The sequence below is a fragment of the Quercus suber genome, unplaced genomic scaffold (assembly GCF_002906115.3).
Source record: "Quercus suber isolate HL8 unplaced genomic scaffold, Cork oak 2.0 scaffold_997, whole genome shotgun sequence".
NCBI lineage: Eukaryota > Viridiplantae > Streptophyta > Magnoliopsida > Fagales > Fagaceae > Quercus > Quercus suber.
The window spans coordinates 22,292-163,923 of NW_027070412.1; the positions used below are offsets into that span (position 1 = coordinate 22,292).

Genomic DNA, 141,632 nt, shown 5'->3' on the forward strand with positions numbered 1-141,632 from the left:
AATTCACCGCCCCCAAGCATGCAGAAGACCCTAAAGAACTTTGGACGATCCATACAGATGGATCGTCCACCCAGAAGAGAGGTGGAGCGGGTGTCGTTATCACCTCCCCTGAAGAGGACGTTTTGAAGTATGGGGTCCAGCTCAAATTCCTTGTAACCAATAATGAAGCAGAGTACAAAGCTATGTTGACGGGACTAAGGATAGATCGGGCACTTGGAGCTGAAAATATCGTGCTAAAGAGTAATTCACAGCTCGTCTTGGGTAAGTCAGGGGAGACTTTGAAGCAAAGGAGACAAGAATGCAGAAATACTTCAAATTGATGAACCAGTTGGTAAGCAACTTTGATCACGCAGAGTTTTTTTAGATCCCACGAGATCAAAATGCTAAAGCCAACGAAGTGGCACGGAGTGCATCGGCAGATGATCAGGAAAAGATAAATGATTGGAGGTTGGAAGAACAAAACTCTCCTAGCATCGAAGAATTTCAAACCTTCATTGTGCATATCCGCTTCAGATGGATAAGTCCAATTTTGTCTTACCTTAAAGACGGACGGTTATCACCGAACCCTAAAGAAGCCAAGAAGGTCCAGAAGTGAGCCACCCGGTTCACGGTACTGAATGATGAGCTTTAAAAAAGAGGCTTCTCCCAGCCCTACTTGAGGTACGTAGAAGAGGAAGAAGCCAAATATATTCTGGAAGAGGTGCACAGGGGAGTTTGCAGCAATCACATGGGGGCAAAATCCTTCGTCAAGAAGATTATAAGGGCAAGTTATTTTTGGCCCACAATGCAATAAGACGCAGCGGATTTCGTCAAGAGATGTGATAGTTGCCAAAGATATGGGAATGTTCAACGAGTCCTAGGGGAAAGATGACGACTATTGCCTCACCTTGGCCATTTGCACAGTGGGGGATCGACATTATGGGCCCTCTACCATAGGGAAAGAGACAGATGATGTTCCTACTTATCGCAATTGACTACTTCACGAAATGGGTCGAAGCGAAAGCACTAGCAACGATCACAGAGACAAAGGTACAAAATTTTGTATGGAAAAATATTGTTTACAGGTTTGAGATACCAAGGACGATCATCTCAGACAATGGTCATCAGTTCGACAGTCACGGATTCAGATCGTTTTGCTCAAGCTTGGGCATAAAAAACAAGTACTCGTCCCTAGGACATCCTCAGGCCAATGGACAGACGGAAGTAACGAACCGGACCTTACTCAAGATCATTAAATCTCGGTTAGTGGAGGCAAAGGGAGCGTGGCCCGAGGAGTTACCAAGCATCCTGTGGGCTTATAGGACTACTACACAAACACCAACAAGAAAGACACCCTTCAACCTAACTTACGGTACAGAAGCAGTCATCTCAGTCAAAGTAGGGCTCACTAGCCTCAGGAGGGAGTTCTTTGACGAACAAAGCAACGACAATTAATTAAATTTGAACCTGGATTGTCTGGACGAAGTCAGAGACCAAGCCTCCCAGAGAATGGCCAAGTACCAGCAGAAGATGGCCAAATACTACAATCAGAGGGTAAAGCTGAAAAGATTCAACATTGGGGATCTCGTCCTCCGAAAAGTGACTCTTGCAACAAAGGACCCTATAAAGTCATCCACTATTCACGACAGGAAAGTTACCACTTGGAGGACCTAGAGGGAAACAAGCTACCTCGTCCATGGAATGTCGAGCATCTAAAGAGGTATTACGAAAAGGAACCATAGCTTAATTGTAAGTAGTCAGCATAATTTCATACTTTTTAATATAAGTCATGTATTCAAATAAACGTATTATTCAGTATTTCATACGTATTATTCAGCAATTCATGTATTCTAGTTATCTCTCTCTCAAAAACCAAAATCACCACCTAGATCCGAGTTAAAAAAGAAGAAAGACGATAAGATTCCTTAAATAGATGTACGTCATCCATATTAGAAAGATGGTAAGATTCCTTAAGTGGATGTACATCGTCCAGATTAGAAAGACAGTAAGATTCTTTAAGTGGATGTACATCGTCTAGACTAAAAAGACGATAAGATTCCTTAAGTGGATGTACTGGATGTACATCGTCCAAACTAAAAAGACGATAAGATTCTTTAAGTGGATGTACATCGTCCAGATTAGAAAGACGATAAGATTCCTTAAGTGGATATACATCGTCCAAAAAAAAAAAAGGATAAAATTCCTTAAATGGATGTACATCGTCTAGATCTAAAAAGACGACAAGATTCCTGAAATGGATAAACATCGTCCAAGAATACGTCAATAAAAATTCTCTAAGCCCCTAGACGGACGAAGAGAACATTTAAACAAAAATTTTCTAAATCCCTAGGAAGACGAAGAGAGTACTTCAATAAAAATTCATAAGTCCCCAGATGGACGAAGAGAATGCTTCCACAAAAATTCTCTAAGTCCCTAGACGAACGAGGAGAATACCAGCAAAAGGATGAATATAAAATGCTTCGATATATCATATATATAAAAAAAGATGTAAATTATTCAAAGGCCCCAAAACATACGGGGCACAAAAAGATTGTTCGTCCAAAAGCCCCAAAACAGACAAGGCATTCAAAAAAAGAAAAAAAAGAAAGGAAAATACATATCATAGCAAAGAAGGGGCAATAAGGTCAAGTTGGAGGAGCATCGTCACCATCCTTATCTACCTCAGGAGGATCCTCACCAGTGGTTAATGAAGCCTGGGCAGCCTCGTTCACCTCGATCTCTTTATCCACGGCTTCAAAGTCTAGGTCTTCTAGATCGACGCCCGGATCGTGCTTCACCAAGTACCTCTTCAACAATTCAAAGGCTTTGAAATACCACTGGAACAAAATGGTATTGTACTCATTAATTGATTAGACGACAAGGACGGCCTTAGCCACGGCAGCTTTCATCCTATGCCCAACTGATGCGAGAAGTTCGTCCTTCTATTTTACCAGGAGCTTCTTGACATCAAGCTGCTTAGTCAAAGCCTTAACTTGCTCTTTGGAGGTATTGTGGGCATTTATGGCAGCAATCAAGTCTTTCCACAGTCCCAAAGACTTAGCCTCCAATGCCTCAGCCTTTGAAGTGGCCAAAACGGCCTTCTCCTCATTCGCCAGATATTGAGAAGTGATGTGCATCGCCTCTCCCAACACTTGACAGTAAAAAGTGCCGTCAAAACCTGAGTTAGCGAAAGTAGCTAAACACTCAATGACGGGGCAGAAAGGAACAAGGCAAGAAAAGGTTACCTACATAAGCTTATGAACGTGCTGGCTCACCATTTGGTGGGAGGGCACGATGGAAATCTCCTTCATTTCCTCTGGCGTCAGGGGCTAGCTCGCCTGAGCCATGGTTGCTCTAGCGTTAGCCCAGACACTAGAACCCATCTTCTCTTTTTCCTTGTCCCCCTTCTTCTGCCTCTTGGGGGTAGGGACCTCTTCGATAGAAAATGGCTGGAGAAAGCCTGAGGTATTTTTGCATTCTTTCCTCCTTTACTTCATACTTTTCCTTTATTTGCCATATTACCAGCTTAAAGTTGCTTTGGAGGAGTAAGTTTTTAACTCCTAGTGCTTTTCCGACCTTTAGCCTTGTCAATATTCCTTCATACTCGGCCTCATTATTAGTGGCCAAGAATTTTAGTCGGACTTCGTATTTAAGCGTTTCGCCGTCTAGGGTGGTTATGACGACCCCTACTCCCCCCCTTTTTTGGGCGGATGAATCGTTGATCTGTACCATCCATCGTTTTGTCTCGTCTATGAGGTCATCCTCATCCAGAGGAGTGAACTCGGTGATGAAGTTTGCCAGAGCTTGTGCCTTAATATTTATCCTGGGGTGGTACTCAATGTCGAATTGGCTAAGCTTGATTGCCCATTAGACCATTCTCCCTGCTGTCTCGGGCTTATTCATGGATTTCTTGATGGGTTGGTCCATCATTACCAAGATAGGGTTCACTTGAAAGTACGGTCGTAGCTTGCGCGAAACTACTATTAATGCAAATGCAATCTTTTCAATCCTTGGGTACTTGGCTTCTACACCTTGAAAAGCTTGGCTGACATAGTAAACTAAGAGCTATTTCTTGTCCTCTTCTCGAATCAAGGATGCACTTACGGCTATGGTTGATACTGCCAAATATAAATATAGGTCTCGAATCAAGGATTGCTCAAGTAACTCTTGAGCTCTTGAAAAGGTTCCTCACATTCATCAGTCTAGGCAAAGGCTTGCTTCGATATCTTGAAGAAAGGTAAGCATTTTTCTATCGCTTTAGAGACGAACCTGTTGAGTGCCTCTATCCTTCCTGTGAGCTTCTAGACTTTTTTTACGGTCTTTGGCGATGTCATGTTGAGTATTGCTTGCACCTTCTCTGGGTTTGCCTCTATCCCCTTTTGGAACACCATGAATCTCAAGAACTTCCCTAAGGTTGTTTCGAAGGCGCACTTACTGGGGTTCAACTTCATCTGGTACTGTCTGAGTGTGGCAAACGTTTCTTTGAGGTCATCTAGATGGGCAAGCTCTTCTTTACTCTTGACGAGCATGTCATCTATATACACCTCTATATTTCTCTTGATCTGCTTGCTGAACATTTTATTCACTAACCTTTGGTAAGTTGCTCCTACATTTTTTAGTCTGAAGTCCACGAACATCTCTACCAAAGTAATAGAGCCCTTGGCTCGTGATGAAAGTCGTTTTCTCTAGGTCCTCTTCAGCCATTTTTATCTGGTTGTATTCCGAGAAGGCATCTATGAACGTCAGTAGCTTATGCCCTACTGTGGAATCCACTAGCTGGTCTATCCTTCGCAAAGGAAAACTGTCTTTTGGGCAAGTTTTGTTCAAGTCCGTGAAGTCCACGAACATCCTCCATTTCCCATTCGCTTTTTTCACTAGGACGACATTGGCGAGCCACTGTGGATAGTAAACTTCTCGAATAAAGCTTGCTAACAGCAACTTGTTAACCTTGTCCATAATTGCTTGATTCCGTTCTGGAGTGAAGATTCGTTGTCTCTGCTGGACGGGTTTCTTCTCAGGGTCCACATTTAGCTTATGTTCGATGACTCTTGGGGATATGCCCGGCATGTCCTCGTGACTCCATGCGAAGACATCCAGGTTCTCTTTAAGGAACTGGACAAGTCTCGTCCTCATCTTGGGACTCAATGTCATCCCTATCCTGGTCGTCTTGGCTGCTTCTTCTTTGACCAGCTTCACTGTCTCTAGGGGCTCCACTTTTTCTTTTTCCTTCTCTTCGATCATCCATGTATGGTTTTCTTTGGTAGCTAGCATGGCCTGATAGCATTCTCTGGCCAGTACTTGATCTCGTTTTACCTCGCCCACACTGTTCTTTGTTGGAAACTTTACCTTCAAGCAATAGGTAGACGTGGCTACTTTCCAACGGTTGAGTGTGGGTCTCTCGATGATCACATTATATGACGAAGGACAGTTTACTACCAAGAAGTCTAGCTGACAAGTCAGCTGCCTCGAGTGAGTCCCCACCATAATCGTCAGTGTCACTATGCCTTTGGGATATACCATGTCTCCACTGAAGCTAATGAGGGGAGAGTCGAATGGTCGAAGCCTTCCTGGATCTAGTTTCAACTGTTGAAAAGCGGAGAGGTAGATGATGTCTGCGGAACTGCCATTGTCCATAAGGATTCTCTTGGTATTGAACCCTTTTATCGTGAGCATTATAACTAAAGAGTCGTTATGAGGTTGCTTCACTCATCTAGCATCCTCTTCCGAGAAAAACATATCACAGTCTGTCTGTCTTTGCTTAAATGGGGGCATTATGTGGACACTGTTTACTTGCCTTTGGTGTGCTTTCTTGAGGGATCTAAATGACCCACCTGTGATCATCTTTATTTCCTCGATCACATTTGGCGAGCATTAGGACGTGTGATCCTCGCCTTTGGGAGAAGATTTATGCTGGTTTTTGCTATCGCTTTTGAACCTACCAGATTCTCCCTTTTTCACATACTTCTGCAATTTTTCTTTCCTCATAAGTTCCTCTATCTTTTCCTTTAGGTCCCTACAATCCTCTGTGTAGTGGTCGTGATCCTTATGGAACCGGCAGTACTTCTTTTTGTCATGCACGTTGGGCGACGAATGTAATGGCCTCGGCCATTTGAGGTAATACTTGTCCTTAATCTGCCCCAAAATTTTGTCAATAAGCATAACTAAAGGAGTGAATTTTACTGTTCGAGGAGTTTTTTCGTCTTTCCTTTTACTCCCATCACTAGTCTGACGATCTGGGCACTCCCTCTTTCATCCTCTACGATCGTCCTCCTTCCTTCCCTTATCTCCTGGCCTTTCCACATCCTTTATGGCGGCTAAAGCATCTTCAACATTCATGTATTTTTGTGCCTTCAGGAGTATCTCTACCATCGTTTTAGGTGGATTCTTCGTGAGTGAAACCACATACTCTCTAGACTTCAATCCTGCTTTAAAGGTTGTCGACTCCACCTTTTCATCAGCTTCGTCCACCTCCAGAGTTTCCCGAGTAAAGCGTTTTACATACGATCTTAGGGTTTCTTTCTCCCCTTGTATAATGGTGAGTAAGTGGTCTGCTGGTCTCTTCAGACGTTGTCCCCCGACGAAGTGGTGCAAAAAGGCGTTGTTCAATTGCTCGAAGCTATCAATGGGACAACACAGTATTTCATCAGGAGGCTGTTAAAGGCCTAGTGTCGTCTTGAAGGTGTTGAGTTGGTCTTGAAGGTCTTTAAGTTTGTCAAACAGCTTAAGCTGAGGCAAGTGAAACTTCAATGGCGCAAGGCATTCCAAGACTGCTGTGGTGAAAGGCGAATCTGTTGCCCTGATCATTCTATCCAGGCTTCGATTTGTTTTTTCCTTAATGGCATTCATCAGCTCGTCCATCTCCTTTCTCATCTCCTGGAGAAGATCCGAGTTTTGTTCATCTGAAGTAACCGGCCCTTGACGGTCATTCCTTCTATGGCTATCTCCTTCATCCTCTCGATTGGCCCTTGACCGATTCTCATCCTGTTGAAGCTAGCCTCATTTCCTTATTCTGTCTGGTGAGTTCTTCGACGGTAGCTACAAGAGCTTGGACTTATAGAGCTAATGTTGCAGAATCCTGGTTGGACTCCATTTGAATGTAGAAGTTAATTGAAAACTACGCTTTTGAACCAAAGTACGAAAATGTCGTTCTCACAGACGGCGCCAAACTGATGAAGTGCAAATCGTCAGTATTTGTGAGTGCGTCCAGATGGAGCTATGTCCTTCTATGTGTTCTGTAAGTATAGGAAAATGGCTCCCTCAAGGTGGTCACCGGTGTAGTGTCTGCTACAACGCCTCCGATGCCAAAGTTAGTACAAGGAAACCTTTTGAGAAGAATAGAATATCAAAATGACTGTGAGTGATTTTAGGTGTGTCTATGTACCTGGTATGTGGCAAATTGAGGTGTATATATACAGCTTTGAGGTTCCTAGCCGTTGGGGGCTTTAATTGTGGCTTTAGTGCCCTTTTTGTAATGCCTCAAAGCTTATGAATATGAGTTTTGATGAGGCTCCAACGGTCTGCCAACTGTTTAGTAACTGCCCTGGGCATTGAATATTCTTATTAATGGTCCTTCTGTCTTCGTCCGTGCCACATCAAGGTGGATGAGTATGTTTGATGATATCGTCTAGATAAATTGAGTTTGTCGGTGCATCATGACCAACATCAATCTTCACGGCTGAGAGGAATAGACCATTCATACCTACACCACTATTTACGACTTCAGTTATATACATTCAAATATGAGTTGACTTACGCCAAAGTTATCTTGAGTACTTTCTTTTAACAACTTAAGTGAGCCTAAGTGATATTGATGAATCCAGGTGAAAGTTTTGTGAATTCTAAAATTTGAAGTTTCTTTGAGCAAAGTGTGTACGTATCATTGAGAATGTCTGTATACACATTCCGAACCAAAATAGGCAAAACATACATTTCAATTGCATGATTTGTTTGACTTCATATGGCTGCACTTTTGCAGCTCTGTTTTCATTAAAAACTCCTACACTCATTCATACAAACCGTACATGGTTTTTATTTTTGGGTATAAACACATGCACAGGATACAAGTCAGTTAACATAATTAAAATTACAACAGTTCCAAACCCAAACATTTAAAAGAGAGTTTGATAGCCTACGTATTAATTGACTAAAGCTCCAAGATGGAACCAATAATCAGGCTTCATATCCAGCATAAACACCACGATTATTGGGACCATCTAAGTTCCATCTTCATGCACTCTTCCATTTGAGACCGTCTGATCATTTCGCCTTCTCTTGGCCCATTTTTGCCAGCTTCCTCTTGCATTTTATCTGCATCCTCTTCCTTTTCTTTGACAAAAGAAAAAAATGATTTCTTGGATGAGCTTCCATCTGAATGCCTCATGTACTCCCGCGCCATCTTAATGAGATACAAAAGCAGAGCAAGAAAGCAAGCTGAGCCACATAGTAAAAAGAGTCCCCAAAAGCTTTTAAGTGGAAGGCGGTCTACGTCTTGCTTTGCACCTTCTGAGCTGCATGCACTACTTGTAAGCCATTTATCATGAATCCTCTGTAGACCCCCATTCTCTGATAGTTTCAGGATCGCAGTTGACATGTCAATTGCTAGTGGCGAGTCCCGTGGAAAGGCCTAACCAATGAGAAATATAGAACACAAAACAAAATATAATTAAGAAACTTATATATTATGTTGTATATGTGACATCTATCACATTTATTATTTATAAGTATTTTGTAATAAAATGGATAATAACTTTAACATTTCTTTTTTGGATATGAGGTCTGTTTGGATATAACTTATTTCGTTGAAAACTGAAAATTGAAAACTGAAAACAATTTTTAAATGTGTAAATAGTACCGTGAGACCTATTTTTAATGAAAAAATTGCTGAAAAGTGAAATTTATGAGTCTCGTGAACAGTGCACAGGACCCACTAGTAGCTGAAAAGTCAAATATTATGGCTACTGTTCACTCTTTTTTACTGTTCATATGCTTGGTGCATTGTTCATGTCCTATGAACAGTGCACTAGGCGCTGATCTTTAAAAAAAAAAAAAACACGCAAATGTGAATGCACAAACATGAAAACGCTAAATCCAAACAATCACATGATAGACATAAGCAATGAATTAAAAACATGTGGCTAATCCAATACAAATATACTATGTCTAATCAAGTCAAACGCATGCATGTGTACTATGGTTCTCTAATGAGTTTGATATGATATATTATTTTAGGATTCAAATCCTTTAGATTTTCTAAAGTACTCTACTAAATAAATTTCCTTAAATCTTAATAATTCTTTAATGATTTAATAGTCTAGATTTTGTCAAGTCAGCATTATATTAATAATAATCTTAATTATTTTGTTTGCATCATTATTATATTATTTTAAGAGTATTATTAGTAGAATGCTGACATGGTAGAATTTAGACTCTTAAATCATAAAAGAATGGTTAAGATTTAAGGAAATTTATTGGTAGAGTACCTTAGTAAATCTAGAGAATCTAAATCCACTATTTCAACCAAAAGCTAAATCTATTAAAAAAATGGTGAATTTGATCGATTAACCATTATTCTAGGACTCTCCTCACTTGTGAGTTCAAACAATCCCTTAATAAGTGAGACCCCATACATATGCATGTAAGATTTTTAATTTGATGTCATTATAATTTACCACTTGTTCCGAAAGTTTAAAATGCTACCAAATGATAATATCAATTATCATTATTCTATCATGATTATGAACAAATGCTAAAATGAGGAAGTATATTTTTAGCGAGGTGTTACGTCCACAACATTTTAATAACAAATCATAGGTGATTAGTTGTTATTGGTTCAAATTTGAATCTAACACTAAAATTACTTTTTTACCCTAACAAAAACAACCAGTAACAACCTGTTACTTAGGATTTGTTGTGAAAATATTGTAGACATAACATTTCTCATATTTTTATGGTTCACCAGTTTCACATTCACAAGATGACAGGAACAAGTAGTCATCTTACTGAAAGTTTTGACAATAATATTTCTGTATGCTGAATTAGTAGAACCATTAATGATTAGTGAATGAACCCACAAAGGAATTAAATTTACCAAAGGGGATGTTCCTTGTTACTGTTAAAGAAAAATCAAATGCTTATAAATGATACTTACAAAGCCCCATCCCATTTTGGTGAATTCTTGACCTACTATACCAAATTCACATCGGGTGGAGAGGAAGAGCTCCATGTATGCACGCTCATCAATCACTGCAGCAACACCACCCTTCCTTGGACCATCCCTCAAGGCTTTTTCATATTCGTTTGGAGAGTTCAGGGGAACAAGTCTGTTCTTATGCACGTTGAGCTCCTGTGTCAAATAATTTTCAGCAAATGAACCCCGCAGGTAACCAATTGGATCGTTGCTCGATATTAAACTTTCAATCCCTTTGACGGGTGAAGAAAGCTGTTCCACTGTCAGTATTGAGGTCAGACTTGCAATGTAGCTCGAATTGAGTATTAAAACTACAAAAAGCCATATGATAAGCACTAAGCGACCAAGGGTGCTGGCAATCCTTTCCCCTACATAAAACATGAAAGGAGCGATTTAGTAATCCTTATTACTAGTAGATCCAAGAGATAGTCATGTTGCATTAATCACAACAGGTCATGTCAATATATAGCAATTTGCAAGTGACTGCAGCAAATTGCTTGTGAAGAATAAAGCAGAGCATTTTACTTACTATGAGAGAAAAACAGAGTGGAAAAGCTGAACCTGCAAAGTGAAAGGCACAAAATTAACAATAGGGGAATAGATAAAAATTTAAGAAGACGCAATTTTATAGAATATTTTTGAAAATGAAAGACGAACCAATAACAAAACATTCCAGGTACAGTCATTTATTAACTTTTAGCGTCCAAACTATCATCATCACAAAAGGAACTTTTCTTGACCTGACAATGGTTACATTATTAGTGAAGGTGAAAAGTAGGGAAATATGTTCTACTTTTTTTTGGATGTGAAGGGCTTCTAGTGATCTCTACCTCAGCATTATCATTTTCTTACAAAGAAAGAATGAATGGAGTGAAAGTTTTACCATAGTAACGTGTGTAGCTAAGCTGTTCCTAATAGAAGCGTAAGTGATGTTACATCTACTATAAATTTTACTATATAAGTTGGACAAACTGAAGCGTCAACTTTAAATACAAAATAAAAATGTATTTCAAAAATCGCATTCAATGTCTTATAAGATTAAATAAAATTAGTAGTAGCTTTAGTATTTTTTCTTTTTCTTAAGAACTCACCATATAATTGTGACAAATTGTTTTCTAGGAGGGCCCCGGAATTCATCATTTGTCCTGCGCTCCAAAATCCAAACAACTGCTCCCACAAGAAGGAAAGATATTCCTGTGACACACCACATCAATGGAGTAAATGGTCTCAAAAATGCCCAAGCACTAGAGTTCAACTTCCAAACTGGGGCCACTACCACTAGCCCAGACTCAATATATGGCTGTGTAAAATCCACCATCTTTGTCCTGTTTGTGGTAATTGTAATGTCTCCAACCACAGCATCAAAGTCCTATACATATGTAACATCAAAACCAGTGAATCAGGAATTATAACAAAAAGCATGAAAAACAAAAGCATATCACACTATAAGAGTAGGATACAGGATTTTTATTCCAATGTTTGTAGAGAATTGATGTACTTCATACTTACACCAGTTGTGATCTTGTGCAGAAGATCTTGGTTTATTGGATTCGTATGCCCATCCCCAAATGGAACAAACTTGTACGGGACTGGATATGGTAACGCGTCCTTTGCAGCATTAAACACATCAATGCAGTAACCACCAAACATATCAGGGCCTTCACCTCTAGAGACAAATTCACGATAACTAACACGGATTGGAACTCCAACTCTCAATTGCCTTCCATTGCTCGATAATTCCCATCCACGAGGCTTTTGAGTTGTTTGTCCTGGCCAGATTACACCGTATAGTGATGGATGAATTGAACTGGAACCATTTGCTTGTGCATTGAGCTTATCTGGTGGTACAACTGATAAGCCAGAAGAATTGGACCAATACCCAATTGTCCTAGACCCTGTGCCAATCACATTGATGACTTCATATGAAGGATGAATGAGGTTACCATCAGGAGTGAACTTAACCTGGCCAGTTACACCACTCATGCTAACATTTAAAATGTTTTCACGCAACACTGACCCTTCATCAAAGACACTCATAGCATTAAAACGCAAGTTTCCTTCACTAAATTCACTTAAACCCTTATCATTTGAAAATGAAATGTTTTTCCCCTGACTGAAAAATGTGTCAAGTGCATGAGCAAGAAGCCAGACAGTGTCATAGGCATATAGACCATAAGTATTTAGTCCAAAATGGCCATTATCTGTGTTTCCTACAGCAGTCAAGTTGCTCCACCTTTTAACAAATTTCTTTTTCAAATCCGTCTCCGGTGTGTACATGCGCAATGTAAGAACCCCCTGAATACTATCCATTACTGATGAATTTAAGGAAGATTCTGTATCTAGTAGAGTAGAAAGCCAATCAGTAGCTATCCATACATATCCATTTCTCATCATCTGCATATTCCGTGCAGCATCAAGTACCTCTACACCTGAGGAATCATAAATGTGCAGTATAATAATCCGAGACTCCATCAAAGCCACCTTGACCAGTGCATCGGTGATGTCAACGCGGTTTAGGTCAGGTTTCATAGGAGCTTTATATGAGATTTTACATCTTTTCTCGGCTAGCATGTCCCCCAGTGCAGCAATCCCATTTCTACCATGATCATCATCAATATAGATTGCTATTACATCTCGCCATTCATAGTAGGCTACAATTTCTGCTACTGCAGCCATCTTGAAGAGATCACTTTGCGTTGTCCGAACAAAGTAAGGGAACTGAAGTGAATTCAGGGTGGGGTCTGTTGCTGCAAAGGATAATAAGGGGACACGGAGCTCATTCGCAATATGTGAAATTATATGAGCCATAACTGAGCGCTGGGGACCTAGTATGGCCACTGTATCATTCTCCATAAACCGCAAAGCTGAAAAACAACAATTAAGCTTTAGTTCCAAAATAGCGCAGAGTTTGTAAAAGAAGGTGAAAATAAATAGACTATGAAATTTTATGACTTGCGCATCATGGAAAGGATGAAAATTTGTGAATGAACAAAAAGGAGATGTTACAGAGAATGTACCCTCAACAATTCCCAAAAATTCATTGTCTAATTTGGAATCCTGCATTGCTAATTTCAGCATAGTTCTATTTAGAATTGTTGGATCGTCATTCACATCTTTGATGGCAGCTTCTACTGCAACTTTAGCAACTTTCCCAATGGAGGAATTCAAAGAGAAAATAGCCCCAATTTTCACAACGCTGGATATTGTTGAAACGTTAACACTAGTATTACTAGTGCTAATACAAAGCCCATGGTAGAAAAGCATAGATACCCGAAGCCAAAACATATTCATGGTGGAATACTCTGCAAGAAACAAAACAACGTAGTCACAAACGGATACTTCCTCCTACCAAAAGGCACTAACATGTACAGAATACAGATAAGCATTTATGTTAGAAACTTAAAATATAAGTGGAAGCAAGAAAATTTAATGAGGTTCGGCTTATGGTATACGTCCATAGTGGAAAGCTTAAGCGACTGCATCTTTATTGCTATATTGAAATGTGTTCCAATGAAGCAATGTAAGTATACATAGGAATATATTAAGTTTGGTATGTTAACTCTAAAACAAGGGCATCCCATGGTATCACAAAATCACAATAGCCCTTGATATTCTATAGAACCATTGTTTGTGTATTTATGATGAGATGCTAATATATATATATATATATATATAAATAATATACTAATATATTCTAACAATACACACATACACCCGTAAATATACATAATATAAATATGTATTTATGTATGCATACATTATAAGGATATGAAGCTAAATGAGCGAAGCATAAGTTGTTCTCTCAGGCCTATGCACATATCACAAGAACAACAGAAAATACCTCTAAAAATCAGTTTAAGAAAATTGCAATGTTGTATATGTTTAGATGTATTTGTGTGCCTATATATATATATATATATATTACCAAAGCAAATACAAATAGCAATGACTAAACAGAGTCATGAAACACAGAAAAGAAGACCCCCCAAATAAGACAAAATAAGCACCCATGAAACACGGGGAAACAAGAACTACCCGGGTGTTACGTCCAAAATATTTTTACAACATTTTCACAACAAATCATAAATGGTTAGTTGTTATTGGTTCAAATTTGAACCTAACGTTAAGATTACTTTTTTACTCCAACAATAACAACCAATAACAACCTACCATTTAGGATTTGCTGTAAAAATGTTGTGAACATATCATTTCTTTAATAAAAAAGGTTGCAGGCTTGAATGAGAGTAATTCGGTTCATATTCAAAACATGCGTAATTGAAAGTAAGACACTGTATCAAAAAAAGAAAAAAAAAAAAAAAGTAAGACACCATAGGATCAAAGTAGTTGCTGGTTAATTTAAAGAGAGAGAAAGAGGGGAAAAAAAATCTCAAAAGTGAGATTCTTTTCCTTTTTCCTTTTGCCAGAATCTCAAAAGCTGGATTTATTGGATACGTTAGACTAGAGATAACTCATAAGTCACTTAGATTTGAGAATTTAGAACAAAAATAGAGGAAAAAAAACCAAAGTCACTTTCAGTACCACATTAATCATACTAAAACTACACTTAAACTTGTGCCAAATTCTAAAAATGCGGCTATGGGTTAGAGCGCATTTGTAACAGTGAGTCATCCATGCATGCCGTTAGATTGATGATTAAATTATTAAATTTACTATTTTTTTGTAAAAGAGAATTTCAACTCATAACGTCTGCTCCTGATAATAGCTCTATCATCAGACTAAGATACCAATCAGTTTTTGGTGTAAGCGAGGATTGAATCCCGAATCTCTTATTCAACTATCAGATACCTTACTAGTTGAGCTAACTGAAACCCACTAAATTCACTATTTCCTAATAGTTTAAACTTTTGTACTGAAAAATCTAATGCGTTGGCCTCACTTATTAAGGTGGAGTTCAGATTCATGCTCAAAGGAAATTGTTAAAATAATAGTTAAATAATTAATTTCATTATTTCCTAATAGTTTAAAATTTTGAAATAATTGGTAATTTATCACATGTAAGAATGAAAATTGTACTAACCTGAAGGAATTTGAAAAGGGGAAGTTATTTACATACTTTTTGTGCGTATTTCTTGTGTACACACTACACACTTCTCATCAGTATAATTGATTTGAATTAAAGTCAACAAATGCAACAATTGGATGTGAAATTAATAATGCAGATAAAACATATGTAGAGAAAAAACGTGCACAAAAAGTCAGAAATAACACTCTCCAACCGAACATATTTGTATTGATTATGCAAAGAGAGTGTACTTTCGAGGACTACTATGGTGGTTACATGCAATAATTATAGATTACTCTAGCTTAGATGTGAGGCCTCACCTGTTATGCGTGTAATACAACATGTGCATGCAGTGAGAAATGCGTGCCTGTTAGAGAGAGTTTCTTGACCCTTTTATATACTTCTCTGACTGAGTTGCCATAGACTTACATCCTGGAATGATCACCAGTACTATTGGATAGAAATTAGAATGTCATTCTTTTGCATTATTGAGAATACCACTAGGGGCATTTCATCCAATAACAACTAGTAATAGAATTCATAATGGCCGATTGATTTAGTTTCAGCACTTGATTACCATTGTATCAAAATGGAGTAGCCACTTCTAAATGGAGCATGTGCTGCTGAATGTTATCCTTCAAGTTCACTTTAAAGGTCAAGGTCATCTCATCTCCTAATCATGAAGAATTTGCCCTATGAGGCATATTAGTAGTCCACTATACTATTCAAAATTCAATTCATCCATCAGGTATCCCCAAAAGGGAAACTTGGCAGGACATTAAGGTATTGATCATGTTTTCGATGAACTGATAATACTCATTCATCAGGCCAGGTATCCCAAAAGGGCAGCCTGACAGGACATCAAGGTGAGTTTAAAAACTTATTTCCTGAAATATGATTATAGACCAAGCTATAATGTCTTTAGGTACTAGGATTTTCAATGGGATCCATCCTTTTGTAGCTTCAGATTATTGTCCTGCGATTCAATGTGTAAGATGCCGCATTTGAAGCCTCTAGTGCTTGGGTTTTCTTCTCCTCCCCTAATGTCGCAAGACAGGTTTTTCACCCGAATTTTCTATCTTGGAATGACACTAAGTAAAAACCCTACTTAGTCTTCATTACAAAGATACAGTGGGTTTATTTGTTAAATATATAATGATCCAAGAGGTCCAAGTATTTAACACAGTAAAAATGTAGCCGCTTAGGCTTTCTCCTCATGTGGACATAGGTTGTTAGGTCAAATTCTCTCTCTTTCTTATGCTTTTATCTATAATTATCTTCATTTTAAATTTTAACGCCCTAGTCAACAACTCAAAAGGCTGACAAGAAAACCCCTAAGAGTTTGTTTAGTTGAAAGGATGAAAAAGTGGAAGAATAGAAAACAGAAAAATAAAATAGAAAAGTAGAAGGATAGAAGAGATTTATTTTCCCCTCATGTGTTTCATTGAGAGGATGGAAAAGTGGAGAGATGGAACATATATTTATTTGGTTAAGAAGAAAAATATGATGATGGAAAATGAAGTTGGTATAAATTTACTTTTATGCCCCTACTACATAATATAATAAATAAATTTTTTTTTTTTGTAATCATTAAATAAAAAATATATATTTCCATTATATTATATTATATATATATACAAGGACTTTTTTGTCCGAAATTTCTGTATCGAGTTTCTCTTCAGTTTTCTCCCCAATATGGGAAGAAAAACATTTTGGTGGGCTTGGGAAGAAAACACTAAGACTTCACCAATTTCCTCCCATAAATCTACACAACTAAAAACCCCCAATAAATTTCTTTCCTCCCCATTTTTTTTTCCATCCTCCCTAAAATCCACCCAACTAAACGGACCCTAAGAGTTTGAGTGAATCAAGTGTTAAAGATATGTTTATGTGTAACAGCCCGAGAGACCCAAGTGTATGTATACACAATTCAACATAGTAAAGATTTGCTAGAATTTTTTTTTCCAGTGGACATAGGTCATTATGCCAAACTATGTTAACTGTTGTCTTATATTAGACATATTAGCCCATAACATAGGCCCAAGTCCACACCTATTATGTGTGCAAGCCAAGTCTCTTACTTGTACTAGTAGTCTAGGGTTTAGCCTAGTATATATATTCGTGTTATAGTTCATTGTAACACAAGTTTTATACTACACTCTTATATAATAAAGATGTAGCCATTAAAGATTTCCTACGTAAGCCAACAAAGTTGAACCACGTAACCTTCATATTCTCATGTTCCTATTTTATACTTCATCTTTCGCATCTACTTTATCATATTCAACATAGTATACATCAATGCTAATATTTAACGCAAACCAAAACAAATGACCAAGAAAAACTCAAAAAAGGCAAAAAACCAAAGTTGAAAATCAAAGGAAAAAAAAAAAAAAAAAAAGCAAAAGAAGAAAACGACAAAGACTTTTTTGTTCAGAATTCTTGTTCCAGTTTTCTCTTCAACTTTCTTCCCAATTTGGTGAGAAAATATTTTTGTGGGCCTAGGGAGAAAACACTCAGACCCCATCGATTTTTCTCCCACAAATCCACTCAACCAAACACCCTAATAAATTTCTTTCCCTCCCCTCTCTCTTCCTTTTTTTCATCCTCCCCTAAAATCCACCCAACCAAATGGACCTTAAGAGTTTGAGTGATCAAGTGTTAAAGATGTGTTTATGTGTAATACCCCAAGAGACCCAAGTGTATTGTATACACAATTCAACATAGTAAAGATCTGCTAGACTTTCTTCTCTGGAGGACATAGATCGTCATGCCAAACTATGTTAACTCTTGTTTTCTCTCTCTTACTTCCACATCTCTCTATAATTATTTTCCTTTTAAGATTTTAATAATCTCAATCAACAATTCAAAAGGCTCACAAGGAAAACCTAAGAGTTTGACTGAATCAATAGTGCACAACACAAACAAAGCATCCATGATAAATAAACACAGATTACAGGAAAACTTCCATCCTTTATTTCTTTTACGAGCAAAGTACAAAGAAAACTAAGTGTGCGTTTGCGTAGCGTTTTTGTGTTTGCGTTTGCATTTTTTTCTGGTCTCGTGCACTGTCCACAGACCAGCTTGTATGGAAAAACGTGTTTGTAACTTTAAAACTGAGTCCCACAAGTACTATTCATAATTTAAAAATTATTTTGCTACAGTATTTTCAACAATAAGTTTTCAGTTTTCAGTTTTTAGGAATAAACGATATTCATACAGAACCTAAAACTTTTGCTCACACAAAACCTGCCTTAGCCTAATCAGCCATTAGGGCTTACAAACACACAGATTTATAATGTTTCCTTACCAAGTACAATCTGATTTTTTTCCTTTTTTTTTTTCCTTCTCACATGCTATATATTGACACCCGTAACACAGCCTAATAATACGTAAAAATAACAGTCGTGGTAGTTACTGCTAAATAACTGCTGCCACATGTTAAACGCTTGTGCTTATGTTTCAGCCCAAGTGCATTGCCCAACACCTAGCCCGGGTCCATGCATGTATAAACCTCGTGCCCATGAGTTTGCATATATATGGTTGGCATGAGTGAGTGCACATACATAATACATACAATCACTCATCTTAACTTAAGGACAAGGATAAGTAAACTTTGATTACAGAAGAACAGGGGATTTGCACTTACAAAACATTAGGATATTATATACCACGTGCGGCACATCAAACATAAAAGGAAAAAAAAGAAAAAAGAAAAAAGGCCTGCGTGTTTCGGATACTCTAAGTAAGTATCACGACAAAATATCCTGCGCTTTTGAGGACCACCAAAGTTGGGCAACTCGCAACTCTTTAAAGTCTCTCAACCAATCAAAGAGGGCGTTTCGAGTCAAAGGATTACGCTTTTTGACTTTAGAATCAAACTCCAACTTAAGTAGACGATTACATATAAAGTCTGGTCGGGTATCAACTCTAGTGCTGACTGCTGAGCACTCGGCCATATAATATTGACTTGAATATATATATATATATAGTACTTGGCCCACTGGGAGGGGGAGCTCCCTGAATCTTAATTTAATTTCCCACTTAACACATTCAATTCACACCGTGTCTGAGTTTGAACTTTGAACCTATAGTATATATCATCCAATCTCTGACCAACTCAATTAGAATGTAGAACTCCAGTCGCTGCATCCACCATCATCTGATAGTGATAGGTCACTAATCACCATGCATAATGACTTCCATCGTTGGGTTCCTTCTTACCTAAATCTCCATTACCCTAGTGCTATACCCCATTAATTTTGTCCCTAATCCTTGGATTTCTCCGACTAATTTTGAAACATTTTTCTCTATTTAGGTTTCTGGTTGAAGCCAATTAGCAGCAATTAATATATGTACATCTATTTATTTTCCATCCCTGTTTTGTTTTCATGATTACGTAATAATCATGTTTCATTGTCTCTCAACCACTGCTATTCGTTATATATGACTTCTTTTTCCCATTTAATTACTTAAAAAATATATATAAATAGTTCAAAAGCTATCTAAATAAGCAAGAGGGAACAATTTTAGCCAACAAAATTTCATTGACGGGTCCGAGGGATTTTCAGATTTCTTTCTCTCTGTTTTTTATTTTTTTATAATTCGACAGTTGGAAGTTAGTGAATTTGAATCATAGATTTCTAGATCTCTACTCTATAGATTATGATTATGAAACGATACTAAACAATATTTGTAATTCTTCATTGTATTTTTGGATGCATTAGGGAATTCTTCATTTTGTGAAACAAAGAACTATAACGCAATTCGAGGGTCATCCAGAAATACCTACGGTCCAACAGAATGCATGCAGTGAGGAAAATAGCAAAAATTACACAAATTTGTTCTTTGGAAAATGGTGTCTTGTTGTGTGTAGTGCGTTTGTATTAGGGTTGTGTTCCACGTTGAAGAAAATTAAAATAAAGAAAGTGAGTAGAAGATATACATTGTTGATTTTAAACTCATTGACTTTAGTTTTTCAGTTGGAGTGACATCGTTCTCCTCCAACATTTCTTGAAAAAAATCATTTGTAGATTCTTAGCAACCATTTGCATAAATTTAAACTTAATTCAAAAGTGGGTCATTTCTAAGTGGTTGAGATCCAACTAACATTTGTTTATCATATTCTACCATATGTAAATATACGGACTCCCCCAACATTTCTTGAATGAATCATGTGTAGATCCTTAGCGAAAATTTGCATAAATTTAAACTTAATTTAAATTTGGGTCATTTCTAAGTGGTTAAGATCCAACTAACATTTGTTTATCTTATTCTACCATGTAAACATACGGACTCCCCCAAAATTTCTTGAATGAATCATTTGTAGATCCATAGTGACAATTTGCATTAATTTAAACTTATTTCAAATTGGGTCATTTTTAAGTGGTTATTCCAACTAACAATTGTTTATCTTATTCTACCATGTAAATGTATTGGACTATTTAAAGTATGGTCTGCATAGGGAGGATTAACCTACTTTTATATAAGTGAAACACAGAAATTCTTTTGAGACCTTGATGCACATGTTGAAACATACATCAACCCAAGATTTTAAGTTAGTTGATTTGGGTCTCATAATGTTGTATTAACTGTTCACTTTTTACTCTAATTGCTATTATTCAATATGGGACTGCATTATTAAGAAGTATAGTGTTCATTAACCTTTACTATAATTATTTTGGTGCAAATTTTCTTTGGGTAGAGAAATACCAAAAATAACATTAAAAATAGTAAAAATAAATCATGGCAATTAAGAAAGTAATAGAGAGTATGAATTTGGATAGAATAGAATAGTAGAAAAGAATACGTATGACTGACCTTGATTAGATTAGAATGGTAGAAAATAATACATATGGCCGACCTTGATTAGTTTGTTAATGATCTATATCTGGCTCCAAAATTTTGAGACAAATGCTGCATTTGCTTCTTTTCAAAATATTTTCCAATCATAAAGTATTTTCAAGCAAAAAAATTTCCAGAAAAGAAAATATTTTCTAGTATTTGGTTTATTCTTGAAAATAATTTGAAAAAAATTTTAGATTTTTAGTTGCATATATTCCTAAAAATGCTTCAAAGAAAAATTTATTCTACTACTTTCCTACATTTTCTCAACTCCCAAATAAATATATAATAAGCAAAAATCCCAAGAGAGAAAGAAAGGATGGTGGTGGTGAAACGGAGGTCAAGTTTGGGGGTAGTGGTGGTTGCACAGAGGTCGAGATTTAGGAGTGGGGGTAGTGTGGTTGCAAAACAGGGGCGCGGAGAGAGAGAGAGAGATCTTTGAGTGTATTTGGACTTTGGATTTCTTCCACACACCAAAAAAAAAAAAAAATTTGAAGATAGAGGCTAATGGCATTTTAAAGTTTTGGAGCATTCGTTTATATTGTTTTCTCTTATTTTTCTTGTAAATCATTCTTTTTAGTTTTTAACTCAAAAATTCATATGAATAACAAAAATCATCTCAATTTTCAAAGTAATGACTTTTAAAATTGTATATATATGGAGTTATGGAATCAAAGCTCCATGGTTGCAACTAGCAAGTTCTATCTGTGATGGGGAGGTGGAGTTTATCTATCATCTCTTGTGAGACTGCAGTTTTGCGTGAAGGTTATAATGTTATATTCCAGCTACTCTCATATACTCTTTTGCCTTTCCCTTTCAGGAATGGCTTCATCACCCGAATACCTCCTCAATCCTCATCCTCTACTTTTCATAGGCTAAATATTCTTTGCAATGTTGGGTTTCCTACGGGTATCTTGAGCCTTTGGCTGCATTGAAATATTGTTTCAAACAGGGATCTTAGATAATTCCTTAGTTCAAACCTTTTTTAAAAGAGTGGTGTAATTTTTTTCAACTTTCATTAATTGCCTCTCTCTATCGGCTCAACCAATCTGTTTGGTTCAGTGGGAAAAATCAGTTGTTGTTAGCTTAAACTTAACAAAAATGGGTCTTCCTTTGGGAATGTTAGAATTGAGAAGTAATTCTCAATAAATTAATTGGATGAAAAATAATGTACATAAGGAGGCCTAGAGAGAGGCCAGACACACACAAGTATACAAGTACAATGGTAAGAATAGGTGACCATTTAAACATATTGTGCTAACGGAGAAGGTGTAAGAGATCATGAAGGTTTATTGGTGGCAGGTTTATCTCGCTCCGTACCTAATGAGTTGATTCTAACATTGATGAGGCAAAGATGAAATAAGAGAAATGACGATTGAGAGAGTACCAACAGAAAATGATAGACAAGTGTCATAGAGATGGCAATCAAATATGTATAATAAAACGCTAAATAATAATTAGAATATATATCTGTAGGGTTTGTTTTTGTTGCCCAAGCCCAAATGATATGGGTCAAAGGCCCAACAAACCCAGAACAATGAATTTGTAGAGAGTGGATCGAAGGTTTAGGCGCTAGCCGGCGTTCACGAAATATGAACTACTTTTTCTTTTACTGAAAAATACTTAGAACAATTTACAACTGGGAGATGCTCCTCGGCTCATGGCCGAGGAGGTTTTCCCTCCTCTCCTCTCCAAAACCCCCCCTTTTACATTTTGCTCACCTCACTTATATATCCCTCTCTTCCTCCTCTTGTTGGTCATCTATTGGCCTTCCACCTGACCGTCTATCCTATCAAAGGTCATATCCGTGCTCAAGTGGTTCACCCTGATCGATGTTGCCCTGCCAAGGGGTTACATCCTCATTAATGCGGCCAGAAGGGTTAGGTGAGCGTATTCAATGCCGAGGTGACAGTTCGCCCAGGGCTTACCCCTTCTTCGTACTGAGGTCTCGGACGACCGAGGATAGGGTCATCCTCGGACCCATCATGCGTCCTCGGCGTGGGCCATTTGGGCCTAGGTTGAAGTGGGCCGAGGCCACCCGATTTTCTGGCCCCACAATATCTATATATATGTATATATATATATATATATAATATCTAAAAATTAAAGCGTAACATCAAAAAAAAAAGCGTACATTAATTTATTATTATATCTATATATATGTATATATATATATATATATAATATCTAAAAATTAAAGCGTAACATCAAAAAAAAAAGCGTACATTAATTTATTATTACTATATTTCTGTTAAACCACATCAATATAGCATTTTGGTTCATGCAGTCCACTTCGGTTTATTCTGTCTATTTTCACTTTGCCAATGCTTTGGGACAAGAGGTTTGTATAGAAAAATGAGTTGGTTTATTGACAACTGTGTCATATTGTTAATGTAATGTTGGTAGGATCTTGATAAAATTAGGAAAAATTCTATCTTGTTAGGAAGGAGTTTCACACATATATACACTTAGATTAGGCTAGACTATAAATTATATCTTGTATATATATTTAAAAAAAAAAAAGTCTTATATTTTTTTTATATAATATAAGTGATGAATTTACTTATATATACTTCATGTTTAGGTCATTTAACATAGAGAATTAACCTTTTGTAAGTAGCAATAGTAAACAAATTTCAAGCACACATTCCGTTATTTACAAAATCTTACCTTATATAATAATTGAATATAAAAATAAAATGCAGTATGTTTCCTTGTAAAAAAAAATTACAAAATTTAAAACACTTTCAAATAACAAATATAGGTAGCTTAATTTAGAAAATCTAATATATTGTATTAACTATATTTTGTTGGAACAATCACATCATTTTGAGAAGGATTTGGGGCTAATACTTAAGTATCATTTACTATTTTCATTTTTTACTTAACAAAAAAAACAAAATCATTAAATTTTTTTGCGCATTGCGCAGGTTTACAACTAGTGTATATAAAAGTTTAAACAATACTATTAAATAATTATGAGCCGAATTGAAAACATATGTTTAGAATGGGTTGTGATGGTTTAGTCATTCCATTACTACACACATGAAAACTTGTAAAAATTACTAGCCTCATCACACACGCTTTCTGTGTGCAATAAGGCTTTTTTTTTTTTTTTTTGGAGTTTAGTGTTATAATTTTCCATTTATCCCAATTTGAGGTTTATACATTTGGTCACTCAGGATTGTTATAAGACTAGCTTAAAAAAATGAACAAATTAAGATGAGAGAAAATTGTAATATAAGAGATTTAAAGATTTAGTGCCTGCTTATTTGAAGGCAGTGGAGCAATTAGAGAAAGAGAGACAAAGACAACGACAAAGGGAAAGAGAAAGCAATATAACATGGTATATTCATATATTCTTAATTCAGTTTTGAGTGATTGCCTTTGAAATTTGTAAGAACCTGGGAATATATGTGTACAATTGGATTTGTTTTTTTAGAATTTGGAGAAGAAAGAGAAAATACAATAAAGATGAAGAGACATGTAAAATGAAATAACGGCTTGTTATTGGAAGCATAAAAACCATTTGTGAGGATGACTACTTATTTTGGTCTCTTTTTTAAATAAACATCGAAGTTTATCAACCAAAAAACAAAAAAGTTAATGGGAATATGAGAGTAGATATGTTCAAGGAAAAAAAAAAAAAACCTTGTACGTAACATTTTTATATGTCTAATCTTATTAATTAAACTTTCTAAATAGAAGAATTTGATAGTATTTTGAGTATCAAACAGATGAAATCCTTTAAACAATAGTATAGATATAATCTTATAAATATGGTGTAAAAGTATTATTTGATCTAGGAAAATGCTATAACTACAAACAATTTTACAATTTTTTTTACAAATTACTAATGTGGTGGATGATTATTGGTAAGTAAAAAAGTGATGTTAATAATGGGTTCAAATGAGAACAAGTAAGAATTTATCACATCAACAATTTGTAAAAATATTGTAAAATAGTTTGTAACTGTAGCAATACTCTTTGATCTATTAAAAAAAAAAGTTTTGGATCTCATTTGCATCTTTGAAATAGCAACAAATCAACAATGCCCAACACGTTGACGATTTCAGATGTAAACAAACTCATAATTTCACTAAAAATGGATAGATCATACAAATTTTAATGATCAAGATTTAAAAAAATCGAATGGTTAAGAAACACACCAGCATAGATCCTAACAATCCAAAAAACTACCCAACCATAAGGCCAGCCAGTCAACCAGTAGATAGATATGTCACCATAAGCAAACCACATGTCACTATCCCAATCTCCCTTACCTTACTACCGCTACATTGGCGACCTGAAAAATTGGAATCGCCAGTCACCCTCTGTTACTATCTTATTAACCACTTCTTTCTAACGATCCTCTCTTTCCTTTCTCTCACTACTATTATATGCTTTAAAAAAAATTATTATTACCCATTTCATTTCTCTAATGCGTATACATTATTTCATTCAATTCTTGCACTTTCTGATCTGGGTTTTTTGAATTTTGATTTGCATTGTCAAATATTTTGGGCATGGACATGTGCTTGGTTCCTTTTAAAGTCCCAAAAATGCTGGGCTACAGTTTTCTTTGTGGCAAAAAAACCGGTTCTTGTGATTTGTTTGTTTTGCAGGATTTTAGTCTTGGATCAAGTGCTTGAACATTTGTGAAAGGACAGCTAGTTGTTGCTGTATGAGCTTTTGGTGTTTGTTTGTCTAAAAATGAAATCTTTATCGTAAAACTATGAGCAATGTGTGTAGTTTGAAGGGTTGGTAACTTCTTCTTCTTTTTCTTCTTTTCTTTTTTTTTTTTTCTTTTTTTTTTTTTTTTATTTTTTTTTTTTTTGAGAAAAGAAGGGTTGGTAACTTGGTATAGCCTTATAGGGAAAAGTTTTTGAAATCTAGCTAAGGAAAGGTTTTGAAGCTATTTCTTGTTTTTGCATTTGATTGTGGTTAATGGGTTAGGATTGGAAAAGAGATTAATTAATGGCCCCAGGAACTGAGTTCTCGCCTCAGACAAATGGTATAGATGGTGGGTCCATGAAGGAAACTAGTGTGTTAGCCGTGAAGGATCAGAATAACAACAACAACAACAACAATAATAATAATGATGATGATGACTCATTGGGAGGCTTGGCCTCAACAAATATGAGGAAACCCCCACGAAACCTCTCTATAATAAGGCACTGCACCAGCTCTACTTTCTTGGCTGAATCAGTGAGTATTATTAATACCCTTTTTTCTTTTTCAAAATGTTATTAAGTTGGTCTAATGGTCTAATAGCCCTTAAAAGTTTGCACTTTGATTTCAAATGCTACAATTCTGTAATACTTTATCAATAATCAAGTTATTTTAGGAAATGAAATGTGTTCATTTTAGAGCCACAATTTTTTTTTCACAATTGCTATTTCAAGTTGTTAATGGTAAATAAAAAAATGGCAACAAATATAGACCAAGTGAAAATTAATAATAACTTGTCAACTCAAGAAATTGTGAAACGTGTTGTGTTTGCAACATTATTGTTTCTTGATTGAGATCCTTGGATTAATAGAAGGATTCATGATTTTTTACTAGTCTAGGGGCATTATGGATCAAGTATCTGCATTATTGTGTCAAGTTTTGTTATATTACAAAAGGCCAAATGGATCTTACAAGTTAAATAAAACATAATGTTGGATTGACTCTATGGATCTCAAAAAAAAAAAAAATACACTTTCAAGCACCATCTTATTGCATTGACGTGTTTTTCTAATTGATTTTCAAGACGGGGAAATCTGTTTGGCATTTGAGAAAAGTCTTCACATTAGAAACACTAATTACTGTTGTTCGTATAGTTATTTTGTTACTAAATTCCCTTCTACAAAATGCTTGGTTATAGCTTCCTTCATATTCTTAGGTTGCCAGTTTTTAAGAAATAACCTAGTGTCCTAAACATTAACCTATTAATATAATCTTCATTGAGTCATCTTAGTAATCTGAAGCTCTCAGAATTAGGAAAAAAACTCATTTTCTAGATTTGGTTTTCTATTGAAAAAAAAATATAGAGGAAAAAAAAAACTTTATGTTTGTGTTTGTGTATGCATCTTCTATGATCCTCTCTTTAATATGCTCACAAATCACAATGCTAGTGTTTGTGTTTCTGTGCGTTTGGGCCCTTGCACATGCATGTGGATTGTCTTAGGTGGAATATAACCGGTTTACTTGGTGCAAGGCTTTTTTTTTTTTTTTTAACGAGCTGGTGCAAGGCTTTTAAAAGTTGAGTTTATGTCTTCTCATAATGCATATCTTTAAGATAGACTTTCACTAATTATTGCTTTATGTTAATTTGTTGTAGGAATCGGAAATTGGGTTTTTAGGCTTGAAGTCACCATCAGATGAGAAATTTGGATTTTTACCTATATTTCGCTCAGGAAGCTGTTCTGAGAAAGGGCCAAAACAGTACATGGAGGATGAGTATATCTCTGTAGATAATCTTCATGAACATCTTGGGACAACTGCAAAATTCCCTTCTCCTTGTGCATTTTATGGGGTGCGTCTCATACTTAGATGAAACACTATTAATATTTTTCTAATTGGAATAAATTTCATAGTAATATATCCCAAAAAAAAAAATCTTATTAATAACTTTTGGCACATTAAAAAGTAAATTTATGCATCATGTTCTCTCATTCATTTTGCCAAACTACATGTGATTAGCCATCTTATCATCAAAATTTCTTTGGTATTTTGTTTTTCATGATAACAATGGCAATTGTAAGCTACACAATGGGGGAAAAGCCTTCCCCCTCCACGGACATACCACTTGGCTATAACTATAAGGTGTAGTGGTGACTCCTTCTTGGACTTTTTTTTAGCATATATCTTTTATCCTTCCTATAAATTGGTCTTCTTATGACCTATTAAGGCCTAGACAACTAAGAGAATTATATAAAATTCCTTGCTCACTCTACCTAGTAAGTCAATAAACTAGTTGAGATCATGTACTGAGGTTTCTTTTATTTTTGCAGGTGTTTGATGGACATGGTGGTATTGATGCAGCATTATTCATCAAAAAGAATATACTTAACTATATCGTTGAAGACTCCAATTTCCCAACTGGCACAAAAAATGCTGTTAAAAATGCATTTGTGAAGGTCGATCATGCATTTCTTAATGCCTCCTCTCTTGATAGTTCCTCTGGCACCACAGCATTGACTGCCCTAATCACAGGAAGGTTAAGGACTGTAATACTTCATTTCTACCTATCACTATTGACTCTAACTTGGTCTTGATGTTTCTGGGCTCTCATTGATTAATGAAGTTGATAACAACATCAGGGGTTGTTTTTAATTTTATGATTTTTTCTTTATTGCAATCGTTTTCTTAACATAGTAATGTTGCAGGACCATGTTAATTGCTAATGCTGGAGATTCTCGAGCTGTGCTTGGCAAACGGGGAAGAGCAATTGAACTCTCTAAAGACCATAAACCCAACTGCACCGCTGAAAGACTAAGAATTGAGAAACTTGGTGGTGTCATATATGATGGCTACCTCAATGGTCAATTATCTGTGGCACGTGCTCTTGGAGACTGGCATATAAAGGGCTCCAAAGGTTCAAAAAGCCCCTTAAGCTCTGAGCCAGAATTGGAGGAGATCATCTTGTCAGAGGAAGATGAGTTTTTGATAATTGGGTGTGATGGGTTGTGGGATGTGATGAGCAGCCAGTGTGCAGTTACAATGGTGAGGAAAGAACTCATGATGCATAATGATCTTGATAGGTGTTCGAGTGCACTTGTTAAGGAGGCTCTCCAACGCAACACCTGCGATAATCTCACAGTTGTTGTGGTCTGTTTCTCCCCTAATCCACCTCCTAAGATTGAAATTCCTAGATCCCAAAAGAGGAGGAGTATATCAGCTGAAGGGTTGGATCTTCTCAAGGGTGTCTTGAATGATATATGAACAATATTTTCTGACAGCTTGTATAGACCAAATTGGAGTGTATGTATCCTTTTGTGGGGCATTTTTTTTTTTTCTTGTCCTAGTGCTGCCCCTTGCTACGGCTGGATATTGCTGATTTCTTTTAACAATCATATTGTACATTTGAGAATCGACATACTTCTTAATTACTTGAATTTTGGAACTTTTCATTTGTACTGTTGAAAAATCATTGGTACTAGTCTCAAACTAGCTTTCGCATTAATTTAGGATTTGAATAATAACACTTACCATAGATAGAGCTTCTAAATATTGAGTCTGGGTAAACTTTTAGCAATATTTTTTTGTAACAACTAAGCCATAACAAAATATCACAATAAAACCCAATTTATCTATCAAAAGTTACTATCTTATTTAATTATTATAATAATAAGTGGTAGATTGTTCCTATAAAAGAAAAATAATAAGTAGTAGATTATGGTGAACCCATGTGCGAGTTGGTAGGCATTGTAACTTTGTTGCAACTAAAATGATATAGGATAAATTACATATTTGGTCCTTATCCTTTAGACCATTTTTCAATTTGGTCTCTAACTTTTCAATTGTATCAATTTGATCCTTAACATTTTAGTGTCGTGTCAATTTAGTTCCTGACGTTATATCTAGGATGAAAATTGTTGAGATGGCAAACGATCGAAATAAAATTTTAGTTTATTGCCACATTAACAGAAGCTAATTTTTTATTTTAGCTATTAGACATGTCATCAATTTTCATCAAAAAGATAAAGGTAGGGACTACATTGACACGTTACTAAAAAGTAGGAATCAAATTGATACAATTGAAAGGTTAGGGATCAAATTGAAATATTATATATAAGATAGGGACCAAATACGTAGTTTACTCAATGATATATTATGATCAGAGTTGTTAATAGGGTAAATTTCACAAACTTACCCTAAGGTTTTTGATAATACCAATTACGTTCAAAACATTCTAAAACCTACCAATTTAGTCCTCAAAAGACAATTTTATCCCTAACATTTTTTTTCCTCTTCTTTCCCTTTCTCTCTTCTATCACTGTTCCTTTCCTCCTCTCTTAAACTATTTTTTCTGAGTTCTCTTTCAAATATCTCTCTCTAATGGCGAAACCCATAGCCTAGCAAACTTTAAAGGATATAACCAAAACTTTCTCAAATGATATAAATCTCAATTTCGTCTAATAAGTACTAATTATGACTTAGGAAGCAAAGAAATTTGACAATATAAAGGTGGTCAATAGTCGGAAGGAACCTCAAAAGAAACTTTTTCATCTCGCAAAAATCAAGCCTTGAAACTTGAGTCTTGACATGACTCCAGAGAAATATATAGAGCAAGACCAAAACCATCTTCATTTTGTAAAATTACAGTTTTGTCCTCAACAATGTTAAACACCACATCCCTGACCTCCACGCTCTAGCCATGGCGTGATTTCCTAGAATCAACCTCGCTGAGTTTGCCACCATCTCTCCCTGACGCCATCAGCTAGTCGATCGTGATCTTCGGTGAGCAAGAAGAAGATGAAGAAGATTGGTTTCAACCTCGTTGAGCCTGCCACCATCTCTCTCTGACGCCACCAACCAGTCAATCATGATCTTTGGCGAGTAAGAAGATGACGAAAAATATTGGTTTTTGAAATGGGAATTTTCTGATTTGGGTTTAGAGAGAGAACTTAGAGAAGAGAGTTTAAGAGAGGGGAAAAGGAACAAAGATAAAAGAGAGATAGGAAAAAAAAAGTTAAGGATAAAGTTGTCTTTGAGGACTAAATCGGTAGGTTTTAGAATGTTTTAGACCTAATTAGTATAACCTCGCAGCTCGAACCCTTTCTCCCCTAGACCCCCAAACACTTTGTGCATGGAAATGTGCTAATTCAGTTACAAAACCTTTAGTAGAAGGTTTTAAAAAAACTAACAGTAGTGTATATCTAAAATAGCAAATTAGGTATATGATGATAAAGAGATTTTACTAAAATTAGTGTCAATAAAAACAATGTCACACACTATACGAAGTCAACAATTATGAACTGCTAAAACGTTTGCTCACTAGAGACTAAACTGCTAAAACATTTGGGCACTGGGCTATTGGACTAAATCCAAAAAATGGGCCCAAATATCTTCTTCTTTTTTTCTTTTCTTTTTTTTTCCACTGAAATGATAGAAACTTCCTCTTTTCTTTGAAAACGGCCCAAATATGTCATTGAACAATATCAGCTCTGATAATAAAAAAATAAAAACAACCTGAACGGTAACGCAAGCTCCTCTTTTTTTCATTTTTTCACTGTATCTGTATCTCTCGGCCTTTTCTTCTTCGACTCTCAATCTCAAACACTATACTCCCGGACCCGCCTCGCTAAACCGTACTCTGCACAAGGTTCTTGGCGGCCGATTGAAAGGTATCCTCTTCTCTCTTGGTTTGTGTGTGTGTTTTGGTTTGCTCCAAATTTGATGCGTTCTGTTCTGTTTTGTGAATTGAAAATGGGCATGTATATGATGCCCCAAGTTAAGTGTAGCTAGTTCTGATATATCAAACACTATTTTTATCTTTTCTTTACACTTTGAAGCTTGGGTATTTGTCATTTTTCCTATTTATCAATGCCTTTTTTGTTGGCTTGCTGCTGTGGTTTCAAGCTACTGTTTTTCTTTCCTCTCTGTTTCTGTTTTCTTCTGTATATACTTCCTGTGTACTGCATCCTCTTTTTTCTGTTCAATGAAATCTTTAATTTTTTTTTTGTCCAAAAAAAAAATTGGTACCGTCATTGTTAGCTTTGTGACTTTGGTTTTTCCTTTTGGCAATTAGTTTAGTCGAAATTTTTCATTTTGAATGGTGGGTGTGATTTATTTTGATAGGTATTCATCAAATTCATGTAATTTTTTATCAGGGTTTTCTAAAGTATTGCTTGATTGATGAGGTTTAGGTGGTAAATGCTACAAGTTATGTGTTAAAGTTGGCATTTTGACTTTTATTGAGTGGAACTAGTATTAGTTTTCATAATAAATAAATAAAAATTATTGTTTGCTGTGACTCTCACCTCACATTGATAACATTTGAAACTGATTTAAAATTTTGGGGTTTTTTTTTTTGGTGTCTAAAGTTTGATGAATCATTGCTATATCACCTTAAAGTTTATTTGGGAGTTCTACTTTAAAAATAAAAATAAAAATTAAAATAAAATAAAATAAAAAATTTCTTTGCACAATTAGTATTGATATATATAATTCTTTTATAATTATGATGTGGAACCTCACCAAGGCAAGGCCCTTTGGACCCACCCCTAGAGAGTAAACCACAAATATTGTCCCACCTGCCATAACCATGTATCAGGTAATCCAAGGGAAACTCCTACTGGGGATTGAACCTAGGATGTCTGGGTTTACAGCTTATCTCAAGCCTCCTACCATTAGGTTGCACCCTGACAGGTACAATTAGCATTGATATTCATAGTTTCATTTCAATCCAGATACAAGTGTTCCATGGATCTTTTATTTTCTAGTGAAATTAAAAGACATAATGTCTCTGGTTAAGATTATGTGATGATCCAGATAGAATTTTGTTAGAGTAGTGCTGCATACTTCTCTTTGTAGCTTGTGTAGATTTATGTTAGGATAGTCACTGTTCTAGATTTATATGTATTTTTTTGAGCATTTTGGACTATAATGCTTATCTCTTGTTATCAAAGCCCATTTTTGTTTTTAGTGCTTGTATTTCTGCAGAAGGTTTATTATACTGATGAAGGTATTCAAGATGCAATTTGTTATTTCACTTTTTTATTGGAGACTTCTCTGCAGTCCATGAACTATGATGGGAGTTTGTAAATGGCTGTTTAGGAGGTGATCGTTAGGCCATTTTCTTTGTTGTGATTTTTACCATTGTACTGCAGTGCAATTTCATAAACTGCAGCATCAAGATTTGTGGAGCACCACTTGAATTTGGAAAAGCTCTATGTATTAGGCACTAATTGTGGTAATTAAAAGCTTCATAGTCAATTTTTATTTCTTTTATTTTGACATCTTTTTAGTCTTCTAGCCATGAATTTGGAAGAGGAAAAATTTTAGCTCCAAATTGGTTTGGAGCTATCTTTCTCCAACCCACTATGTGGCAATCAAAGAGACCATCCATGTGTTGTTTTAGTCACATGAATATTTTAAGGAGTCAAGTAACATGATTATATAATACACATGGATAATCTTATAAATTGCCACGTAGTGGATTGGAGGAGTATTCAAATTAGTTTGGAGCTAAATTTTGTCCTTTGGAAAATTTGTACTGTAGGCCCCACAAAAGATGTAGATATTGCAAAGTACATGATATCATGTTAGATATGGCAGCAATTGCAAATTTGATACATGAACACACTGTCTGATAGTTGGTAAATTTGTATGGTAGAAAGTTCAAAATATTATACATTCCACATTGCCCTTGTGCCTTGAAATTGGGTGGTGAAGCAAATTTCGTGCTTCGACCATGCCATGCTTATAATTTCATGTTACTCATCCAACTAGGATATATGGGTGATATAGGAGATGCACTTTGAATTTGAATCTCTTCTTTTTGGTGGAAATAAGACAGTTCATTGAGCATTCTTTAGTGCAGCATGATTTGCAGCATCAAAACAGACTTTTTCATATGCCTTATGCGTTTATGCAAGATTACAAGGTTTGTGCTAATAATGATTTCTTTTGGAGTTTAACATTAGCAACTATTGAGCATTTTGGAGACTGAATCAAATATATAATTAAAATCACTAACCAATTTCCCCTTCTCTTGTGTTTTTGTTACATAGCTGTGCATGTTGATGTGATCAGTATCTTGTTCTGCTATGGTATAATTAATCAAATCTTGTCAATGAGCTTTGGCCTAGACTGTTTGGAAAAAGACAATTTTGAAAATATAACCACTGGGATAATATGAATGCTGGAGAAATCACTGTTTCAAAAATATGAGGGTCAAAATGAAAGAATATTTTTGTGTAGTAGTGAAAGGTTAAAGATGGGGTATATTTCAAAAGTAGGGATGAGAATGTTCTGAGATGTTTAGTCATAACATGAGCACAGCAGACTGCATCTTTTGGCTTTGAGGGCATGTTGATCTACTTGTCACGTTAACCCATTATTATGAGTGTCATTAGATGCTATGAACTCATGTTTCTATTTTCATGAATGATGCCTATTGACATATAGAATTTGAGGTACCTGCTAGATGTATGTGAGAGTATACTGGATATTAGGCAAATGATGCTATTGCTATTTATCAGTTGATTTATTTGCTGATGATAATGGGAAATGTGTGCTGAACTACTGTGCTGCATTTCAAATGATACCTAAGACACCTACAATATTTTGAGGGTGCAGTGTAGAGAAAGGGTAGAGGAAGAGGAAGAGGAGCAGGCATGTCAACCCTAAAAGAGATCCTAACGAGGCGGCCCTTGGCGGCAACTATCCGGCTGACAGTGCCAGCTGGAGGGGCCCGACCCGCACCACCTGTGGGCCCAGCACTGGGTCAGTATCGACTGAACCTGATGGCCTTCTGCAAGGACTTCAATGCCCGCACTCAAAAGTACAAGCCTGACACCCCTATGGCAGTCACCATCACAGCCTTCAAGGACAACACCTTCGAGTTTATTGTCAAGTCCCCCTCCGTAACCTGGTACCTCAAGAAAGCAGCTGGAATCGAGTCTGGCAGCTCCCGCCCCAGCCATGTGGTCGCCTCCTCCATTACCCTCAAGCACGTCTACGAAATCGCCAAGATCAAGCAGTCTGATCCTTATTGCCAGTACATGTCCTTGGAGTCTATTTCTAAGTCCATCATTGGGACTGCAAATTCTATGGGGATTAAGGTTGTCAAGGATTTGGATTGACTATGTTAAACATTTATTTTTGACCTTCTAGGGTTTTTCCCTTTCAATTTTTCTTTAAAAGATTCGCTTCAGTTGCCATGTTTTATTTTCGGTTGAAGTTGAATGATTTTCTTTTTGTGCTAATGAGTAATGACTTGATAATAAGCAAAGGAACTAGTTACTTAAAAATGGAAATATTGATCAATAACCTTTAAGGAACTTGTTTTCAAAATGTGTACAAATCATATTGAATCTTCTTTCGTTTTAGTTTAAATGTTGAAACAAATTTATGTTCTTTAGACATTGTTGGGTCTTTTAAAGTGGAACAATGTCTAAAGAACATAAATTTGTTTCGACATTTAAACTAAAACGAAAGAAGATTCAATATGATTTGTACACATTTTGAAAACAAGTTCCTTAAAGGTTATCGATTGTTGCTTTAGACATTGTTGCTTTCGTATGATTGTTTAATCTAGAATTGAGGAATTTGGTGACCTACTAAACAAATTGAAGTAGCTTGAGTAATGTGAAGAATGTAGCTTCAATCATGTTACTAGGCTGAGATAATGTTTGTAGTTCATAATTCTAGGATTGTATTGCACCACTGGGAGTGGATCTGGTGTGTGTGTGTGTGTGTGTGTGTGTTTGTGGAGATAAGATTCAGTATTAGTGTGCTAGTATTGACCCCATAATAAGAGTGCAGCAACAATTCTGCTGAGTGCCCGAGTGCATACTGCATATTGAAGGTTGAACAGCAAACCTGGTTCAGCATTCTCCTGTCTAGTTGGATAAAGTTTTTGTAGATTGTGGATGTTGCTTGAATTCTGATACCCTGTGACTTAAGATTGTTGATGGAATGTTACGTATCTTGTAAACTAGGTTTTAAAAACTTGCTATGTCAGATTTTATGAGAGTGAAGCTAGTGACATTGACTTATCTGAAAAAAAATAATAACGTGTCCCACTGTTAGACCTGCTGTGCTTATTTGTATTATGTGTGTAGGTTTACATAGAATAGAGGTAACCATTTTGCGTCATTGCTTTTCTGTTGGCTCCAATAACGTGGATTATATGCCTTGCTAGATGGCTTAGGAGACTTCTTGTTCTACTTGATTTAAACCCCGACACATGAGAGCATGTTAGAACAGTCTCCTTAAAGTGGTGCTTTTGTTTTGTGTGTTTCCAGTCTTGGTTTTCTTAAATGGATTTGCCTGCCTCTATCTATTCAGGGGTTTGGCAAGCCATATACATTAGCTGCCCGTCAAAAGGTACCAACTTCGGCTCCTAGAGCCAGAGCTTGTGGGCTAATTTGTCGGTGTCAGTATCCAGCAGCGCAACAATGTATCTCATTTGGGGATTTTTTTTTTTTTTTTTCGTCAAACTTTTTAAGTTGCAATTAAAACAAAATATGGTTTCATTTATGACATAATCAAAATTAGAGGTGTGTGCGCCGAATGAGAGGCGAATGGGTTGAACCTCACTTGGGCTCACAACTTATTTGAAAAGTGGGTTTAAGATTTCCCAAAATGGGTGGTCCTCGGCACAGAGGCTCTATGAGGTTCTATATCTATTTTCTCTCCCTCTCTCTCTCTCTCTATTACTGGTGAACTTTTCCTCCCTCCCCTGATTTTTTGCTCCAACTTCTCATATTTATAGCTCAAGGTTAGTGGAGAGGTCATGATTACTCCATGCTTAGTGCAAAGGGAGGTCCAATACCCTTGATTATAAGTGGGTGTTTAGGTGGGAGTGAACGCAGTAGGAATGGCCTTGGAACTTGGTTCCCACTCCCACAAAAATGTCCGACTACGACGCTCCTAGGTTCTGCCGGGCACATTTGAGATGAGGTGTTCAGGCGTTATTCTTCCCTCATTGCCCAGTTAAGGTCCCCCGAGCAAAAATTGAGTGATGAAGCCTAGGCTTGCAATCCGTGTGGGCCTAAGCTGGGATCCTGGGTAAAGAGAGATGGGGACCATGGGCCTTACTATCACGTTAGAGCTTAGGTCCCAAACGTGCTTGGGCGTCACAGGCTCGTACAAGGACCATGGGCCTCGCTATTGTTTGAGCGTAGGGCCTATACGTGCTTGGGCATCACTGGTCCATGCAAGAGGTCTGAAATGATAAAATTCAAACTTAGAGGATTGAAATAAAACATTTATGCATGATAAAACCTAAAAATTATGCATTAATCAAAATTAGTCATGTTATAAATTATAAAAATAGTTAGTGAAATTTTTGTATTTTTAAACTTACTTGACTTAAAATAGGTTGCGACCAATTACCTTACATGTTGATTTCTATTAAGCTAATAACAATAATAAAATTTTGGCTAAATGCAAATTACACTCTCCAAGTTTAATTGAAATTCATTTAAATTCTTTGACTTTAATTTTCGTTCAATTGGATCCTTTAAGTTTCAAAAATATTCAATTCAAGCCTTTCATTTAATAATTTCAATATGTAGGGTCAATTCCATAATTTTTTTTTTATTATCAAGTTAAGATACCGATCAGTTTTTAATTTAGGCACGGTTTGAACCTGTATATTTTATTCGACGATAAAATATTTTACTAGTTGAGTTAACTATATAATAAGATATTTCACCGCTTAAGCTAACTAAAATCTACAATAATGAACCTTTAACCTACCAGAAAAGTCCATTTGTTATTTTTATATGATGAGTGAATTAAAAAAGTAGACAACACCAAAATAATAATAATAAGCAATCAAGAGAGTAATAAAGAATATATTTCAGATATATGGATGGAAAAAATTTATATGGATGGACCATAACTAGTCTATTGAGGGTTCAAAACTGAATCCAAAAATTGACTCCGAAAATTTAGGAAGGTTGTTGTTGAATCTTATCCAAAATCATATTATTTTTGTCACTTCCAGAATCTATGGTAGAATCTCACAGAAGCAAAAAGTTTCATTTACCGAATGTTTTAATTGGCATTTAGAGTAGATTTTGAACCATCAAAGTTTTCGCTGGAAATTGTAGTTACATTTTAGGAGGGGAAAAAAAAAAAACTAATCTGAATGCTTATTTTATTGAGTTCGTTGTAAAAAAAAACAATACCTATGTCTATTGAGTTCGTTAAAAACACAATAGTTTTGACACCATTTACCGAAGCTGGTTAGTTATTTTTATTTTGTTTATTGAAGCATTTAAGAGGAGAATTAGAATTAGAAAGCTCAAAATTTGAATGGTATTGTGGAACGATGGCAGTCGCCATTGTCTTTCTTGGACCTTCCACGCCTCCACGGTTTCCCATGCTTCAACTTCATGACCCGTGACCCCATTAATCAATGATTTATCCAACACAGCAACCCCTCTTTTGAGAAACGACACCCCAACCTTCCCTCTCTCTCTCTCTCTCTAAAATATCTGGTAAAGGACTGGAATAGTGTAGGATTCAGAATCATAGAATCTGATCTCATTCATCATCTTCTCCATCTCATCCTCCTGTTGCAGCCATCTTTGTTGTCACTCCCATCCCATCAACAAAAAGACAAAAAAAAGAAAAGAAAAAAAAACCCAATTTTTATTGGCCTGGCACGGACAATTACAATCTCTTAACTTCAAAGTTTGAAACTTTAAAATCCCCCAAATCTGAAAACTTGAACCCAAACCCACAAACCCCATCTGCCTATCTCTCTCACACAAACAAAATTTAAACAACAGCAAGATTAACAAAAATTGAAGCAGATACATAGTTGCCTTTGCCATGGGATTTGACAAGGAAGCAAGCTCATCCTCCCTTGTCCTAAAAGTCCCTCCTTTCCCACGAGAAGACACACCACTTTTAGCCAAACCTCGCAAACTCTCTTCCCAATCCAAGACCTTCGCCAATGTCTTCATCGCCATAGTTGGCTCAGGCGTGCTTGGCCTTCCTTACACCTTCAAAAAAACCGGATGGGTCTTCGGCTCTCTCATGCTTTTCTCTGTAGCCCTCCTCACCTACCACTGCATGATGCTTTTAGTCCAAACACGTCGCAAGCTCGAGTCTACCCTCGGCTTCTCTAAGATCAATTCCTTTGGTGACCTTGGTTTTACAGTCTGTGGACCCCTCGGTCGTTTCTCTGTTGATGTCATGATCGTTCTCGCTCAAGCTGGTTTCTGTGTCAGCTATTTGATTTTCATAGCAACCACTTTAGCTTTTCTCTTCAATTATGAATATAGCAGCTGGGATTTTGGTTTGTCACCGAAAAGTTTGTTTCTTTGGGCTTGTTTCCCTTTTCAGTTGGGGTTGAATTCGATTCCAACACTGACCCATTTGGCTCCTTTGAGTATTTTCGCTGATGTGGTCGATTTGGGAGCTATGGGGGTTGTGATGGTCGAGGACGTGATGATATTTCTCCAGAACAGACCAGCTTTGGAGGCTTTTGGAGGTTTGTCTGTTTTTCTTTATGGTGTGGGTGTGGCTGTGTATGCATTTGAAGGGGTAGGAATGGTTTTGCCGTTGGAATCAGAGGCAAAAGACAAAGACAAGTTTGGGAAAGTCTTGGGATTGTGTATGACTTTCATTTCTCTATTGTACGGTGGATTTGGAGCTCTGGGTTACTTCGCTTTTGGTGATGAAACCAAAGACATTATCACAACCAATTTTGGTCAAGGATTGATTAGCATTTTGGTTCAATTGGGTCTTTGTGTGAACCTCTTTTTCACCATGCCTCTGATGATGAACCCGGTTTATGAAGTGGTGGAGAGGCGCTTTTGTGACTCTAGGTTCTGTTTGTGGCTAAGGTGGGTGATGGTTTTGGTGGTGAGCTTGGTGGCTTTGTTGGTGCCTAATTTTGCAGATTTCTTGTCTCTTGTGGGGAGTAGCGTTTGTGTTGTTTTGGGGTTTGTGTTGCCTGCTTTGTTTCATTTGTTAGTGTTCAAGGAAGAGATGGGTTGGAAAGGGATTGTTTTGGATGGGTGCGTTCTGGTTTTGGGTGTGGTTATTGCAGTCACCGGAACCTGGTCTTCTCTAATGGAGATTCTTGCACCCAAAGCCTGATTAGCACAGATTAATGTGCCAATTATATTTGACACTAAATTACTAGTGTATGAATTTCACTGCTCTTCTATTGTAGATTACTAGTATTATTTGCATAATAAAAGGATTAGTTTGTGCAATTGCCATATTTTGGAGTGATGATCATTGAATCCATTCAATAATGATACAATACATGCTTTGTAGATATTTCCAAGCCTTATCACTAATTTTTGACATTTTAGCTAGAGTTTCGCTTAGCATAGATGTCACGTTACTTTTATAAAAGTATGCACGTTCATACAACCTTTTAACTTTATTTCGTACCTCTTCTGATGGAAGAGTACTAAAAAGTAAAAATCACTATAATAGGTGCAATGACTTATCAGCGTTACCTTATTAAAAAAAAAAAAAGACTTATCAGCGTTACTTACCCAAAAAACAAACATGGAATTATGCATTGAATTGAAAACGAGTTAACAAAGAAAAAGAAAAAAAAACCGTTGGTACTGATTTGGAAAACAACCCTTGAATTGAAGAGGGTGAGAATGAGAACAAAACTTGTAGATGGGAATGGAAAATCCTGAAGAGTAAAGATGGTGGGCTGATAATTTATAGAGAAAGGCCTTCACGAATTGGTCTGCTGCATGTCGTTTTCAACTTTCAAGTCCCCATTACCGTGTTGAGGCTTCAAAACCATTTTGTTGTTCCGTTTTTGAAAGTAGATAGCCAATATCGTATCTTTCCCTTTATTTATTTTTTTCTTCATTATATTTTTTTTGTTGGATAGATAAGCATTTGTGGCTTTGTCGTATCCATATCAATAAGTTCGCGATTTGTCGCGCACAGACAGACTCTTGCTCTTGCTTGGTTGTTATCCATCTCTCTGCTTGGTGGGCTGCTCGTAACAGACGTACGTGGTCACATAACAACATCAGTTTTGTTTTGGCTTTGTTTTTGGACGGTAGAATACAACATTGTCAATGTAATTATTACCTTTTTGATATCTCGGTTTATACGTGCTTTTAGTCCCATCTTACTAAATTACTGTTAGCAGGAATCAAAACTATAAGGAGGATCAAGAAAATAGTGTTGACAGCAAAGATATTAAGCAAGATCTATGCAAATCTTATTCATCCATCATTACGTGAGGATTATAATATGGTAAAATTTGAGTTAAAAATTAGTTGTAATTAGCTCTTTAAGTTCAAGGAATGTGCTGTACATTTTTATGTACATAAATGCATATATGGGCAAGCTATTCCATGGATTAAGAACCTATCTTTTACAGCCTTTTTCATTTGTTTACTCTTTCAATTACTACCATTACAGATGCACACTGCACAGCCAAGGTTAGGTCCATCTTTAATCCTTGGCCCTTGAGATTTTAAACAATGTTACCACTCTCTGTTTAATTATGAGCTCTGCCACTTACCAGCAAAATACTGAAAGATTCTTACACTACAGAACAAATGCAGCCGGGCAGGCTCATTTTTTAATAGATTTAAGCAATATCACATAAACAGTTGAAGGTTTTTCATCTAATTGCCAACAAGCATAGGCCCATCAAATCTCATCTTCAATATTTCATTCCTGATTTTTAGAGTTATTAAATATTCGAAATAGGAGTGTGCATAGGTCAAGTTGAGTCGGGTTAAAGGAATTTTTTTATCCAACCCACCATGGTGGGTAAAAAAAAAATTCAACCCAACTCATCCTATCACATAAATCCAACCCAACCTACATGAGTTGGGTTGGGTCGGGTTGAACCCATAGGATGGAAATTATTATTATTATTATTATTATTATTATTATTATTAAATTGGGTAGAAAAAATATAAATATAAATATATTAAAAAAACCTCAAAGATTAGTATCATTGTAACTCGTTAAAGACAAATAACACTAATGACTAAACAACAATAGTAATTTATTAGGGTTTGTGTGAACTAATTGGCTTTTATATAAGATAGAAAGAGCTAGTTATTTTTAAAATTTTATAATTATATAATATATAATATTATATATATATTAAATATATGGGTGGGTCGGGTTGGGTTTGGCGGGTTTGAAATTTTATGACCGAAACCCAACCCGACCCACTATCAAAAAAAAATTTGTAACCCAACCCAACCCACCAAGCCCTAAAAATTGACCCATCCCAGTGGGTTGAGTTGGGTCGGGTTGGTTTTGACAGGTTGGTGGGTTGGCTGCACACTCTTAATATGAAGTTGTGCACTAAATTTTAGTAGTATGTGTGTATATATATATATTTGTAAAAGTAAAACAATATAGTTATTTTCACATCTGAGTAAAACGCTGAATTCTTTGTTGGGTAGAGACTGTTGTTTAATTATGCCCAATCCATTTAGCTCCTAGCATATTCTCAAATTGATTCTCTAACTAATCGGCTGTTGAATTTTTAAATTAAGCCATTTGTTTCCACTTCCTGCAGGGATCGTAGAAAAGTGAGTACTAAGAAGTTTTTTTTCTTTTTTTAAGAGATTAATATTTTCCATTATTGAGTGTTTGATAGGAATGATAAATAATGTTGAGAAAGCGAAGCATCTTATATTTAATTTCGTACATTGTATTAAATTGTTTTAATAAACTAGACTACTAGAGTGTAAGCTTGTCCAATCATCTATGTAAGGCATCTTCTATCAAAAAAATACATATAAGTAAGACATTTTGTATTTTTTGTCGTTTGTGTTTCTTCCAATTTTGTTAGGTCTTGCTTCGAAAATAATCATTTTTATAAAATTCATTTCTATATCCTATTATACCAAACAAGAGAAATTATCAACATATCTTTCATTTTCTTAAAACATCTTTCACCCTCCTAAAGGCAACCAAATGCGTGTAGGCTTTTAAATTTTCTGTACAATTAACAATGTTTGATAAAAATTTTCCTGAAACAAGTGGAAAGGTCAAGGAGTGAACCATTTGTAAAACGTGTAGCTAAGCAAAAGTCTTTTAACTTGTATTGATGGGGGATGGGAGTATATAGGGGTACTTACAATTTGCAAGAAACTGAAAGAACAGTCAAGTTCAACTGTTCAAGTGCAAGAAGAGAATTCGTGTTAATATTCTCAAGTTTCCACGTTCCAACTTCCAAGTAACGTACTTCTCACGTACGAAGAATTGTGCTCTCACATGGTGGAATTCATGCTCTGAAGTACCTACCTACCCTTGACAAGAAACCAATGAAATTCAGCCGAGTGTCAAACAATGATATATTAAAGTAATTTCATGGAACATATTATTACGTGGCAAATAAAATAAAAGCATAGTGTCAGTGACAACTGGCAAAGATTTTGAGGTGGGAGACCTAGTAGCAGAAGTACACGTGCGCAATGCTGGTGTCTGACGGCGGAGGCACTGGGCCAAGGAGGAGGAGCTCGATCACCTCGGTGGCAATCCCACACCGTTTATGTGGATTCCCTCGATTTGGGTTTGGCAAAGTTGCACATTTATTCATATCTTCATCGGACTCTCCGAAGATTATTAAAATAAATAAACAAACAAAAAAAGAATCCTAAGAAATAACGTAGGGTATATCTGTCTCTGCCACAGCTATTGATCTATTTCACTCTCACACACGAGCTAAAAGATCCTTCCTTTTCTTTCTCTTTCTTTCTTTCTTTATCGTGGGTTTGAATGGCCAATGCTTCTGGGTTCTTTACTCCTTCAATTCCCAGCTTGAGATCGAGAAGGAGGATTCAATCTCCAATAGAGATTTATCAAACTGGGTTTTACTGCCCTGAGGGATTCTCCTTGAGGGTGTTTTGTTCCAACGCCGCTCAAGGCTCAGACAAGCTTGCTTCTGGTTCTGGTGCTTCTTCTTCTGAATCTCGGGCACCCAGGTTCGTCACATTTTCTGTATTTTGATGATTGATCACTCATTCTTCCATTTATTTTCTTACGCAAATGGGTTATCTCAGTTTGTTAATTGGGGTATATGTTTAAGGAGTTGATGTTCCTATATTTGAAAGCCTTTAAATGAACTCGGGATTTCTACTTTGTAATTTGGGTTTTCCTAGAATATAATATTTGAAGATTGAGCTTAAGTTACTAAAGCAGAAGCCTGAATAGTTTCTTATTCTTCTTCTTCTTCTTTGATCAAGCCAGAGGTCAACTCTAATATGTTTCCTAGCACCCCGGCTAGATGGAGTAGGAAACATCTTATCCTTACAATGTTTCACTCATTTTGTGCTGAAGAGTCTCATGTAATTAGCTTTGAAAGTCTTTGAATATAACAAACATTCCATGGTGAAGAGTTTTATGTCATTAGTTTCTTATTCTTCAGTTTATTTGCTTTGTATGTTTTGTTTATGCGGATGGATGTTCTTTGTTTTTATAGTTTCAATCATGTCTCTATGACTGATATAGACGTTTTAGGATGTTGATTGTTGACGTGTTGTCATAGCAAACCAAAGATTCTTGCTGGAAAATATCGGATATGTTCATGACCTTCAACTTCATTCTCATATTTGAGTGACTGGTCTGCCGGTTGAATTTCATCCTCATTGACATGGCAAATTTTATTCTAAATTCCCTGGAGATTTATTACTACAAACGGGTCCGCTTTGTGTCTTTAGAAAGTCTATCGTTCTCATCTTCTCAGTCTAATTATCATCTATTTGCTACTAACTTAAAGCCATGTTGAGTTTTGGCTGATAGCATGTTTACTATGTTTTGTAAGTCCAGTCCAGTCACGGTATTTCATTTGGTTCAATGGAAATCGACTTGTCAATGAGGAAATGACAATCTGACTGATCTATTTTCCTGTTCCCACACTGAATAATATATAGGCTGGTTAGTCAGGGCTGCAAGTTAGTTGGATGCGGCTCAGCAGTACCTACTCTGAAGGTTTCCAATGACGATCTTGCAAAAATAGTTGATACTTCTGATGAATGGATATCTGCTCGGACTGGGATTCGTAATCGACGAGTTCTAGCAGGTTAGTTCTTGCAGTCAGTGCTTGATGCTACCATATTTTATTTACTTGTGAATGGTCTGTGGTTACTTTACTTGGTTGTACTTGTAGCCAAATTTAAAAAGGTGACTTTGCTTGCTTGTAACTCAGCCTTTTGATTAAGACGCTCAAAATCTGAGCTAGAGCTAGGGAAAGGCTGTTCAGCTCTATCAGTCCTAGCCTAGTTAGGCTGAGTTTTGCTTGATTGAGTCCTTGCTCAAGCGGATCATTCAGAATTCACCATCTTTATATCTGAGAGTTCAAATAATATAGTGGTTTGGACCTAGTTGAATTCAAGAGGGTTTTCAATGTTTATGCTTGATAACTTAATGTCTAGACCTGTTTTGCTAGTGCTCCATAAATAGTATGTAATATATATAGAGAAATGATATGTCTACAACATTTTTACAATATTTTTACAACAAATCTTAAGTGACAAGTTGTTACTGATTTTTATTATTGGGGCAAAAAAGTAATCTTGGTGTTAGTTTCAAATTTGAACCAATAACAACTAACCACCTGTGATTTATTGTAAAAATGTTATAAAATTGTTGTAAACGTAGCATCTCTCATATATATAAGTTGGTCCTCTTATCGATGGCATGGTTGTTATGAAATTGAAAATGCAGTTTCTTTATGCAATGTCATCCTAATTATGGAAGCTGTGAATGACTGTTTCATTGTTGCTACTATAGGCAAAGATAGCCTGACAACTTTAGCAGTCGAGGCAGGGAGGAAAGCTCTTCAAATGGCACAGGTTGACCCTGATGATGTGGACCTAGTGTTGATGTGCACATCAACACCTGAGGATCTTTTTGGTAGCGCTCCTCAGGTATCATGATATAAAATCATATATTCAGAAGATCGATTAAATTGAAAGATCAATCATATTGGTTTTATTGTTGAGGTTGAGCAGCATGTATGTTTTAAATAATCTAGGGATGTTTGGTGCTGTCATTCTGAGCAACGTTGGATGCACATAGACATTGAAAATTGGAATTTGATGTGTCCAGGAGTATCATAGCAAGCTGAAAAAATTATTTTGTGCTGTGTATGTTTGTGAGGAACTTAGACCAATTGTGAGCCTTTTTTTCTGTTTATTGATATATCTTGTTGGCTACATAAATTTAAGTGTTCTTTTTTTTCTTAATCTATTTGCTCTATGAATATATACATACACATTTCTTCATTTTGAGAAGAGTCTTTTCTACCATGATTTATGTGCATCTTCCTGTTTCAAAAAGCAGGTTCCATGCATTCTGAATGATGGGATTATGAGACAGCAGTGGGTTTTATATATATAAAGTTATTGTATTTTACATATCCCTTTTTTTGCATCATATACCAACATTTAATCTCTTATTTCAATTTAAAAACATCCTACTATGCACCTAGAAACTTAATTTGCTCATTTTCCATGGCAAATTGGCATTGACTCCTCATTGTAGTTATAAAAGTGTAATAGGAAGATATTTTGGGTGTGAACGTCCAAGTGTAACATGTCTTTGAGACAGATGCTGTCTCTAATTAGCCCATGCCATATATAGTTTTAGAGTCAGGCCTGAATTAGCAAGCTAAGTATTATGCTCTACAAGCCTGGTTTGGTCGGACCGAAGGGTTTAACTTCAGGTCAACTACCCTTAACCCTGGTAGGCCTTGCTTAAAGTCACTGCAGCTTTATATCGTGGTAGTTAATTCCATTTAAATAATTATTCGAAAGCATACTTGCCCTGAGCTTAGAGTGATTCTACTTCACCTGGTATTATAACCACTCTAAGAGTCTTACATGCTATCATTTTTGTTGTATTGTAATTGTCAGATCCAAAAAGGACTTGGCTGCAAAAGCAACCCTTTGGCTTATGATATTACTGCTGCATGTAGCGGATTTGTCCTGGGTCTAGTATCAGCTGCTTGTCACATTAGGGGTATTGAATTTGTTTACTTTTCTGTAAGGGGATCTCAATATCTTCTGTGATTAAAAGAATTAACCTATAGCTCTGTAAATTGTAGGAGCTGGGTTTCAGAATGTTCTAGTGATTGGGGCTGATGCTCTTTCTCAGTATGTTGATTGGACTGATAGAAGCACCTGTATTCTCTTTGGAGATGCAGCTGGTGCCATATTAGTGCAGGTAATGGCCTTTATTTTGGTTTTTGACTGTTATAGCATATGTAAACAGTTACAGTTCCTTGCACTTCTAGCAAGTAAAGACTATTATCTTATCGTCTCTGAATTTTGGTCCAAGTTCAATTTTCATCTCCAAAATTTAAGTTGTAATTTCCTCCCCAGAAATTTTTAAAAGGTGTTAGTTTTTTCCTATTGCCCATTCTAGCCTTTCTAGGTCACCTCAAATTTTTAACTTGCCACATCAGTACACTATCACATATGCAATTCCCTTAACAGTAAATGGGACGAAAGGACCTTTTAAAAAATTTCATTTATGAAGCTACAAATTTTTAAAATAGAGAGACAAAAATTGGACTTGGATCAGTTTTCGTACAGAAAGTATGTTTAAAATTTTTTTGTGTCCCTTCAATTGAGAACTCTAGAGTTGGCTTCATTTCATGATTGATACTTCGTAAAGGGAAGTAGAGATCTAATATTATCCTCTAGATTTAAATACAATTACATTCGGTTTGTTCATACAAGGGCTTGTCATAAAATTAGTGCAAAGTTTGAAGGCTAGAGCAATGATTTGGCTGATTAACAGCATATTCTTTCTTATAAGCCTCAACCCTTGTTTTTGAATTATTTCTAGTTTACATCCTCTTGACTTCCACATGATGGCACAAAATATATAAAGAAGTATTTGTTGTCATCTGTTATAAGTGGAGGCTATGTTCCTGCAAGAGAAACTTCCATGTTAAAGCTGGGTCTCCATATTTGAGAATTTGTGTGATCAAACACCTGAGTGCTCACCCCTACTGGGCACTTGTATCTTGTACTCATCTATTTAACATCTGTTCACATTCTTGGAAGCAAAGAGTTAAAAAGACGATTACTGCTGTGAATTCTGACCACTCTATAGACAATTATCTTTCAGCTATATCTGTTTCTGAAAAATTACTTTCAGTACTAGACAAAAAATCTCATGGGTTTCCAATTTTTGACACTAGGGTTGATATCCCTATTATTTTCGGTGGGGATTTTGGTTCAATTGTTGCTTTAATAGGATAACTACATCATACCTACTTTTAAACAGTTTGCCAAGAGAAATCTAGCTCAATTGGCACCTCCCCTGCTATCGAATTATTAATAAATAAAAATAAAAAATAAAAATTACTTTTAAACAGTTTGGCTAAGGGAAACAAAATTTTTTATTTATTTTGATATAACAAGTAACAACTATTCTGCAGGCATGCGACAGCGAAGAGGATGGCTTATTTGGTTTTGACCTACATAGTGATGGTGATGGCCAAAGGTATGTGATTCTAGCATCTTTACTAAACTAAGTCTGCACTTGCTTCTTTGAGGAATGTGACTGAGCACTTAACCTCTCTTTATGCAGACATCTAAATGCCACCATCAAAGAAAATGAAATGGATAACGCATTGGGATCTAATGGTTCGGTGTTAGACTTTCCACCAAAGCAATCCTCATATTCGTGTATTAAAATGAACGGCAACGAAGTCTTTCGCTTTGCTGTACGAAGTGTGCCACATTCAATTGAGTCTGCCCTTGAAAAGGCTGGTCTCCCTCGGTCTAGCATTGATTGGTTACTACTTCATCAGGTATGTAATGTATTGCCTACAAACTGAAAAATAAAATCTTACGTTTTCAACAAAAGATATAACCGATAACTCAAGGTCTATCTAGGAAATCTATTCAAGACTGTAGCGTGTTGAATGATATCTCATATGCTGTCATTAATTTTGTTCTCACTAACCTTATCCTCAACCAAAAGGATGGGGACAAGGAAAAGATAAAAATTTATTGGTCAAATCATTGATGTTGAAGGTTTTAGCACAAAGTCATCTCTTGATGCTACAAAAACAAAAGTGGGTCAGGACTCCTGCTTTGTTATCAAATTGATTTAAAAGTCAAATTGATTTGGTGTTCTTAACTAGCACAGTACTAGCCCAGTGCTGAGTTTTCATACACAAGATAAATGATAAAAATTTGCCCGGAGTAAATACTCTTTGAAAGGACCTTGTTACACTGCTAAGATTTTTCACAAAATGGTAGACATATCCCATATTGGCGGTGAAAAGGTAATAACAGAGATCGATAAATGCAGGCAAATCAGAGGATCATTGATGCAGTTGCTACACGGCTAGAGGTCCCACCCGAACGAGTCATATCAAATTTGGCAAATTATGGTAACACAAGTGCTGCTTCCATTCCATTGGCATTAGATGAAGCTGTTCGAAGCGGCAAGGTGAAGGCAGGCCATACTATAGCAGCTGCAGGATTTGGAGCAGGTCTTACTTGGGGTTCTGCTATTGTCAGATGGCGATAAAACCTCAATTAAACGGCCAATCACCAATACAGAAGACATAATAGATTTTGATATGAAGTGCAGTTCAGCTCTCCAAATCTTGCTACCCATTCCATTTGTATCAGAGATATACTGGGGGGGTTTATTGTCATATTTTCCATCAGCCCCCTTTTGTTTGTTTATCTTTTGTTAAATTTTAGCTTTGATTGACAACCTTAATAAAGTTCATTATTTTCCTTAAATTCCAATAATTTACTTATTTTTTATCACATTGGGAGTTTTGTGCATTAAGTACAACATGTCTTCCTTCTTTTTCTCCTATTAACCTCCTAGAATGATGTTTTTTTCAATTTTATGTTCAAAGTTATGTTTTTTTTTTTTTTTTTTGGTTTAATGAAAATATTTTAACATACTGAAAAAATGTCCAAATTGACTTTTACTTTTATGGTTTAAATTTTAAATTTTTATGGTTAACGAACTAATTTAGAAGTAACCCTAAACCCAAAGTATGTAAATAATATTTTAGCCTAACTGTTAATTATGAAGCCCAAGTATTCGGCCCAGGTTCTTGCTCAAGCCCCTTCTCGAATCAGGTGGATCCCTCTAACCCCCTCTCTCAAGGTTAATTTTGATGGAGCAATTTTTAAAGACTCAAAAGAGGCCAGCATGGGGGTTGTGGTGGAAAACGATCAAGGATTGGTTCTAGCTTCCCTGTTGGAAAAAATCTCTCTTCCCCCTTCATTTGATGATGTTGAAGTTATGGCAGCTATGTGAGCCATTCTCTTTGCTCATGAACATGTTTTCTTTTCCGTTATTCTTAAAGGAGATTCTGAAGTAGTAATCAATACCCTTAAAACTGAAGAAGGGTCATTTGCCTCCTTTGGTCACCTCCTTGCTTCGATACAAACTACTATAAATGTCTTCAATAATATCTCTTTTTCACATACTTATAGATTAGACAATTTTATAGTTTATAACCTAGTTAAACATACAAGATATATTAATGATTTTTTTTTTTTTTTGGTAAATGAAAGATGTACCTCCACACTTGCATGATGTTTTCCTTACCAATCATGGCAAATTTTTTTTTAATGAAAGTTTGATATCTTTTTTTTAGGAAAAAAAAAAGAGTAGTGTGAAGCCAAAAAGGTTTTTTTTTTTTTTTTTTTTTTTGAATTTCCAAGAAGGTTATGTTCAAGGATGCTATCCGATTTTTTAATTTGGGTTGAAATTGGTCGTTGCTGAATAAAGGCCCATATGTCGGACACAGGAAGATGGGCCCTAAACGTGTAAATGGCGGATGAAGGATGACTAAAAAAACGTGTAAATAGTTAGCATTGGAATTGGGAAAGACTAAAAAAACCAATAGAAGAAGGCAGGTGGCCGACGCGCGTCATTGGGAACATCGAAGGATCAGATCAACTGCTCCTAAACATTATATGATCACTCCACTCCACCTTCGTTACCTAATTGGTCAATTTCTTACTCTAAATAGTTACAGGGTTTCCTTCTCAAAAAATAAAAATAGTTATAGGGTAAATCAATGATGTTTCATAATAAATTATAAATAAATAAAAGGTAAAACAATGATGCCAAAGACACATTATTATTGATATTATTATTACCATCAATTATAATAAGTTACTATATAATAACCATCGTGAAAATATTGTAAAAACTATTGTGACCTTTTCTTGATAAGAAAAAAATGTGATGTCCCTTATCTTTAAACTTTTCTAGGATATATCTAATATCTCATCATTAAATTTTTTTTTTTAATGTATTCAATACTATATTATTTAAAATTTTTAAATATATCCTTAAATTATTAGATGAAAAAAGAAGAAGAAATTTTAACCGGGAAATGAAAAAAAAAATTGGAAAGGACCATACCAAAAAAGGGGTAAGTAAGAAAAAAAGAAAAAAGAAAGAAAGTAAGAATGAAAGAGAAGAGAGCTTAGGCACAAAAAGAAAGAGCCACCCCACCACACCACCACCAGTCAGTGCCAGAGAGATGGGAAAGAAATAAAGAGAAAAAAGTGGAGAGAGTCTTGTATTGAAGGCCACACAACACAAGTCCACAACCAAACACAACCTAAAAAAAAATAACATCAACAACAACAACAACAACTCCAAATAATACTCAAAAATATAGAAAGAAAGAAGAGTCTTATTATTGTACAAAAAGCATTAAAAAGCTAACTGCACACAAATAAAGAAAAAGAAACAAAGAAAGAAAAACCAACAAAACAGAACTACTCATCATCCTCTCTCAAACTTTGTTCATTTTTTCTCTTTGTGGGTCTTCTCGAAATCTCAAAAACAAAATCGAATTGGATCAAACCGAATCTAATCCAATCCAATCAAATCAAATCAAAGCAGATCAGACGGTCGATAGAGAGACAGACAGACAGAGATGTCGTGTTCATCATCATCAGGGTCAGAGGAAGATGAGGAAGCAATGGACTGGTACAGAAAAGGAGGATACCATGCCGTGAGAGTCGGCGATCAATTTGCCGGTGGCCGATACATCGCTCAGAGAAAGCTCGGTTGGGGTCAATTCTCCACCGTATGGCTCGCCTATGACACTCGCACCTCTGTACGTATTTACTTTTTTGTTTTCATTCACTCTCTGAAAATATATGTGTTGGATTTATCAAACCTGATTCGTTGGAATTTAATGGTTTTTTGGATCAGGTTTTTTTTTTTTTTTTTTTTTTGTCTGTATCTATGGATTAAATGCTTGCCAGAGATATTGGATTCTTTCCCTCTTGGTGTTATATTTTATTACAAACAATCCAATTCACATGAAACTACCTGGGTGCTTATAAAGGTTTAAACTTTTGATACCAGATTTTTGTTTCAGTTTTCATTTGATAGATACCATATGATTTGAAAATAGCCCAAGATACCAAATGGGTTTTTTTGGGGGGGGGGGGGGGTGGGGGGGTGGGTGTTGACAGGGTTCAAACCCGAGTCCCTTATTTGAGGATTAGGAGAGTTTATTAGTCAAGTTAGCTGGAACCCACATATGAGTTTCAGTTTTGATCTAATAAAATGATGATCTATTTAGTTACGTTACCAATTGATCTGAATTAGGCACTATAATTGTAGACAGGTTTCCTCAAACACATAGACTAACATGGTTCTGTCTGGTTTAGTGGTTATGCAAAATGTAAATGCTAGCAATGTCATTTTTCCCTACTTTAAAAATCATTACTATTTGGCTAAGGTTACAATATTGATTCTTTTTCCTTTTTCTGGGCAAGACCAACTCTTGCATCTATTTCAGTCTCATTTACTTTTAATCTATTTGTTAGGATTTTGTGGCTCTCAAGATTCAGAAAAGTGCAGCTCAATTTGCTGAAGCTGCCCTTCATGAGATTGAAGTCCTTTCGGTTATTGCCAATGGTGACCCCTCAAATTCGAAATATGTTGTGCGACTTGTGGACCACTTTAAGCATACCGGCCCAAATGGTCAGCATCTTTGCATGGTCCTTGAATTTCTTGGTGACAGCATACTTGGGCTGATCAGGTATAACCGATACAAAGGCTTGCGATTGAATAAAGTTAGGGAGCTCTGCAAGTGCATTTTGATAGGCCTGGATTACTTGCATAGAGAACTTGGTATAATTCACTCTGACCTTAAACCAGAAAATATTCTTCTCATTTCTACCATTGATCCTACCAAAGACCCAATTAGGTCTGGGCTCACACCAGTTCTTGAAAAGCCTGAAGGGAACCCAAATGGTGGGGTTACGAGTACCATTGAAAAAAAGTTGAAAAGGAGAGCAAGGAGAGCAGTTGCTAAGATATCTGAAAGAAGAGCCTCCATGGGAGGAGCTGCAAAATCTGGAAGGAACCTGGATGGGATTGATATGAGATGCAAGGTTGTGGATTTTGGAAATGCATGTTGGGCCGATAAGCCATTCTCAGAAGAAATCCAAACAAGGCAGTATAGAGCTCCTGAAGTTGTGCTACAAGCGGGGTATTCCTTCCCTGTTGATATGTGGTCATTTGCTTGCACTGCATTTGAACTTGCTACTGGTGACATGTTGTTTTGTCCTAAGGGCGGGCAAGGCTTTAGTGAGGATGAGGTAGGATGGTTTGCTTCTTCTTTTTTTCCCCTACTGTGTTTGATCCATTGCAATATGCTGCACCTTAGGAATTATAATCTGTTAGACTGAATAAGTTCATTATTTATCTTGGAAGTTATGAACGGAAATAGCAAATAAGGGAAGATTAAGGATAATGGAAAATATAACTCAACAATATGACTCTCTCTGTTTATATATATATATATATATATCCATATCTGACTAATGTAAAATTTGAGTTTTCTTGTTCTTCACCCATTCTGTTATTTTTTAAGTAATGAGCTTTAGCCTTTGGGGCATGTCACATCCCACTCATTACCCCATCCCCAAAAAAAAGGGGAACAGGGGAAAAAAATAAATTAAAGGGTACCATGTGTGGTGAGCCTAAAAAATAACAATAAAAGTTTTCTTCCTTTCTTCATAATGGTCCCCCATTCCTACAGGAGATAGGTAGCGGATGGGAAGATAAATATGGAGGAAAAAAGAAATTGTATATATAATCATACGTAAATAAATACAAATTTATATTTAACTGGACTTGGATTCCTTTCTTGGTGCGGCATAAGTATGAATTACCATTTTACCAGCATGTCTTAAAAAGCTGATTTTGAATTTTCATATCATTGGTGTGGCAGATGGAAGATGAGCAATTTAAAAAAAGCTTCTAACTGAAATTGATTGTGTGATAATTGATATGGATGTTTACTGGACTTTAGGTTTCTTTCTAGGGATTATGGGCAGCATATATTCCAAGAATGACTTTCCTAATTATTAACACATGGTGACCTTAATTTCATGTCATTGATACCCACCTAACAACTTCCTTGGAATGATCTAAAAAAGGAAAGAAATTGAATTGCATTTCCCTTTAACAAATTAGTTCTTGATTGATAATCTAAATGGTAATTGCAACGTTAGTTATTATCAAGTAATCATTTTGCGAATTAGCAATGTTCATGTCAAATGTCTTTTTGAGTATATTTAGATATAGCAATTTAACGGTACTTTTCATTTGGTTGGTTTCAGGATCACCTTGCTTTAATGATGGAACTTCTTGGAAAGATGCCTCGGAAGGTGAGCAGATTATTCTGCCACTGGCCTTACATGGTTACTATATCCAATAACTTTGATTTTCATTTCTCTTGTGCTTGGGTGGGCAGATAGCTATCGGAGGAGCACGGTCCAAAGATTACTTTGATAGACATGGGGATCTAAAGAGGATTCGGAGGCTGAAATTCTGGCCACTTGATCGATTGCTGGTTGATAAATACAAATTTTCAGAGAATGATGCTCGTGAGTTAGCAGAGTTTCTTTGTCCGCTTTTCGATTTTGCACCAGAGAAGCGACCAACTGCTCAGCAGTGTCTGCAACATCCATGGCTCAATCTCAGGAATTCAACTCAGGATGGGATGAAAGACGAAGCTAATCTGAAAAATGTGGATGTTGGGATGAGCAACCTTCAGATTAAGGTGGGTAAGTGAAGAAGGGATGAAAGGTGTTGACACAGCCACGTGACTTTCAAGTCCCTCCATCCACATGTATGACCATTGATTGTGATCTATTTTTTGGTTTGATACAATTCTAATAAGATTTATTTTTTTATTATCTATAAGATGTAAAATAGTAAGATTCATGTGAGGAAATGATGCAGCAAGATATTTTTTTACTGCAATTATAGATACTCTGGTGGGTTGTACGTAGCTAACCTGATCAATTGATATCTATGTTCTCCACCTGTAATGATTCATGATTGAATTTTTTGCATTGCATTATTAAGACACATGCCCAGTTGGGGACTCAAAAGAGAATGAAAAACCGACAGATTGACAGTGGCTCCTTTTCAGTGTTAGAGCTAGCTTTATATGCATCAGTACTGACCTTAGTGGCTTTTTATTACATATTGATTGCATTGCATCCAATTAATGTAGCAATTGGCGAATGTGCCTTGGAGTAACAGGTTGTGATACAAAATTATGTATATATGGATTTCATATATTATTGTCATGTTAAAGCCCACAAGGAATGGTATGCCACAACTGCCATCACAAAACAACTTTCATTCCAAAATTTCAGAATTGGCTATGGATATTCAACAGGCTAATCAAGATTAATCGCATGTATTTTTTTTGTTATTCTATTTTATCCAAAATTATACTTTTTGTTACCTCCTTAACTGAGATTTTTTTTTTTGCCCTACTTTTACTAATGTTATTTAAAGTCTTTCTTTACTTTTTTTATTCTCTTGACTTAAATCAATTTAGTCTTCCTCACTGCAGCATTAATCACTCTTCTCTGCAAGGGATTTGTATTTTTTAATAAAATGTCTCCTGGATATGGTGCTTATTTAGATTTTGCCGTAATGAGAAATGATATATATATATATATATATATTGGGCTTGAATGAGGCCATGAATAGTAGTACTATTACAAAGAGCAGCTAGTTGAAACTTTTCACCCTTTGAACACATTAATGAGTTAATTCAACAGAACCCAAGAATTAATGTTCTAATCTAATTCTTACTTTATTGCTATCTTCAGATGAAGGAAGAAAAGTCATACCCTAAACAGGGTGAAAATAATTTAACACCTAAATGTACTGTAAAGTTTGATTGCCAAATATAATACAAGCAATCGATGATGGTCTTGTCTTAATCATGGCCACCTTATTTAGAAAAAAATTGCTATGAATATCATCTAAAATTGGTCGATACAATTACCTTTTCTTTTTTTTTTGAGAGGGGATACAATTACTAAATGCCAGAAAGTCAAAGATGTGATGAATGATGATACCTTCAGTTCGGGAATTCAATAGTTCATATATGACCCAAGTGCAGATAGCATTTATGAAGGAAAGGATTTGGCAATTTTGGCACTGGAGACCCTGTGCACTTGTGAGGCAACTTGCACTGTATGATTTAACTCTCAAAATCATGTGGGTCCTCTTCAAACTCTGCTTGTTAAGCAACGTAGTACGGCTGTGACGGATATTCAATTAGAGTTAATTTGACAATGACGATTCATAAATTTGTCTATTTATATTAATAAGTATGTGTTTATTATTGTTTTAAAAAGTTAATTTTTTTTATTATTTAACTTATTTTTGTTAGTATTTATAAATTTCATTACACGTTTAATACTATTTATAAGTCTTATTATACTATTTCAACCAACTTTTAATTTTATTTATAATATTTTTAGAAAAAAAATTCAATTTTCACTAAATAAACCATTCCAAACAGGTTGTAAATCATCAAACTCATTAAATTATTTAAACAAACAAATGATCGCGTGGTTAAGTGTATACGTGTTCAATTAACACGTAATGGGTTTGAAAAATTTTCTCAAAAATTTCGAAGAAGTTAATTAACGTGTGTTGTTGGAACAACGACTTGCACCTAATATTTTACGCTTGTCGTATGAAATTAATACACGTCATGAATCCTTGATGTGTATGTGAGATACTTTTTATTAAGTGTAATTGACCAATGATGGGACAGCATCAGCTAGCAAATAGAGAAATCATTTGCATTTTCTCACATGGATTAGCAGATCACCTCATTTTCTACAACTTTCTTCTCTTTTTAGGAGTTTTTTTTTTGGGCATAAATAATCAATGAGTGGAATTAAGATGTTTAGATTTTGTTAGAGTAACTCTAATTTTTAAAATTTTATCCATCAATTTTGAAATAAGTTAATTAAATTTTATCATATAATTAAAAATAAATGAACAATATTTTAGGGAGTCTATGATATATTGCCCTGTTTGGTATGCGAGTTTAAACATATGTTTTCAGTTTTTAAATAACATTACATGTATTTCTAGTTTTCTACATACTTTTTCACCCATAAGTATTTTCAAAAAAACTAAAAATTGTTATTTAAACACGCATACTAAACAGATCATAAAAACTCGAGAGACACTAATCTCAATTAGTCCAAATAGAACTCGAAACTTGAGGACAAACAAACAACATTAGTCCATATTCCATAATTATAGCAACCGACACTTATAACAATCTTACTTAGAAATACAGCACAGGACAACATCCAACTGGGAGTCGCAAAATCACCAATGAATAACCTCTTCTGTCTCTTGTTCCTGCTGCTCCAACCATTCATTTTTTCGTTTAATCTGTATGCTGTAACAAAGTATCGTTGGATACCCTGAGAGTAAATTTTGTTACTTTGACTTCTTTTTCCAACTTTTTTAGAAACATTAAATCAAATCGAACCACATGTGGGGTTGCCAGACTGACATTAGATTCGGAGGAAGTGGATTTTTGTGCTTTTTTTTGGATGAAAGTTCTAGAGTTAGTGCACACAATATACTACACTTTCTCTCGGCATATATGGATGGTATCCACATATATGTAAGCATAGTATAGTGAATGTATAGAATTTTTTTTTTTTTTTTAATTGTTCACTCTATAAATCTCTATTACTCCCCTCCTTTGTTACATTCTAAAAGAAAAGTGTTATGCACTTGGTAAAAAACAAATTATGTATTATACATAGAAGAAGAACAGACACTTTATTTGAGGTGTAGTTCCTATATTGTATTAATGTAAGATACTTGACATGTTTAGGATATTTTTGCATACATGTCCTAACCATGTCTTTTTTTTAATTAAAAAAAATGCAGGACATGATCATGACACAAAAATAAGAGAAATCGACTACCTTATCATAAAACAAAGAAAGCTTGCATGCTCTAAATACTAAATAGTAAGAGTGTATGTGAAAATTAATGAATATCCTTATTCTTGATTTGTATTCTAATTTGTAAGCATCATTTAATGGTCATGGATTTGTTTAATTATCCATTATTTCTTTTAATTTGATATATATTTAACATTACATAAAAAATAAATTTTTAATAATATATAGAAAATAAAAATAAAAATAAATTTAATAGACATGTCTCGCTTTACCGTGTCCTATTTTTTGAAAAATTGTCCTGTCTCCATGTTGTACCCGTATCCTTGCTTCATAGTAATACATAGGAGAGCTATATGGCAAAATGACAACATGCAAGACCTAGTTTTATCAAACTTCTATTATACATGTATCTAACTTATTTTTCTAAATTAAGATAAATCTTATTAAAAGTGAAAGATACAAAATCAGGTACATTGGTAAATTACACTAGCAAAAGTTTATTTGTAAATGATATTTCACATCATTGCTTGTGTTGTGTGTGGAAGAGCGTATTTTCCCATTTATTGTGTAAAAATACAAAGTTTTTATATGTATTTTCCCATTTATTGTGTAAAAATACAAAGTTTTTATATTTATTTTTAACAACTGAGAGTATCTGACTTTTCCCTTAGGAGTACACAATCCCCTGTCCAACCGTTCCACACGCACCAAGTTATTATAGGAAGGAATCCCATAGAGATGGTCCTAAGATGTTGGTGAGAGGTTTTGAACCTAAGATATCATGAGTCTTTAAGAACCACTAAGCCAACTTAAAGTTAAAAAAACAGAGTTGAAAATGCTCTTTAAAGTTGTACACTCCCGCTTGAGGTGAAAATAAACTCATCCAAGCAAAGCTTTTATCTGGCTTCATTAAATTTATATGTGATATTAAAGGTGTTTCCATTTTTTTTTTTTTTTTTTTTACAATTATTTGAGTCTCCCAGGGACTTGATATCACTTGACACGCCCAAGACTTCATGAGTATCAACTTCTATTGCAAACGTTGAGTATCAACTTGATGTCCCAGGCATGTCAAAGTGATATCAAGTTGTACACATTCTATAAACATTTATACTAGTGAAGTAACCACCACACCAACAGTGTTTCCATTTTTCAAAATGTGGAACTTGTTGCAGGTGAAATAATTAACATCAAATGTTAAATATATTACTCTGCTTACAATTAGTTCATGCATAGCTTTCACTTTCAGTTTATAAAAAGGTGTAAAAAAGGAAAAGAAAAGAATTCATTTGCCCCAATTACATTACCAAAGACACCTGGATTGTATTGTTCATTTATGATTGGATCTAAGACCGGGATGAATATGCAACTTGTCAACAGATACTATGCAATTTATTGCATCACTCGTATCTTAGCTTCAAGCTTTGCTATTCTGTAAAGCACGGATGCAAACAATTAAATATCTAATTTACATTCAGTTATAAGTTCATTACAAAGCCATAAAAATTGAGCAAAAAGATAAATCAAATAAAGCCGTTTCTATAGAAAGAGCACCATGAATCCTACCTCAGCTATCAACTTCTATCGCAGTAGCGATTTGAACATCATGACTGCATGACTTTATTTTGTTTGACACATGCAGGCGCTTTGAACTCCTGGCATTTCCACACTGGTGGTGCAGCCCCAATTGGCATCATCACACCATCAGCTGAAGGTTCCATTGAAAATAAGGGCTTACTGCTAGCAGTAGGGCTGTCCACATTCTTTTCAGTCAATGGGGAACTCACATTCATCTTGCCATTGGGGTTTGCCTGATCCCTAAAGTTAAATATGCTTAAGGGCAACTTTTTTAGCTTCACTCTTCCCCTCTTTTTACCAGTGACACACACATCTTCCAAAGTTTTATCCCTTGGCTGACTTGATTCTGCTTCCCCATTATTCATCCCTAGTTGGCCAGCTATATCAGACTTGCACGCCTTTTCATCTGCTTTAAGCGTGTATAACTCTCGGATGGATCCTTGGGAAGTGACCTTGCCCGCTACAGCATGACCATTACACATGGATGGGGAGTTTGGGATTCTTTCCGATAAGATTGCCCCATTGGATTCCCTACTTTTCTCAGGACTTGCTGAGATTTTAGGCTTCCTGTGTTTATGACCCTTCCAGTCAGAACTTGGAGAATTCTTTGAGATTCTTGGAGAGCTGTTAATAGCTCTATGCAACGTGCGGGCCAACTCTTCGTCGGTCTTGTTATTCTCAATTGGTTGGTATTTTTTGTACAAGAGCTGAACTGGGACATGCTTCTTCTGCTTATTTTTTTTCAGGTATCTTTCCTTACTGGCTGCCTCTTCAGAAAATGAGGCAACCAGATCTAAAGCACTCTTGGCAGCAGCCATTGCTTTTGCCGCTATTGCAGCCTTCTTTTCGGCTGCAGCTCTTGCAGCCTCTGCATCCTTGGCTGCAGCAAAAGCTGCTGATCTTGAGGCCTCAATTATCTCCTCTGGTGTAACATTAGGATTATTCGGATGAGAACTCACTAGATTGTTAAGACGAGTTACATAATCGCTTGAAGATGCAAAAGATGGAGCAGATGCAGAACCGGAAACAGATGCAGATGCAGACGTGAAAGTAGAAGAAGAAGAAGAAGAAGCAACTAGAGAGAGATGCAAAGCACCATCGACTTCCGAGCTTTGCTTTTTCAATCCAGCAAGAAGACGCTTTCGTGGAGGCAAAAGGACATCCGAATCCAAGTGATTAACATCACATATGTTAGCCTCCATTGTTCCTCTAATTATGTATTTTGCCTCACACCCAAAGTTTGAATAATCCTCCCCGTACATAAATCAACCGTTCCATTCACATTCTGGCTAAAACAAAACATCAACAGTATTACAGCTTCAGTGTTAACCAATCCCAAATCCATTATGAAAATTTGGAAAAGCCACATACATACTACATCCAAGTCCAATATTAAATTCAACCCATTTTCAAATGATTCACATAAAATCTGTACATGTTTGGTTAACAATATCAACGAATAAAATTTCATTCAAATCCATACCCTCAATAGTCTCCATTTCTTAGATTCCAAAACGAACACAAAAATAACAATAATAACAAACTCAGACAAATCTGTCTCAACCATTTTAGCTGAATTTAGTTTTTCCTGTTCTTCTCACTTTGTCAGCAACCAAAACAAAGTATCAAATGACATCTAAATCACCGACAAAACCAGAAGATCAAAAGCGCAACAGAATTCAGACATGCAAACATGTACAGATTCGTGCACCAGACCATGCAAAACATCGGATTTCCCTATCTATCCTAGGATTAAGATCAAAGACCAAGAAATGAAATCAAAATCAATATCAACGATTCAATCTAGCATGCTACCAGCTCGATTTAGCAGAATTACACAAATCAATGACACTTCAAGCGCCATTACATTAAATTGCGAAATACAAGAAACACAGTAAAAAACAACACAGACACAGCTAAAGTTGGTGAATGAGGAAGAGAAGGTAGCGTAAATTACCTGCTGATCTTGTTTATTGCAGCAGAAACACACAGAGAGAGATAGAGAGAGACTTGGAATTAGGGTTTGAGGATAGAGAGGGAGAGGGATGAGGAAGAAAATCCAGGGTCGTAATGAAAACCGGAGCTCCTCTTATATATGATGTCAGGAAGAATTTCGATTGGTTCTGGTTCTAGAACCCCACGACGAAAATCCCATTAAAACCATTTAACTCCTGTCACTATTCGAAGTAACCTTGTTTTCATTTCCAATCTACGTATATGCCCCTCATTCCTCCTACTTTTACTAGGAGTATTTTAACTCTCTCTATGTATGATTTATAAAAAAATAAATAAATAAAACTCTCTCTGTGTATTTGTTTGTGCAATTAAATTGCAAATAAAAAAGGAAAATAGCCTAATGGGTCAATTGGGCTCAGATTTCATTAAAAAAAAAAAAAGGACTCGGATTTAGGGTGAACATATCACTCGACCCGATCATGTTGATTGATAGATCTTTGAACTCATTGTCGTTCATCGAAATAATCAAAATTGATTGCACTTTAATTTCAAATTAATTATATATCCGATATAGATTTCCCGTAAATGAATAAAAAATATCCAAAAACTCATGGTCATAACTAATAAAGAAAATCGTCAAACAAAAAACCTAGCATGAGACAAATACAATTTAAACCCAAAATTCAACATCCAAACAACAATGAACAATGAGAGAGATGGAGTTATGAACGGAACATATGAGCCTTTAGTAAGTGGCAAAAAGCCAAACAACAATGAACGACAAACAATGGACAATGAGAGAGATGGAGTTATGAACGGAACATATGAGCTTTTAGTAACAAAAAGGTGAACAACAACGAACAAAAAAGATTGAGTGAAAATTGACATTGAAGCTTCAAAAGGGATTGTGATTGTGAACAAGCAAGGGCCAAAAATGGTGATGTTGAACAAACCAAGGCTGACAATGGCAAGGAACTATGAGGGGTTAGCAAGTTCTTGATATGAGAGAGAGAGAGAGAGAGAGAGAGAGAGTTGGAAAATAGTAATTTGATGAAATATGAAATAGAAAAAGAATGAAAACACAACACGAGTAAAAGTTTGATTGGTCTAAACTTCATTCAAGTTAAGTTCTTTTATTTATTTTTAAACAAAATTGAGACTTGCTTGACTATTATGTTTTTGTGTATCAATATATTTCAATCTCACACTCAGTTGAAATTTCCCACAACTCATCAAATTAGGGCAGTTGGGTGAATTGATTTATTTTTATTAAATATATGTTTACCCCTAAAATATAGGAGACCCCTATAACATTATTGTAGTAGCATTTTATCTATTAAAAAAAATGTCAAATGGTTTATACAAGAATACATTATTCACTCCTCCAGTGGGAGAATGGAGGACTCATTTCGAAAGAATGAATAATTATTAATTTCACCTATATAAGCTCACAATTTGTGTGAAAGTGGAAAATTCATTGGTACTCTCTCAAGTGGGATAAACCATAGACTATAGTCTAACTTCATTTTCTCGCAGGAATACACTTGTTGTAAGAGGAGGGAGCTCCTCCCAAAGGAATGAATAATTTCACTTACACGAGCCCACAATTTGTGTGAAAGTGAGAAATTCATTGACACTCTCTTAAATGGGTTAAACTATAGTATAATCTCAATCTCGCGTATGAATACAACATTTTTCTAAGTGATAGGAAGTAATAGTATTTGAGCTGAACCAATGTCCCACCATTGCCATCCTCACACCAAAAACCTAACCACTAGACGATGCCCTTCGATTTAGGTAAACCATTATCTTCATATTTCTATTACTAATTTATTCTGTTTGCTTCTTAACGAGGAGAAACCTTAATTGGTGGGAGAGGGAGAATGGGTTGTACCCGACTTTGTCTAAAGATGAACTAATGAGAGGTATACCAAAATCTTAATTGAAGAATAGATTAATGGTAACAACAAATTATTATAGTCCACGTTGCTTACTTTTATGGACCCAACCTTTGATAATTGATGAGTATATGCAATAGTTTAATGTTGGTGATGTTAAACTGATAATTTATTAAGGATCTATTTGGGATCCGCTTATTTTGTTAAAATTGAAAATTTTTTGCTGAAAATACTGTAAATAAAGGTAAAAGTTAGTTGAAATAGTACAACGGGACCCATGAATAGTATAAAAAAAAGTGCAATGACACTAATGAATAGTAGCAAAAACAAGCTGACTTTTTAAGCGAGTGCCAAACGCACACTGAATATGTTATTTGTCTTATAGTCTCCCATCCACGCATGTCTTAATAGAAATTGATACACCAAGGACATCTATCTTTTTATAATCAAGGACATCTATTTACCGTTATTACTAAAATGTTGACATTTTTTTTTTTTTTTATCAACAAGTTTACATTAAGTGTATCTATTTTATGTTTAATCATAGTTTAGTTTCAAATTAGTTTAAAACTATCTTCTTTAATCCATTAGGCGATGATTTATAAGACTATCTATATATATTATTTACATAAGTCATATGACTAATTAAAAAAGTTATGTGACTAAAGTTAGTCATAAATAATTTTTTCAATCGCCATATAATGAATTGGAGAAAGAAAACTCCAAATCATATTGGAGCTAAACATTTTCCACAAATTATTAAAATTGTAATCATATATTTAAAAAAAAAAAGGAAAAAAGAAAATTAACTAATTAGTAATTACAAGATACAAAATTGCAGGTATTTTTGTAATAAAGTAAAACAACCAATGCAATTTGTAAGAATTGGAGTGGGCATAATAAAACTACAAAAGTCAGTAAATATACCGAATAAGTTAAGTGACTTTCATACTTCACAGTTTCATCACCCGCGGCGAAAACTACAGCCGTCAAAAAGAGACTAATAAGGAAAACAAATTTAAAAGTAGCGGCGGTTGCGCACTACATTAAGGTGACACGCGTCCCCCCGTTATGGCTCAAATAAAGCTCCTTACGTGTAATCTTATCATAGGCTACCATCCATTTATAACAACGCTCACTCACCCCTCGACCGCCTTTTTCTTCTTCGGCTTCGCATTTGAAACCCGCGATATCAAAAACAAAAATTGAAACTCGCTGTGCTGCTTTGCTCTGGTCTGCTCAAAACGTCGACGTTCGTTTCGAAACCCTAAGCCCTAACCATTATCGAATCTAATCGTCAGGTAAGCAACCAAGGTTCGATTCCTCTTTACATTTTCACCGCCTCTCTCAAATTTCACTTCTCCCGAAATTAAATATACTATCCAAATCCAATATTGGTTGCTTCTTGAAAATTTCACACTCGTACAATTACTTTGCTTTAAAATTGATTGGAAATTTGCAATGGTTGAAACTATTTGTGCTTGTGATTTCAGATGCTTGAATTTTGTGAATGAGGAGCATCAATCCATTGCCAGAGGCAGTTCGGAGTTCAGTGCGTTCCGGCATCATACTCTTCGACATCACTAGGGTTGTGGAAGAGCTCGTTTTTAACAGCCTCGATGCCGGTGCCACAAAGGTAAAAAGGCTTTGCTCGCGAAAGTTTTGTATGGTAAAGCACTATTGAAATTCTGAGAATTGATACTTTTTTGTTGTTGTTGTTGTTGTTGGGGTTTTAGGTATCAGTTTATGTAGGGGTTGGCACGTGTTATGTGAAAGTGGAGGATGATGGTAAGTACTAAACTCCTTCAGTGGGTTAAATCTGTTTAGCATGTTCAGTTTCAATAGTATTTGATGTACTTGCAGGATCCGGTATTACTCGGGATGGATTGGTTTTGTTGGGAGAAAGATATGGTAACCAAGTTATTTGATATTTTCTTTTTGTGTATTTTGCCTGGATTCTTTCTAGTTGATGCTTGTAATGGTTTTCAAGTGCTTATGTGAGTAGTCATTTGTTTTAACTTTGATGGAATCAGGAATGTATTACTGAATCACATAGAGAAACTATGCATGGGGCCTGTATATAAAAGGGATGTTAGCCTAGCAATACAACAATGTAGTACCTGACAGTGTTACAATAGCATGGAAGTAAAGTATAATGGGCTTGGCTTAATGTTCTAAAGAACCTTAAGTTGTACATCTCTTTTTTTTTTAATACCTGTTTTTAGATTTAGCCTCAGAAAAATAAAGTGATGAGTTTTGTAATATATGTTTGGACCCAAAATTTTTCTTTGTAGTAGGTAATGGGTTTTGTTTGAAAGAAAAACTGTTCTCCCTAATGAAACCAAATGACTTGGATGGGTAGGTTTTGACAAAGTTAATCTCAGTAACTACTTAGGCTAACTTAACTGTTTCAGACAGTTTGTGTGGATCATCATATTACTTGTAAGTGTATCTGATAAAGAAAGAAATAGAAGTGCTCATTAACTGCTAGTATCTATCCATCAAGAGGACAGTGGGAGCCTGGGACTGTCTAGGAATTTTTAACTAATAGGTACCGGTTTTGGTGGTGGGGATTTTGCAGTATAATTTAACTCAAGTAGGGGAACATTGAAGGTAATTCTTGTGGATTGAATTGAGATGCATTAAAAATGAGGATTTATCTTATATGGATTTGGATTTGCTAGATGAAGTTGTGATAGTGTTTGGGTATTTCTGAGCAGCAACATCAAAGTTTCACCAGTTGGCTGATATGGATGCTGCAAGTGGGTGCTTTGGCTTTCGTGGAGAAGCATTGGCTTCCATTTCTGATGTCTCATTGTTGGAAATTGTAACAAAAGCATATGGGAGGCCAAATGGATATCGTAAAGTCATTAAGGTATCGGCAGTTCGTTCCTGTTTCAATTTTGCTATTCCATGTGCAAGTTGCTTAATTTTGCTGTTATTCATGCAAGCTTGGCTCTGGTTGACGTTTGATCTATTATGTATAGGGATGCAAGTGTTTATATCTTGAAATTGATGATGACAGGAAGAATGTAGGCACCGCAGGTAACATATTATATTTGTCAATGATATTATTTGATGTTAGGATACTACCCTATTTGAAGATCCATTCATGCCGTTTATGCTCTCTCTCTCTCTCAATGAAGTAAACCTGTTGCACATCATTTGAGCTATCTTAATTTTTTTTTTTTGGCAGTGGGGTTGGTTGTCGAGTTTAGTTTTCAGTAAAATGCATGTTCTGACCTATCATTTAAAAAAATAAAATAAAAAATAATTCCATACTTACGATGGAGGAATAGGGATTTGAACCCTGTTTTGTCTCCATTGGAAACAATAGGAGGTGCCAGTTATGCTACAAGGCTCTTGGCATGTTCTGACCTATCTGTGTAACTTATTATGTGTTATACTTCACAACAACAATTACATTGATCATTGCTGAATAGTGAATATGAACTGCTAATCTGTCAAATTTGTGTAAATGCGTGTGTAACTTACAAATTGAAATATATATATCCAAATGAACGTGTAACTTGAAATTACCTTTATGTGGATAATTTTCTTTTCTATATTGTTTTGCATAACCATATACAATAAACTTTCAATTATTTATTGCTTGAGTCTTTGCAGTTACTGTTCGTGATTTATTTTACAACCAGCCAGTTCGGAGGAAATATATGCAATCCAGGTTCCTTTTTTTGGTCCATTACAACTTTTGATGTAGTTTGCCTCAAATAAAATAACCATTGTATCCATTTGAACTGACTTAGTGCACTTGTGATTTCCAAATTGCATTACTGAACTGACAGCCCCAAGAAGGTGTTGCACTCAGTCAAGAAATGTGTACTTAGGATTGCCCTTGTCTACTCGCAAGTTTCCTTCAAAGTTGTTGATAGTGAAAGGTTACTTCCTATCATTTTTGCAATTTGGGGATAGTTTGATTATCATGTTTGTTTACTTATATATTTTATTCTCAACATGCAGTGGGGACGAACTTCTTTGCACTCATTCTTCTTCTCCTTTGTCACTATTGACAAGTGGGTTTGGAATTGAAGTCTCTGACTCTTTTCATGAATTGAATGCTAGTGATGGTATATTGAAGCTTTCTGGCTTCATATCCGGTCCATGTGATGGTTTCGGAATTAAGGTAGAAGATTTAACTGATTAACTATGTACTTTTTCATTTATTTTGTTATACCTGTTTCTAATTATGTAATGTCTATTGTTGCAGGCCTTTCAATATGTCTGTATCCATTTCTTGTATACACATGTCAACAGTGTACTTTGTCTTTAGGGTGAGTGTCATGGGTTGGAGAGGATTATATGTTATGAGAATTTGGTTGTGACCTTTACATAGTAGCAGATATTAACTCGCGGTTCGTTTGCAAAGGTCCAATTCACAAACTGCTGAGTCAACTGGCCACTAGGTTTGAGTGTTTGGATTCATGGGCAGTCAATGATGGGTCCAAAAACAGGAAGAGAAGTAGGTCTCAAGCATACCCAGCTTATATTTTGAATCTAATTTGCCCTCGATCTCTCTATGATTTAACCTTTGAACCATCAAAGACATATGTTGAGTTCAAGGTGATTCACTTTCTTGTCTGATCTACTGATTTACGTTTAATTTCTAATTGATCGTGTGAGTTTCTCTGGATCTGTTTATTTTAATTTGACTTTGTCTAGTGGTTCAATGTTTATAAATCATATTAAGGTTCTCGGTGATTTCTTTATTATTTATCCAGGCTTGTTGAAATGTCCATAAATTTTCAGGTGGGGTTATTCGACTTTAGGACAGTAATTGAAAATTTGCATTATGAGTCCCTCTCTCTCTCTCTGTCTCTCTCTCTCTCTCTCTCAAAATGATTGCTTATAATTCTTCCCTTGTGGAGTGTTACTGAACAGTTGATCTCTTAGTTTTAGTGATTTTTTTTTTAATCTTTTGGGGACACTCCCACAGGACATAAAACTAGAAATAAAAACTTAATTAAAAATAAAAATAAAAATCCTTGGTCACTGCACAAAGGAAATTCTTAGTCTCACCTTTTAAGTAAAGCTCCAAGAGCTTTGAAATGGTTAAGAAATCCAATACTTTTCATGGCACCACTGATTTTTTTTCTTTTCTCCTTGTTTTCTCTTGCCAGGATTGGGGCCCTATACTTGCCTTCACTGAGAAGGCCATTCAACGATTTTGGAAGGACAATCTAGCTTTTGGTACACCCACTACAATGACATGTTGCTGATTATTAACACTAATTTGATTTAGGGACTTCTGAAACTTTTATTAATCTCTGAGATCTTTTCAGGGGACTCCATTAGTCATGCAACTGATATAATAAGAAAGGACAAAATGTGGAGGGAAGTTGATGATATCATATCAGCAGAAGAAGGTAAAAATATGTTTCCTTTTCTTTTGATTTTTTTTGATAAGTAAATAAATTCATTAATAAAAAAGCAATCCCGATACACAGGCTGTGTACAGAAGAAATCGTCTTTTATTTTCTTTTGAATTTTAAATGGCCTCATTTTTTATTGATGCGAATCAAATTGGTTCCATGTCTTACAAGTTGTACGTAATTATGATATTGCGTTTAAAAAATACTTTAAACTTTAGCAGAAAGATATTGTGTCATACATGCTATCTAGATAGCATGCTTTATGAATATATGCATAACTTTGGTTTGATTTTCTCTTAGCTCAAAGCTAAATATCACCTTCTTTGTTGCTAGATTTTCTTGAAGTAGGTTTGTCAGAAACCTCTGAAATTGCAAAAAAGAAGTGCAGGATCCAAAATCATAAAGCTTCTATTGACATTTTCTCTTCACCTTTAGAGATGCTAACAAAAGAGGTCAACCATTTGTCTCACACACACAATATAATTCCTCCTGGGAACTTGCAGAAAATTTCTGCTGAATTTAAAGAGCAACAAGTTGAGAGGGGGTTTGTTTGTCAAAAGGATTATACTTTACAGTCATGGGATGGTCTTGAGGCCAAATCTATACCCACAGTGTCATGTAGGTATGACAACCATCTGTTGAAATCTGATAACAATTCTTTATCCATGGAAGATCATTTCTTGGAAAATAGATTCGATGATAATGTGGAGGAAAATAGTTTAAGTTCAGCATGTGGAGTTCAGTCCCTTAAAGTTGTTCCAGATGTTGACATTGAATCAGCAGGGCGTGCATTATCTTGTGACTTTTTTAGCAGGGATATAAAAAGACCTTTGCTGCAGGGTTGCTCTTCACAACAACGCCTGCCACTTAAAAGGTCTTTGTTTGCAAATGATGAAGGATTTGAATTTCAAAGAAATGGCTCCATGACTGACTGGAAGCAAGCAGGTGCTCATGACAAAGTTAATATTCTAGAAGTTGAGGGCAGTAACCATACTTTTGATTTCCTTTCGAGGAGCTTGTGGCAAGATGAGGCATCATGCTATCAGCCCTTCACCAGAGAAATTACAAAATGTGAATTGCCTAGAGAATTTGATTTTTCGTCCAGAGCTTTTGTAAAGTCAGATCCATCTTTTGGAGAACATTTCATTGAAGATGTTCTTGAATCTGATTCACTCACACAAATAGCAAACTTTGGCTCTGGTAAATGGACCTCAAATTCAGATTGGTGTTGCCCGACCTCAGATCCCTTATTTCAAGCTACACCATGGGATGTTGAGCATTTTAAGGACAAAAATGCCCCTGGAGTGAGTTCTCACTCAGGTGAAAGCACTAGTTATGGGCATTTTGTGGATAACAGAAAAAGGGGCTGCAAATCTAGTTATGATATCATGTCAAAGGTCTCCAGCCTGGAAAATGGCACCTCAAGTTGTACATATAGCAAATTAGAATTTAATGGTATTTCTGATTCTAGTAGAGATTTCTGCGAATTCCTTCAAAGAGACAATCAAGATTTTAGATTTCCAGATATATTACCAGATGAGACCGATTGGTTATATCTGAACTCGTGTGCTAAAGAGAAGGATATTGATAAGTATAAAGGCCAAAGGGATTCAATGAGATATCAAGATTGTGAACAGGATCATGTTCCTAAAGAAAGATCAAGAAGCCATTCAGCTCCACCATTTTACAGAAGAAAAAGGAGGTTCTTTTCCTTAAATCATCCTGAAAGAAAACCTGATGCCAAAACCTTTGATAATGCCCTTACCTATCCAGGTATTATTTGTGATTTGAGTTGCCCTTTAAGACGTGGCAAAATGATGCAAAACTAACTAAAATATGTCTGTAAATTTTCAGAAGCAGACAAGTTGAAGCATGCAAAAGAACCTTCTGGTATTTCTCATTTAATTTCTAAGCCGAATTCTGTGGAGCATTTGTTGTCAGAGACTAGGTAGTACAGATTTTTTTTATTTAAAATTTTATATTCTTATTATACCAGTTTTGATGCAATATTGCCTTGCTGAATTCCTAAATTACCTTATTCTTGCTTTCAGACAAGATATGGAGAAGATGGCAGGCATTTCAGACCTGAAGGAGATTGAAGGAGAAAAGTATGAACAGTCCCATTATCTCTACATTCAAGGTACCATTCCAGTTAAAGGTAAGCCAATATTTAGGCAAAAGTGTGCCATTTGTAAATAAAAGATTGTGAACTGGAACATTGAGTTCTTCAATAATGCTAGAAGCATTTATCAATTTGCCAACAAGCAATTAATTTTGCATCAGGTTTAGTGATGGCAACAATGTGGGATTTTTGTGCCCAGTTCTCACCCCATTCTTGCCTCAGGTTTTAAAACCCCTCCCTGTCACCCTGCCCCATGCACAGGGCTAAGAAACCTGCCTCCATCCTACAACCCAATACCATTGATATAAACTTTCCAAATTAATCACACATGTTACATAAACACAAGCAGAAAAATAATACTTGGAACATCAATATCAATTGGCTTTCTAAAAAGCTTGATATTTTTTCCCTCAGAAAATTCACAAATGTCAATTTTTTTTACCTTTACCCCAAGTTGTCCCAGGAACCAAAGAAAAAACGAATCAGAACTTTAATATAAACCCAAAGAAGATTACAATATTTACATAACCAACCACAATACAGAAAAACCAGCCAAAAAGCTCAAATGACCAGATCTAGAGAATTTCTTTGTCTTCTCTGAAGAAAATGGCTTGTGATGGCCTATTTGAAGAAGCAGAGGCAGTGGATGACTTCTTGTCTGGGGATGAGGAGGTCATTGATGTTTGCTTGTTGGTGAAGAATGATGCAGCAGTGAAGGTTGAAGGGGTTTGGTTCTGTGGAGGCCAAGACACTTTATTTGCACTGAGTTTTGTCTCTTTGTGTGTGCGTGAGAGAGAGAGAGAGAGGCCGGAGAAGGAAAAAAAAAACACTAATGAAAATAACATATGGGTTTTTGAAGTAACATACCAAGGGCATCAGGGCAGGAAGATCAGAACCTGTCTCCACTCCAAACCTGCCTCAGTTTAAATTTAGAATCCCGTCCCCATCCCATCCTTTTCATGTACTGGGGAAAACCCACCCCATTCAGGGCAGGCTGCATGATGTAATTGCCCTCCTTAATCAAGTTTTAAAAAAAAATCTACCAGCCAAAGCCTTGTTTCATTTTGGCTTGTGGATCTTGCTTCTTATGTCTTCATTGTCATAATAGATTAACATAGCATTGACCTTACACTATCTCATCTTTCAGTCTCCAACTCAAAGGAAACTCAAGATTCAATGGATTCATGGTCCAAATGGCAGAATTGCTCTTCCCAGATAACAGTTGAGTAATTTTGCAAATTGAAAGACTGTTTTAATACACAGATGAGCTTTTCATCACTATTCAAGTTTACTATAGTGTACAGACAAGTAATTTAAACATCCATTTAACTAGTGAATGATGGGTTTTATCTTTTTCGTACAGAACAAAAATAGATCATGTGGTATTCATGATGAAAGTAAAATTCTTGACATCTCTTCGGGATTCTTGCATCTTGCCAGTGATTCATTAATTCCTAAATCTATCAACAAGAACTGCCTGGGTAATGCCAAAGTTCTTCAGCAGGTGGATAAGAAATTCATTCCAGTTGTGGCTGGTGGAACACTTGCCGTTATTGACCAGGTTTATTTATTACTATTTTTTTCTACTTCTTCATGCAATATCTGCCTTGTACTGAATTGCATGGTGGTCTTTGGAGGGGATCAAGGGCACTAATGATCAATTGTAGTTTTTATACAATTTTGTGATTGATGGAATTTCTATTGGAATTAAGTTACCCACAGTTGCCTCTTTGCTTTATGTAAACATACTTGTAGACATGATTATAAAAAATAAAAAATAAATAAAAAAATAAAAACTTGTAGACATACTGATTGAGAAAAGTATAAGTTTGGCGCCTATATATAAACATGCTTTCATTACTTGTTCACTCATCCTGAAACATGTGTATTTTCACACACACACACACACACAGACACAGTGGATTTGCATAAATTTGGATGGATTTATGACTTGGCAATGGTGCTCTTCTGTAGCATGCTGCAGATGAAAGGATCCGACTGGAAGAACTGCGAAAGAAGGTAAGAATGTTTAGTTGTTTGAACTTGTGAAATGATAATATATATATCATGGCTTATAAGACTATGTCTACTTAGGTGTTATCTGGAGAAGCAAAGACAACAAGTTATTTTGATGTTGAACAAGAGTTGGTATGTCTGAATTTGATGCTCTTTTAGGTTCTTCCGTGAGCATATGGAGCATTCGAATCTCTGAAAAGTTTGACTTAAATATGGTAATAACAGACACTGCCAGAGAATGCCTATCAGTTACTGCAATATTATGCTGAAGAGATAAAAGATTGGGGTTGGATCTGCAACATTCATGGTCAAGATTCAAGGTCTTTCAAGAGGTATTCTCTACCTAGAAAAACTTCGTACTTGTTGGTTATCTAATTATGAGAAAACAGCGCTGGTTTAGCATATCAATATCCACATTCTGAAATATAGATACAACAGAAAGAAACTTTTTTGATGGGAAAGACATGAAGAGGCATTGCTAACGTGCATGTGTTCATGTATTTTTACACTGTTAATGAGGCTAGATGGTAGTTTTACTGTTATATTGTTCATCATGTTCTGTAGTTCTGCCCCCCTTTTTTTTCTCGAGGCAACAATTTTTTTTTTCTTTCTTTCTATTTTTCTTTCTTACCCTAATTTGTGGTTTGTAACATTAACCATTGTGGCAGGAATTTGAATATTCTCCACAGGCGGCCAACAGCTGTCACACTTATTGCGGTGAAGCACAATCTCCTTTCTCATTTTCTTCTTATGTTCAATATTATTATGAGCTAAAAACATGTCAGAAAAGGACTTTCATATTTCTCAAATAATTGTCAAAACCAAAGTTTTATGGTCATTGCAAATGAGCCAAGTTGCTTGTGAGCTGCTTGGCTGTTGATCCACTGATGTCTCAACTTCGCTCATTACAAAATTGAGCTAAGATCAACCATAGCTATGCTTGATTCTTAAGTGTGCAAGTCTATATACGTTAAAGCATAGAAACATACTTTGATAAGTATATGCATTTAACACTTGCTTTCAACAGGCTTGAGCTTGATCTTGATATAGGCTTGTCAAAGTAAATAGCCTGAGTTTAAGATTGACTATCTTATGATTAGCAATGATTAAGCTTCTTAGGCTATAAGCTTGATTCAAAGCTTGAGCTAAGCTCAAGCCTATATAAACTAAATTGAATCAAGTCAAAAAATTAGCACTCAGCTTGTTTTGGTTGCAGCCAAAGTTGAAATTTTTGCATAAGTGCTGCCTCTCATGTATTTATTATATTTAGTAATATAATTTCTTTCTATAATCACATGCAGGTACCCAACATTTTAGGTGTCAATTTATCTGATGTAGATCTTTTGGAATTTCTTCAGCAGGTATCATATGACCCTCTTACTGGAACTTTTCCTTTTCTTCTGGTTACCCTCTATTCTTTACCTTCTTTAAACACAATCAATGCCTTTCTAAGTCCAGTTTATTGTGCAATCTGTAGCTGGCTGATACAGATGGATCCTCAACAATGCCTCCTTCAGTTCTTCGAATCCTTAATATGAAAGCATGCAGAGGTAAATTCTTGATCTCATAAAAAACATGCAAGTCATGAACAAATGGTGTATTGAAAAGCGCACAACTATTATTCTAGTCTGTGCATGTGGGAGGAGATTTTTACACTATATACAAAATATCATTGAGTGGGTTTATGTGTAATTACCATAACAAAATACTCTGTTATGAGCTGGTGTACTAAGGGAAGTGAATCTTTCTTAGTTCAGTGTTACATCTGACTATCTGAGACTTTTCCCTTTTATTTAACCTCTTTGCAAGTTTTCACGTTTTAGCCAGCTGGCCCTTTCTTTTTTATTTTATGTGAAAGAAGAATCTGGCACAACACCTTCTATGAAGATGAATTTTCTTCTTATTTCTAGAGTTTTTCCTTACTTTTGTTGTTACTCTGTTATTATATTAAGGTGCAATTATGTTTGGGGACTCCTTGTTACCTTCAGAATGCTCCCTCATCGTTGAAGAGCTAAAGAAGACCTCACTTTGTTTTCAAGTGAGTTAATTTTCTTTAAAAACATTTTTACATAGGTCTATGCAAATTGATTTCATGTGTATGAGAGAGAATTATTCAGCTGTCATCTTGAGTAACTGTGAAACGTGTGTTGTGCAGTGTGCTCATGGACGTCCCACAACTGTCCCTCTTGTCAGCTTGGAGGCCTTGCGCAAGCAGGTAGCTAAGGTCGGATTTTTGGGTGATAGTTCAAGTGAGTTGTGGCATGGTTTACGTCGACAAAAACTCGGTATTGAACGTGCGGCACAGCGGTTAAGTTCTGCAAGAGGTTAGAGTTGAGGAGACACCAAAGGTGTTCCCAGAATCAGTGTGGCAGCCCTACATGCATGTTAATTGACACGTTCAGTGTAAATTCATTCTTTGTCATCTGGTGTATGGCTCACTTTCAGTAATCAGTATACGTTAAGTGTAAATTCATTCTTTGTCATTTGGTGTATAGCTCACTTTTAGTAATCAGTATACGTCGGAACCCTGCTCAGTAAATTCATCTGGACATAATAAATCACGATTTCTTTACTTTTTTGTCTTCATTCATAGGAGGATATAACCAGGAAGTTGGAGATGATTTTGGTGAGGCCAAAGCTTAAGTACACTACTTAGATATCGTTCCTTAAGTTCCCTTCCTAAAATTCAACTATGTGACAGTACTTAACTAAAAATACACTTCTATTCATGAGAAAAAAGTTACATGGCTGAATTTTTAAAGGGAACCTTAAGAACATCTAAATAATGTATCTAACAGCTTATTTGTTACTATGGTTTAAATAATAGTTTTCAATATTTAAACAACATTACAAATATTTTCACATTTTTTTATCCACACATATTTTTAAAAAATACAAACAATGTTATTAGAAATCTCTTACCAAACAGATCCTAAGTTTTGTTATTTTGGTAAATAGCTTAGAGGATATAACCAGGAATGTTAAACATGATCGTGGCTATTTAATCGACCAACACTGATCGACACTCCCGGTGATTCCAAGCAACTATTTTATAATGAATTATGCTAAGGACAAGGTTGTCAAAATTAAGATTCTACGTAGAATCGTGGGAGATAGGTGAGATCGTGGATCGTAAGATCTTACATTATTTGAAAAAAAAACAAAAAATACAAATTGGTATGTATAATAATCACATAAATTATATATTCATTAATATAATTACCGTATATCACTACATCCATTTATAAGCATTATTTAAAGAAGCTAAAAATCTCAAAATGTGACATTCTATTAGAATATTTTTATTTGGGTCCAAATGACGCAATCTCTACATTAGAGTAGAAAAATTTGGTCTATTAGAATTTTATTTTTCATTTGGGTCTAACTAAGCCTCCTGTCAAGTTAAAGAAGATTACAAGAAATCAGGGTCATTTGGTATCGTCATTATTATATGATTTTAGTGATCCTAAGCGATCGCAAAGATCCTTGAAAGATCGGGATCGTTTTGGGCAAGTGGAATCGTAAAATCGTAGGATCATAAGATCCAAATTAAGATTTTGACAACACCATGGCTAGGGGCACAACTTTATGTCACAGCTTGTCGCATAGCGAGTTGTGATTGGTAAGAGTGTGTCCCCACATGACCTACTAACATACCCTTACTAATCACAACTAGCCATATGGCAAGTTATGGCACAAAGTTATGCCAAAAATTGTGTCACTAGCATAATTCTTTTATAGCAACCATAATGCCATTGACTGGCAAAGTTCTGAATTGAAGGGTGACAGGTCTAAAAATAAAATCCGGACTAAACAAAAACCGAAAAAAGGGTGGTTGTCAGTGGAAATCACATTTTTTGAAACCTCTTTTTTCTTTTCTTTTCTTTTCTTTTTTTCAAATTTGTGACAGCAATCTTTGGGAGTGATTTTGTAGCTCATAGATGTAAAAACAAGTTTAAGAATGACATTTTTGGTTTTCAGTCAAAGCCGGAAAAAGTACTGTAAATTTAGACTTCAAATTGGGCCTCATATGAAATTACATTCTGGATTTTTCCCAAAAAAATGCTTGGTCCATAAAAAGAAATATAACTGGGACAAAACAGAAGCAAGTACAATCATCAAAAAACGAGGGGCAACAAAGCTCACAATCAAGCCATATACATTTTAAAAATTCAAAAAATAAAAAGTAAAAAAAAAAAAAAAAAAAAATCAACCTTTAGACATTCACTAGCGGCTAGTGTTGTTGGCGTCAAATGTCAACTTTAGAGGCCACTGCCGGAAGAAGTGTTGGCTGATCCAAGAGCACCTGCACCTGTGGATCCATTACTTGTTTTGCTTATGATTCCCTTTCCAAAATACTCAGCAATCACAGAAAATCCATCCTTTGAACTCTTCACTTGCTGAAAGAACTGATCCTGGTCTCTAGAATTCTGCTCCAAGCTTCTCTTCATTTCCAGAACAGATCTATATTCAGGAGCACACTCAGGACATTCTTTTTCATTATCCCCAAGGCAACGCTGATGGAATGAGTGCATACACATAAAATGTACAGCAGGGAGATCAAGTGTGAAAGTGCATGCAGTGCACTTGCTAAGCTGAAATATTCTGGCATTTGTCCTGAGATCCTGAACTTCTTTTCTCATTGCCAGAGTGTCTTCCTGCAAATTAAAGAAGCTCATTTAGTAATTTGGCCGTTCTCATTGAATGAAAATATAATCAATAAAATTCTACACATCTCAGGCTTAAAACAATTATTGAAGGATAATTTTATTTTTATTTATCAAAATGATATTTGCATTTCTTTTAATAGGCACGAAACAGATTTATCTATATCAGTCACAATATCATGCAATTTTCAAATTTGTAAACACATATAATATGATCAAATTATTACAACAATCTTATTGTCTCTTTGATTTGTTTATAAAATAGAACACTAAATATTAGAAGTAAAATTAAAATTATTGAAATATTGGAGGAAACTAACAAAATATTGTGCTTGAATTCAACTAGTATTGAATAATGGCTATGTCTGTCTATTTTAGTTCCTTTATTTACTTTTTATCTCTTTTGTCCTTTTTAGGAGCTATTTGTAATTTTCTTATTCTCTTTTAGCGAAAAATTGTAGCACCATTTTACTCAAGGTGGAAGTGATGACAGAAACAGGTACCTGACAAAATTTCTCTAAAAAAAGCTGCAATAATTAAGCACCAACCTGATACTTCTCAATAGCTCGCCGGTCCTCTTCAATAAGCTTTGATTCTTGTTCAAGCTTTCGAGCTATATAATCCTTAATGACAGAGAGTGTGAGGCATGGATTTTTGGATAACGTTTGAAGAACAATGATGGGAGGCAAGATGTCATCCCTTTCGATATAGGTCAAAACTTCCTTCACTTCTTTAGAGCAATCTTCTCCAAGTTCACCAAAATACTTCAGCAGATCAGCCCAAAGAGATGGGTCACCTCCTTTAACTGAATCCCCCAACCTTTTGCAGCATCCAATTAATCCCTCATGGTCATGTGCCTGCATATAGCAAGCAATCACCTCTTTGTAGAGTTTCATCTTTTCATATAAGTACAACAGCCCTTCGCTAAATGCATTCATTTCACAAAGAATGATAGCTAAATCAACATCATAAAGTGGATGTTCTAGCTCAGATGGCCATGCACCCTTAAGCAAATGCAGGCCCTTGTCACGCCTTTCCAGACAATCTGTTTCCTTAGTTGAATCTTTGCCATCAGCAACCAATTTCCCAACAGCTCTAAGATTAAGATCTTCATTGTTGTTAGCTTGTGAGATGGATGGAAAGTTCAAGTCATTGGACAAGTATAACTCCAACAGTGTGTTGTGGATTTCAACTTGAGCAGGCGAGTCTTTTACCTTGGTGGTATATTTTTCAAGAAAATCCATAAGGGATTCTGGATGATGGATGAAAATGTTGAGAAAATCAACAGGAGATGGCAACATAGATATGTATGCACTTGAAGCTCCTCGCTTGACTGATTCTTTATCCTCTGTGCAAAGTCTCATGAGTATCTCAATTGTCTCCACTGGCTTGTGCTCTATGAGAATTTTACCATACTCCTTCACCGTCACACCTGCTTGACTTGGCTCAAGGCCTGAAATATAGTGCAAGGCTTCATCATATCTACCAAGGTCTTCAAGTAAGATCTTTAAGTACAATTCGTGCCTCCCTGCCTTCTTTGCAACATACATTGCATGCTCATGATAATTAGCAGCACGGCAAACCCTTATTGCAGTTTCCACATCAAACTTTTGCTCTCCAACACCATCCTCACTTTTAATAAATATATTTAGCTTTTCAACATCTTTCAATTTCGTGTAACAGTTCAAGAGCAAAGTTGTATGGTCTTTAGAAGCAAGCCCCTTCTCATGTAACTTCTCCAAGTAGTTGGTAAGGTTGTAGATTCTCTGTGCATCTAAGAACTTCTGTATCACATATGAAGGTTCAAGATGACCGATAGTATTAATATATTGGGCCATAGCCTCATCATAGTCTTGCTTGCTATACAAATGATCCCCATACTTTCTTAACACCTCTGCAGTTGCTGCCGCATCAGCTTGCTGGCTTTGAACAAGATTTATAGCCACAGTATAAAGGTTTTTCTTAAACAGCATATCTAACTTGCTTTCCATATCCTTCTCCCCGATACACAAAGCCGATTTGTCAGCCATTATAAGTATGATATTACCCCATTCACAAAGCATATGAGTAACCTCTTTAACCACTATACTATGTGCAATCAAACGGTTCTTCAAGTCATAAACATTGAACGTATGCTTACCATTTCTCTGATCTGCAATCACACATAATAGGTAACCACGGAACCACCCCAAGAATTTCTTCTCTCCTTCAAAAGCCCAACACGGACCACGCCCATCCACTTCGTAAAAATACACTGCTTCTGGCCGACCAATTATCAACTCCTACAACAACAACGATAATCCCAAAATTTTGGTATCAATTACAAATCTTCAACAAACTAGTCAGGGTCAACCAATTATCAACTCATGATCACAACAAAACATGCATTGACACAATAGCATACAAGTATTAATAAATGCAACCTTAAAATTAAAACAAAGAATGAATAGCATACCGCGCGGTCACTCATTGTAACACTATAAACACTAGATCCAATATGATCTAGGGTTTGTCGTCTAGGCGGTTGATCTTGCAAATTAAACAAGGTAACCGAAACCGGAGTAACAGCAAATAATTGAAGTGCTTGACCATCCACTCTGAAACCTAAACCAGTTATCGAGTTTGATGACGACCGGTTATCATCAACTGCAAGCCTAAAACGAGTTATACGCTCACGTCCAATGTCACCTTTGATACAGTAGATACAACCATTATCTAATCCAATAGCTATAAGCAAAATCGGCGGCACTTCCTCTAACACTAAAAACGAAGTAATCTGCTAGCATTATCACATCAAAAATCGCCATTACTAAGTTTTCAAAAGCTTAATTAAGATAAACAAACACACAAAAAACAATATAAATAAATAAAACCTTGGCTTGAGGGAACTGATTAGTGAAAATTCGTAAGATTCCAATACAATCCGGAGTGGTGGAGCTTGTGCTTGTGCTTGTGGCCTCTGGCTGATGCATTTTGTCGAGATCGAAAACCTTGAGACACATTGAGGATTGTTGCGGCGAAATTTGTTCATCTTCTCCGATCGTCACTAGAAAGTTCCGTTGCTGAAGAAAATAAATAAAAATTTAGAGTAGTACGGTGATGTAGAAAGTAGAGAGTTGAAATTGATTCGAAATTGAAGGTCACCTTGAGGTGTTGGAGAAAGAGGACAGAGGCCTTGCGCAAGCAGGTAGCTAAGGTCGGATTTTTGGGTGATAGTTCAAGTGAGTTGTGGCATGGTTTACGTCGACAAAAACTCGGTATTGAACGTGCGGCACAGCGGTTAAGTTCTGCAAGAGGTTAGAGTTGAGGAGACACCAAAGGTGTTCCCAGAATCAGTGTGGCAGCCCTACATGCATGTTAATTGACACGTTCAGTGTAAATTCATTCTTTGTCATCTGGTGTATGGCTCACTTTCAGTAATCAGTATACGTTAAGTGTAAATTCATTCTTTGTCATTTGGTGTATAGCTCACTTTTATGACTTGTTTGGAAGTTTAGAGAGGAAGGAGAGTAGAGGGGAGTAGAGGGGAGGGGAGTAGTGGGGAGGAGAGTAGAGGAAAATGATTCCCCTCCACTTTGTTTGGATGTTTTTAAAATTAGTAAGGGGGAAGGGAGTAATTAGCCCTTCCCCTTGTGTAATTTTGTTAATATAATAAGGGTAAATTAGGTAATTTACTTGGTCAATAGTTTATGTACTCTACTCTCCTTCTAAATCTCTCCAATTTTGGGGAATTAAAAATGGGGGGCTAGAGGGAGTTGAAACCCCTCCCCCTCCTTCCTTAAAAAACTTCCAAATAAGGTAATTAGATTACTCTCCCTCCCTCTACTCTACTCCCCGTCCTTTTTTAAACATCCAAACAGGCCATTAGTAATCAGTATACGTCGGAACCCTGCTCAGTAAACTCATCTGGACATAATAAATCACGATTTCTTTACTTTTTTGTCTTCATTCATAGGAGGATATAACCAGGAAGTTTGAGATGATTTTGGTGAGGCCAAAGCTTAAGTACACTACTTAGATATCGTTCCTTAAGTTCCCTTCCTAAAATTCAACTATGTGACAGTACTTAACTAAAAATACACTTCTATTCATGAGAAAAAAGTTACATGGCTGAATTTTTAAAGGGAACCTTAAGAACATCTAAATAATGTATCTAACGGCTTATTTGTTACTATGGTTTAAATAATAGTTTTCAATATTTAAACAACATTACAAATATTTTCACACTTTTTTACCCACACATATTTTTAAAAACTACAAACAATGTTATTAGAAATCTCTTACTAAACAGATCCTAAGTTTTGTTATTTTGGTAAATAGCTTAGAGGATATAACCAGGAATGTTAAACATGATCGTGGCTATTTAATCGACCAACACTGATCGACACTCCCGATGATTCCAAGCAACTATTTTATAATAAATTATGCTAAGGACAAGGTTGTCAAAATTAAGATTCTACGTAGGATCGTGGGAGGTAGGTGAGATCGTGGATCGTAAGATCTTACATTATTTGAGAAAAAAACAAAAAATACACATTGGTATGTATAATAATCACATAAATTATATATTCATTAATATAATTACCATATATCACTACATCCATTTATAAGCATTATTTAAAGAAGCTAAAAATCTCAAAATGTGACATTCTATTAGAATATTTTTATTTGGTCCAAATGACGCAATCTCTACATTAGAGTAGAAAAATTTGGTCTATTAGAATTTTATTTTTCATTTGGGTCTAACTAAGCCTCCTGTCAAGTTAAAGAAGATTACAAGAAATCAGGGTCATTTGGTATCGTCATTATTATACGATTTTAGTGATCCTAAGCGATCGCAAAGATCCTTGAAAGATCGGGATCGTTTTGGGCAAGTGGAATCATAAAATCGTAGGATCATAAGATCCAAATTAAGATTTTGACAACACCATGGCTAGGGGCACAACTTTATGTCACAGCTTGTCGCATAGCGAGTTGTGATTGGTAAGAGTATGTCCCCACATGACCTATTAACATACCCTTACTAATCACAACTAGCCATGTGGCAAGTTATGGCACAAAGTTATGCCAAAAATTGTGTCACTAGCATAATTCTTTTATAGTAACCATAATGCCATTGACTGGCAAAGTTCTGAATTGAAGGGTGACAGGTCTAAAAATAAAATCCGGACTAAACAAAAACCGAAAAAAGGGTGGTTGTCAGTGGAAATCACATTTTTTGAAACCTCTTTTTTCTTCTCTTTTCTTTTTTTCAAATTTGTGACAGCAATCTTTGGGAGTGATTTTGTAGCTCATAGATGTAAAAACAAGTTTAAGAATGACATTTTTGGTTTTCAGTCAAAGCCGGAAAAAGTACTGTAAATTTAGACTTCAAATTGGGCCTCATATGAAATTACATTCTGGATTTTTCCCAAAAAAATGATTGGTCCATAAAAAGAAATATAACTGGGACAAAACAGAAGCAAGAACAATCATCAAAAAACGAGGGGCAACAAAGCTCACAATCAAGCCATATACATTTTAAAAATTCAAAAAATAAAAAGTAAAAAAAAAAAAAAAAAAAAATCAACCTTTAGACATTCACTAGCGGCTAGTGTTGTTGGCGTCAAATGTCAACTTTAGAGGCCACTGCCGGAAGAAGTGTTGGCTGATCCAAGAGCACCTGCACCTGTGGATCCATTACTTGTTTTGCTTATGATTCCCTTTCCAAAATACTCAGCAATCACAGAAAATCCATCCTTTGAACTCTTCACTTGCTGAAAGAACTGATCCTGGTCTCTAGAATTCTGCTCCAAGCTTCTCTTCATTTCCAGAACAGATCTATATTCAGGAGCACACTCAGGACATTCTTTTTCATTATCCCCAAGGCAACGCTGATGGAATGAGTGCATACACATAAAATGTACAGCAGGGAGATCAAGTGTGAAAGTGCATGCAGTGCACTTGCTAAGCTGAAATATTCTGGCATTTGTCCTGAGATCCTGAACTTCTTTTCTCATTGCCAGAGTGTCTTCCTGCAAATTAAAGAAGCTCATTTAGTAATTTGCCCGTTCTCATTGAATGAAAATATAATCAATAAAATTCTACACATCTCAGGCTTAAAACAATTATTGAAGGATAATTTTATTTTTATTTATCAAAATGATATTTGCATTTCTTTTAATAGGCACGAAACAGATTTATCTATATCAGTCACAATATCATGCAATTTTCAAATTTGTAAACACATATAATATGATCAAATTATTACAACAATCTTATTGTCTCTTTGATTTGTTTATAAAATAGAACACTAAATATTAGAAGTAAAATTATTGAAATATTGGAGGAAACTAACAATATATTGTGCTTGAATTCAACTAGTATTGAATAATGGCTATGTCTGTCTATTTTAGTTCCTTTATTTACTTTTTATCTCTTTTGTCCTTTTTAGGAGCTATTTGTAATTTTCTTATTCTCTTTTAGCGAAAAATTGTAGCACCATTTTACTCAAGGTGGAAGTGATGACAGAAACAGGTACCTGACAAAATTTCTCTAAAAAAAGCTGCAATAATTAAGCACCAACCTGATACTTCTCAATAGCTCGCCGGTCCTCTTCAATAAGCTTTGATTCTTGTTCAAGCTTTCGAGCTATATAATCCTTAATGACAGAGAGTGTGAGGCATGGATTTTTGGATAACGTTTGAAGAACAATGATAGGAGGCAAGATGTCATCCCTTTCGATATAGGTCAAAACTTCCTTCACTTCTTTAGAGCAATCTTCTCCAAGTTCACCAAAATACTTCAGCAGATCAGCCCAAAGAGATGGGTCACCTCCTTTAACTGAATCCCCCAACCTTTTGCAGCATCCAATTAATCCCTCATGGTCATGTGCCTGCATATAGCAAGCAATCACCTCTTTGTAGAGTTTCATCTTTTCATATAAGTACAACAGCCCTTCGCTAAATGCATTCATTTCACAAAGAATGATAGCTAAATCAACATCATAAAGTGGATGTTCTAGCTCAGATGGCCATGCACCCTTAAGCAAATGCAGGCCCTTGTCACGCCTTTCCAGACAATCTGTTTCCTTAGTTGAATCTTTGCCATCAGCAACCAATTTCCCAACAGCTCTAAGATTAAGATCTTCATTGTTGTTAGCTTGTGAGATGGATGGAAAGTTCAAGTCATTGGACAAGTATAACTCCAACAGTGTGTTGTGGATTTCAACTTGAGCAGGCGAGTCTTTTACCTTGGTGGTATATTTTTCAAGAAAATCCATAAGGGATTCTGGATGATGGATGAAAATGTTGAGAAAATCAACAGGAGATGGCAACATAGATATGTATGCACTTGAAGCTCCTCGCTTGACTGATTCTTTATCCTCTGTGCAAAGTCTCATGAGTATCTCAATTGTCTCCACTGGCTTGTGCTCTATGAGAATTTTACCATACTCCTTCACCGTCACACCTGCTTGACTTGGCTCAAGGCCTGAAATATAGTGCAAGGCTTCATCATATCTACCAAGGTCTTCAAGTAAGATCTTTAAGTACAATTCGTGCCTCCCTGCCTTCTTTGCAACATACATTGCATGCTCATGATAATTAGCAGCACGGCAAACCCTTATTGCAGTTTCCACATCAAACTTTTGCTCTCCAACACCATCCTCACTTTTAATAAATATATTTAGCTTTTCAACATCTTTCAATTTCGTGTAACAGTTCAAGAGCAAAGTTGTATGGTCTTTAGAAGCAAGCCCCTTCTCATGTAACTTCTCCAAGTAGTTGGTAAGGTTGTAGATTCTCTGTGCATCTAAGAACTTCTGTATCACATATGAAGGTTCAAGATGACCGATAGTATTAATATATTGGGCCATAGCCTCATCATAGTCTTGCTTGCTATACAAATGATCCCCATACTTTCTTAACACCTCTGCAGTTGCTGCCGCATCAGCTTGCTGGCTTTGAACAAGATTTATAGCCACAGTATAAAGGTTTTTCTTAAACAGCATATCTAACTTGCTTTCCATATCCTTCTCCCCGATACACAAAGCCGATTTGTCAGCCATTATAAGTATGATATTACCCCATTCACAAAGCATATGAGTAACCTCTTTAACCACTATACTATGTGCAATCAAACGGTTCTTCAAGTCATAAACATTGAACGTATGCTTACCATTTCTCTGATCTGCAATCACACATAATAGGTAACCACGGAACCACCCCAAGAATTTCTTCTCTCCTTCAAAAGCCCAACACGGACCACGCCCATCCACTTCGTAAAAATACACTGCTTCTGGCCGACCAATTATCAACTCCTACAACAACAACGATAATCCCAAAATTTTGGTATCAATTACAAATCTTCAACAAACTAGTCAGGGTCAACCAATTATCAACTCATGATCACAACAAAACATGCATTGACACAATAGCATACAAGTATTAATAAATGCAACCTTAAAATTAAAACAAAGAATGAATAGCATACCGCGCGGTCACTCATTGTAACACTATAAACACTAGATCCAATATGATCTAGGGTTTGTCGTCTAGGCGGTTGATCTTGCAAATTAAACAAGGTAACCGAAACCGGAGTAACAGCAAATAATTGAAGTGCTTGACCATCCACTCTGAAACCTAAACCAGTTATCGAGTTTGATGACGACCGGTTATCATCAACTGCAAGCCTAAAACGAGTTATACGCTCACGTCCAATGTCACCTTTGATACAGTAGATACAACCATTATCTAATCCAATAGCTATAAGCAAAATCGGCGGCACTTCCTCTAACACTAAAAACGAAGTAATCTGCTAGCATTATCACATCAAAAATCGCCATTACTAAGTTTTCAAAAGCTTAATTAAGATAAACAAACACACAAAAAACAATATAAATAAATAAAACCTTGGCTTGAGGGAACTGATTAGTGAAAATTCGTAAGATTCCAATACAATCCGGAGTGGTGGAGCTTGTGCTTGTGCTTGTGGCCTCTGGCTGATGCATTTTGTCGAGATCGAAAACCTTGAGACACATTGAGGATTGTTGCGGCGAAATTTGTTCATCTTCTCCGATCGTCACTAGAAAGTTCCGTTGCTGAAGAAAATAAATAAAAATTTAGAGTAGTACGGTGATGTAGAAAGTAGAGAGTTGAAATTGATTCGAAATTGAAGGTCACCTTGAGGTGTTGGAGAAAGAGGACGGAGGAAGAGTGACCGTGGAAGGAGAAATTGAAGTTGAGGCCGCGATCGAGGAGGCTGATTGTGCCGTCGTCGTAGCCGATCACTACTTTGCCTCTTCCGCTTGAACAGCATTCGATTTTGACGGCGGCCGAATTCTCTTCCTCCGACGAAGACGGCGGCGATATTTTGTTTAATTTCCCGGCGTTTTTCTCCTCGAAGAATTCGAATTTCCTCCACTGGTACATTTTTCCTTTTGAGTCTTTCTGTTTCTGTTTCTCTCAGACTCTCTGAGAGAATTGGAATTTTTATTGGAGATGATTCGGGAATGTTAATACGTTATTTTGTAACTAATTTGTCCAAGGATAAAGGATAAAGCGTTCTAAAGAGGATTTGTTACTGCTGTATTTAGCTTATTGAGTCATATTTGTTCGACGCAATATATACCTTTCATCATTGGTTTGCTTTATTTTTTTGGGGATTGGTAACGGATTAATATGTAAGGTTTATACAATAAAATCAAAATGTGCATGATCCAACAAATGCGTGCAGAAGCAGAATTTATAATACACAATTACTACAACTCTTCAATGAAAGTTAAGTTCTACATACTAGACTAGTAGGCAAAATAATAGAGAAAACATTTCTAACAAACTTTTATTAATCAACACATAATAATAATCCACCGTCTTATAAAGATTATTTATATGAATAGAATTTCTCCTACTTCTTTTAGGGAAAAAAAAATAATAATAAACCTACTTCTACTTGAGAAAAGAAAAAGAATTTAACTAGGAAAAGAAAAACAATTAAAATTCTAATTCAACTACAAAAAAATATTTTAATTAAACTTGTAAAAGCAAATAAATCATAATTCCACTAGGAAAGAGAAAACAACATAAAATATTTTCTTCACCCTTAATCAATTTGCATCATTCTCTTAGGGTTGGGGAAAACTTGTCCTCTAGTTTTTGTGGTAATCTTCCACGATTAATTGGAACCCGAATAATCCTCTCCACCCTATTCTTCAATACAAGACAAGACGAATCAATATGTTACTTATCAATCTTTTCTCACTCATAATAAATCTTGATGTATGAATTTTTGTTCTTGACCTCTTTTGCCACAGTGGGATACAAAAGGCAAATACTAAAAAGGAATCCACGCACACATCCATAAACTTCATATTGCCTCCTCCACAAAGATTACTTAAAATCACTCATTCATGCCTCTTGTTGATCTCTATTAGTTCTTGTTCAATAAAATCCTTCAATAAGGGATCAATAACACTTTCCATTAATTTTTCCAAATTAATATTAACTATACTATCAAGAAATTTTTTGAGAAGCTCATCAACCCCAATGAAATTATAGTGTTTAATGTGTTTAAGTTCAAGCTTTAGTAGATCAAAACTTCGTTCATCAATAGAGAATTCATCTATTGTTGAACAAACCAATTGTACCAACGTATGATTGTAAGCAATAAAATCAATAACCTCATGTTTTTGAATATCAAAAGTCTCATCACTAGTGTGAGTTATGGGCTCACCTCATATGTATATGACTTTACTTTTTATCAAGCTCAATCTTGTCCCCTTGACTACGATCTTCAAGATAGTCATCATAAATTGGTGGAGAATCCCAATGTACTACACAAACTCTTTCAATGTATTCATCATCCTCTTCAATATCGCTGTCCTTCTCCTCAATATTGAGATCCTCCTCCTCCTCCTTCACACAACATGGATTTAGATGGCAGTTTTAATTGAACGTGTAAAAGCAAATAAATCCTAATTCCACTAGGAAAGAGAAATAAACATAAAATATTAAAATATTTTCTTCTCCCTTAACCAATCTACATCAGTGCATCTCTAATTGTCAAGCATCATTCTATTTGTCTTACAATGTACTACACAAACTCTTTCAATGTATTCATCATCCTCTTCAATATCGCTGTCCTTCTCCTCAATATTGAGATCCTCCTCCTCCTCCTTCACACAACATGGATTTAGATGGCAGTTTTAATTGAACGTGTAAAAGCAAATAAATCCTAATTCCACTAGGAAAGAGAAATAAACATAAAATATTAAAATATTTTCTTCTCCCTTAACCAATCTACATCAGTGCATCTCTAATTGTCAAGCATCATTCTATTTGTCTTTTGAATGTCATGTCAAACATAAAGTTTGATGATTTTAAGCATGATAATTGTCACCTCCATTATGCCCTGTTCTATTTTCTAAGCCACAAATAATCACTCGATAATCTTATAAATCTATATGGTATCTTAAAGGCAAAAGGCTGAAGCATAACATTTATTGTACACTCCATTTCGGTTTATTTGGTCCACTTAGGTTCATTTTAGTCAATTAGGTCTATTTCTGTCTATTCCATCCATTTGGTCCACTTCGTTCCATTTGATCCATTTTTGTCTATTCAGTCCATTTCGGTTTATTCGGTTCATTTGGTCCACTTTGGTACATTCGGCCCACTTTGGTAGCCACATCAGCATAGCACTTTGGTCTGTTCAATCCATTTCAGTCTACTTCGATCCATTTTGGTTTATTCGGTCCATTTGGTCCACTTTGATCCATTCAATCCCTTTTGGTCTAGTTCGGTCCATTCCATTCACTTTAGGAGGAGAGGTTTGTGTAAAAAGACAAGCTACTTCACTGACAATTATGTCACATTTTTAGTATAATATTGGTAAACTCTTGATAAAATTACATTTTTCTTATTTTATTAAAGTCTTGTATTTTTATTTTCTAATATAAGTGATAGATTTACTTATATAAATATATATATATATTTTTCTTTAGGCCTTTCAAAATGTATAGATGATGAATTGTTTGTAGGGAGTACTAGAAACAAATTCCAACCACACACTATATTATTTACAAAATACCTCACATTATATAATAATTAAATGTAAAATGCATTATATTTTCTTTAAAAAAACTTACAAAATATAAAATACTTTTAAATAACAAATATAAATAGCTTAATTTAGAAAATCTAATATATTGTATCGATTATATTTTGTTAGAAAATAATCACATCATTTTAAAAATGAACTGAGACTAACACTAATAAATCTTATTTACTATTTTCATTTTTCACTTAACAAAAAATATATATATACAAATAATCAAATTTTTCCACAAATAGCGTGGATCAGCAAGTAGTTAATATGAAATTGAGGATGAAGCGATAACCTAGTAGTATTTGGTTCTAACCCTATCTCCATCTTCCCCAATATCCTTACATTCATGGAAATGCAGAAGATTATGTTCAAATATTTGTTCTGATAAAAATCAAATGCCAATATGTAGATTACTGCTGCTGTTTAACCACTATTCCATATCCCTGTTACTATGTTATTGAGAGTATAATTGTTTAGCATGTTACTAAGATTATTCGTAATGTTCATACATGTGTTTGTGTGTGTGAGAGAGAGAGAGAGAGAGAGAGAGAAGAGAGTTCACACTTACATTTGACTTTTACTAGCTGTGCCAGCATTCAAGAACCTTGTCTCAAAAATATGTATTGGAACAGTGTACATTTTCACTTTTTGTGACAGAATAACCAAACTGAAAAACAAATAGTATATATTGAAATGAGTACAAATAAGTACATTGATTTTGATAAAGACGCCCAGTAATCCTACAATGAAAATATGCCATGCTTCTGTCCACATAATCTTCAATGCTGTGAAATTTCATCCCTTTGCTATACACATTGTGTTAGTTGAATTGACTACACATATGCATTAATCGATCCCGAAAAGCATGTATTCTATCCACTCATCCCAAAGTGTGAATATATAATGCATCAGCCCACAGAATGGACCCTGCCAATTGAAGTCTACCACAGCTCTTGATAAAAAATAAAAAAAAATCTTTCAACAGCATGGCCCATCTTCAGTACATGTATTGAGGCTTCCTTCACTACCAGTGGCAGCACACAAGGCCTTCCAGATGGGGACTAGCATTTTCACTGGTGGACGTAATTCCTAGAGAATGAATTCATGTTTCAGGAGCCAGAAGTAAAAGAAAGACTTTCAATAAGAAAAATCTGTCATGTATAGGCTTCATTTTAAATGAGTTTTTTTTTTTTTTTTAGATAATAAGAGTTTTATTGATGAAAAAGAACAATGTGTTAACGATTGTAAACTCACTGCCCTAGAAAATCATTTTAAATGAGTGACTTAATCATCCCATTTAAATTGTTAAACAGCTACAATAGAACCCAAAATCCACATAACATCAAACTTCTATAGTGGATCCATTCATAATAGAGTGATCTCTCATAAGAGTGACATAACATCATACTATGCCTTAAAAAAAGTTCATCAATCAGTATTTCTCAAAAGGACAGGACATTGAAATAAGAAGGATTCATTTACCTTAAAAACTAACATCAATTCTGCTTCTTCCTGTAGATCAATGACAGGCTCCAGTAACAAGTAACAGGGGTCACGCATTCTAATAGTACAGGTTTCAAGATCTTGTCAATGGGTACAAAGCGACGGATAATGTTACCACTATAGGTAAGAGTGAAACACAGAAAAAGATTATATTAGAAAACCTGAGACAGTGTATTTATAAAATTAATATATAACATGGACAAAACCTGCTTGGTTATTGCTAGATTTACTTCAAGAGGGCANTTTCAGGCCTTTAAGGATGCATAAGCAGTCAAAATTTCAGGATAAAAAGAAAGAGCATATGCTACAATGGTGAAAGATTTTTTTTTTTTTGGGGGGGGGGGTGTTTAAAAAGGGGAAGAAGAAGGAAGCAAGACCCTGGTTTTCTCCATCCTAAATCCCATTATAGTGGAAAACTTATAACATATATATTAACAGCATAAATTCCCCCCTCTTTTTCACAACATTCATAGAAGGAAGGAATTCTGATCAAACTAGTTCATCACTCCAAATATGAGTATGAACTTTCTAAAATGCTATGAATTTCATGCATCAAAACCTCAGCTTAAACAGTACTTACAAGAAAATTGTAATAACTTTTGATACAAAGATACCGTATCATAAAGAAACTTACAGTTATTCTAGTAGGACAGTGGAGACCTTAAAACAAAGAGTGGTTTGTACATTCATTCCCAAAAATAAGCTACCACTTTTCATTTGACCAAAAAGGGGGAAAAAAATACCTTACATAGTGAGTTTCAAGTTGAACTCCTAAAGCTGGCATAACCACAACAGACTCTGAGTCATCAATAATTAAAACCAGTTAGGAAGCTAATAAGAGCAAATCTCCCCTTGCAGCCAACACTCACTTGTAAAAAAATGAAGTTAATAAGAGCGATTCTAGAAATGATTTACAGGTAATAGATCTATTTTATCTTTTCTATAATCAATAAAGCTCCATCCTCCATGTCTCAGGTTCACACCTTTCTCAACAGGCTTCCGAAGCAAGAGCTTGACAATTAATACATCCCAAATAAAGCTCCAAAAAACAACGGCAATTGATTTATCCTGTTATATTTACAGTCACCATATCAGATAATGATAAACATAATAAAGAATACCAAGTAAAATTTAAGACAAATTTTAAAGCTATATAAAAATTTACAAAATACATACTATATCTGTTTACCATTCAGCTACTTGAAATTACAAATAACTTCACAAACATTCAAATTAAAAGCTGAGATATCACATGTAAAAAGGTTGCTTAAGAAAAAAAAATTGAAGAACGATATGAATAAGATTCAAGACATATACCAAACAAAACCCAAAGAACTCATACAAATGCATCCCACTAATGGCAATAATTATCTCATGCATCACATACATGCATCCTCTCTCGCACAATGTTTAGACCCCACAACTGTCACACACTGAGTAAAGATACATATACCCGATGCATGAGATACATTCTCCACTAATAGACACTATCGCGTGTATAGGAAATATCGAAAAAGTCAGTCTCACTACATTCGTAGTGTGCTAGCATAAGCATCGATTATCACCTAATATACACAAACTAAAAATTAAATAGTAAAGGAACAAATAGACAACCTTATACAAAAAAGAAAAAGAAAAAAATAAGAAGATTAAAACAGATCAGACTGTGTGTGTACCTTGATAAGGAAAAGAAGGATGACATTTGCTAAAATAAGAAGAGCCGAGAAGAATACGAGGAAACCCTTTGAGCGGCTCTTTCGAACGATGATATTGTGCACATCAGCCGCCTCAGAATTAGGCCACTTACATTCATGTTTGTAACTATATATCTTATTACTAATACAACTCTCCACCATTCTCAATACTCTTTTAAGCTTTCAGAAATTTTTTTTTTTTTTCTCTTGCTTATACCTGCATTGACAAAGAAACAACTAACAAACCAGAAGTTGAAGGCCATTATATTTATTTATTTATATAAAATTGCACAAAGTGCTTCATTGATTTCTTCTAATTTTGAATCTTCATTTTTTTTTCCCCTAATATTGCAAATAGCAACTAAACTGAAAACTTGAATTGCAACACTGCCACCAATTATTACCAAATCAGATTACAAGAAATGAATAGATGAGATTACTTGCCTTAACTGGTTGCTTATTGGTTCCAAAATCAATCTCACAGTCGAAACCCACCGTATGCATGACTTTGGATCCACTCTTCTATTGCGCCCTGAAGCTTCGCGGTTCAGACTTTCAGAGTTTATGAGCTAACGAAACGTACCGTTTAAGCGCCACAAGGAGACTGACTTGTAGTCAGTTAGGGGATTTTTTTTTTTTTTTTTTTAAACGACATACCGTTTATTTTCAAAACCTGTGCAAATTAAATGTCCGATTTGGGCCCACTACCCATGGCCATGGGTCGGTTTTGCCGAAAGCTCAAACGACAACAAAACCATTTTAAGCCCAAAAAGAATTTCTTTGAAATGAATCCATTTAATGGTTCATATTAAATTATTATAAATTTAAATATACACGTCTAGTTTTATGTCATTTGATATTTTCAGTGACATGGCACTCTTTAAGTTGTTAGATCCAAAAATAAAAATCTTAAATATGAAATGAAATGGAGAGGATCTTATTCTACTTAAATCGTAGTTATCACCCTTTAGGAAGACAATAAAGAAGCCAACATATTACATCTTTACATCACCCCCAATTAGGTGTGGCAATTTTTATCTATATCCATGAACCTGCCTATTATCCATCTTATTTGGATAAGTCTTAACCCAATCAATTTGAGTATTTGGGTTAAATGGATAAAAACCCATTTGATTACTTAATTAAATGCGTCTAAATGGCTAAATCCACTAATATCCACTAAACCCATCAAAAATTTAAAATTAAATAAACCCACTAAACCTTTCTAAAATCTAAAACTTAAATAAAACCTCAGTCTCAGTGACATGGTCATTTCTTGAAAAAGTTTATCAGGGAGGTAATAAGCACACATATATGTCCAAATGTGTGTGTGTGTAACAAGATACTTTGTGCTTATACATAAATGTAACATGGTGCTTTTCTATTGCTAGCTAGGATACACTTGATAGGAATAGAGGAAGCCTATATATAACAAAAATTAAGTAGAGAAAGAAAAGAGCAGCATCTTAGTGAGTATGGCTAATTATGTTTAAGAATTAAGTGCTATAATGAAAAGATAGAGGCCCAAAAGAGTGTTGGTTAAGATTATGAGAAACACATGATAACCAATGAGTTTAGCAAAAATATAGACCTTTACTTATGGTGTAGTTATAATGCCTTCCTAAACTTCAATATTGAACAAAGTGCCATTTTAGTTATTAGTACTAATTATTCTTCATTTTACTTCCTTTCAGTCATTATTATGATGATTTCTGATAAATTTAACAACAAAGTCAAATTTGATTAAAATAGCATAATTTTGAATTTTCTGTTAATTTGATGAAAATACTGTAAGGTCAAAGTGCTTATTACTAATACCAATAATTAAGTGTATACATCGTTCAATTTGAAAGTTTAGGGGATATTGCAACTACACCCTAGTTAAGAAAGAAATTACAAATTACAATTAGTCTGAACAGATATCTAACGTGTATAGTGATATAGTTCGCACGTTCAAAATCTTAGTGAATTTTCTAGTGTCACAAGTAGATTAAACATTAGCCAAAAAATAGTTTGACTTCCTATAACACTGTTTCATGCCATCATGTGGTCCTCCTATGTACAAGATTCTCTCTATTCCAATTGAAATGGATGATTAAGATTTTTTTTTTTTTTTTTTTCTTTCTTAGATCTGATTGACAATGTACAAAGTGCTCTGAGAAGCATGCTGCATGCAATTGATGCAGGAGATACCCCCTTCCCCGGCAGCCCACCTATATCTAAAAAAAAATGTTTTCCCTCATTTTTAAAAAATGTTTTACAAAATGTTTTACTATAGTATGTCTTTAGAACATACATTAATAAACTAATTTAAGAATTTTTTTTAATAAAAAAATGAAAAAAGTTACTAATTTTTTTTTACGAGTTTACTCTAAAAATTAGTCACAATTGATAGCAAATGGCTTCTCTTTAATAATTCAGTAAGATTGGTTCAATATCAATCAGATAAAAATTAGAGGCTTCATATCAAATTACACAGAAATGCGCTCACTGCTATTATTACAGAGGATTCCAACCAAATTACTATACTTAAAACACCGTTGACAACTTTTCCATAATTACAGAAATACCCCCATGCTATTGATTGCATGATTAGCGGTAACTTAGATTGCGGTTGGCTGCTTCCTTTAAGACAACACATACGTCAAGATTCTTCATTCATGGGTGCAAATTGTCAAAAAAGTGATTTAGGCAAACGCCCAAAATATTACTATTTCCTTGCAAACAAAGCTATCATAATTAAGTCTAAAAAGAAAAAGAAAATTTAACATCATCATCACCCCCACCAAACTTCTCAACACAAATCTAAAGCTCACTCTATTAACAACAGACAAAAGCAACTCAAGATTAATCATCAGTCAAACTCGAAAACCAATTCCAAATTACCATGTCATACTAGTATATCTACCACTCTCCAGCTTAATTCAGTTCATTTGTATCATAGATCCATAAGTATATGGTATTACTATGTTAGGCGTGATATATCAATTAGACCGGATCGATTAGCTCTGATCGCTGCTAGCCCAACAACCTCAATCTGGGAACGGTATGGCTTCTAGGGACAATATATATATATATATATATCTTCGTCAAGTAAAATAACAATGCTGGACAAAATGAGTGTCAACCTACATGCCATAGTCTTCTGAATGCTGATAAAGACCATAGTTCCCTGGCACTTCCATCTTTCCAGTGAGATGGTCATTTCCTGAAAAAGTTTATCAGGGAGGTAATAAGCACACATATATGTCCAAATGTGTGTTAGTGTGTGTGTAACAAGATACTTTGTGCTTATACATGAATATAACATGATGCTTTTCTATTCCTAGCTAGGATACACTTGATAGGAATAGAGGAAGCCTATATATAACAAAAATCAAGTAGAGAAAGAAAAGAGCAGCATCTCAGTGAGTATGGCTAATTAGGTTTAAGAATTAAGTGCTATAATGACAAGATAGAGGCCCAAAAGAGTGTTGGTTAAGATTATGAGAAACACGTGATAACCAATGAGTTTAGCAAAAATATAGACCTTTTAATTAGAAAGTCCATCCCTGATTTTCTATAAGCATTATTATGTTCAGTAGTGGTGGATACTAATCAAAATATATCAATAAACATGAACAGTAACTGAATAATTAACAAAATAAATCTACAGACAAGCAAAACATTAACTGTTACTGAATAATTAACAGAATAGTTTTACCATTTATAGAAATGAAGTATAGTGGAAATCACATGAAATAGAGGAAAACTAGTGAATTTGTTATTCACACTTTCTTGATTTTTAAAAGTACTATATCTACTAAATTACTTGATAAAAAAAACATTATCTGATATATCAGACCTCTTAAGTATTTCTACTATAACAGGAAAATGTGTCATATTCCAGGTAAGATGGTGAGCTAATGGAAAGAACTAGGTAGTTAAAGAACATACATACTTGGATTTGATAGCAAACCGTCGTAAAAAGAAATTTGGCCTAAACTTCTAGCAGGTTTTAAACCATCATCTGAAGGAAACATAGCCTCAGCTTTACTGCTCTGTGGGTCTAAGAAATGCAGATCAGAGCTTATCTCAGGATTCTGGAAGCACAAATCTTCAGCCCTAGGATCTGAGTTCTGTTGGGAGTGAAATTCCTCTGGTTTTGTCTTCTTATCCTTGGGGGAATCAACTTCTGTCTCTACTTCTGATTCACCATTGTTTGGTGCTGAATTTTGTTGCTTCCTTTTTGATCTAGCACGCCTATTCTGGAACCAGTTATAGACATTTGTTTCTGAAATTTGGCCATGCTGACCCAGTTCAGAGGTTATCTCTTTGATCTTCTGTTTGCTTGGAGTTCCATTCCCTTGATCAAATATACGCTCCAGAATTTGAAGTTGCACAGGTGTTGGAGTCCACCGCTGTCTAGAAGTGATTTTGTGGCCAGCAGATGTCATTAAGGGGTCACAATATAAATTGCCCAGCCTCACTCCTGAGTAAGCAAGAGTGGAAGTCTTGTTTGAGAAAATATGGAATATTTAACTCCCATATTGAAAAATAAAGTGTAGGTAAATGGAATTAAACCAGAGCAATAAGAAGGTTTCACATCCACCACTGGATGCCACTACTATGCATATGTATCTAAGGCAGCTGATCCATGGTTTACATCTTGATAAGTTGAAAATGATCGGCTGCCTTTCAAATCAGCTAAGTTTTTAGAGGGAGGGGACAGAGAACTTGACAAAATCAACTACAATTGAAATAAACTTAAGAAAAACATACCACATAACTGCTGCATGGATTCAAACCTCCTATAAATGAAATACAAAAATCCTCCTTTCAGTGAAAAGACTGGACATTCATGGCATGCTTACTCACAAATGTTTGATGCTTAAAAGAATAAAATGGTACATTAGATCAAGCATAGTTATTAGACACCGAAAACAGAACAACATTTTGTGTGCGTCTAGTAAGTTAAAGCAGGAAAAACAAACAAGTTAAGAAATAACAGTAGATATTAAGGAAAAGGCCCAAATTTAATGAAAATGCTTGGAATAACATTTTGAAAGCTACAGTCTTTTACACATCAAGTGCTAATTTTTTCATCCACCAAAAGATCGTATCTAGCATCCAAATCCCACAGACCACATAGATTGGGGAGGCAGGGACTATCGTGAATGTTTCTCCTCCATTCATTTCACATTGCTAATGACTTCTGTTAGAATCATTTCCACTTTCAAATGGGAAGAAGGCAGAAAATGGAATAGACTGGTGATAAAATGATCAACCAATATGTGTAAATTGCTAGAGCGAGCTTGTAAAACAAGAAACAAAGAAATTCAAATTGAGTTCTCTTAATTTAGAGCTGCGTATAAAACTTAATAGCTCTTTAGGATCAAGCAATAAAATCAGGAAGCTCATACCTAGAGCTCCAGTGGTCCAAGCACAATATTGAGATTATTGAAGCTTGGTTTGACTCCCCCTTGATGAAATTGATAACAAATTCAAAAAAATTGACATATCTGGAACTAAATTAACTTATCCTAAGAGAGAAAATATGGGAAATTCGGAAGTAATCCACACAATCCCTTTCAGCCCTACTCTATTGTACCAAAAGCATGTATCAGAACAAACTCAAAAATCATTCATTGAAATACAGAGCACTAAGGCCTCAAATTTTCCCCCCTTATGCCCATAAAAGATTTTCTAGACATAGATCAATGGTTAGAGCAAAGATGTATGAGATGAAACCTCATCATAACAAAGACACAGAAAAGAAACACAAGGAATGATAATTGAGGAAGGAGAAACCACAAGCCACATTCTTAAAAAAAGAAAAGGGAAAGAAAACCCATAATTTGTTTAGGGGGACAAACCCTATACAAATATTGGACATTTGTAAATATCAGAGACTACAAAAATAAACCCCAAACCATACCATAAAGAAAATGACAAAATGACAGAAGTATCAGAAGAAAGATCAAAAACCAGCCCATCATAGAAAACCCATAAACGAACAAAAACTAAATCAAAAGGTATAGCTTTAATTCCCCATAAAAGCACTAACATTTAACACCCATGTGAGACCACTATCAAGAAAACCATTTGCGTTTATCTAATAATAAAACAAATGTTGTATTGAACTAGAAGTTAATTAAAAAGTAAAAAATAGAATGACCGAAAAGAATACATGTGACTACCATGTTGAAAATCCATAAACGACCCCAAAATTTAGGGACCAAGATGAAACATCACGAAGCAAACATAACAGAAGTAAAGCTAGAGAGAGAGAGACCTGCAAGATCTTGTTGGGCAGTGAGATTCTTGTGCATCTCAACGAGTTGTTCACAAATGGAAGCGTAAAGAGCAATCTGTTTACGAAGAGTTTCCAATTGTTCATCGGTCATGACCTTGACATACAACATCCCACCATTTCCATTCCCATTAACTTCAATATTATTACCAACATTCCCATTCTGTTGCTCCTCTCTCTCTTGCTGCTGCTGTTGGTGTTGTTGGTGTTGGTGATGGTGGTGATGATGAGGATGAGGATGTCCTTGCTTCTCCCACTCCATCATGTTGAACTCAGTCATAAAAGAAAAGAAAAACTATTTTTTTCTCTCTTTTCTTTGTGTCTGTGTGGGTGTGTTTCAAGGTTTCAGCTTTCAATATATGTACGTCTTTCTTTGAAAAAGAAGAGAAGGAAGAGTTCAGTGGTCTTTGAGAGTAGAGAAGGATAACGAGAAAGTGAAGAAAGAGACAAATGGGGCATAGACCAAAAGAGAAGGCGTGGAAGAAAAGTGCGTTTGAGTAGTTGGGTGGCGCAGTGTCGTTTTGCAGGCGTATTTTAGCATTACCCTGAGGTCGTGCGCGTTTTTTTTTCTGTTTTGTTGCAACTTGCAATGCAAACTAATGTTGAGCTTTGAGTAAGAGTTTATTCCTAATTTACCGTGTACCTACCGACACGACACATGTTTCAAAAAATTCGGACTTTTCTCTTATCGGTACAAATTTGATTTTGCAGCAGAATGTTTGGTTTTAATAAGACTTCTCACCAACGACCAATTTTAGTAATTCTTAGTTACTCTTGAGTATAAAGAATGATACTTTTTTTGTTTTTTTTTTTATATATTTATAGTGGAGTTTGTTCATAAATTTATGATAAAATTTATTATAAATGTGACAGAAGAAAACACTATTTTACTATAATTCAAAACTATCTAAGAATTTTTTCTTAACAACAGCACTACTTTTATGTTTTATTAATAATAATAATAATAATAATAATAATACAAGAGCATGGTTAAGACTTGGAGAAATACCACATCGAAAATTTATTTTGTTGAATTGATTTTGAAATAACATGCTTTGACATAAATCTTTATTATTGTTACTATTTTTCCAGAAAATCTATAATTATAAGTAACTTTTTATAATTTTTTTAATAATTATTGAAATGACATATTATAATGGTGCTAATAATAATGATGTATAGTTAGTCAATGTGAAAGTGAATTGATGTTACTTTAATGACAATTTACCATATTATTAGTTGTAAAAATATTGTAATATTTGTTGTGTGTGCAACTATAAAAAAATCATAGTAACCGTTATGAGACTAATTTATTGATTTAACAAATACTATTTTCCTTTTTAAAAAAATTATCTTTATTCTTGTTTTTTTAATTCGATAGTTATAATAAGAGACTTGAGATTTGAATCTTAGATGTCTCTTTTTAAAATACTAAAAGGTGCCAACTAGTTGAATTACAAAAGCTCTTAGTCATAACATCTTTATTCTAATAAGTAATAATAAAATAATAAACATCCATTTATTGTTGTATCTCTAACTCTATAATTACAAAGAGTGTGTACATTTGGAAAAGAGATTTAATTATACATTTGGAAAATGACAGAGATTGGCTACAAGCTTAGTTGTAGCATAAAGTTATAACTTCCATTGAAATAATTAACATGGCTACATATTTTGAAAATCTAACAATTAGATTACATGTTCTTTATACTCTTAACACACCGGTCAAATTTTGTACTAATCGGATGTTATTTACAATATGATCCATAAACTAATTTTTATACATAATTTTAAATTACAAAAACTTGCAATTTAAACAATTGATTAATAACATAGCTACTGATCTTTAATCTTCTATAAATTTTGAAAGCGTAGAAGATATAAGAAGAAAATGTAATCCAATGGTGGATTTATCAAAATTCACATCCAATAAAAATATATTGAATGAAGTTGTAACCTTAGGTTATAACTAAGTTTGTAACCAAACTTTGTCATTTGGAAAATATGCTGAATAATACTCCTAAATTTAATGAATTATATATGGCAATGGAAATTAGTGCTTTAAATGAGTTTGTGTACAACACATTTTTTTTTTCTTTTCAAAATTATAAGGGTGGGGGGAATATGTAAAACATACACATTATTTCAATTTTTTTTTTATTTTTTATTACTAATGCATGTAGATGGGAGGATTTTGGAAAAATTAGGGGAACCCCCCAGCCTCCAATGACCAAAAAAGCCTTAGGCACATATGTGTTATATCCTAAAAGGAGTAGTTAATTTTCATTTAGGACTTATTGTAATAGTTTATATAGCCTAGATCTACCAAGTAAACATTCGACATAAGACTTAGTACACATCTAGCAACACAAACTATTGGGGATATTACACAAAGTAATAATGGAAGAACATGGTTAACACAAAAGACAAATAGAAAATAGATAACTTGAAAGCACTATATCGTTTTCCTTAGACAATATTTGCCCCCCACACTATTATTGCTAAAGGGTTATCACAAATTTGTCTTCATGATACAACCAAAATGTTAGGTTCTACAGATAGCAATTCTGGAGAATGACCACAGGGTTTCTTGTGTTCCTCTCTAACTTACTATTTTCAAGTGAACATAAGCCTCTATTTATACCTATATGGTTATATTTCATCAAAAAGCATATATGGAGAGTTAAAATGTTTCATAAAACCGTTAACAAGGCTTGAAACATCTTCAACCTTTCTGAACAGTCACTAGAAAATTTTGCAGAAAATCTTGTTTCACGATTTTCGATCAGTCGAAAATTACTTTCGATCGATCGAGTGCTCTTTTTGATCGGTTGAATATGAATCGAACAGCAATTGAGATATCTAGAGACTCTAGAATTATTTGCTTACCATTTTCGATCGATTAAGCCAAAGTTTCAACCGATTGAAAATACTAATTTTCGAATTTTCACTTAGAAAATTCTAGAACTTGAATTTTCACTTTATAAAACCATATTTTCTAAACTCAAATATCATTATTACAACCTATCCTTGCATATACCTTTATATACAACACAAACTATTCTAATCTATTTCATTTGGGATATTGCGTTTAGTGACACAATTTTTTTTCAACTTTATTTTTATTTACAATCATTCACATGATGTATATAATTTGTATGTAACAAAAAGAGTATTACTAACAAGCCAATGTAAAAGTGACATTGTTCTAGCAAGAACTTTATAGTGATGGTGCCGTAAGGTGTGAGATGCTTCGCACTGATGGTGGTGCTTTGATTTGGCTCTCTCTGTTGACGTTGTACATGCTCTTTCCCTCAATGTTATCACTGCAGGCTCGTAGACTGAAAATTTGTGGGTTGATTCTTTGGTTTGGATTAACTTATGAATTCATTTTTGTTTGGTTTTAGGTTGTGGTGTTGCTTGAGATGATTTTTACTACCTGAGATGATTTTTGAAATGAGGAGAAAGTAATATTTAAATGCAATATAGAGTCTTGCAAAATACAAAAAACCACTTCATTTTACACATTGTGACCCAAAAAACACCCACATCATTGGGTGTAAAATTGTGCATAAATGCACAAATATTACAGTAATCATGCATATATGCATAGTTATTGTAACTCTTACATTTAATATTTTTGTATTTTTTGATAGTGTTAGGTCTATGAAAAAAAGGGGCAGTAAGTAAGAAAATAAAAAAAATAAAAAAAATTTTAAAAAAATAAATATTTTATTAAATAAATATATAAAATAAATAAATTGATACGGCTGCTTTGTAAAAATAAATGTAGAAAATAGTAAAAATATTTTGTTTTTTGGAGCACAAAACGAAAAATTTGCAATGACCGATGCGGTGCTCGTAAGATTGAAGCGGTGATATGTAAAACAATACATTACTTAAAGTAATGAAAGTATCTTCTCAAAAAAAAAAAAAAAAAAAAAAAAAAAAAAAAGGTAGAGATTTTGAGATCAATTAGAGTGAAAATACATTGAGCCTGCCGCCGATGCTATAATAATCAGTTAATCACATCAAATCATATCACTATTCACTAAACGGTGGAAAATCGTTTTATTCCCATGGTACGACTCTCCCATAATAAACACGGTTTGTCGGTTTTACTGAACTTCTGTTACGTGGGTCAAGCAGCTGTTTCGGATGGAATGTATGTCATTTGTTATCTCATCCAGTGTTCAATTATCATAATATTTTTATAAGCACTAATAACATATGATGTATGTTAACATGGCTAGTTTAGTTTTATGAATCTATCCTTAATTTTAACCAAAAAAAGAAAATTGTCAACATGGCCAGTGCGAGCCTGCCAGGCCCTGGATCGTCTTGTCTTTGACACCGAGTGGGTCATGGGTGGCTTAAAATAAGTGCAAGTGCCAGTGCCAATGCCTGACTTGTGAGAATGACTTGTGTCATCAAAACATAATATACGAAATATATCAAGGTGGTCCAGGTGGATCTCGTATTTGTAGAGCGTGTGTGAGATCGACTCTCATAGAGGAGGAGATGAGATTCATGCATCCAAAATATGATATATTATTTAAAAAGTTACTTTAATATCAAATAATATCATATAAATAGTATTAAAATTTAGTAAGTAAAAATATATCAATAAAAAATAATTATTTTATTAATAAATAAAAAATACATATTAATAAAAAATTATTTTTATACACATATTTTATTTATTAAATTTTAATACCGATAATATAATACAGATTAATATCGAATTATTTTCAGTTTTGGGGCACCGTTTTACCGCTGCTTCCCACTTTATTTCTGACACACACTCGGCTTTCTGTCTGAAATCCGGATTCACATCAGGTGCAATACCTAGGGTATTGCACCTGGTGCAATAGCTTATCAAAGGCAGAGATTGAAAGTTGAAAAAACAACTTTCAATCTCAGCCATTAAATAAAATATATTAAAAAAGAGTAAAAAAATTAAATTAAAAAGTGAAAAAAGTTAAAAAAATTGTGAAGAAAATTGAGGTATTGCACCAGGTGCAATACCCTAGGTATTGGGTATTGCACCTGATGCTGATCCAATCCTGAAGGAAATCAACTGTCTTCAGAGAGATGTCAGAAGCATTTTTTCAGTTATGCACTTGTACAATGTACCACTCGTCAACAATTTCTTGGATGATTCATATATATGCTGCTGTCATCTACTAATTGGAAAATAGCTGTTACTCTTTTTCACAGGTGATCCACACCAGAAAATAGAGGTCACAACTGACTATTGAGAATTGACTACCAATTTTATTTTATTTTTCCCGTTTTAGGGGATTTATTTTTAACAAAAACAATAATTTCCAAGATTACACGGTAGCAATCATATGGTTGTTGTCATCGGCAATTTGGCATCCCAAAAATTTAATAAATACTTTCTTATATTATAATATTTTAGAGATAATAAAATTTAAAATTTAGGTCAAATTTATTTATGGATTTTATTAATGTGTGCCTTAAGGGCACATATTAGTTTCTATTTTTGGAAAAAAAATTTTGAGAATTGAAAAAGTAATGACAGCTTTTTTAATTCTCGAGAAAATATTTTTAAAAATAGAAAGTTAAATGTGTTAATATGTGTCTTAAGGGCACACATTAACCAGATCCTTTATTTATTACTTATATCATTGTTATTAGTACAAATCATAATATTAACATATTATCTCAACAATTGTCAAAAAATGTACTTGTTGCAAGTTTGCATAATCATAAATCTCTTTAATTTATTTGATGATAATTTTCTTTAAATTAATTATGTTATTGTAGGGTCTATTTATTTTAACATAAAAATAAAACTTTATTTATAATTTTGCAAACCTCTTTTTTTTTTTTTTTCCTTTCTAGATATAACTCTATTAGTCTATTTTATCCAACTTTTTATATATAAAATAATATTAAAAAGCATAGTTATTGAAATTAGTATTTAGATATTAAAACATTACTAACACTAGCTTATCCCAACACACCTATATACAGGAACCTCGTGAGAACTTATGCAACTTTACTATACTACACAAGACATGTATTCAGCCATTACTGATATAATCTAATAAAAGTGCCTTAGCAAAAAAATAATAACAATAACAAAATAATAAAAGTGCATTCTTTTCGTCTATTTCATTTTTTCTAATTTAATGAAGAAGATTCAAGGCATGCAAATGCTAAATACATTAACATGTAATAGTATGTCTTCATCTTAACATGCATGTGATCTTCGATTACATTGTGTATCAATTATCATGATACTATATACAATTAGACCATTGATTAAACCGCCGTTAAATGTATTTGGAACATAATCCACAACTTTAGTGATTCCGCCCCTGAAAATTTGCGACTAATCTATGTGGTGTTTGACCTAATCATGTTACAGACTTGTTGTGAAATCTGATTAGATTAATTAATGTGAGAAAAAAACATTTAAAAAGTTCATACAAGCGCTAAGCTTTTGACACGTGTAAAAGCTTTATAGAATCCAATTAGGTTACATTTACAAGATTTGGCTTATTCATTTCGATTTCTTTAAAAGTGACATATAATTAGGAGCAAGACCCGACATAGCATGTGCACCTCCACCTTCAGCACCGGGTCAAAAATTGAGGGCGCCACACGACAGATTTGATGTCACATTTGATCCAAAGGCTTATATTCCATCCATAGTTTTCTAATGTGGCTCCTATAGTCTATAAGTCCCACTTTTATAATTAGTATATATAATAATTTGGCGTTATGTAAAGCCAAGAATACAACGGCCACATTCATATTTTACAGCTTTGTTTGACAAATGTACATGATTGGAATAGTGAAATGGATTTCGACGAGCACGGAGTTCGAATGTCCAACGACTCGTTAGTATTGGGGATTTGTTTAAAAGTAAAGGACCTACTCACTAGACTAAAGACCATTAAGAGATTTGCAAAATAATTAAACTTCAACGAAATTTTTCAAGGTAACGAGATCATAGAATGCATACCTTTTACGTGATTTGAGGGGCACTTTTTAGGGTTTTCTCGATTGGGTATTTGTGCTTGAGGTCTATACAAGGCGTGATGATGAGTTTGCAAATGGGTTATTAGTTCGATATCAAAATAATTGTTAAATTATCGATTGTCCCAAAAGTTTAATCTATTGAAATATAATAAATTTAATCATTTAATCACATAATTCTAACAATAACCCTAGTTTGGAGCATTGGAAAGCTGCAGAGAATGTTATGAGGTACTTGTAATGAACCAAGGATTACATCCTCAACTTGTAGACACACTAATTAGTAGGAGGTAATTGATTATTTGGACTCCAATTTCGCTAGGTGGGAGGCACAAGAAATCCTACTTCATGATATATTTTCTTTCTTGTTAAAGGTGTTATATCTTGGAGAAATATTAAGAAAAGCAATGGTTGCTGCATGTATCTTGGCAGCAAAATTTGTCACATGCTAGGAAGTTACAACACATGCATTACGGCGTAATTGGTAACAATTCGGTTAAAATATTTTTCTCTTGAAATAAATGTGGAAGTCAAAGTAAACATATTGACGTATTTCATTAAAGATAAAACTTAGTACAATTGTACAACACGTTAAATTCAAACATTTGTTTTTACTAATTAATAGAGCATAAATAAAATTATAATTTTCAATGAGAATTAAATATGATAAAGACGTGTCTGAATTTGATTGAAAAATCTAATATACCACACCGAAAAAACCTTCACCAAATATTGTCCTTTTGTTAATACCTCCAAGTCCAAGGATGGAATTACCACCTAAAGAATAATATAATACGCATTCTCTCACGTAACTTGAATCCCATGTGCGGGACTCATAAGTCAAACTCATCCTTATGTGAGAACATGATACATCACATTTTAATGCGTTGAACAATCTTAATTCTTACCTCCAAACTAACCTTAAGCTAAGCTTTAGGCCCATATATTGTTGGTTGATTGGTTCTCTGTTTATTGATAAATGATAATCCCTGCCTTGTCTTGTTGACCATACAGACAATAAGTACTCATATTCAGCAACGAATGGTATATCTCTATTTTGCTAGAATAAATTCCATTATAAAATAAGGAAATAGACCCAAATACAAAAAGAAACGATGGAGCAAGTACCACCATGGGTCGTTGGTTAGAGGTGGGACCCATCTACCCGCTTTAAACAATTATTTATGTGAGAAAATCTATAAATATAAAAAAATTAGACAAAATATTTTATATTTATATGCATTTTTAATGGTCAGTAAAAAGTGATATTAATAATGAATCTACATAAAAATTTATCAACTTAATTATTGTCGTTTGATTGTTTTCTTAAAAGAAAAAAAATATCAATTACTGTAAAAAATATTGTGAAATTTGTGTATATGCAGTGAACATTATTTCCGTTGGTACAGAAGGTTGTGCTCAAATTGATCACATATCCTTGGACTTGATAGGCTCAATCTGGCTTGAGAATTTTCTGGGTAGGAAGGAGGTCATGAATGATGAATCATGATAATCTCTCTTTGTCTCTCTCTCTAACTTTGAACAGGACAAAATTGGTGCACCTAACAAAACCGCAAAGTATTTATGTCCATATATATATTCGGAGAAAAATATAGAATGGCATTATTGGTTGATCATAGTCTAAATGTTTCTAAGGTCTACACCAAGATTCTTAAGTGGTCGGTCTATTTTTTAACGAATTCTCGTGGTTTCCACAAGATTTTCCATGATTAGTGGAAGATCTTCTAAGGTCTTGTTTTGAATATTCTGGTCTCAACACTTTCATTCCCAGATTTCACTGTCGGTCAAAAAATAACTTATACCATTCTATTCCTAGTCGTCAATATTTTATAGTTGGATAATGTGGTCAATTCCTCACAACGGACTTTTGGGTCATTTTGGCTTAACCTTTTTCTTTTTTTTTGGAAGATCATTTGGCTTAACTTGATGACTGGTGCAATCCCATCTAACAACTTGGCCTTTTCTTTCTTTTGTTCACACACACTTTTGGCAATAGAGTGCGTTTTGCCAAGCCCAATAAAGCCTCTCGTTTTCTTTTCTTTTTTCGGCAATTTCGGCAATGATAAAGGGGAAACGTGGGTAAAGGTGAAGCCCACTGCGAGACACATTTTGGACCAATTCATTTGTGGAAATTTCAAACCATAACTTACTGGTCCTATTTGGGACTTGGGAGTGGATCTTCTAGATGTACTCTTCCCAATCACTACGCTAAATGGTGATGAATGTTGTGGACCATCAAAACTCTAGGGCTACCCTTCCCTCCCCATCTACATCCCACATTTCCCACTAAAACCTTCTAATACGACCACGTTATCTTATGAGAAAGTATCTCATTCATACTCTATATGCATCCTTCATCTCACAGCTTATAAGTTCCACACGACTATGGAGTCCACACACTATAAGAAAGATGATGAATATATCTTATGCATGAGATAACTATTAGCTATTAGCCCAAAGGCCATCAGGAAAAGAGGAGCAACAACTGTGGAATAAGCTTAAGTTGCTCTTTTAAAAAAGATGAGCATAGATGAATTAACAACATGAAATGTGATTAAATATAGCTGCTGATACCAGCATCTCACTCAACCCAAGTTCTCAAGCAAGCAACTAGATTTCTGACAGTTGCACGTTAAACTATTAGGACATAGAATATTGACATTCTCTTATTAAACAATACTAGAAGAATTACATCCAACAAATCCCCAAATAAATAATAAATCAAAATTTCTTCTTTTTTTTTTTGGTTTTTTTTTTTTTTTTTTTTTTGGGGGGGGGGGGGGGGGGTAGATAACCTAATAATACACGCATGACTAGTACATTATGTCTAGCCCTGACTCAATCAAATTCCTAAATCATGAACACAGACAAAGAACATATATACATGGACATGCAATCTTCCATTTTAACACCTAACTATATCAAGCAAACATGGTAACCTTAGTTTGAATATCTATGTAAGCATGTATATACTTCAATTCCAGATATACACCGCAGATCTCTTGAAAACCTCTGCCTGTCTACCAAGACATGACCTGCTGACCTGAGAATGGTCAAACCAAAGAAGTTTAATACTCACGTGATCATAGTTGTATGTCCTTTACAATTTCCTCAACCAAATCTCCAATTATCAGACATTCCACTTCCCTTGCCAAAACATTAACCTCATCATCCATCAATAAAGACCATGGGACTGATCCTAGATCCAGGGCAACCATACTATCAAGTGAGTAATGGGATTTGTCAGCTGAAGGGTGTAAATACACACGGATAATCTCCCACACATGATCCAATAACCTCCTTCCACGTAAAGGTGGCAGCATAGTGGAATTAATATTTTTTCTTTTGAATGTAGACGTGGTTGAAAGTGGTGCAAGAATCGTTGAAAGTGTTTCATTTAATAAATCAAGTAGCAACCTGTGATCTAACTTGGTATTGTGATCCTTTATCGTACTTCCATCCTCCCTGGCCAATTTTCTATATGATTCTTCCACTTCTTCAAAGATGAAGTTGCTAATAGGCTTAGCAAATGTGTCCCACCTGAATAAAGACCCATCAGATGATCCATCATACAAGCCAGAAGAAACAAGCAGATCTCTTATGTAAGCTTCTGTTGGGTCCTCTAGCTCAACCATTTCACACTCATCAGACTCCATTTCAGTTGTGTCTTCAGGCTCATGAGACTTGAGTTGATTTAGTTGCTTCCGCAGCTCTGTAAAATGAACAAATAGAGAACACCATTAGATATTCACATGGCTGGTTGTACCAGAAGAAAACATATCAGACACTTCTAGGTTAGCTGAGTGTCCGAACAAAAATTTGCAGAATTGTCTATCAATTTTTGTTGACAATTAAATTTTTACAATGGAAAGGAATGCATGGTTTATCAGATAGTCCAGGGGGTAGAGACTAATGCCCATAATCCATATATTTCTTAATAACACACACACACACACACATTACATAAAGACATGATCATTTATTATTCCATACATTAAATAGCTGATATATTCATGTTGAAAGACATCAGATAAGCACACTGATCTTCACAATTCTCATTTCTACTGCTCTTTTTTCATGTTCAGAAACAGAAGTGCAGACAGCCAAATTGGAAGGTCAAATAGAGAGTAAATCAGTGAACCATTAAACTCAGTCACAATTATATACCAAAAATCAACAAATTGCTTGATACAGTTTATTAATTATTACTGCAACACAGTCCACACACATTTTGTTGAGTTAAGAGTTTGGTGTTTCCAATCTTCTTGAGACCTAAACATTCAATGAGGCACATAAAGCACAAGTTCTCTACACTCTGCATTCATACATACACCACATTTAGAACATCAGTGCAGGGTTTTGTATGTCAAAGCTAGAAATCAGTTGTTTCCATACCACTCAGATTGGAGTTGATTTCTCTAAAAAGCAGTGGTACAACATTATCTTCTCTTGAAGTTAAATCTGGTGTTGACATTGGGCTGATATTATCAGCAGACCTCCAGAACTCTTCTTGACCACTGCTACATATTGATGCGGGACTAGGAGGAACCTCAGTGGAATTCTCCTAAGAACACATGATAGAAGATATTTCAATTTGAGAACAAGCAATATGAAAAACAATTGAGCCTACCCTATCCTTTTATTCATTGAAAAATAATAATAATACATAAAGAAACATACTATACTCTTACATGCCTCTCGCCATAGTTCATAATAACTGTTGGTCCGCTCATCATGTCTTTCATAAGATCGAGTTCACAGCTATGTGATTCCACCATTGATTCTATCTTCTTGCCAAACAATCTCCGTCTAAGAGCGAAACTGTATCTGAAATTGGAAACTTTCTCTTTAAAATTAAACCTTTCTTTCTTCTGCTTTTTAATATCCACTGACCCATTATCAGTGGCTTCATGCTTTCTCCGGATATGAGCACCAGTTAAAACGTGACGGTCTTCCAGAAGAAGCTTCCCAAATGACGTTCCTGATACAGGAGCTGACAAAGACCTAATGAGATTTCTAGGGGATAATTCACTTTGGAGTACTCCCCCATCATCTGACCCATGTCTGAAAGATCTGGTTTTCACTTCTGGTTCATCTTTCACAATTTCCCAGCGGCTCACTTCATTCCTTGCCTTCAATGAATCTCTAACTTGTTTTAGTTTGACCTTTTCATCATCAAATGCAGATGATGTAGAGCTGCCATTGACCACTATGGGAACGTCAAGATGTGATTCTCTCTTGAGAACATTTCTTAGTCTCTCTGACAAGAATTTCCTAGTATCTCTGCTAATGAAATCAGGGGAACCTGGTCCATTGAACTGAATTTCACTTTTATATGATCTTGTTGATTCTGAGCGGAGCAAATTTCTTCCGAGGTCCCTAGTCACACTTTCTCGGACTTGTCTTGCTATATGCTTAGCAATTCTTTTTGGATCTGATGGCTTTTCACTGAAAGGGGTCTCAATTCCACTTCCACGGCCTACAGAACTCCTCTTAAGATTTTTCCCTTGCAGTTCACATTTCAGCCGTTCCTTAACCTCCTCAAGAAAATCTTCTATACTACCCCTCTCCTCTACAATTCCCGAGGAACTTGTCCAAGACTCTTCTTGGTTACAAATCCTATCAGGACCAGGCTTCAAGATCACTATCTTTGTGGGAGCAGAAGAATTATCTAGTTTCTGACTAGAAATCATAAGGGTGGACTCATCAAAGTCTCTACTCATGGTCCTGCTTCTTAAAGGAAAAGATTCCCTTTGCTCAGATGGGAATAGTTCTGTTTTATCGCCACGTTGATGTAAACCGCCTCTCTCATGTGACCTTGCCTTTAATGTATGACTCTTAGGTTCTATGGGCTTATCATATGCTGTTCTCCCAGAAGTTGCATAATGTGCCATCTTTTCTTTGTTGAGGTCCTCTTGAGCAAGCAGCTGTCCAGGGATGTCATCAAGTTCAACAACCCTTGAACATTCCTTAAACCTTGCTGCTTGCCATGCTTCAAATTCTTTCTTAAATTTCTGTAGTTCCTCCTCTTGAGGATGTTCTCGACGCCTTGGTTTTCCTAATCTTTGCTCACTGCTCCATCTATCAGTACTTTTGTCTTTATTATGGTAAGATGAGTCAAGTTCCATCAGTGCGGAAGCATTTGAGTCAGATGAGATGTGACCAACTGAGCCCTTTCCATTCCTTTCCTTCTTTGAGAACTTTGTTCCCGCATTTTCATTCTTTTTATCAATTGGCTGAACTACAGAATTTGTATTTAATGGCAGCATGTCCATTCCCATAAGCCGGGCAACGATGCTTGGGGCATTTTGTCTGGTGCTTGATCGTTTAGATACTTCCTCATTTATCAATTTCTTCATCGAAGCCTCAATTGGATAACAATTCTTTTCAGACCAGTCTTCTTCCACTTGATAAGAGTACTGGTAATTAATAGCAGTACATTTAGCTAAACTGGTAGAACATAGCAAAGTCTTAAAAATAAATAAATAAATAATAAAAAAATGATTACAGGACTCCTGATTCCATAACACAAATCTATGAGGTTCAACTCTCATAGGAACACATCATTTATAAGACAAGAATTTTCACTAAAAATGAGATTAAAATAGCAGAAGATTTTGAAAAAGCTAACACAAAGTACCCCAAGTCGAAAACAGAACTCTTCTATTGCAATACTAAGGAAAGATTCATGCATATAACTCTTCCACAAGTAGTGGCTACCAAGTCCCTATGACTCAACAAGAACCATTAATACACACTTGTGAAACCCACATGGTCACTACCCAAGATTGTAGTCTCTACACAATACAACCACCTTGTCAAATTAAAGCTATAACAAGGCATGAGATGAAAGTTACCGGTATATCCCCTACAGCACAATAACTTTGAGAAGTTTCCAATTGCAACTCCAGACTATTCCGAGGAGCTTCAAGGCCTGCAAAGGAATCAAAATAACCGCGTCACTTTTCTATGCTGAGCCGAGTAAGGAAGTAAGATCAGAATGAAACAGTTTAAATTATTGTCTCAATAATTTTGGGAGGGACAATGTTGGCGTGATGCAAGGACTACATTTCCACTACCTCCAGCTAACACCACAAAAGACTCCAATATTTATTTAATATATAAATCAGGTGAATTTCCTTTTCATGCAAGATATTAATATCCCGAACTTTCCAATCTTAACTGTTTAGCCATGTTTATTGCATCGCAATACAATTACACCATTAGCAAGAAAATTATGGAGCTATTTTGACTAGATTTTTATCAAATTTGGAATGAAAACATAGTCAAAGTATAATTGCAGAACTCAATAAAAAAAAAAGGTTCAAGGCCCCTTAGATAATATGTCTCATTCTAAAGCCAAGGGTTCCTTCTAGCATAAACATTGTTCTGCTGATGCATAGACAGGGCAAAGATACATACCGCCTACATTTCTCTTCTGTTTATGAACTTTCTTGGCCATGTTACCCTGATTGAAGTCAAAAAACTGCAAGAAGCCTCCCATGCAGCTAGTGGCTACCAAAAGGCTGTCATCCCCTTAACGCTTAATAACTGCTTCTATATATGTATTACCCCCATTAGAACCAAAAGTAACTGTTTTGTATTCACCTCATACCCTGCAACAGCACAAAATACCCAGATATTTTTAGGATCACAGGCGGATATTCGGCCATGGAATTTGATATCAAAATTAAGTTCAAACTGCCTAAATTAAGTGTGTATAATTTAGTACATATGCGTGTGTGGATGGATTGGAGCCTAAATTACATGTGAATTTAAAATGACAAGGAATTTATTTCCTCAAATCCAAATCCAGAAAAAAACTGAGCATAAGTGCTCATACACCCCAATGAAAATAAAACTAAACTTTTTACCAGCTTCAACACTAAAAATGCCTTAGATTCAAAGTTTATATGATTCATCTTTTGTAAATGATAATACAGCAATGAAAGTTCTTTTTAATCCCAACATAAAGAGAACAATAAAAATCCAAAAAGTAACAAAAAAATCTATAAGCTGAATTCATACAAATTTTGAATCTTTGAAACTACAAAACATCAAGTCAACTAGGCCTACTACAAAAGATTGACTTGGTTGAGACACTTTCATTTTGTTCCAAAACCAAAACAATTCAAAGCATAGATTTTCACACATTATTTTCTTACCCCATTTGCTAAACTTTCTCAGCGTCACTGAAAAAGTGATAATTCGAAAACGTACCGTTGAGAGAACAAAGGGGTGGTGAGGGACCAAAGTAACAACGTAATTGTCGGGTTTCAGAGTGAAACGACCTCGGCGTCTTAGAGACCCAGAAATAGATTTGTGTGTAAAACTACAAAAAGTTCATAGAAATCAGAGAAGCCATGATTGACAGTTTGACACACACAGAGAGAGTCTTTGTTCAGTCTTCAGTGATAATGAAAAGTGGAAATTCAAAGCTTGGATTTGTACACTGTTTGGAGCCCCCCAAAGACAATGAAGAAAAAAATGTAATAGTAATTATAGTAAAATAATAATGTTACAGGAAAAGCAAACGCTTTTTGGTTAGTAGAAGCAAGAGTCCGTTGCTGCAAACTTTTCTACATCTTCCTTTATTGTGCTCTCGGTTTCTTTATTCTCCTTCTTATTCTTTCTTTAATTTTTTTTATAATATAAATAGAATTGCATTATAACTTGGAAGCAGTGCCATCAGCTCCATTATTTTTTACCATGATGCCAAAATATTAATGAATTTGTACTTATGACATTCTATTATCATTAATTTTTATGATCAAAGATACTTATAAGTTTTTACTTGCAATGTTTGTTCTATAATAATTATTCATTATCATTATATTAAGCCATGAGAAAGGCTTAGGTCCGGTGCTCTCTGTAAATTAAATCCAATAGGATATTATGTGGCAATTTTTGAATACATGATTGCATCCACTGGACCAGGTTAAACCCTTAAGCCACCACTAGTAAGTTTCTTTTTAATATAGACAAATTCTCAAACATTTGTTTTTGCTATGATAAGAAATAAACGAGATAATATTTTTTGAAACATGAACGGGTTAATAATAAGAAAGTTAAAAGTGTCCTAAATATTCTTCTTACTTATATTTTTTCCCCAATTCTAGCAGATTTCAACTTGTGTTATTTGTTTTATGTTTATTATCTTTTACTATCAAGGCACTAATTAATTTATTTTTAATATAAGTGGATTTAAAAAATAAAAATAAAAAACTAGGTACCATATTTGATGATGATATTTCTTACTGGAGCTAATTGAATTTGAAACAACTTTCAGATTTTTTTTTTTTTAATTTTTACTTTAAGAAGAAAGAATAACATAATATTCTCAAAATGTGAAGGGCTTCATAATCATGGGAAATTATTGTATACTCCCGAAGTATCATAAATGCGCAGTCCCTCCTCTAATACGAATGGTGAGTCTCACTAATTAAATTCATAGTGTGACCCATTATTTATGTAAGAGAAAAAACTATGCATTTATGGTACATCGGGGATACCTAATAATTTCCCCATAATCAAATAGTTTGTGTAGTAAACATTGAAGATTAGGAATCATTTAGGTGCGAAAAAAACAAAAAAAGCCCTAAAGTCTATAAGTTAGTCGGACCATAGAAAACTAAAAAGTAAGATTTTGACTGACCAGGGTAAAAATGATTCCGAGGATTAGAAAAACACGTAGGTCTGGTCAATGAAATTCCAAACAGATTTTTAATTGTAAGTAGTGGTTCGGCACATAAAAAGGGAATCGAGTATATTATGTCTGAACTTATTGGACAAATTATTACAAAATTTTGCAGCCAGAAATGCTCGATTGCTTTTACAATTTCACGTGTATGGACAGTGAATCATGCAAAAATATGCATTGCAATTTACATTTAGGATTCCTTTTAAAGCTATTTAAATCAATCATTATTTGATCTAGATTCAAATAATCATGTAATGTATCATCAAAAAAGGAAAAAAAAAAAAACTATAATGATTATTTCAATTTTCATATTGAAGAAAGCTTGAGAATCAAACAAGATGGGATCATTTAAAATTATTAATAGATAAAGAAAAATATTAAAGTTGCTACTAATTGTATTACTAATTAACGTGACAATAAATATTATTAATGCCACATAAACAACACATTATAAATAAAATTTTGAATTATTTTTTATTCTATTTTAAAAAATTATTCGTAGTGATTAAAGTATCACCCAAAAAATATATAAGAAAACAAACATAAAAGCTTTTCAACTTTAATAATCAGTAAATACTCTTTTCCTCTATTTTTTTTATACAAGAAATAAATTTTATTTTAATCTAATCTAAATATATATGTGTATAAAGTTTTCTTCTGAAAACTTAAATATTGGCCCTTGTTCTCCATACCCCATAAGTACTTATATTTGTAGAGTGACTATTGCACAAAACCAAGGATGCGTAGTGACTTACTGGTCATCTTTAAAAGATGTAAGTTTGTATATTTAAAATGTTATGTTCTCCATACCTCATAAGTACTTATATTTGTAGAGTGATTATTGCATCAAACCAAAATGCCTAGTGACTTACTGGTCATCTTTAAAAAATGTAAGTTTGTATATTAACTTTTGATAGATATTCTTTTTTTTTTTTTTATGGGAAACTTTTGATAAATATTCAAAGCCTCTAGAATGAATGGGATAAGTAACATTATGGTGACAATTAAAAGAATAAAAAATTTTAAAAAAAAAGGTGTCGCTTCTCATTATTTAAGAACGGATTTGATTTGTTGTAACACGTACCAAACAGCTCAGCGAAAATTGATTTTGCCCACGACAGCTCCATTTGGCGCCACCAATTTCTTTTCTTTTTTTATTCTTATTTTTCTCATTTATTTTGTTCCTTCCGCACCAATACGCCTTTCTCGTGTGGAGTACGCTCCCAACTGCATATTCAAGCACTTATTTATGATTTATTTTTTTAGTAAATAAGTCAGGTTCAAACTAAAATTTAGTTTTGATTATTAAATTAATCAAGCTTAAATATAATAATATATTAGTAAAAAACTTGTAAACATGATATTTGATTAATATTATATTTTTATATGTATATTTGTTAAAAATTATACGTATAATTTGAATTTAAAAATACATTTTTAGGCTCCAAAAAGCCTAACCAAATGGACACTCATTTCAAATCTAAATTTAGGCTTCACACAAAAAACAAAAAAGTTGTAGCTAAACTCACCTTTTAAGTTAATTAAATAACTTGTGAGTAAACTCAAACTTGTTCAATAAAAAAAAAAATTAAACTTAAGCATGCAATTTTATTTGATTATAAACTCAAATTTGACTGTGTTCAAAATAAAATTAAATAAATAAGCTTAATTTTTTAAATATTTGGCTAGTTGACTATTAACGATGATGTGCTTTGAGCTTGAAATACACGCTTGGAGGGAGCGCTTGGTGGCTTTGAATTACATTTAAAAATTGTTTCCAGAATGATAGAGCCGCTTATTTGACTTTTGCTTTGCGCTTTGCTGTCTCTCTCGCCCATTCGGGCAGTATAGTATTATGGTTTGAAAATTGAAACCAAAATACTTTAAAAAATGTTATTATTGGATTATAGTTTTTGTTCCTATTGAAGAAAGGAGAATGTATTCAGCCAAAAAAAGAGAGAAAGGAGAGTGTTAATAGATTTTTTTTTTTTTTTCCTTTGAGATAGTAGATGTTTGATATTAGATTTTAAGGAAGAACCTTTCTTTACGTGTACTACTTTTTTTTTTAGATGAACGCGTGTACTACATTTTATTAACAACGAAAACAAAAACAAATAAAGATAAGACATCCAGCTTAATATATATTTCGTTCTTATATTTCATTATGATTTTGCATAATAACTTCTAAGCTTAAATCAAAATAAGTGTTTTTTTTTAACAGAAGTAATTGTAAATGTCTTTATTTCTTCAAAAACATGTACAAGAAGCACAACTTTGTAGAAATAAATGAAATGACATGAGTATATCTCACGGATAAATTTATTATTTATTATATAAATTGTGTATATAGTACCTGGTAATTTTAAATTATGTGATACTAAATGCATAACTAAAATTTTTAATATATTCAAACTACGAAGGGAATCTATTTCAATTAGATAAAATCTTTTCCCAAATTTATATAATCAAGTTATTTTATTTTGTTAGTTGGGAAGTATGTAAATTAAGCTAATTGGTATTTTACATATTGAGTTAGATATACAATTATTTTATTATCTGTCTAGTCAAAAACATGCACAAGAAGCACAAATTAGTACAATCAAGCTCTTTTAATGTGTTCGTTAAAAAGTATGTAGAGCAAATTTATATTTTACATACTGTACTATAGATATACAATTATTTTACTATCAATTTAATTACTTAATTCACAACCACCATTGCCAAAGATAAGATACAAGTATATATATTAGGCCCATCAAAAGAAAAAAGTATATATATTAGGGAGTTGATGTAAGAGGAGAGTTGGCTACTCATGAGTTTAAAATTTTTGAGGTTCTCTGCGCAGAAAGGCAAAGGAGACAAGCATCAAAGCATGGATTAGAGAAGCAACATATAGAGGCCTTTGAAACACTAAAATAGACTTCAAAATTAAATAAACGGGGAATTCTCAAAAAAGTTTGATATTTTAAAGCGTGGTTCCCCAAAAAATGAAAAAGGTAAAGAAACCCATGCATGTCTTTTTATCTTACAACAACTCATGAAGATGATGTTTATTGTAGGGCTTAGGTTGTAAAGCGACCCTTTAACTAATGATGCTAAGAGCGTTCGTCATGTGCTTCCAAACTCAAAAGCCTTTGTGCAAGTGAGATACATACGTGACCGCATGATAGCTATGTCTGGTTAATTGGGTCCTCCAATGGGGGCCTAGCCAAAAGCTTTTAGATTAGATACCACGTGGCACAATCCCAACTGGACAAGTCTTTGTTGCCAAAAGTTGCACTCTATTATTATTATCTTGTTGAGGCGGCCTCACTGACTTTAGGGAACCTTGTGGGGGGTCACCTTTCAGCATAATTAGGGGGCGGATGTGCTGCACGTGGACATGGGTTTTTTATTCTAATTCTAATGGCTTTTAATAACTTGTGTGGCCCATCAAATGAATTGATGGTTGAAAACTTCAATTCGGACCCATAATAGCCTGGCCATTGATCAGTGAGCTTGGATTGAAGTGGGCCATGTATTGTAACAAGAAACTTCAAAGGGCTATTAATTAGGATTTGGGTTTGATAAAAATAAAAATATTTCAAATTTGTATAGGCCAGGACCAAGACTACATCAGTGTAAAACTATGAGTTGGGCCTATAGCCCAGCCCAAGAAAGAAAACAGCAGGAGATGATGTGGTAGACACTAGCAACTTCAAAGGCTGTTAATTGGGAATTGGGTTTGATAAAAATGTTTCACATTTGTAGAGGCCCAGAACCAAGACTACATCAGTGTATAATCAATAGTTGGGCCTATAGCCCAGCCCAAGAAAGAAAACAGCAGGAGACGATGATGTGGGAGACACTAGAGAGTAGGAAATTCAAATGGCCACAACGTCTTTGCAATTATATTAGGCGCTATCTGTTGTTTGATTCGGATGCCATCTTGATTTGTTCTTCTCATATTCTTTTGGTTCTACTATAAGAATCCTTGAAGTGTGCAAGTTGCAACAATATTTTTTAACTTCTGTTTCTATCACACTTCAAATTCATTCATTGAAAATACACAAATTATATATGATGAAAAACATATTGCACTTGATCTGCTGTTAAAAAACTCAATCAATTCTGTTCTTATTTAAATAAAAAACAAAAATCAACCAATTTTGTAATCCTACATTTTATTTTGATAGAAAGAAAGAGGAGAGAATGGAATAAGTTATTTAGTGTTCGGTTGACATGTGATATGATTTTGTGTTAGAAGTTAGAACTTTATGTGTGTGTTTGTTTCTTAAAAAAAAGGAAAAAAAAATTACTTCTATTGAGGGAGAGGTTTTCTACCATACTCACATGTTTATTGAAGGTCCAAATTGGGTAAAAATGACATAAATGCTTTTTTTTTTTTTTTAATTTATAATTTGATAGTTAGAGAAGAAGGGATTTGAACCATGAATGTTTCTAATAGGAGCACCAAAAATTGTCAACTAATTAAATTACAAAGCTCTTAGTAATGGAAAAAAAATAGAAAAGTTGAGTTGATCGAATTTTTTATCTTAAAATTACTTATATTAAAGTATATAGATAAAAACATTTAATTTTCTTTTCCATTATTTTTGAAAACCAAACAAAGGATATTGATGCATTTTCCATTTCCTTTTTTTGAGATAACTGTTAGAAATTTCATAAATGTAAAAAAAAAACTATTGTATTACAAAACTATGCCCGCCAGCAACCTGGTTTGCGAGCCAACTTCCATTACAACCCATCATTTCATTTCCCAAAACCCCTACAATAAGCTGAGCAAAACAGAACCCAGCGAAGCCAGCATTCAATATCCTCCTCCCCCGTCTATACTAGTGCATTTTTTAGCCGCTGATACTCCAGTAAAAAACCAGTAGCCTCTCTCAAAATCTGTTCTGGGTGCCGTTGAACTTTCACTAAACAAAACTTATTTCTCGCGCTCCAAATTGACCAAGCCACCGTCGTCCACTGCTCTAGTTCTTGTTGCGAAATTCTGTCAACCAACATCTTGAACAGAGAGAAAAAATCCTGGACTGTGTTCGAAAAATTCTGGACTTTTCCTCAGCATAGCGCCCAAACATTTCTTGCTAGCGGACACTCCCACAGCACATGCGCAACAATTTCTGTACATTGGCAACAATTTCTGCGTCTATGCAGATTCTCTCTAGTTGGCAGAATATTGGAGCATGCACGCCAAAGAAAATTCTGTACCTTAGGAGGGATATTTAGTTTCCAAATTTTCTTACATATTGGCCGATCCAACCCAGCTCGTGAGTGCTCAGTTTGTGTGTTTCCCGAAGTCTCAATGCTACCTTGTAAGCTGATTTCACCGTAAAGATTATGTTGTGGCTCTCTTTCCACTCCATCTTGTCTTGGGCTGTGCTGTTCTGCAACGGAATGGACAAGATTTCCATTCTGATTCTATAGGTAAAGAGATCAGAAATCTTTCCCCTATCCCACTGCTTTATCTCAGCATCCATAAGGTTGCTTACAAGCATATTTGGCCGATCCTCCCCAAGGAAGACAGGTTTGTGGGACAGCCATCTATGCTTTGAGACTTGTATTTTTCTGCCATCTCCAACCTTCCAACCTGCCCCCTCCCAGATAATATCTCTTGCCGCCAGCAAGCTACGCCATACATATGAGGGGTTGTTACCAAGACCTGCATCCATGAAAGAGCAATTGGGAAAATATTTTGCTGTGTACACCCTCTAAAATAAAGAGCGAGTATTATGGATTAGCCGCCATGCTTGTTTAGCTAGTAAAACTAAATTAAAAGCTTGCATATCCTTGAAACCCATTCCCTATTTTGTTTTTGAGTGTACAACTTCTTCCAATTAATTTAATGTATTTTCTTTTCGTCCTTTATCTGACCCCACCAATATTTTGCCATAGTAGAGTATAAAGTGTCACATAGACTTAGGAATTTTAAAAATCTCCATAGTGTAGGTAGGAATTATCTAAGCCACAGTTTTAATCAGAAATTTTTTCCCTGCCTGTGAGATGAACTTTTCTTTCCACCCCATGACTCTTTGAGATTTTTTCCCTAAGGTCCCTAAAAGTGTTCACCTTAGATTTATCCTCAACCATTGGGAGGCCCAAATATTTCTCACAATCCTCTATAATTCTTGCCCCCATAAATCTTTGAATATCCCTTCAAACATCTGGTCTTGTGTTTCGGCTGAAGAAAATAAAGGTATTTTGCTTATTAATTGCTTGGCTGGATGCCTTCTCACAACACCTTAGTAACCGAAGGAGGTGATGGCATTCCTCCAAAGTAGCCTAACAAAATATGAAACAATCATCTGCAAACAGAATGTGAGATATGCATACCCCATTGCTACATGATAAAATACATATAGACTCTTAGATACAACGGCCTGTCTAATCAAAGAGGAGAGGCATTTGGCACATAATAGAAACAAATAGAAGATAATGGGTCACCTTGCTTAATACCCTTTGATGGATTAATGTATCGTTTTGGCTCACCATTTATAAGCACTAAATATGAAGTAGTACATATTGTTTCCATGGCTAGTTTGACCCATCTAGCATCAAAATTCAATTTGATCATGATGTGCCTAAGAAACTCCCACCCCACTTGATCATACGCCTTGCTAATATCCAGTTTAATTGTCATTTGTCTCTTCCTCTCTGTTCTGTTATTTCTCATCCTGTGCAAAACCTCAAATGCTACTATAGTATTATCAGTGATTAGCTAGTTAGGAACAAAAGCACTCTGGGACTCTGAGATAACATTGGACAATATCATTTTTAATCGGTTCGGTAACACTTTAGAAACCAATCTAGAGATGACATTTGCAAGGCTAATCGATCTATATCAGCAACTGTTTTTGGTTTTAATATTTGGTCTGGTTCCATATCCTTTCTATTCCAATGTTTTTTTTCCCCTTCTCATTCCTAGTTACAACCAAATATAGTGTAAATGTCAATTACCAATACAGTTCAGTAGTTGAGCAACCCACAAAAAGAATCCTAGGAAGATTTTTTTAATTAATATAAACGACTTTCTTGATTGATAATATTGACTGGCAGATCAAAATTCCAGGTAGGACCTTTGCGATTTAAAATGTAAAACATCAATAGGACGTGTCCACTACTAGTAGGTTCTATATAACTTAATGCACACTCTGCAATGTATACTGGTTCAGTATTATTGACACCTATGCAGAAAAAAAAGCAAAAGATATGATATTGATCGCACCAGATAAACTTTTTTACACAAATCATAAAACTTTGATACATCAAATCCTTACTAAAGAGGTATACATCATTGGATGATTCTGCAAAATCAATAAATTAAAGAACAGGAAGAAAGATTATTATTTGGTGAGAGAGCTAGAGAAGAAAGAATCGTTTAAAAGCGAAGTCCAACGGAATGAGTATAAATTATTGAATTCTAAAAAGCCAAAAGATTGAAATACAATCAAGCAAGCAAGCCCCTTTCGGTTATGCCAGGTGCCTTGCTAACAACCAACGACCAGCTACAGGTTCCACACCGACATATATTGTGCCACGTGTTGTTGTCCGACTTGTCCTAGGAAGGCCACCTGCTGGTTTGGTTGGTCACTTGGTCCAAATAATATTAACTTTGCTTTTATGTGTCACTCAGTAGCTCTTTTTTAGCCCATTAATGTCATTGCCTTTTTGGCTTAACGAGTGAATGGATAGGAAGTTTGATGGTCAAACAGTTTAGGACAATTTTTTGTACAAAAGGTGCCTGTTTAGTATCATGGTAAGAATTAAGAAGTAAAGCTTTAATATAGTTTTTTAAAATTGTGGATTTATAATACATGAATGGTGTGAATTGTACAATTTTGATGTTAGAAATGTTATAGTTTAAGAGGTTAAAACATATTATAGGTTCATATACTTAATACTTGTAAAACAAATTCATTAATTCTAAGCTTTGTCTATGATTAGCTAGAGTTCTCTAACTAGTATATAAACTTTATATTAGATTTATTATAAACTCAACTGAGTAGCTAGAGTTCTCTAGCTAGTATACAAACCTTATATTAGATTCATTATAAACTCAAATAAGAATACACAAGATGTAGCAATAATTAATATTCTTTTATTGTGGATTTCAGCTGTCAAACCAAACCATATTAAACTCTTAGCTGTAAAAAATTCCTTAAAACCCCTACTACTAAAAAAGACTGGCAATTTCAGCTAAAATATTTTCAATTCCCATAGAGTACTTTTTTAACCCTTTCAAAAGCATTACCAAGTAGGCAGAATATCTTTCATAATGGTAAGCTGTGATTGGAATAAATCACATTCATATAAAACTATTATTTCTAGGCTTCTAGCTAATTTTTTCTTTTTGCATATAGAAAAAGAAGAAGGTTAAATTGAATAATTTTCCATATCAGCAACGTTTGGATTATGTCACCTAATCAACCTCCACGTGTACATACCTGTGATCCTAACACACGTATTTGTCCCCATAAAAACCGGTCGATTTGCCTCACTTCTCAAAGTCTAGTATCAAAAAAAAGAAACTGAAATCAACTGCTCCAACTCTGGTCGGTTATCTCAAAGCACAGTTTGGCTTCACTACTCTCTTTCTTCATCGGTTACTAACAAGTCCTTGGATTCCTTTTTTTTCCATTTTGTCCGAGAATTTATTCCAAGATCATCCAATGTTTTTTCAAAAGCTTGTTGAGAAGGCTGCAAAGAAGGTTAGTGAGTGACTTTTTTTTTTTCCTCTGTTCTTTGCTTGATCTCTTATATTTGTTCATTTTGGAATCAAAGATCAACATGAGTATTGATGTGAAATGTTTCACCTTTGTGGGTTTGATCGATCACTGATTTCTCTGTCTGAAACTTTTGGAGTTCACTGTATTAATTTGTTGTCCATAGATTTAGCTTCATCTGTGCTTGACTACTGAATTTTTTGTCAAAAGAAAACCTGCATTTAAAATAATAGCTGTCAGCTCTGCAAATCAAGCTTTCTTTCTTTAATACATAAATGCCATATATGACCCGCTGATCTTGCTTCCTAATTTTTATTCTTTTTTTTTTTTTCTGATAAGTAATCACAGAGTTTGGCAAAAAATTAAATCTTAAGTTCAAATTTTTTATTTTCTCAAAAAAAAAATCAAAATTTTTATGATATATATATATATATATATTTAAACATTCACATTTTACGTTAATGGGGTCACAAATTCAATGGTATATCTGTATTATGTGTATTCATATAACTATGCCTACTATATATATATATATATATTTTTTTTTTTCGGTTAAGTAACTACGTATCTGTTATAGAGGGGGAAAAAAGAAAGATAGAAGAAGCTGCTTCTAAATTTCTAATCTTGAAAAGACAATAACGCAAATCAAACCAAGAGTCAAAGGACTTTTGGGATGAAAGAGAAATGGTGCAAAATAATTGTTGTTGTTGTTGTTGTTGATGTTGATATATTATTATTAGTAGCAGTAGTATATAAGTTTTTGTCAACTAGAGGATATTTTTTGAAATTTTCAATTAAGACATTCAGATTCAAATCTTCTATAATAACTATCGAATTATTATCAAATAAACATTTTTTTTAAAGTTTTCAATTAATATATTCAAGATTTTAATTTCCTAGAGTAACTATCAAATTATCATAAAATAAAATAAAAAGTTATATATATATATATATATATATATATGTTGTTATCAAACTATCATAAAATAAAAGTTAAAGGAAAATTAGAAATTGAATTACCTCATCTGCAGCACTAATCGTGCATTGATTGTCTGTGATAAATTTTGCTATAGTTATGCTTGCTTCCACAAATGGCATCTTCAACATCAACTCCTTTGGGAGTGAGGGTGGGGACCTAGATTGGCATTGTAGAAGATACTTTTCAATCAAGCAATCATCATAGGCATAAACATGTCCTGATATTCCAAGCAAAAGGAGACAATCTTGCTTATGCTTGCTTTGCTCACTGCTTGAAATGATCTCCATGTCAATACAAGCCTCAGGCAAATGAAGTCCCAGCTTAATTGTGCGGGATTCAGTATGCTCATTCAACAAGACCACCTGCCTCATCAAAATATAATTTTTACAATTTAATCTCAAATTGTGACTATAATCCAAAAGCTGTATGTATATATTGCAGAATTAGCATCAAAATGTAATCTTGATCCAAACAAACCCAAGAAGGGGAAGTTAAGGTGACGTATTCATACAGAATGTTAATCTGTTCACTGTGATACACTTGTGTCGATGACTTGGTCTGAAAAATACTAATCCTATCAGACCTTGTGGTGGCACTGAAGTTTTCAAACTACCTCATTCAACTAAAAATATTTATTACAAAACCAAGAAACTTCTAAAAAATTATTCAGCATACTTCTTGAATATAATTCATGAATAGATTTTTCAGAAAGACAGACTCCCAAGTCAAAAAAATAAGCATACTTGCTTCATTGACACAATGATATTGCAAGAGTAATTGCCAAATACCTGCAACAAGTTCACAGACACAGAGTTGGAGGCACCTATAACATATAGTCGACTTGCTTTCCCATCTGCATAAACCCATTTTAATGATGCTATAGGATTTTTCTCTGTCTTGTACCCAAGATTGAGTTTGCATATAGGAACATTTTGAGAACCACGGTTTGATGCTTCAGTACTTGGATTTGCAGTAGAGGGAATACTCCAGATGAAAATCTCTCCATTGCTGTACCCAACAACAACTTTACTTCCAAAAGGGCATGCCCAGCATGCAGAAGTCACTTTCTTTGCTTCATGATATTGTAATTGCAACATATTTCCACCTGTTGTGAAAATGGATTCACTTTCTCTAATATCCCATAATGAAATTAAGCCATCTCTAAATATTATAACAACTCTGCATTGAAACAGATAATATAAGAGAAAAATGAGGATTTCATAGATTAATCAAGATGAGGAAAAAGCTAGAAAGGTTGGTGAAACTACCTTTTACTTTCAGCTGTTGGTTGAGGCAGTATATGCAGCACAGCATTATCACCAGAAACTTCAGTTACATTCCCTAAACAAGATGATTAAGCAGGTCAGATATTACAATAAAAAAAATGCTTTGCAAAAATGTAAAGAAATAAATAAAAAATTATCACACAATTTCGACAATGTCAAATACAAATTAGCCCATAGTTTACAGCTGTTAGGTTACTATTCTGATTGATCAGATTATTTTTGTTTAAAAGTCCTAGGGACAAATTACTTGAACAAGACCAAATTTACATATTAACAGGTACAGTATGCATAGCAGTTTATGCTAATCTAACACACACGAAAACATAGTAACAAAAAACTCACAGGAGTACAGAATCATCAATTCATTAGAAAAAGATAGATAAACAGATCAACACAAAGATTGGACTAAAATATATCTCACCATGAGAAGCTGAGAGAGGTATGGTGTACTTCATTTGTACTATATGAAATGGTTCTTCATCAAGCTTCAAAACTGATATATTACCATCAGAATATCCAATATATCTGCCAAAAAAGATTAGTTGTTGACTCGTAACTTAGTTTGAAATAGTGTAGAATCCCAATTTGAAAGCAATAAACACTTACATAAATAGACTATGTTGCATGACTGTAAAGGAGGTAATTTCTCCCTTAAAAACGTGCACATGGGATAACAGCTTCTCATCTATGTCCCAAACCTAGTAATAATATGATTTGCAAATCAATCCCCAAAAATAGTATTCCAAAGGCAATGCATAAAACATAGAGTGACAGCAGATTGTGATCTTTGAAAGCATAACAAAATTGACATGCCCTTTCATCAAACAGAGAAAACTAGCAGGATTATAAAAAATCAGCAACTAGTCTAGTGAAATAACTTGCCTCAAGGTGATTCTTGGAAGTTGCATTTAAAAGGATGCCGCGGTTCTTCATGAACTGAAGATAAAGATCATGATCGATGTTAGATTATCAATATTCTGAACATCCTGATGGAAATCATTTTTTCAAGACATCAAGAAGAATTAGTACACATGAAAGCATAACAGTAAATGAAAGGAAAGGAACACAAGACCTGTAAAAATTTGCTTGGTGATATCTCGTTAGATTCAAGTAAAGCTTGAGTGTTATCTTTTCCAAATAATTTAATTTGGCCATCCCTGAGTGGAAGAAATCAAATTTCATGTCAATCATACTTCAACATTTTGATGAGATAAATATCCATCTATTCAAAATTTATGCAGTGCATAGTGACTAGTTAAAATGAATAAGAATTTAGATTTTCGAGTCAAAGCTATAAAACTACTATGGATGCTAATCATTTCATTTTTATAAAATATTTAAAATAACACCAAATGTTCATATAATTTAGTTATAAAAGCTCATACTATAGGAAGCCTTCATTCTAAAACATATTTAAAATGTTGAATTCAATCAAATAAAATGAAAACATGATTAGGAAACTTAATTTTTTCCCATTAAAGGTAAATAATCTACTGTCGAAAGAGAGGTATCAATAATCAGCTACAAAGAACTCTCGCCAAGGTTGCTGTGTAATATTCTCTAGTGCCCATATTACCAATTTAAACATGTTAGAAATACTAGTGTTTTAGGCTAGGTAAAAATAACATAGAGCTATAGAAATACATAAGGGCACAACTTTTGTAGCTGAGGCAAGATGAAAAATGAAGACAAAAGAAATGAACAAAAGAATTTAGGATTAGAAGGATTGGAAATGACAACTTACTTTGTAGAAATTGCAAGTATCTTTTGAATGGAGTCATAAGCAAACATGGTAGACCCCGAAGGGATCCCATAATGGAATACCACTCGTGGGTCTACCTCACTTGATTTCAAACCATCTACATTCCCTCCAGGCTGCAACAAAAGCAGCAAAAATGTCAAGCTCAAGAGAGAAACTTAAATAAAATTTTCTGGCTAGCTTGTTAATTCTGATTGTCATATTTGATGAATAGGCATTGAGTTTTCAGTTTTAGCAGTTTTAAGCTTTTAGCACTTAGCAATCACCTGGCGAATTATCAGAAAAGTACACAACCTTAAGGTAAAGGTTTTATGTTAAATTTCATAAAAAACAAATATACACCAAACTAATTCTTTCAGGCATTTTACACTAAGGACAAAACTTAGGTATTCTTAAAATATAGTTAATGTGTTACTCCACACCAATAAAACTAAGTCACCTTATATAAAAATTATTTTTTCACTCGAGTTATGAGCTTATGTCAACTTATTTATATGGGAAAAAAATAAATTGGTTTTTGGTGATAATGGGTCTTTAAGGTTTTAGAGAAGCTCCCAGAAATTCTGATTCAGCTTTTGTTAGCATAGTAATATTACTAATGAATGCGAAGACATAATTTAGCGGCCTGCAAATAAATTGTGCACCCCACCATAGGAGCAGAGCTAAACCCAGCAATACGGCATGGCAGCATTGACAGAACTCATATTAACTACATCATTCAAATTTCACCTAAAAAGAGAATAGTATAAATAATTATTTTTTTTAAAAAAACTTTAAATTTAATTGAAGATTCTGACATTTGGTAAAAATCATTGACCATCAAACTAAATGAGTCTATCCTTTAGATATAAAAAGGACATAGTGGGAAGTATCACTCATTCATTAACCACCGCCCATCACGTGGACATGTTGACGGTTTCATTATTTGGATCAACCCATTGACTGGTAATCCATCATATATACCAAGCTCTTATCACCAATTGACACCTCATGAAGTTTTTATTATTTAATGTCCCCATCAAAAAAATTCTTCAAATTAGGTTCTTCATCTATCTCTCTCTCTCTCTCTCAAACCGAGTTCAAATTCAAAGAAATATTTATTATTTTATTTTTTTATGTTATATCAATAAGAGTTATTGACATGTTTATTTGTAAATATTTTATAAGAATTGATATTAGCTTTAATATTTTTATATAAACATTTACTAACAACATATATATTACTTTTTCTTTTATTTTATGATAGTTTGATAACAACATATATATATATATATATATATATATAACTTTTTATTTTATTTTATGATAATTTGATAGTTACTCTAGGAAATTAAAATCTTGAATATATTAATTGAAAACTTTAAAAAAAATGTTTATTTGATAATAATTCGATAGTTATTATAGAAGATTTGAATCTGAATGTCTTAATTGAAAATTTCAAAAAATATCCTCTAGTTGACAAAAACTTATATACTACTGCTACTAATAATAATATATCAACATCAACAACAACAACAACAACAATTATTTTGCACCATTTCTCTTTCATCCCAAAAGTCCTTTGACTCTTGGTTTGATTTGCGTTATTGTCTTTTCAAGATTAGAAATTTAGAAGCAGCTTCTTCTATCTTTCTTTTTTCCCCCTCTATAACAGATACGTAGTTACTTAACCGAAAAAAAAAAATATATATATATATATATAGTAGGCATAGTTATATGAATACACATAATACAGATATACCATTGAATTTGTGACCCCATTAACGTAAAATGTGAATGTTTAAATATATATATATATATATATCATAAAAATTTTGATTTTTTTTTTGAGAAAATAAAAAATTTGAACTTAAGATTTAATTTTTTGCCAAACTCTGTGATTACTTATCAGAAAAAAAAAAAAAGAATAAAAATTAGGAAGCAAGATCAGCGGGTCATATATGGCATTTATGTATTAAAGAAAGAAAGCTTGATTTGCAGAGCTGACAGCTATTATTTTAAATGCAGGTTTTCTTTTGACAAAAAATTCAGTAGTCAAGCACAGATGAAGCTAAATCTATGGACAACAAATTAATACAGTGAACTCCAAAAGTTTCAGACAGAGAAATCAGTGATCGATCAAACCCACAAAGGTGAAACATTTCACATCAATACTCATGTTGATCTTTGATTCCAAAATGAACAAATATAAGAGATCAAGCAAAGAACAGAGGAAAAAAAAAAAGTCACTCACTAACCTTCTTTGCAGCCTTCTCAACAAGCTTTTGAAAAAACATTGGATGATCTTGGAATAAATTCTCGGACAAAATGGAAAAAAAAGGAATCCAAGGACTTGTTAGTAACCGATGAAGAAAGAGAGTAGTGAAGCCAAACTGTGCTTTGAGATAACCGACCAGAGTTGGAGCAGTTGATTTCAGTTTCTTTTTTTTGATACTAGACTTTGAGAAGTGAGGCAAATCGACCGGTTTTTATGGGGACAAATACGTGTGTTAGGATCACAGGTATGTACACGTGGAGGTTGATTAGGTGACATAATCCAAACGTTGCTGATATGGAAAATTATTCAATTTAACCTTCTTCTTTTTCTATATGCAAAAAGAAAAAATTAGCTAGAAGCCTAGAAATAATAGTTTTATATGAATGTGATTTATTCCAATCACAGCTTACCATTATGAAAGATATTCTGCCTACTTGGTAATGCTTTTGAAAGGGTTAAAAAAGTACTCTATGGGAATTGAAAATATTTTAGCTGAAATTGCCAGTCTTTTTTAGTAGTAGGGGTTTTAAGGAATTTTTTACAGCTAAGAGTTTAATATGGTTTGGTTTGACAGCTGAAATCCACAATAAAAGAATATTAATTATTGCTACATCTTGTGTATTCTTATTTGAGTTTATAATGAATCTAATATAAGGTTTGTATACTAGCTAGAGAACTCTAGCTACTCAGTTGAGTTTATAATAAATCTAATATAAAGTTTATATACTAGTTAGAGAACTCTAGCTAATCATAGACAAAGCTTAGAATTAATGAATTTGTTTTACAAGTATTAAGTATATGAACCTATAATATGTTTTAACCTCTTAAACTATAACATTTCTAACATCAAAATTGTACAATTCACACCATTCATGTATTATAAATCCACAATTTTAAAAAACTATATTAAAGCTTTACTTCTTAATTCTTACCATGATACTAAACAGGCACCTTTTGTACAAAAAATTGTCCTAAACTGTTTGACCATCAAACTTCCTATCCATTCACTCGTTAAGCCAAAAAGGCAATGACATTAATGGGCTAAAAAAGAGCTACTGAGTGACACATAAAAGCAAAGTTAATATTATTTGGACCAAGTGACCAACCAAACCAGCAGGTGGCCTTCCTAGGACAAGTCGGACAACAACACGTGGCACAATATATGTCGGTGTGGAACCTGTAGCTGGTCGTTGGTTGTTAGCAAGGCACCTGGCATAACCGAAAGGGGCTTGCTTGCTTGATTGTATTTCAATCTTTTGGCTTTTTAGAATTCAATAATTTATACTCATTCCGTTGGACTTCGCTTTTAAACGATTCTTTCTTCTCTAGCTCTCTCACCAAATAATAATCTTTCTTCCTGTTCTTTAATTTATTGATTTTGCAGAATCATCCAATGATGTATACCTCTTTAGTAAGGATTTGATGTATCAAAGTTTTATGATTTGTGTAAAAAAGTTTATCTGGTGCGATCAATATCATATCTTTTGCTTTTTTTTCTGCATAGGTGTCAATAATACTGAACCAGTATACATTGCAGAGTGTGCATTAAGTTATATAGAACCTACTAGTAGTGGACACGTCCTATTGATGTTTTACATTTTAAATCGCAAAGGTCCTACCTGGAATTTTGATCTGCCAGTCAATATTATCAATCAAGAAAGTCGTTTATATTAATTAAAAAAATCTTCCTAGGATTCTTTTTGTGGGTTGCTCAACTACTGAACTGTATTGGTAATTGACATTTACACTATATTTGGTTGTAACTAGGAATGAGAAGGGGAAAAAAAACATTGGAATAGAAAGGATATGGAACCAGACCAAATATTAAAACCAAAAACAGTTGCTGATATAGATCGATTAGCCTTGCAAATGTCATCTCTAGATTGGTTTCTAAAGTGTTACCGAACCGATTAAAAATGATATTGTCCAATGTTATCTCAGAGTCCCAGAGTGCTTTTGTTCCTAACTAGCTAATCACTGATAATACTATAGTAGCATTTGAGGTTTTGCACAGGATGAGAAATAACAGAACAGAGAGGAAGAGACAAATGACAATTAAACTGGATATTAGCAAGGCGTATGATCAAGTGGGGTGGGAGTTTCTTAGGCACATCATGATCAAATTGAATTTTGATGCTAGATGGGTCAAACTAGCCATGGAAACAATATGTACTACTTCATATTTAGTGCTTATAAATGGTGAGCCAAAACGATACATTAATCCATCAAAGGGTATTAAGCAAGGTGACCCATTATCTTCTATTTGTTTCTATTATGTGCCAAATGCCTCTCCTCTTTGATTAGACAGGCCGTTGTATCTAAGAGTCTATATGTATTTTATCATGTAGCAATGGGGTATGCATATCTCACATTCTGTTTGCAGATGATTGTTTCATATTTTGTTAGGCTACTTTGGAGGAATGCCATCACCTCCTTCGGTTACTAAGGTGTTGTGAGAAGGCATCCAGCCAAGCAATTAATAAGCAAAATACCTTTATTTTCTTCAGCCGAAACACAAGACCAGATGTTTGAAGGGATATTCAAAGATTTATGGGGGCAAGAATTATAGAGGATTGTGAGAAATATTTGGGCCTCCCAATGGTTGAGGATAAATCTAAGGTGAACACTTTTAGGGACCTTAGGGAAAAAATCTCAAAGAGTCATGGGGTGGAAAGAAAAGTTCATCTCACAGGCAGGGAAAAAATTTCTGATTAAAACTGTGGCTTAGATAATTCCTACCTACACTATGGAGATTTTTAAAATTCCTAAGTCTATGTGACACTTTATACTCTACTATGGCAAAATATTGGTGGGGTCAGATAAAGGACGAAAAGAAAATACATTAAATTAATTGGAAGAAGTTGTACACTCAAAAACAAAATAGGGAATGGGTTTCAAGGATATGCAAGCTTTTAATTTAGTTTTACTAGCTAAACAAGCATGGCGGCTAATCCATAATACTCGCTCTTTATTTTAGAGGGTGTACACAGCAAAATATTTTCCCAATTGCTCTTTCATGGATGCAGGTCTTGGTAACAACCCCTCATATGTATGGCGTAGCTTGCTGGCGGCAAGAGATATTATCTGGGAGGGGGCAGGTTGGAAGGTTGGAGATGGCAGAAAAATACAAGTCTCAAAGCATAGATGGCTGTCCCACAAACCTGTCTTCCTTGGGGAGGATCGGCCAAATATGCTTGTAAGCAACCTTATGGATGCTGAGATAAAGCAGTGGGATAGGGGAAAGATTTCTGATCTCTTTACCTATAGAATCAGAATGGAAATCTTGTCCATTCCGTTGCAGAACAGCACAGCCCAAGACAAGATGGAGTGGAAAGAGAGCCACAANTCTTTTGGTTTTTCTCTTATTGGTTAAATTAGTTACAAACATGGACAAAATGACCATTACCTTAATAGCCTTCGAAGAGATTTCATTAAACAAAGAAGATGTAGATTTATTCAAGATACAACTCATAAAGAGAGAAACGATATAAAGACCTTATAAATCATAAGACAGACTGTATTTCCTTACCATTGGAACACTCGAGGATTAAGGGGGGTCAAGTAAAAGAAACAACATAAATCTGTTCCATGTAATCTCTATCATGCACATTTCAATTAAATGCAACAAGTTTCCAAAAATTAAACATGTTTATGTCAAGATAGAAAAGGAGATACAAGAGGGGTGGGTAGGGCAGGGGACAAAACTAAGGCATCCTAAACTTTTTGGATTAAGTGTGTCTATATATGTTATATTAATTACTTAAAGAGTATCCACAATGTGTTTATCTCCCCAACAGGCAATATCAAAGCCGATGGTAGAGTGAGGCAAAGGTGGCAAGGTTATCAAGCTTTCTTTCGCAGTTGGAGCAAGGATTGTATATTGCACCAGACAAGCCTATAGAGCTCGCAAAAATGATCCTGGAGAAAGACCAAACAAAAGAGTATTGTGAATGGTGCAAGAAGTGCCAAGTTCCCATGTATAAAAGACGTATCGGTTGACATGTGAAGGCCCATGGATGATGCACGCTAGTAAAGGAAAAAAAAGCCCATAAGGCAAAGGTGTGAGGTTCTCATGGATAAGGTAGAGACTCACACAAGTGGTAGATTTGTGAGAATACACGTGTGAGTAAAATTCTACATTGAATAATAATAAGAAAACTAACATGTGTGAGGAAATTATTGAGTGTACGCGTTTGAGTGAAGAATAAGTGGTTAATATAAAATAGTTGAGCGCATACACCCATTAGACTTAAATCTTTTAGATTGAGTGTGTTTCTATATGTTATATAAACCACTCAATGAGGCTCCCCAAGGTATTTATCTATCCAACATCCACATGGAGAGGAGTGCATGGAAGGAAACCCAAATATGAAAATCCACATTCAATGTACATAGCTAGACAATCACATTCATCCACTAATCTACCATTTCATTGATTTATTTCAAATTTGTGAAGATCTAAATGGGTTTTTTTTTTAAGTTTTAAGATTTTTTTTTTTTTTGGGGNGTATAGAAATTCCAAATCCATGTTCACTACGCGCTGATGAATTTGGCTGAGAGTGGTTGGGTGGAAAGAATGATGGTATGGAATAAGGAGAGAAGTTTTGGGTTTGAGGAGATAGGGAGATTGAAGGAGAGTTTTCTGGTGGAAAGAAGGATGGTATGGAAGGAGAGAAGTGTGGAAGTGGAAGCCTTTCGTTCGATGGAGTACCACTAGTCGAGGACTTGGCTGGTGGAAAGAGTGAAAAGATAGAATCAGGATTATTAGAACGCGGAATTCGTACTATTTCTGTGTCTGGAGTATCGGGTAGAGACACATCTGCTGCTGCAATGGATTCCATCAAATAAATTGAATAATCCGAAACGACAAAGGGAAGAATAATGCCACTAAAACTCGGAGGTACCTTTAATGGAATTTATTGCAAACTTCCTTGCATTTACTGCTTAATTTCCATCCCCACACAAAACGCGCTCGTAGGACTTCTTAAAAGTTAAAACTTGTTTTCACATTCCTTCATTTAAAAAAATAAAGCCGCGTGAGCCCACTAGAAATAAACTATTGTTTATCTGTCTTTTTTTAGAAACACATCTTCAAAATCATGTCTTTAAAGCATTTTGCAAACAATAAGTCTAGAAATACAATAAAATTTAAAATAAATTTCACAACTGTTATTATGAAAAGTCATTAAAGATGAATAATAAAGTAATATCAATTGTAAGTTCTTATGAAAATTAGTAGTAGCCTTCTAACTCAACATATGTGAAATTTTGTCATGAAATTGTGCATGCAACATTGCTTTTTTACAAAAGGAGTTTAATCTTATTTTGATATTTTGATCTTAATTAATTTATCCTTAGAGTTAGCAATTTGTGCTTATGTTTCGTGTTCATATCATGTTGACTAATGAGTATTTAACTATATAGGTTGACATGAATACAATATATTTATTAATCATGTCAAGAACACTTAAATGTCAAGATTACTCAATCTTATCATGGTTTGTTTATTAAAAATTTTGATGAGTCAATATGACTCGCCTACCCTATTTAATAAATGAGTCGTATTAGCTCAGGTCAGCACAACGTAACATGACCCATTTAATAAATAGGTCGTGCATTCAGGTTATAACACATTTACTTGACATAATTAACCTATTAGAAATTCTCATATTTTATACAATAAATATGTTTGATAAGATATTTGGGGTTCAATCACTACCTATACCAAAAGCTAAATGATGTCTTGGTCTGATGATAAAGAGCTATCATCAAGAACGGATGTTATAGGTTGAAACTCTCTATAAAAAAAATGTTTACAACTAATTTCCAATAAATTGGTAAAAATTACATTCAATTGAACTAGTTAGATGTGGCTTAAATGGATTTCATATGTAAAATTTAAATTTTCCATGTCAATCCAAATCTGACATTAACTTGTTAAGCCTAAACCCTAAAACTACCACCATAGCTATATTTAGCGATGAAATTTGATGAGACTTTAGACTTTGTTATTCTTCTTAATATTAGTCTCTCTTTAAATTGATCTATTTGAAGATAAGTACTCTCTTTGGATTGATAAAAAATAGAAGAGTCACAACAGGACTTGTGTTTGTTGATAATTATTTCGAATTTTATTTCTTTTACTAAGAATAATTACCAACAAATTTTATTTGTAGACTTATCTCTTTTTTCTTGTGAATAGAAATTCTTTGTCTCACTTTCTATGTTCTATTTTATTAGAATCACAAATTTCCATGTGTATGATGTTTTTCCATTTTAATCTTTAATTAGTTTATAAGCAAAGAAAAAAGAATACATAATAAGTTATAATTGCTGAAACATAAAGTGAAATATAAAAAGTGGGAGAAAAGATTTTTATTCCTATCATGCAGGTTTGAAATCAAATACCAAACCAATCTAGCACCAGAAACCTAGCGCCACCACTGTAATAACCCAACAGCACCACCGCAAAACCCAACTAGAAAAAAAAAAAAAAATTAAAACCAAAGAAGAGGAGGAGAGTGCGAGAATCATTGACAACAAAAACACCTAACAAAGACAATGACAACAATCCGAAGGTGAGGATAAGAGAGAGAGAGCAACAACAAAAAAATTGACATGTATTGTTTTCTATATATATATATATATATATACAGGGGCGGAGCTAGGAATTTTTGTATGGGGGGGCCAAGTTGCGACGCTAATATATTTATCAAGACAACCCCGCCCCCCCCACACACACATATATATACAAACACGCTTTTTTACCATATGCACACACATATATATACACACGCTTTTTTATTTGATAAGTTATATATATATACACACACCCAACCAAAAAAAAAGAGTTTAGTATTTTCAATTAAAATTTATTTATGATGGCGATCTTTCATAAAATAAAATTCATTTTTTCCATTTTCATAGTAAAATTCTTAAAAAGTTTCATTTTAATTACAAATTATCAAATTGTATAATAAAGTAAATAAAAAAATATTTCAATTGAACTAATGAAATTTTCAAAAACGTGAATGATCCAAAACTTAGAGGAATAAGTTAGGTTCCAAACATATTTAAAGTTACTTTGCTCTAACCCATTATGTGCTAACTAAAGACACATTTCATGTGTAGTTTAAGTGACAAAATTTAATTTTTTTAATGAGTCAATGACTTGTTAATCGTCACATAACAAGTTGAAAAGGATAGATTCAAACATGTTTGATATCAAACTTTATCAAATATTTAACAGATTTAAGAGCATATTTTTCAATAAAAAATAGAATTGAGAAAAATAAAGTTATATCTCATAACTATTAGACCAATTATTTTTTTTAGAGTATTATTGGACTAATTCAAATATTTGGGAGGGCCAACTCTTATTTTTGTAGACTAAATTTTGAAAACATTAAAATAATTTTATATATATTTAAAAAAAAAAATTCAGAATTTTGGGGGGGCCATGGCCCCCCCACCCTTATACATGCCTCCGCCCCTGTATATATATATATATAGTAATGAATAAGCCAATGAAGTGCGTTTTAGTGTTCTTTTTCTTTTCTTTTCTTTTCTTTTTCTTTTTTTTTTTTTTTGGCTACAAAATAATGCAAAATGTATTTTTTGGCTACTCAACTGGAATGCTCTAAGTAGAAAACCACAAATACATTCTTTCTTTAAAAAAAAAAACATTTATTGCGCTCTGTTTTTTTCGATGTAAAATATTTGCAAAGGTAAAATATTTTACATGTAAAATATTTGCAAGAAAATATTTTCATTTTACATTGTTTGGCTGTGTACTTGAAAATGTTGAGTAAAATATTTTCCGATGTTTGGCACAATGTAAAATAGACACACACACACACACACACACACACACACACACACAAAACACTATTAAAAAATTAAAAAAAAAAATTATTATTAACTTCCCAAAAATACATAGAAGCAGATGAGGGAGCATAAAAGTCTACAAGGATTACAAAAAGGACTATCTTAAAACCATTGTAATAGAGGACAAAACACTTTTGGTCTACGAGGACTACATAGAGAACTACCTTGATTCCTGAAAATCAATTTCTACACTGGGAAAATAAAATAAAAATCAGAACAAATATGTCAAAAATTCCCGAAATTTCTAAGCAAATTGAAACATATTGTAACACCCCATAATTTTGATACCAATTTAATTATTGTACGTAAATAATAAAGGAGGCCTACAATTAAATTGATTAAATTGATTTGGGCCTAAAATATTAAAAATAAGATAAATACTATGGGATATGAAACTCAAGTGATGTGGCATAAGTAAATATATGAGCCTTGATAACCCTAGCCTTTTACCTTTTAAGTTACACTTGTATGTACATAAGAAAGTTCCTTTTATTTTCAGCTGCAACACATGAGTGAGCTGCGGCTATGCACAAGTAGTTCAGGTATGGTTTGTCTTGCTCTAAATTTAAGAAGTTTGAATAATCAATAGTTAGCAATTGTCACGAGCCTAGACTATCATTATACTAATAGAAAAGGGCTTCTATAATTGTATTATATTAGATAAGGAATTGTAATATGTCAGGAAAGGGCCATAAGCTTTGAAATTGTACCTAATAGAGTAATAGGCTTGGACTTTATCATGTGAAAGGGAAACGGTTGCTTTGTAGTTTTATATGTATATCGTATATGGCCATCTTGGATCTAAAACTATGATTATTTTAATGGGCAAAGGGTGCTTGTGGTTAATATGTAATCGCATATAGCCTCAATTGTTGACCGTCAAACCATCACACTTTTGTTATGGTTCAAGTACTAGTCCAGCGGCATTAAGGGAAAAATATAGGCAACCAGATTGATAAATTAAGAATACTATAATATGTGGCTTCTACTTTTGATTAATAGATATAAATATTAGGTTGATCATATAGGTATATATATCATGTGGCTTCTAAGGAATAGTAGAATATATGATGGCTAGACCTATAATGAATTGCTAGAGTTTTATAGAGTTGCAGTACAATCATGCTTATTAATAGATTTTAAAATGCGTGAAACAAAACAATTAGATTAAAGCTGAAAGTGAACTGGAGAGTTATGTAAATAAATGTAAAATTTTAGAAATATCAGTGTTGTCTAAGATTATATTGTCTAAGTGTGAAAATAGATTTTAGTGGGAAATTCGTGTATTGATAGACCAATTTTTGGTGTTACTAGGCTCTAATTCTACTGATTCATTGTGACTCAAGGGTGATTGATTTCTTTTATTTTGCTACTAAGATGTAAGTGGTGTTTACTAATTTTGGGGTTTTCCCAAAACAGTGTTGATTATTAAACTATTCTATATCAAAGAAATATGTTAATATTTTATATATAAATTGATATTTTATAAATGTTTAATGTGCACATTGACTATTCATTTTATGAAAACTGTGGGACAACCTAAATTTATTTAAATTTGTATGTGTGAATATATCTTTATATTTTGAGAATTATGAATGGATTATTTTTGTGAGCATATTGAAATGTGTTTTGAAAACCTATGGCAAGTCGGGATTAAAAGCTCAGTATTGTATTTAGTCCTTAGTAAGGGACCATCATACTGCAGCTAAACTTAGCAAGGGACGATCCCAGAAAAGGAGACAATGCACATTTGATAGCTCCTTAGCAATGGAGTATACTATTGAGGATCCAAAAAGGAAGCTCCTTAGCAAAAAAGTGCACCTTTAGATTCGAAATGAGTCATCCTTAAGAAAGGTGATGAAAAGGAGGTTCCAATTCCAAAAAGGGGACAGCACAACCCTGTCAAAGGGGCAAAAACGTTGACCACGAGAAAAGCCTAGGAAATTATTTATGTGATGATATTAATATATATATATATATATTATGATGTCTCACAATATAAAGATATTTTTTATATATATGAAGTATTTTATGATAAATATTGATGAGTTACAAGTTATGAAATTGTTGTAAGAATTATTTATTTGAAAGGTTTGTTCCCACACCCCAATATTAGTGAATTCCACTTATTGAGTTATCAAATCCCCCCCCCCCTCCCTTTATTTCCCATTACAGATACATTAGAGGGATTATTGGAGTAGATCGAGATTTTTGGGAGACAACAGTTATGAACTATTTTGTGGAACTGGAGATTTTATTATTATTTTGATGGCATTTAACATTGTATTGGAGAATTATTTTGATGTTTTGTCTTTGGTGGATTAAAGCTTTGACATTTGTGATGAGATTTAAGGTTACTGGTTTCTTTTATTTAATATTTTATGGATTATTCAAATTAAATAGACTTTTATTGCTTATGATTCTGGACGTTACACATATACACCCCAATCACTCACTATCCCAATAACTGAGTAACTGCATATATGTTTATGTGAAATTTCAAACAGAAACTCACACTCACACTAACAAAGAGAGAACTTTGCAAAGAAAGGCTTTGAGGCTTATTTTTGTTGTTAAAAATTCCGTTTTTTTTTTTTTTTCTTCCTTTGCAACAATGCAGAATTCCTAAAATCATAATAAAGAATTTGAGTGTTTTAAATTTTTTAAAAATGCAAGTATAGAATCGTGGAAGATTGCAAAAGAAAAAAAAAAATTAGAACAAAGAACCTGGGGATGAGCTGATGGCAATGGAGGTGCCAAGAAATGGTGGAGTCAACAACAACAATGGAGGATTACAAGAAAAAAAAAACACTCAGGTAGAGCTGATGATGCATAGCGCCAACGAAGG

At 34.5% G+C, this 141,632-nt stretch overlaps 14 protein-coding genes across 27 annotated transcripts; 6 read left to right on the forward strand and 8 right to left on the reverse strand.

Moving 5' to 3' along the window:
- Positions 1-7,885: 7,885 nt before the first annotated feature.
- LOC112005506 (glutamate receptor 3.6) lies at positions 7,886-13,467 on the reverse strand. Its single transcript, XM_024037758.2, has 6 exons — positions 13,183-13,467; positions 11,675-13,029; positions 11,257-11,534; positions 10,695-10,726; positions 10,127-10,533; positions 7,886-8,602 (listed from the first exon to the last, which is right to left on the reverse strand). The coding sequence occupies exons 1-6, from the start codon at positions 13,454-13,456 to the stop codon at positions 8,180-8,182; spliced, it is 2,769 nt and encodes a 922-aa protein (XP_023893526.1). The 5' UTR covers positions 13,457-13,467; the 3' UTR covers positions 7,886-8,179.
- Positions 13,468-25,419: 11,952 nt separating this feature from the next.
- Positions 25,420-29,199, forward strand: LOC112005539 (probable protein phosphatase 2C 47). Of its 2 annotated transcripts, XM_024037803.2 has the most exons (5): positions 25,420-25,792; positions 25,989-26,240; positions 27,358-27,552; positions 28,031-28,236; positions 28,406-29,199. In XM_024037803.2, exons 2-5 carry the CDS (start codon positions 26,010-26,012, stop codon positions 28,959-28,961), a joined length of 1,188 nt encoding a protein of 395 aa, XP_023893571.1. In that variant the 5' UTR covers positions 25,420-25,792; positions 25,989-26,009; the 3' UTR covers positions 28,962-29,199. The 2 variants fall into 2 exon arrangements, with proteins under 2 accessions (XP_023893571.1, XP_023893573.1); XM_024037805.2 differs by lacking the exon at positions 25,420-25,792 and having other exon boundaries at positions 25,844-26,240.
- Positions 29,200-31,176: 1,977 nt separating this feature from the next.
- On the forward strand, positions 31,177-34,913 carry LOC112005519 (large ribosomal subunit protein uL11m). 3 transcript variants are annotated; one of them, XM_024037774.2, is made up of 3 exons: positions 31,177-31,366; positions 32,852-32,934; positions 34,323-34,913. In XM_024037774.2, the coding sequence occupies exon 3, from the start codon at positions 34,361-34,363 to the stop codon at positions 34,826-34,828; it is 468 nt and encodes a 155-aa protein (XP_023893542.1). In that variant the 5' UTR covers positions 31,177-31,366; positions 32,852-32,934; positions 34,323-34,360; the 3' UTR covers positions 34,829-34,913. The 3 variants fall into 3 exon arrangements, with proteins under 3 accessions (XP_023893542.1, XP_023893541.1, XP_065624871.1); XM_065768799.1 differs by lacking the exon at positions 31,177-31,366 and adding an exon at positions 32,159-32,390; XM_024037773.2 differs by lacking the exon at positions 32,852-32,934 and having other exon boundaries at positions 31,178-31,366.
- A 3,083-nt stretch (positions 34,914-37,996) lies between these two features.
- On the forward strand, positions 37,997-39,934 carry LOC112005508 (amino acid transporter AVT3C). Its single transcript, XM_024037760.2, has one exon. It carries the CDS (start codon positions 38,535-38,537, stop codon positions 39,807-39,809), a length of 1,275 nt encoding a protein of 424 aa, XP_023893528.1. The 5' UTR covers positions 37,997-38,534; the 3' UTR covers positions 39,810-39,934.
- Positions 39,935-43,092: 3,158 nt separating this feature from the next.
- Positions 43,093-49,441, forward strand: LOC112005518 (beta-ketoacyl-[acyl-carrier-protein] synthase III A, chloroplastic). Of its 2 annotated transcripts, XM_024037772.2 has the most exons (8): positions 43,096-43,651; positions 44,600-44,748; positions 45,459-45,595; positions 46,583-46,688; positions 46,774-46,892; positions 48,118-48,182; positions 48,270-48,492; positions 48,999-49,441. In XM_024037772.2, the coding sequence occupies exons 1-8, from the start codon at positions 43,446-43,448 to the stop codon at positions 49,218-49,220; spliced, it is 1,227 nt and encodes a 408-aa protein (XP_023893540.1). In that variant the 5' UTR covers positions 43,096-43,445; the 3' UTR covers positions 49,221-49,441. The 2 variants fall into 2 exon arrangements, with proteins under 2 accessions (XP_065624869.1, XP_023893540.1); XM_065768797.1 differs by lacking the exons at positions 46,583-46,688; positions 46,774-46,892 and having other exon boundaries at positions 43,093-43,651.
- Positions 49,442-51,205: 1,764 nt separating this feature from the next.
- Positions 51,206-55,029, forward strand: LOC112005514 (uncharacterized). Its single transcript, XM_024037766.2, has 4 exons — positions 51,206-51,798; positions 52,520-53,296; positions 54,323-54,370; positions 54,457-55,029. The coding sequence occupies exons 1-4, from the start codon at positions 51,616-51,618 to the stop codon at positions 54,775-54,777; spliced, it is 1,329 nt and encodes a 442-aa protein (XP_023893534.1). The 5' UTR covers positions 51,206-51,615; the 3' UTR covers positions 54,778-55,029.
- Positions 55,030-59,131: 4,102 nt separating this feature from the next.
- Positions 59,132-61,679, reverse strand: LOC112005522 (uncharacterized). 3 transcript variants are annotated; one of them, XM_024037778.2, is made up of 3 exons: positions 61,491-61,679; positions 59,522-60,822; positions 59,132-59,387 (listed from the first exon to the last, which is right to left on the reverse strand). In XM_024037778.2, the coding sequence occupies exon 2, from the start codon at positions 60,793-60,795 to the stop codon at positions 59,560-59,562; it is 1,236 nt and encodes a 411-aa protein (XP_023893546.1). In that variant the 5' UTR covers positions 60,796-60,822; positions 61,491-61,679; the 3' UTR covers positions 59,132-59,387; positions 59,522-59,559. The 3 variants fall into 3 exon arrangements, with proteins under 3 accessions (XP_023893546.1, XP_023893545.1, XP_023893544.1); XM_024037777.2 differs by lacking the exon at positions 59,132-59,387 and having other exon boundaries at positions 59,402-60,818; XM_024037776.2 differs by lacking the exon at positions 59,132-59,387 and having other exon boundaries at positions 59,402-60,822.
- A 2,848-nt stretch (positions 61,680-64,527) lies between these two features.
- Positions 64,528-75,487, forward strand: LOC112005523 (DNA mismatch repair protein MLH3). 5 transcript variants are annotated; one of them, XM_065768794.1, is made up of 26 exons: positions 64,531-64,688; positions 64,881-65,023; positions 65,124-65,175; positions 65,251-65,298; positions 66,108-66,262; positions 66,375-66,432; positions 67,015-67,072; positions 67,194-67,286; positions 67,369-67,531; positions 67,616-67,631; positions 67,745-67,968; positions 68,526-68,595; positions 68,688-68,771; positions 69,111-70,550; positions 70,632-70,725; positions 70,829-70,935; positions 72,047-72,120; positions 72,263-72,460; positions 72,874-72,918; positions 72,994-73,047; positions 73,141-73,247; positions 73,584-73,632; positions 74,217-74,276; positions 74,393-74,465; positions 74,868-74,953; positions 75,071-75,487. In XM_065768794.1, the coding sequence occupies exons 2-26, from the start codon at positions 64,898-64,900 to the stop codon at positions 75,242-75,244; spliced, it is 3,708 nt and encodes a 1,235-aa protein (XP_065624866.1). In that variant the 5' UTR covers positions 64,531-64,688; positions 64,881-64,897; the 3' UTR covers positions 75,245-75,487. The 5 variants fall into 5 exon arrangements, 4 of the variants coding, with proteins under 4 accessions (XP_065624867.1, XP_065624868.1, XP_065624866.1 ...); XM_024037782.2 differs by having other exon boundaries at positions 67,748-67,968; XR_010627144.1 differs by lacking the exons at positions 73,584-73,632; positions 74,217-74,276; positions 74,393-74,465; positions 74,868-74,953; positions 75,071-75,487 and having other exon boundaries at positions 64,528-64,688; positions 72,813-72,918; positions 73,141-73,201.
- Positions 75,488-76,934: 1,447 nt separating this feature from the next.
- Positions 76,935-80,749, reverse strand: LOC136061447 (vacuolar protein-sorting-associated protein 11 homolog). The gene is made up of 5 exons (XM_065768793.1): positions 80,727-80,749; positions 80,456-80,644; positions 80,038-80,358; positions 78,131-79,864; positions 76,935-77,573 (listed from the first exon to the last, which is right to left on the reverse strand). The coding sequence occupies exons 2-5, from the start codon at positions 80,582-80,584 to the stop codon at positions 77,178-77,180; spliced, it is 2,580 nt and encodes an 859-aa protein (XP_065624865.1). The 5' UTR covers positions 80,585-80,644; positions 80,727-80,749; the 3' UTR covers positions 76,935-77,177.
- A 2,208-nt stretch (positions 80,750-82,957) lies between these two features.
- On the reverse strand, positions 82,958-87,206 carry LOC112005529 (vacuolar protein-sorting-associated protein 11 homolog). Its single transcript, XM_024037792.2, has 5 exons — positions 86,744-87,206; positions 86,473-86,661; positions 86,055-86,375; positions 84,148-85,881; positions 82,958-83,596 (listed from the first exon to the last, which is right to left on the reverse strand). Exons 1-5 carry the CDS (start codon positions 86,990-86,992, stop codon positions 83,201-83,203), a joined length of 2,889 nt encoding a protein of 962 aa, XP_023893560.2. The 5' UTR covers positions 86,993-87,206; the 3' UTR covers positions 82,958-83,200.
- Positions 87,207-90,235: 3,029 nt separating this feature from the next.
- LOC112005530 (uncharacterized) lies at positions 90,236-93,473 on the reverse strand. The gene is given in 7 exon segments (XM_024037795.2): positions 90,236-90,755; positions 91,149-91,177; positions 91,180-91,286; positions 91,913-91,967; positions 92,153-92,237; positions 92,846-93,080; positions 93,308-93,473. Coding segments are annotated over 6 exon segments (567 nt in total). The 5' UTR covers positions 93,026-93,080; positions 93,308-93,473; the 3' UTR covers positions 90,236-90,644.
- A 2,016-nt stretch (positions 93,474-95,489) lies between these two features.
- On the reverse strand, positions 95,490-99,637 carry LOC112005537 (WUSCHEL-related homeobox 13). Of its 2 annotated transcripts, none has more exons than XM_065768800.1 (3): positions 99,138-99,637; positions 96,800-97,334; positions 95,490-96,071 (listed from the first exon to the last, which is right to left on the reverse strand). In XM_065768800.1, the coding sequence occupies exons 1-3, from the start codon at positions 99,433-99,435 to the stop codon at positions 96,065-96,067; spliced, it is 840 nt and encodes a 279-aa protein (XP_065624872.1). In that variant the 5' UTR covers positions 99,436-99,637; the 3' UTR covers positions 95,490-96,064. The 2 variants fall into 2 exon arrangements, with proteins under 2 accessions (XP_065624872.1, XP_023893569.1); XM_024037801.2 differs by having other exon boundaries at positions 96,804-97,334; positions 99,138-99,635.
- Positions 99,638-108,719: 9,082 nt separating this feature from the next.
- Positions 108,720-114,791, reverse strand: LOC112005480 (uncharacterized). Of its 3 annotated transcripts, none has more exons than XM_024037731.2 (6): positions 114,411-114,791; positions 113,613-113,806; positions 113,048-113,124; positions 110,882-112,609; positions 110,586-110,754; positions 108,720-109,902 (listed from the first exon to the last, which is right to left on the reverse strand). In XM_024037731.2, exons 2-6 carry the CDS (start codon positions 113,692-113,694, stop codon positions 109,274-109,276), a joined length of 2,685 nt encoding a protein of 894 aa, XP_023893499.1. In that variant the 5' UTR covers positions 113,695-113,806; positions 114,411-114,791; the 3' UTR covers positions 108,720-109,273. The 3 variants fall into 3 exon arrangements, with proteins under 3 accessions (XP_023893499.1, XP_065624873.1, XP_023893500.1); XM_065768801.1 differs by having other exon boundaries at positions 114,356-114,791; XM_024037732.2 differs by lacking the exons at positions 113,613-113,806; positions 114,411-114,791 and having other exon boundaries at positions 110,882-112,640; positions 113,048-113,123.
- Positions 114,792-125,609: 10,818 nt separating this feature from the next.
- Positions 125,610-131,203, reverse strand: LOC112005534 (uncharacterized). The gene is made up of 9 exons (XM_065768798.1): positions 130,878-131,203; positions 128,626-128,756; positions 127,954-128,038; positions 127,764-127,817; positions 127,488-127,579; positions 127,303-127,406; positions 126,864-126,936; positions 126,384-126,774; positions 125,610-125,957 (listed from the first exon to the last, which is right to left on the reverse strand). Exons 1-9 carry the CDS (start codon positions 130,914-130,916, stop codon positions 125,610-125,612), a joined length of 1,317 nt encoding a protein of 438 aa, XP_065624870.1. The 5' UTR covers positions 130,917-131,203.
- Positions 131,204-141,632: the final 10,429 nt, after the last annotated feature.

What these genes read in the sequence shown, in the direction of transcription:
- LOC112005514 (XM_024037766.2), top strand. Translation starts at nt 51,616, where the DNA reads ATGTCGTGTTCATCATCATCAGGGTCAGAGGAAGATGAGGAAGCAATG. An exon ending in AAGGCTTTAGTGAGGATGAG is followed by an intron (nt 53,297 to 54,322) that starts GTAGGATGGTTT and finishes GGTTGGTTTCAG; the next exon opens with GATCACCTTGCTTTAATGAT. An exon ending in TTGGAAAGATGCCTCGGAAG is followed by an intron (nt 54,371 to 54,456) that starts GTGAGCAGATTA and finishes TTGGGTGGGCAG; the next exon opens with ATAGCTATCGGAGGAGCACG.
- LOC112005523 (XM_065768794.1), top strand. Translation starts at nt 64,898, where the DNA reads ATGAGGAGCATCAATCCATTGCCAGAGGCAGTTCGGAGTTCAGTGCGT. An exon ending in GAAGAATGTAGGCACCGCAG is followed by an intron (nt 66,433 to 67,014) that starts GTAACATATTAT and finishes GAGTCTTTGCAG; the next exon opens with TTACTGTTCGTGATTTATTT. An exon ending in AAAGTTGTTGATAGTGAAAG is followed by an intron (nt 67,287 to 67,368) that starts GTTACTTCCTAT and finishes CTCAACATGCAG; the next exon opens with TGGGGACGAACTTCTTTGCA.
- LOC112005508 (XM_024037760.2), top strand. Translation starts at nt 38,535, where the DNA reads ATGGGATTTGACAAGGAAGCAAGCTCATCCTCCCTTGTCCTAAAAGTC.
- LOC112005506 (XM_024037758.2), bottom strand. Translation starts at nt 13,456, where the DNA reads ATGAATATGTTTTGGCTTCGGGTATCTATGCTTTTCTACCATGGGCTT. An exon ending in ATTTTTGGGAATTGTTGAGG is followed by an intron (nt 13,030 to 13,182) that starts GTACATTCTCTG and finishes GTTGTTTTTCAG; the next exon opens with CTTTGCGGTTTATGGAGAAT. An exon ending in CAATTTGTCACAATTATATG is followed by an intron (nt 10,727 to 11,256) that starts GTGAGTTCTTAA and finishes TTCACTTTGCAG; the next exon opens with GTTCAGCTTTTCCACTCTGT.
- LOC112005534 (XM_065768798.1), bottom strand. Translation starts at nt 130,916, where the DNA reads ATGTTTTTTCAAAAGCTTGTTGAGAAGGCTGCAAAGAAG. An exon ending in CACCAAGCAAATTTTTACAG is followed by an intron (nt 127,818 to 127,953) that starts GTCTTGTGTTCC and finishes CTTTATCTTCAG; the next exon opens with TTCATGAAGAACCGCGGCAT. An exon ending in CCAACAGCTGAAAGTAAAAG is followed by an intron (nt 126,775 to 126,863) that starts GTAGTTTCACCA and finishes GTTTCAATGCAG; the next exon opens with AGTTGTTATAATATTTAGAG.
- LOC112005539 (XM_024037803.2), top strand. Translation starts at nt 26,010, where the DNA reads ATGGCCCCAGGAACTGAGTTCTCGCCTCAGACAAATGGTATAGATGGT. An exon ending in CTACTTTCTTGGCTGAATCA is followed by an intron (nt 26,241 to 27,357) that starts GTGAGTATTATT and finishes AATTTGTTGTAG; the next exon opens with GAATCGGAAATTGGGTTTTT. An exon ending in CTCCTTGTGCATTTTATGGG is followed by an intron (nt 27,553 to 28,030) that starts GTGCGTCTCATA and finishes TTATTTTTGCAG; the next exon opens with GTGTTTGATGGACATGGTGG.
- LOC112005480 (XM_024037731.2), bottom strand. Translation starts at nt 113,694, where the DNA reads ATGGGAGGCTTCTTGCAGTTTTTTGACTTCAATCAGGGTAACATGGCC. An exon ending in ACAGAAGAGAAATGTAGGCG is followed by an intron (nt 113,125 to 113,612) that starts GTATGTATCTTT and finishes ATTCCTTTGCAG; the next exon opens with GCCTTGAAGCTCCTCGGAAT. An exon ending in AATCAACTCCAATCTGAGTG is followed by an intron (nt 109,903 to 110,585) that starts GTATGGAAACAA and finishes TTCATTTTACAG; the next exon opens with AGCTGCGGAAGCAACTAAAT.
- LOC112005519 (XM_024037774.2), top strand. Translation starts at nt 34,361, where the DNA reads ATGTCAACCCTAAAAGAGATCCTAACGAGGCGGCCCTTGGCGGCAACT.
- LOC112005537 (XM_024037801.2), bottom strand. Translation starts at nt 99,435, where the DNA reads ATGACTGAGTTCAACATGATGGAGTGGGAGAAGCAAGGACATCCTCAT. An exon ending in TGCCCAACAAGATCTTGCAG is followed by an intron (nt 97,335 to 99,137) that starts GTCTCTCTCTCT and finishes TTGCTTACTCAG; the next exon opens with GAGTGAGGCTGGGCAATTTA. An exon ending in CGGTTTGCTATCAAATCCAA is followed by an intron (nt 96,072 to 96,803) that starts GTATGTATGTTC and finishes AAACTTTTTCAG; the next exon opens with GAAATGACCATCTCACTGGA.
- LOC112005522 (XM_024037778.2), bottom strand. Translation starts at nt 60,795, where the DNA reads ATGTACGGGGAGGATTATTCAAACTTTGGGTGTGAGGCAAAATACATA.
- LOC136061447 (XM_065768793.1), bottom strand. Translation starts at nt 80,584, where the DNA reads ATGTGTCTCAAGGTTTTCGATCTCGACAAAATGCATCAGCCAGAGGCC. An exon ending in TTACAATGAGTGACCGCGCG is followed by an intron (nt 79,865 to 80,037) that starts GTATGCTATTCA and finishes TTGTTGTTGTAG; the next exon opens with GAGTTGATAATTGGTCGGCC. An exon ending in GAGCTATTGAGAAGTATCAG is followed by an intron (nt 77,574 to 78,130) that starts GTTGGTGCTTAA and finishes TTTAATTTGCAG; the next exon opens with GAAGACACTCTGGCAATGAG.
- LOC112005518 (XM_024037772.2), top strand. Translation starts at nt 43,446, where the DNA reads ATGGCCAATGCTTCTGGGTTCTTTACTCCTTCAATTCCCAGCTTGAGA. An exon ending in TCTGAATCTCGGGCACCCAG is followed by an intron (nt 43,652 to 44,599) that starts GTTCGTCACATT and finishes AATAATATATAG; the next exon opens with GCTGGTTAGTCAGGGCTGCA. An exon ending in AGTGATGGTGATGGCCAAAG is followed by an intron (nt 48,183 to 48,269) that starts GTATGTGATTCT and finishes CTCTTTATGCAG; the next exon opens with ACATCTAAATGCCACCATCA.
- LOC112005529 (XM_024037792.2), bottom strand. Translation starts at nt 86,992, where the DNA reads ATGTACCAGTGGAGGAAATTCGAATTCTTCGAGGAGAAAAACGCCGGG. An exon ending in TCTTTCTCCAACACCTCAAG is followed by an intron (nt 86,662 to 86,743) that starts GTGACCTTCAAT and finishes TATTTTCTTCAG; the next exon opens with CAACGGAACTTTCTAGTGAC. An exon ending in ATCAGTTCCCTCAAGCCAAG is followed by an intron (nt 86,376 to 86,472) that starts GTTTTATTTATT and finishes TAATGCTAGCAG; the next exon opens with ATTACTTCGTTTTTAGTGTT.